The sequence below is a fragment of the Erpetoichthys calabaricus genome, chromosome 4, assembly GCF_900747795.2.
Source record: "Erpetoichthys calabaricus chromosome 4, fErpCal1.3, whole genome shotgun sequence".
Classification (NCBI taxonomy): domain Eukaryota; kingdom Metazoa; phylum Chordata; class Cladistia; order Polypteriformes; family Polypteridae; genus Erpetoichthys; species Erpetoichthys calabaricus.
Genome location: NC_041397.2, coordinates 243,933,991 through 244,060,351, shown reverse-complemented (window position 1 = coordinate 244,060,351; position 126,361 = coordinate 243,933,991). Strand labels below are relative to the sequence as shown.

Below are 126,361 nucleotides of genomic sequence, written 5' to 3'. Positions count from 1 at the left end.
AGGGCAGGCCTTCTGGAACAATGTGCCTTGGATAGATGATTCAAAGATAGAGCTGTTTGGCCACAGTAACAGTAGACATGCCACAAACTGAAGACAGCATTTCAGGACAAGAACCTTATATTATCTGTGAAGCATGGTGGTGTAAATGTTATGGTTTGGGGTTGTTTCGCTGCCTCAGGGCCAGGTCAGCTTGCAGTAATTGAGTCAACTATGAATTCTGCATCCTATCAAAATGTGTTCGAAGAGAATGTTAGGTCATCTTTCAAAAAGTTGAAGTTTAACTGGAAATGGACCTCAACATAATAATGATCAGAAGCACACTAGCAAATCCCCCAAAGAATAGCTCAGAAAGAAGAAATGGAGGGTTGTGGACTATCCTAATCAAGCCCAGATTTGAAAGACATTGAAATTTGGAGGTATTTGAAATGGGCAGTACATGCAAGAAAAACCACAAACATCTTGCAACTGAAGGAATTTTGTGATAAAAGATTTCACCAAGTCGATGTCAGAGACTGGAGGGAAGTTATGCAAAATTCCTACAAAAAGTAATTTTTGCTAAAAAAATATCTGTAGGCACTATTTGCATGAAAACTAATGTTTGCCTGTTCAAATATACTGAAACATTCAACACTTTGAATGAGGTATACTTACTTTTTAACGTAACTCTATGCTGTTTTTAGATAGCTTACTATCTTCAAAAGGACTGCTTGCTTTAGTCACACTAAGTTAGAATTCTTATGTCACTTTGGAAGACTTGTCAATCTTATAGAATCCCTGCAACGGGCTTTGAAGCTGCTTATTTGCATGATGGAATGCCACCTTATTCTATTGCTAACTCTTTCCCAGACTGATGCAACTCATCAGCGCTGTTACATTGTTCTTAAAGTGCTGTGAGGTGATGTGCTCTGTGCAGGATGCCATATAACATAAAGACTTTATAATAAATAGTGCTTTTGTACCACCTCTACAATAACAAATCTATTTTAATTTTTTGCAAGTAACAAATTGACGGCTAGAAAACACACATCTTCAGCAAATCCCACTCAATAATTTACATAATTATTGTGAGTTGTAGCAACAGCTCTATACATACATAACAAATTCCCTTCCTACAGGCTAGACTCAATTATTCTTATGTCCTCCAGATACTGTAAATTTTATGTCATGTTTTCTTTGGCTTGGCCTCATCTCCAAATCTTCACCAGTCATCTTCTGCCGTTCGTCCTTACCTACCACATAACATTGCTTGCCCAAAATGTGTCTTCATCTTACTTTTTTGTCACTGTTGCTTTTTGTTCTGTTTATTGCTATTGCCTCATTCACATTTGGCAGCAGCCTTGTCTAAAGCAACTCTGTAGTCATCATCCAGCTTAAAATGTTTCAACCAATAAACAAGTAAGAAAATGTTGCGTGCTATAACATTCAGGTGTGTTTGGAGACTTTCATTTACATTTATTTGCTTATCAGATACTTGTGTCCAAAGTGACTTACAAAAGAGGTCAACATAATTGAGTAACATCAGTCAGGGGACAGTTTGGGAACAAGTGTTACCAGACAAGAGTACAGAATTGATTTCCATGGGCGAAAATCTCAAAACAAAATATAAATGAGTTACCAGATTTACAAAACCTATTAGCTAATGAAATTCACCAAACAAGAGAATCTTCAAACACTTCTTGGACACATTTAGGGAGACACAATTTCTAATGGAGTTAGGCAGCTTGTTCCACCAGCCAGGAGCTACACATGAACAGTTTGGATTGGGATTTGAAACCATATAGAGGTGGCATCACCAGCACCTGTTCATCAGCAGATCTGAATGGTCGAGAAGGAACATAGGACCTCAGGTATCTCCATATGTATAGGTTCAGACCCACTGACCACTCTGTAGGTACAAATCAAGGATTTGAACTATGTGCTGCTACAGTAAGCCAGTGCAGTGATCTGAAGAGAACAGTGACATGTGCCTGCTTTGGCTGGTTGAACACCAGATGTGCCACTGTATTTTGCATTATCTGTAGAGGCTTGGTGACACATGCTAGTGCTTCTACCAGCAGAGACTTGCAGTACTCAAGTTGTGACAAAACCTTTGCCTGGACCAGGAATTGTGCTGCATATTCTGTCAGATACGGCCTGACCTTGCGGATATTGTACAGAGTGAATCTGCAAGACTGAGAGACCAGAGCAACATGGTCCTTGAAAGACAGCTGGTCATCAATCACCACCCCCAAGGATGTGTACCAACTTGGCATGTGTCAGAACAGAGATGGGGTGTTGAATAGGTTGATGAGCTGGAATAACAAGAAGGTCAGTCTTTGCTAGGTTGAGCTAGAAATGGTTTTCTTTCATCCAGGTTGCAATATTAGAGAGACATGCAGAGATTCTAGCTGATGCTGTGTGGTCCTCTGGAGGGTATTGCTATGTATCGAAAAACAGCGATGATAAACGGTTAGATCAAGAGCTCCCTGCATTAACCCCATTTGTTAATCACTATGCAACAAGGGCTCAACAAAGGCTTTGTTTGTGTTATTTAGCAGTATACGGATGTTAAGATGCACTACAGCAAGCCCTTCAAAGCCCTGTTCTGAAGTGTTGACAGCTTAAATTTAACTTTAGCTCCAAAATATGCTAGGTTGTCAAATTTCATAAAACTTTATATGTTTATAAATTATGATCGCTCCCTCACCTGCCTACAATATAATCACCCTTTTACACCGCGAGCCCAGCTCCTCATTTCAATCCTGCTTTCTGTATGTTCCTGACACATTCTTTCAGGTGTCCTGGGCCTGTCATTTTCCTTTGTCCTCATTTAGCTTTACCATTTCTCATCATCCAGATGTGCTTCTTTTATCCAAGGACTCCACCACTCAGTTCAGTTTATGGATTCAGATACTGCATTGTCCTCCATAAGCAAATCCCCTCAAGTTAATCTGCAGGACAGATATTATTTTTTTTTTATAAAGTTAACCTACGTGGAGAATTCTTTGGCAGAGCTGAAACATCAACGGACAAAATTTTATGTACAAAACAAGAGGCCGCCAAATTGTTTAGTAATATCTCAATTAAAGATGCTCTGATTAAGTTTTTTTAGGGCCGATCCCAATCACCGATGTCAAGTTACTGAATCAGCCATTTCAGATACAAATTCAGATTTGTTTGAAAAATTGTAACACTAAGCTCTGCATTAACTAGGAGATGTGGAGAAGCCTTATGTTCTATGTGTTCTATGTTGAAGTGTTAATTTTAGTATTTTTAATGTCTTTAAATTATAGACCAAATTTGTTACCTGTTCATTTTTAATAACAAACTCTGTAGGCTTAATGTCCAGTGACCATAAAAATACTTACATAAAATAAAATTCCCTTAAAATTCTGTTTTTTAACAAATAAAACATGTAGAGAAAATATTTGTCCATAATACATGTGGCATACAAGAAAATAAAATACTTCACATAATTACAAGCTGTCATATTGTTTAATTTTTCAGTATTGTACTTATCTGAAACAAAGCTTACTTAAAAAAAACAATTTTTACCTTTGTCTTACACAAAAATATATACTCTCACATGTTGATACAATTAATTGATATTTGCAGTTAATGCTGATTAAAAGTAAATATAATGTACATGCACTTACAGATTTTAATAATTAATTGCACTACAGCTTTTTTGCTGTTAAAATATACATTTACTATATTTATACAGGTGTTTTGTGTTTTTTTCTTCAGTGTTCCAGCTATACATTCCTTATTGTTGAGGTGTTATTATAAATGTGCATTACCATTTTAATTACACTGTACTTGTTTCTTACCAACACTTATACTGTATGATACAAAGAAACAAACACTGTAATAAACACAATACAAATCTTTAAAACAGCAGTTTATCATGAAGATAAAAAGCTAACATGCTTAACTAGTTTCCAAGTAAAACAGGCAGATTGTGCTGTTAAGCTACAAGGCTATTGTTTACTATGCAGCCATTTCAAATTCTTCATCTCTTCTTTTTCTAATTGAAAAATGTGAGCTATTATACTTAAAACAAGCTTGCTCACCGTTCACACTCATGCAAGCAGTGTTTGGTTTAATTAAAGGACAATATAAAAAGGTCTGAATTCATAAAAGTAGCTTTTCTTGCTGTTAGTCTAATTGCATAGGATGACTCCTCCGATTCCTTTTTCTCAGTTTACTATCCCACTTTCTGTGGAATAAAGGCTAATATTCCAGTCTTCTTCTCTCTGTCTATGTTTAAGTCTGTCTTGCTGCTCTCTGTTTACAGGAAGTTTGCAGCAAAAAGACGAGCACTTGCTCAGCTACTGAAATACCTCGCGTAAAGGAGCACTGCAACTAAAATACTGTAAAACTGTAAAATTGTGTTTAGCGATCGGCTAATACCGAATCTTTTGTAGTGAATATTGGCTGATTTAGATTGTTGACTGACCGATTGTAGCATCACTAATCTCAATCAGGTATTTTTTCAATTGTCAAGGTTTCTACTTCACCACTGTGACTCAGTAGTTTTTTTTACATTTCCACTACTCTTGGAGTGAAGGAGTGCTTCCTTATTTCTGTATCTTGGATGCATTCTTCCTCTTAGTCTCTTCTAGGTGTCTTTAAGTACCAGATTCACTTCTTCATTTCCTCTAGGTCAATGTGGCATTCATATATCAGGAGAGCTTTTGGAGTTTCCACTTATGTTGTCTCACCTTCCCACTTTGTTGCATTCATGCAAATATATGGCCAGATTTTTGGGAGAAATGTGAGGTCATTGCTGAGTTACGCCTTGGTCCCACATAAAAAGTAATTCAAGATAAGCTCTAATTTTTTGTGAAAACAATAGGCAAACTAAATACTTTAAAAGCGCAACGTGTCACTCCAAATACAATCCTACCTCAAAACTGCCATTTCTGGGTGAGGAGGTAATTATTTTTTTAAATGTATATAATTAATTGATGCGAAATGTTAACATTACCTCAAAACCTGGCTAATTTAGGTAGCTTTATTTTCCCTGAATTATCCCATTGAGAGCTTCCACTTCAAAGAGTTTTTCATATGAAATTTTCCACTGGAAAACTGGGACTTGTCATTAGTCCCATATACTGCATTCCTAAGTTCAAAGTTTACTGAAAACTTTGAGAATTTTAAGGATCTGGACTACTCTAGAACCCCACACAGGTTTTCTAATTTAAATGTCCAGAGTCTATCAGAGAAAACCATGCCCTTTTGTCCTCAGATGGGTACACACTTTCAGTACTGCTTTTGCAGCATGCTGACCAGAAATGGAGTCAGTACTCTAAATGCTGTCTTACTACCACTCTGCTGACTAACCTCTTAAACTGTAATTCTAACTGATATTGGTGTCTGTTGTTTGTCCTTTGTTCAATGCCCTGGACAGACAACCATGTTAAACATTATAACTGATGTATTTGTTTTATTCAAGTTGGTGTTATTTTTTAGGATGGTGTGATGCACAATTAATATCTAACAGTAAGCAAACCATGATAATATACAAAGCAATCTTAAAATGGCAGTACATGTTCATGGTCCACGTGGAACATGAACATTGTAACCATTCAAGAAGTTTAAGGAAAAAAGCATGATTAATGATAAATACAACTATGCAACAAGGAGAGGTTAGAATGCATAGCCTGTCAGAACCAATCAAGCAGTTTCCAGGATGTATGTTACCTTCAATTTTCCTGGCTAGTATCCTTTTGAGATATTGACTTTGCATTTCCATAATCATCTGTTAGTTGTTCATGAAGGTCACATAATGCATTTTAGGGTTGCAGGGTCTGTACCTATGCTAGCAGTGCCAGGCACTAGAGTTAAAAAAAACACAACCCTTGATGGAGCGGTAGTTACTGACTTTTCAGACATGGTATTTTTTTAATTTAACAAAGCCTTATAATTTCTTTGACCCAGAAGACTAGTATTAAATATTGGCGTGTTTCTGACTTGTGCCCAGTACTATGGCTTTCAATTCATGTGACCCTGAACTGGATGAAACAGACTTTGGAAATGTTATGCTAATTTGCCTGGAGGATGAGTCTGTTTGCTTCTTTTTTTTACTGCATAAATAATAATACGTTTTGTTATGGCATAAATAATCATGATGTTTTATCTGCTTTTAGCACTTTGCCTATATTGAACCACATCTTCCAAATGATTGTTCCACATCTTTACAAGGTACCGTATTTTACTGCCTGCTCTGTATTTGCTTTTTCACCACTTTTGATGTCAACAAAAACTTTCAAACCTACACCTACTCTCTCTGAATCAATACCATTAAAAAATGAATACATTTGAAAAAATATGTTCCAAGTTCTGATGCATGAGGAATTCTACTGATGACCTATCCTCATGCACAGCTTTTACCTTGTATCTGTTCTTATGGTCTCCTGCCCAGTGATCTGTTCACAGTCCAGTTTTGTAAATTGCTTCTAAATTAAACTTCCATACATACATATCAGAGGCTTTTTGGAAGTTTAGGGAAAACTTTGAAGTATGAATTTATCTACTAAACTGGGTTATTCAAAAAGCTTTCATAAAGTTTATTTGGCAGAATTTTAAGGTCCAAAAATTTGCTTTCATACAAGTAGCCTTTTATTTTATTTATGGCTGTTGTGTCTGTGGGTTGCACTTTAGTGCAGTGGTTAATTCCACTCTCTTACAGATTTGGATCCCAGGCCCCATCACATTTTACCTTGTGTCCATAGAGGTTTTTCTCTGATACCCCACTACTCCCTAAATCCCAAATACCTTAATATTGGGTTAATTAGTGATTGTAAAATTGCCTAGTATGGATGTGTGTTCTTATAATGAGCTGGTGCCCTGCCCAGGGTTGTTTCCTGTGTGGCGCTAGTGCTGGCTCCAGTTCTCTGTGACTTGGCACTGGAATAAGCAGGTTAGAAATTGTACTTATTGCTCCATTAGTTTATACAGGACCATGGATAGGCTTATTGGTGTATACTTGCTGGGATCCAAATGTTGCCTTACTTACAGTAGAAGACAAAATGTGTGCTGCAAAAATGCATTCCACACCATCGTGTTACCACCAAAAGTCTTTATAATTATTTATGTAGCTTATTCTGATTCAAGGGAACATTAAATTAAAAGTAAAATTAAGGAACAATTTAGATAAATATCCACAATGAACAGTGTTCCTCTTTAAAGAATATCATAAATAAAAATATGTAATTAACATAATGATGCTTTTAGGCAATGCAAGCTGAAGATGACGACACCTTAATGCTAAGACTTTTATGCAGGGTGTATAAAAAAAAAAGAAAAAAAATAGGGGTGCATATGTTATTTTTTTGGCTTCAAAATTGGCATAGACACAGAAAGGAAATAGTTATGGTATTAGGAACCATATTAGAATTAGGTGATGTTAAAAGTGGAGTATGAATAGTAAGAATGATCTGGATAAGAATATAAATAAGTTAAGTTTGCTGGGGAAACCAAGCTAGGTGGATTGAGAATCAGTCAAATCATTACAGAGGGACCTGAACAGCAGGCAGTCTAGGGCAGATTTGTGGCTGACGAAATGTAATGCTAGTAAATGTTAGGTAATACACATAAGGCAAGAAAATGTTAGTCTTTAATGCACAGTGGGAGGTGTTAAACTTGAACATACACCTTATGAGAAAGACCTACGAGTTATAATTGTCTTATTACTTTTAATGTCCAGACAGTTCACAGAAACCATTAAAAATGGTAACAGAATTTTAGGTTATATACATATTGGAGATTTATGCTTAAACTATACAACACACTAATCAGACATCATCTGGAGCACTGTTTGCAGTTTTGGTCTCTAGGCTATAAAAAAAGACAGCAGTGCGAGAAAAAGTTCAAAGAAGAATGACTAGGATGAGTCCAGGACTAGTAAGTATAAGCTATGGGGAAAGACTGAAGTAGCTGAACTTTTGCAGTTCAAGCAAATTAAGATTAAGGGGTGAAATGATTGAAGCATTTAAAATTCTGAAAGGAATTAGTACTGTGAATGGCAGCACTTAATTTATAACAAGCTCTTTGACAAAAACATGGGGACACAGAGGGTGTTTGGAGGGTAAATAATGCAAAAGAGCATTAAAACATTCTTCACACAGAGAACTCTAGATACATTGAAATAAATGACCAAGTAGTGTAGTAGACCACAGGACTTTTCTAGTCCCTCAAAATTCTGCATGATGTTATTTTCAAGAAAATACATGGATAGGATTATCAAGCTTTGTTGGGCTGAATGATCTGTTCTTGAAGATAAAAAATATATATACACACACAAGAGAAAATACAGTCAATACTAACATTACTTCCTTAAAGATGTAATGGTGTAATTGAATGGTGGGCTTGTTTTTCTGCTAATTAGTGGGGCCTGTTGAAACATCTGCTCAGAATCCCACTAAAAACTCCTAAAATACTTCATTGCCATGGTGGTAATTCTGCTGCCAGAATATTTTCACCAGTGTTCAACAATCTGAAGCTTGTAGACTGCGATGCCAATCTCTCTTCTATTCAAAACAAATTAATCCATTATCTTGAATTTGATGGCAGAGGGGCATTACTTTCACCATTTGCACAATCTGCTTATTTTTGCTGCAAATCCTTTTGAGCTCCTTTTCCATTAGGCAGGTCCTCAATTGTCATTATAAGCGATCTATCCCATCACATTGCATTCAGTGTTCATGTGTATGGCTCTTTCCATGAGGCTTCATCAAGTTTATCTTTCAGACCAGACAGGAAACCTATTCTCTTCATTGCAGATCAGTTACTTTATTTTATAACTGTTTTTTTACACAAACAAGGTGTTGATCCTGCTTGATCTTATTTATTTACATTCTACACAAATAGTGCATTCACTTCATTTTTTGATTTGTAGTCTATTCCCTGTGACTGTGACTAACCACTTTCACTTATCTTGTATTCCACTTTGTTATAAATTATGTTTCCACTTTCTAATCCTGCTCTTTCCATTGAAGTTTCACAGATTTCTGGAATGTATCACAGTAACATCAGGCAAAAGCAAAAATAAATCCTGGACAGGGCATGCTTGTGTACAAGGTGGGCACTTTCACCCAAGTGACTACTAGGACTTTTGACTGTGAGTACTCTTCTTGTAAGAGGCTCACTTCATTTGAGACCTGTTCCACTGTTTTTCACTGAAAGTCACCTTCTGTATCAAAGTGAGTCATAGCACTACCAATCTGACAATTTCTGGCTATGGCACGAATGTAACAGGCTTCCTTTCTTAAATCTGGCTACCTTACCGTGAGATATGTCTCTTCTGACTAGGGTCCCAACATTCAAGGGGATAGTGACAAACAACATTTTTAGCTCATGGAGCTAAAAATATTGGTGCTTATCAAATTATATGCTACGACACACTCTGTTATGTTCCAACTCAGTTAACTAAAAATGCCCAATGTGATAATTGGACATGACTTAAAAAAGAAAAAGTATTACAACTGGTATTCCTTTCATATTTTGTTCCCGGCTAAAGTCTACAGCTGCCATGGTAGGCTCTTGCCCTCATGAATTTGAACTGGAATTAAGAGGGTTCAGAAATACTGGGGTTACTCAAGTTTCTGAACAAAATACAACATTTGACTTAAAAAAAAAATAGTCCTTATTTTAAAGGTTAGTAATGAGGTAGAAACAACACAATTAAGAATGTCCACCCACTGCCATCTATCCATCCAGAATAATTTCCCCTAGTAAGTGCACCACCTCTCTATTTCTGTTCCATTTCTCATTTTAATAAGGAAAAGCCTTTGCTCCTGCGGCCTAATTTAACTTCAAATTCCAAAAAAAATTTCAAATGGCAGGGAGTGACACTTAAATGCCATTTTGGGGAGTGGGAAATCAGTTCACTCTAACTGTACAATGCACTAAAGGACTACAAACACAAATTGTGATTTTTTTTATTTTTAAACTGATGTTTTGCTAGATTACTCACTCATATATTTTCATGCAACCTGTATCCAATTCTTATCTTTATACAGGCAACATTTTTTTTAGACAAGCAAGAATGTGCAACTAAATGAGAGATTAGATATGTGACAACACATTTATAGCAACAATGCAACATAACAATCTGTGTTATCATTCTTCTAATTATCTTATTCACACTGCAGATGTTATTGTTTAACGGGCACCATAACATAATGGATAAGAGACTACACAGTAAATTATAAGGATTCAGGTTCAAATCCCACCTGTGATCCACATTATGACCCTGACCAACTCACTTAATCTGACTTTCCTTTTATAGTGTAAAAACACAGTGTTATATTGATAAGTGAGTCACTGTAAGTGATATGTTTTGAGTGTGGGATGCTTCAATTGGCTGGTAGGCCGTTAAGTTGACTGGTTACCCTAAATTGATCTCATGCGGGTGAGTGGTTAATTGTGCTCTGTGATGGACTGGTGTACCATTTACTGTTAGGATAGGCTCTGGTTCCCTATATTCCTGAAGTTGAAAGTGGGCTATAAAATATATAGATCAAGTAAAAAATATATATAGTGATTAATAAAACTGTCCCAACATTTGATATTGCTATAATTTCCAAAAATGAATCGTCGGTCATATTTTCCTTTGTTATTCAAGGTATTTTAGAAATCTCTAAATTCCTTGTTCAATTCAAAATAAAAACATAATTATTCTATAATATAAGTATTTATTATTTATAATACACATTTATTTTTAAACCATGTACCTCATAAGTTAAAAATGTATTCTGTATTAGTCTGTTGTTGATTAATTTACTTTCCAAACTGGCTAATTTCAAGGCAGTGTCACAATGGCCTAGAGATTATCTCTGCTGTGTCAGATGCAAGGTGGGAGCAAATCCTGGATGGTGCACCAGCCTACCACAGGGTACACTCATTAACACACCAACATGTATTCAACCAATCCTGCAAGTCTTTAGAAAATGTAAGGAAATTCCTTGAACATGTAACAGACAACTGAGCTTACCACAATGGTGTCTTGCCATCCCCTGTTACAGATGTCCCTAAATTAAACAACCTCCTGTTATAAATTAAGACCTGTAAATAAAGAAACAATCATAAGCCTGAGACTTGAAAAACTAAGGTCTACAAGATTTCAGCATGCAGAAGATGCATAACATTTTTTTGTTTTTATATAACCTTAAATAGCAGATTACATAAAATATTTGCAAAAGCAACATAATTTATTATGCTTTTACATTTTTTCACATATTCTGCTGAATTACAAATTTTTTGTGCTAAAATGAACATCACTTCCAGAAGGAATGACTAGAAATTTAAATGCAAACACCAACTTTAATTAAGTTGGCAAAATGGTTATCTTAATGATTAATATAATTACCAAAGGAATACACTCACCCACCAAATGAAATGAAGGTTCAGACATCATCTGCGTGCATAGTCTCTTAAGACTCACAGTAGGCAACATTTCAAAACAGCAGCATGAACACAAAAAGAATCCTACACAAAAAGATTCAAAAATCCTTTTCCAACTGAATTAAACTTAACAAGGAGTCTTGTTCATTTAACAGATACCTTTCAAAATATCAGTCTGCTCTGAAACTATTTAATGAGAATAACTTCAGTTAAAAGAAGAAATCACAAAGTTCCTGTTGCAGTTGGAGCCAAATTAATTCAGAAATGGAAAAGAAATGTAACATATAAAGGATGGTTGGCAACAGGAGCACAATATTCATTAAAATGTGCATCATGGCAAAAAAGCAAACTTTGCAAGACCATGTGTATTATCTTTATACCAATTTATTAAAAAATAGAAGACTCTTACTTTCAAAAAAAGGAAAACAGTTAAGGATCTGAAATAATGTCCCCAAAAGACAGCATATGTAAAATGTAACAGCCTTTGATTTGCTTGATGCAACTCATTATTTATCTGGCAAAAAGGCAAAATACACAGCTACAACTAACAAAACGTGTAAACAAATATCCTTTAGTAAAGCCGACAAATTTGGCATGTTTACAGTTTAAATCGAAAATACACTGTTGCAGAAAATTAAACTTTACTAAAACTGTAAATATGTTAAGAACTATCTCATCTAAATTACATACTGCATTTTGAAATTCCAAATCCTTACTGAAATACAGTGACCAGTGTGTAATATTTAGGGTTTGTTCTTTTTCACTGATTCTCCCAGTTAAAATCCAGAACACGTGTTAACTTTATTTTTTTTTTACATAATCAGAAATGAAAATAACTCCATCTCAAACCCAAAAAGCACAGCTTTCCATATATTTATACATAAATATTACAAAAAAGCAAGATCCAATTTTGTGTTGTCACTTATAAAAATAGCTTTTTTTCATTGCCATTTTGATAATGTTGGTAAAATCCAGTCTATCTTTATGATTTTATGTATGTTTAATAAGCACAGCTATGATAAAAAAACAGACATGCTATGTGTGAAAAAAACATAGCTGCACTTTTATTGGCACCCCAGGTTATGTTTTTTATTCATCTGCTTTTGCCTTTCATGATTTTATATACCATTTTCATTTGATAAACAAATTCAAAAATAAAAAGTGCACTTCCTAAAACTAACTGTAAAACATATATGAAGTAAAAACAACATTTGAAAAATGTTTGCAGTGCAAACTAATACATATAATCAGTCCATCTCTATCCAGCTCTTTCTTTCTGGGTTCTGAATCTATTTCACATCAAAGCTACTGCAGTGCATCACTTGTTTCCAAACTCAGCCCAGTAATGTTTGTTGTTGACAAGCTTCCACTCTCGTCCTCTCCACTATCCACAGAATCATCATCATCATCACTGTGTCCTCCCATCATAACCTGCTGCACTGCTAAAGTGGCACCATCTGAAGACAAAGACTGGAGACTGTCCACATTTACAGACACCATACCTCCTACAAAAATACAAAAAATGGCAGTTTGCATTTACAGTATTAAAGAATGCAAAGCATTAAAAATACTGTCATAGGCTCACTTATGGACTAATATTTTTGTCAAAAATATCTGCCCTCATGTGAATTAGCTTTGTTCTCATAAAAGACATTTTCTATAAATGACTCATTAATAATCATTTTTACTGATATTTATTTTTGTGCAATAAATATTTAGACTCATTACTGAGCTACACCTATGTAACACTGGGCTCAAAATTACATCAGTTTTTAGAGTGCAAGGTTTGAATCCTGGCCTGGGCACCTACTGTGTGTGTCTGCATGTGATTTTCCAAAGGTACTCCTGTTTTCTTTCACACAGCCACTCACAGGTTAATCAAAAACTCTAAACTGGTCCCAAATCTGTAAAAGTCTGACCTGATTTGTGCATACACTCAGTCACTCCAGTTTAGTTTAGGGCTACCACACAAACTCACAGTGTTACCCTGGATAGTGGGAGGAAACCTGAGTATGTAAAATAAATCTATACTAATATAAAGAGAACATGCAAATGAAATTAAGCTGATTTTAAGAAGTATGTAGCTACATTTCTACCAGCTTCAATACTCTGCTGTCTTTATGTCTATAATCTTTGGCTGTTTCATATCCTAGCTGTATTTATTACTCTTTTAATAATTGTTTCAAAATTTACAAGTCATTCAAAACATAACAGAAAAGTTATGTGAAGATATATGGGATCATGGGATGACAGGAACTCTCTCAACAATATGCAATTTATTAAATTTTTATTATTTCCTGACAGATGATCAAGTATACATACCATCTGACATTGTTATTTCTGAAGATTGTTGCTGATTGACACTGGAAATAATAGAATCTGGCCAAAACCTCTGAAGAGGTCTGTTTTGTGCAGTTTTTTTCTTTGTCTTTGGAGTTTCAGAGCAGCTGGCATCAAGCATTGGTTGAAGAATTCGCCTTCGAGCATTGATGAACCTGGATATAGAAGTGTATATAAAGTATAGAACAGGGAAGATTGGAAAAATTAAAAAAGGAGATGTGCACTTTGAAATTACATTTCCATTTTTTTTCCAGTTTGCAAATATCAACTACTTTAGACAGGTTTACTCCCCTCACTGAGAACTCTACTATGATAATGAAGCCTCTGATTCCTTAGTGTATTACAATACAATAAGGTGGTAGTTTTAGTTGCAGAGGTTATAACTTAAAAAAAGAAGTGGGATTGATTATTTTTGCAAGTGTTTCCAGAAATAAAATCTCCCAAATGCATATATTGATTCAGTGCATTATTATACAAACATTCTTGAATGTTGGTAAAGTAATGAATTTTCACACATTTCACAGTCAAGTAACTTGATCGGTGCATATCTCCTACAGCTCAGTAAATACAGATAAAAAGCACTGCTGCACATATTAAGATAGCTCTTCAGTTTTGTTCAAGAGGATATTTTCATTGAGGCAGTGAAGTGTTATACTTGGACCATTCAGTTGTTCCAGTCTATCAGCTAGAAATGAAAACAATGAAATTTCAGCCCTTTCTATTATCTAATCTTACCTTTTCTACTGGTAAGAAAAACATGGACTTCCTCACATTATTCAGATAGCCTTGTCAACACCATACCTTCATCCAGATTTTAGACAAGTAAAAGCAGTATCTTCCAGATGAAAATAGTAAAAACGCAAATATGAAAGGCTTTAACTTTATACAAAATATAAATTATAAATAGTTGTCAGGCCATCAATTTCTGCAGGATATTTCTATGCTGGAGCAAACCTGAATTTGGGATGTAAATATAAAGCTCTCTAGCAGAAAAAATTGCAATTAGGATGGTAAAGTTGTTTCTATTTTATATCTTTATTAAGAGGAAGCATAAATAGGAAATGGATGATACGTTATAATAGAAACAAAGAAAGAAGAGCTGAAACACTCAAACTATGAAAAACCTCAGTTTCTCCAATGTTATTTCTTGCTCCTCTATTCACAATTTGCTACATGTCCTTTTCCAATTTGTGCCTAAGGCAATCTTCATTAGCTATCTATTACCACAGAACCCTTATGAGTAGGTTTGGTCCGTTTATAGGAGATGGACGTCTGAAGCAGAGCTCCGCTAGCAGCGGCTTTATTTTCCCACGTATTTCATATTATTTAGAGGTATCCTGTATTTAACCCGACCAAGGAACTTCCACTACAATATACAAGCATGAGTAACAAGAAGAAAAGTCAGAAAGAACCAGAAAAGAAACTTAAAGCTGCATCGAAGTCCGGACAGACTTCCGGCCTGAGTGCAGGTGTGAGGTATGGCATCACGGAGATTGACCTGGAACAGGCAGAAGAGTGCGCAGAATTCCTGGGGCCCCGCTCCATTGTATCGTCTCCAGTCGAGAGTGAAAATGGGAGCGAAGGCGCAAGTGACACAGGTCGCGAGGGATCGCCGATTACTGAGGATCATTCGAGACTAGAAAGGGCTCTGCAGGACGTGCTCTCATCTACTCATCGCGAGCCTGTAACAGGAGCTGCATTTTCACTTGCGGAGCACGAAAGCAGAAGCGAACTGTCCGAACTGAAAGAGATGATCGCTACACAGATAGCTACACAGATAGCTACACAGAAAGAGATGAACACTACACTGGCCACTGCCATGGTTACGGCCATGAATGAGCTTAAGAAAGATAACACAAATGATCTTAAGAAGGTGGCCACTGAGCTCAAGAAGGATAACAAAGATAAGGAAACGCGTCTATTTGAACGTTTCGACGTGAACTTTAAAGGCATGTTGGAGAAATTAGTGGAACACATTGAAGAAACTAACTCCAAACTGAAAAGGCTTGATGATCATATTAATGACGTTTCAGACCAGCTGGAAGACGTTAAGCAGGGACTCACGGCTCGAGTGGAAACAGCGGAACAAATGGCATCTAACGCCGATGAAAAAAGCCACAGCTGCGAACTCGGAATACAAAAAACTTGGAGACAGACTTGCAGCCCTGGAGGATGGGTGCAGAAGAAATAATATAAGAATTGAGGGTATACCTGAGAAACGAGAAAGCTCAAGCCCAGTGAAATTTGCAGTAGAATTACTGTCTAAAATAATTGGAGATGACTTTAAACTCGACAATGAGATAGCCACGGCTTATCGCACAAAGATACCAAGCGCCTTTAAACCTAGGTCTTTTATTGTCCGCTTCGAACGACTAAGATGTAAGCTTGATGTGATGGCACTTCTCAGACACAAGCAAGAGATTATATTCGAAAATAATCTTATTCGTATTTTCCCGACTTCTCACCATCAACAGCTGCAAAACGCAGATCCTACAACGACATTAAAAGGATGCTACGGGAAGCCGATATCAAATACAGCCTCTTGTATCCTGCCAAACTGAAAGTGGAAGTTCAAGACGGACATTATATTTTCTTCAGCAAAGAAGAAGCTGAAAAAGAATTAAAGAAGCTGTTTCCGACACTTTTTTTGAAAGTTAATTAAAATTAAAGAGCCGTATTCTATCAAGGCACGGGAAAGACCGATGATCTGATCGCTGGATCCATGTTTAAAGAGACTGGTATTATAATTATACATCTCTTATTCTCTTTTTTTAAAATTTTTTTTATATCTGGACTTTATATGTTATATGTTTATGTTTTAATCAGAGTTATAGAGCTATAGACGTGAGTGTGAAAATGTGGAAGTGATTAAAGTAGGATTCATTTTATTTATTTATTTTTTTATTTCTTTTCCTTTTTTTTTTTTTTTTATTTTATTTTATTTTATTTTTTTTTAATTTATTTATTTATTTTTTTTTTTTTATTTTACTATACCTTAAAGTAGACTGTTTAACTTCATACCCTTGGTTTAATGCTTGTTCTACTATTTATACAATTACCATTATACTATTACAGTATGAATTACCAGGTTTATCCTGGACTAGTTTTTAAAATCACTCCCAGGGTTGTGTTTTTTTTTTTTTTTTTTTTTTTTTTTAACCTTAATATCTTAACTTAAAAGCGCTGAAGATTATTTCAAGATTAAATATTGTTAATGAGAACATTTTCGGCAGATAGTATTAAGGATTTAACTGTAAAAGATATCTCTGTTTTAATTCTGTAACGCCGCTGCAGGGTGGGGTTTGTTTTGTTTCGGACGTGCTCTGTCTCTTCGTATGTCAGAGGACTGGAACATCGCGAAGTGGGGTCTAGCCTCATGTGGGGAGGCAAAATGGGGGGGGGGGGGGGATAAAGGGGGGAGAGAAGGAGAGCAGGTTATATCTAATCTATTCTTATAATCCTTATAATTATAAATATCAATGCAGCAACAGGCTAACATGCAACAACTCCTGGGGAATCTTGAAACTAAGATTAAAACTGCCATATTACCAATTAAAACTATAAAATGACATTAAAAACTCAGAATCAATGTCTCCATGATGGGACAGTTAACTTTGTGAGCTGGAATGTTAAAGGCCTGAATCACGAATTAAAGAGAAAGAAAGTATGCTCTCACCTAACAGGCTTAAACGCTAAAATAGTATTTTTACAGGAGACCCACTTACTAACCAAGGATCAGTTCAGATTACAAAAAGACTGGACTGGCCAAATGTTCCATTCTAGCTTTATAAAGAAAACTAGAGGGGTGGGAATTCTCATACATAGAACAGTTCCTTTTGTAGCATCAGAGGTAGTGTCGGACCCTGAAGGGAGATATGTGATGGTCATGGGCAACTTATATAACAGTAAAATGATTTTGATAAATGTTTATGCACCCAATGTTGATGATAAGGAATTCATGCAAAATCTATTTGCATCCATTCCCAGTGTGAACACTCATAAAATTATAATGGCTGGGGACTTTAATTGTGTTTTAAATCCACTCTTAGATAGGACTCCTGTGACAGGGGGGATGACATCTAATACTGCAAAGATAATTACACAGTTTTTAAAGGATCACAACTTATCAGACCCCTGGAGGTTTCTTAACCCAAACTCAAGAACATATTCGTTCTACTCACCAGTGCATTATAGCTACTCAAGAATTGATTATTTTTTTATAGATAATAATTTCCTGCCTACAATTAAATTATGCAAATATGACACAATTGTTATCTCTGACCATGCCCCTCTAGTCTTGGAGCTAAAATCAATAAGCCCCTCGTACTCACCTCGCAGATGGCGTCTTAACCCTCTTTTATTGGCAGACGAGAACTGCACAGAATTTATATCCAAACAAATCAGCTTCTTCCTAGAGACAAACATGTCTACAGAGGTTTCTGCAGGAACACTCTGGGAAACTCTAAAGGCCTTCCTAAGAGGCCAGATTATTTCATATCTTTCCCATAGAAATAAATTAGAAACCAAGAAAGTGTCAGAGCTAAGAAATGAAATTACTAGAATAGATGAAGAACAAGCCAGGCGTCCAAGTGAAGCTCTTCACAGGAAAAGGCAGGCCTTGCATACAGAACTTAACATCTTAACAACTAAAGAAACTGAACAACTTATTTATAAGTCTAGACAGCATTACTATGAACACGGAGAAAAAGCTAATAAGCTTTTAGCTCAACAAATTCATAAACAAGAAGTTCACAATGCAATACCAGTAATCACCAACAAGAATGGAGAAGAAATCATCGACCATAATAAAATAATGCACACATTTAGAGATTACTATAAGTCTTTATATTCCACTGAGCCCAAAGAAGACAACACGCAATCTAATGCATTTCTGGATAATTCACAAATACCACAAATAGATGCTTTAAGTGCTGAGGAACTAGATAAACCTCTAACGCTAACAGAATTACTAGACGCTATAAAGTCACTACAAAGCGGGAAATCATCAGGCCCTGATGGTTACCCCGTAGAGTTTTATAAGAAATTCTCCACTCAGCTAGCTCCACTCTTATTGGTAACATTTACAGAAGCTAAAGACCACCAAATACTACCTCAAACATTTCGACAAGCATTAATCACCGTCTTTCCTAAACAAAATAAGGACTTGTTACAATGTGCATCATATAGACCAATTTCACTCCTGAATAATGATGTTAAGATACTCTCAAAAATCCTAGCTAGAAGGATGGAGAAAGTGCTGCCCTCGGTAATATCACAAGATCAAACTGGATTTATTAAAGGCCGACATCTATCTTCAAATCTCCGACGCTTGTTTAATGTTATATATTCACCAGCAAAATCAAACACCCCAGAGATATTACTATCATTAGACGCAGAAAAGGCATTTGACATGATCGAATGGAATTACCTTTTCACTGCATTGGAGAAATTTGGGTTTGGCCCGAATATTTGTGCTTGGATTAAACTACTGTATACCAGTCCAGAAGCTTCAGTTTGTATTAATAAAATTTGCTCAGACTACTTTAAACTAGAACGTGGTACCAGACAAGGATGTCCCTTGTCGCCACTGTTGTTTGCAATCGCTATTGAACCACTGGCGGTTCACTGCCGAAATTCTCATCAGATAAAGGGGATTGTCAGAGAAGGACTGGAACAGAAAATTTCTCTATATGCAGATGATATGGTCTTATATATATCGGACCCAGAAAACACTGTCCCTGCTGTTTTAACAGCACTAACAGAATTTCAAAAGATATCTGGTCTTAGAATTAATCTGAATAAAAGTATACTCTTTCCAGTGAACTCACAAGCATATAATATTAAATTAGACACCCTACCTTTTACCATAGCAGATCAGTTTAAATACCTAGGGGTAAATATCACTAGTAAACATAAAGCTCTTTATCAACAAAATTTTGGCGTCTGTATGGAAAAAATTAAGCAAGACTTGCATAGATGGTCAACCCTTCATCTCACTCTAGCCGGAAGAATTAACATTGTTAAGATGAATATCCTTCCTAAACTTCTCTTTTTATTTCAAAACATTTCAATATATATCAATAAATCGTTTTTTAAACAGTTAGATTCAATAATAACCTCATTCATTTGGAACTCAAAACACCCACGTATCCGAAGAGCGACCCTACAAAGACCTCAGGCAGAAGGTGGCATGGCTTTACCTAATTTTCAGTTTTATTACTGGGCAGCAAACATACAAGCCATAAAAACCTGGACACAAATAAATGCACATACACAGGCTTGGTCTGCAATAGAAGTAAAATCCTGTAGTACTTCTTTATATTCCCTGCTTTGCTCTCCAATAAATGAAAGTTATCGCAAATATACTAATAACCCAATTGTGCTTTACTCACTCAGAATATGGAACCAAATTAGGAAGCATTTTAAGATGGAAAATCTTTTATCAGTGGCACCTTTGCAAGGGAACCACCTCTTTCAACCTTCGCAAGTATATCCAGTTTTTAATACCTGGAAAAGTTTTGGGATTAAAATGCTCAGAGATCTTTATATAGACAACATATTTACATCTTTTGAACAATTACGTTCAAAATTTAACCTCCCAGCTACACATTTCTTTTACTATCTTCAAATTAGAAAATTTGTTAAACAGAAATTGCCCGATTTCCCCCACCTTGCACCCTCCAGAATGCTGGAAAAAATACTGCTCAATTCCGAGGAAACAAACACTATTTCCGCAATATATAAAATCTTATTAGAGTCCCTACCTTTCAAAGATCCAAGAGGACATTGGGAAGAAGATCTCTTAATCAATATATCAGAAAAGGAGTGGAAGGTAGCAAAGCAGAGAATTCACTCGAGTTCTATATGCGCAAAGCATAGAATTATTCAACTAAAAATTATATATCGAGCTCATCTGTCTCGCTTAAAACTGTCCAAAATGTTTCCAGGCCAGGATCCGACCTGCGAGCGCTGCAACCAAGCTCCTGCCTCACTGGGTCACATGTTCTGGGCCTGCACCAAACTAACATCATTTTGGACAAAGATTTTTAAGTGCCTCTCAGACAGCCTTAGTATCACAATCCCTCCTAACCCACTAACAGCTGTGTTTGGTGTCCTTCCAGATGGACTTGAATTGGAGAAGGACAAACAAACGGTGATTGCATTCACTACACTCTTGGCACGCAGACTTATTTTGTTAAATTGGAAGAATCCTAATTCTCCTCTTATAAGTCAGTGGGAAACTGATGTTTTATATTATTTGAAATTGGAAAAAATCAAATTTTCAGTTAGAGGATATGTACAAAATTTTTTCAAACTTGGCAGGATTTAATCAATATTATTTTAGAATAAGAGAATTAACTATTATTGTATTTAACTCCCTTCTCCATCTCTTATTTATATAGATATTTACTTCTCCCCTTCTTTTGTCTAATGTTGCCTTATTAAAAAGCTTAAAGAAATTCTCCTTTAGCTAAGCTCTCCTTCTCAGGGATGGGGTTTGATTTGTTTTCAAATTTGTTGGGTTATAAATGGATCTGTTTGTATGGAATGATTACAATGAAAATTAATAAAATAAAAATATAAAAAAAAAAAAGAACCCTTATGAGTAGTCTTTTTATACAAAGCTAACCGCAAAAATAAACAATGTTTAAACTCTTCACGTGAAATGAAAGTGTTGTAGATATACCAAATTTTGTATAAGTTTAGCAAGGAAAGGATTAGGGTTAGATTCAGAAGTAAACATTCAATAATAAGGCCCTTTGAGCTTTGAGGATAAAAAAACAAATAAAAAGGAAGGTGGCTATAAGGGTCACAGGACATCCTTCCTCAGATTAACTGCACCATAAAGCACCACTTAGCAATGCTGCTAAAATAAAGGTGGATTTCAAGTGAGAGGCAAGCACCAACTTGGCAGCAATCATGCCAAGATAGAATAACCTCCACTGGGGATAAAAAAGAGACTTTGAGAGGGAAGGTCCAATTTTGGGTAGGCTGCGGGATGAAATGAGCTGTTGACATATTGCAGCTGAATGAAAATCGGAAACATAAAAACAAAATGCAGTTTGAATCTGAACCCAGACCTACAGGAAAGCACTTGTAAGCAGTAAGATGTTAGACAGTAAAGTGTTAGACAGATTGAATGGGTTATGGTCTATAACAGGGGTCGCCAACTCCGGTCCTGGAGGACTACCGTGGCTGCAGGTTTTCATTCTAACCCTTTTTTCAATGAGTGCCCTGTTTGTGCTGCTAATTAATTTTACAATCTGTTGAAACCTGCAAATGGTTTGGCACTCTCCCCTTTTTTTCTTCTGATATCATGCAGGCCACACTTTACTTCTCCTCTTTTCAGGAAAACTATAGTTACCTCAAACTCTTTTTATTAGGATTAACCTTCCAAAAAATCAGCTGCCAGTTGTAGCGAGCAGTCTTTCTTTTTCAAGATAACTGCATGATGATAAACACATTGCATGAAACTTCCTGAATGAGTTTGAAAGATTTCACCATTTCACATGTCTACTTTGGGTACATTTATAATGTATTAATAATGTGTACAAATACTCTAAGGGATATTTATTCATGTATTTTACTTATATATCAAGACAACTGTGGTACTGCAAAGGATCTGATACTGCCTTAAGAAACTAAGATTTCTTACCAGTTGTTAACCTGAAGAAGGGTCAAATTAGTTTGTGTTGCAATCTGTTTTTTCTCATCCTCTGTTGGATATGGATGCTGCAAAACAAGGAAAAACAGTTAACTGTAATAAAAATGAAATTTTAATTAATGATTAATAGAGTAAATACATAATTGCTTACAGTCCCATTCATACAAGCACTCCAACTGAGGCTGTAACATGCATGTATTCAATTTTAAACTGCATTTTATGAAATTAGGTAAACTGTGCTTCTAAAGTGATAGGAGTGCAAGATTACAAAACAGTAGTACTATAAACTAGAAGAACATTCAAATGACTCACTTCATAAAAAATGCACTTCATATTATTTAGCAAACACTCACTGATTGCTGTCAATATATTTTCAATAGTTCTTTGCTCTTTGTGCTGGCAGTAACAGTTGTACAATTCACAATAAGTGACTTTTTCTAGCAAACTGTTAAATAAAGGTCTGCCCTGTGACATGATCAACTCCACGTGTTTATGTACAACTACTTTTTTATTCACCTACGTCTGCCAACTTACATTTGAATGCAAGCTGGCTAAAAATTGAGTCAGTGCTTTAACATTACTTCTGTTTGCATTCTGAATTGAAATGAGCTTTATGAGAAAGACAAGGCTTTATCTTTTTCTAAACAATTAGTAATTAACATTTTGCAACACAGTCACTATTGCAGAGTTGAAACATCGTATAACATAAAAATGAGGACCAAAATGAGAATCTTGCATCCATTTTTTATAGAAGAACAGCTAGGAAGGTAGTTAAGAATGTACATACAGTGAAGACATCTGCTTTACACTGAAAACATGATTTTAATGTGTTTAAATGTGAATAAATATTATAATTATACAGCATATATGTATTTATAAAGTGCAAGAACAGAAGAATAAGAGTCTGGAGACTACAAATAAATCCATAAATAAATACATTTCACTTAAAAGATAGAGGAGTTAAATGGTGAAAGGGGTAACAAAGCAAAAATTTCAAACAATGCTCCTGAAAAAATACATTCAAAAACATGAAACAAACAAATACATTTAAAAAATGAGTATGCTGTCTCAAATACTGAGCAGCATAAATGCAGATACAGGGAGGTCATTTAGATCTGCTAGCTACACAAATTGTGTTTCACCATCAGGTACCGTAACAGAGTTCAAGAACAGTAATGGCATTTTTTTTGTTAGCAACTACTTTTTTAGGTCATGTCACAAATTAGATTAAAATGAAATAGTGATAACGGAACCTATTTGTCATATTTCTCTTCCTCTGTATAATTATTAGTTTTCATATATTATATGCTAGGGCGGCATGGTGGCGCAGTGGTAGTACTGCTGCCCTGCAGTAAGGAGATTTGCGTCCTAGATGTCTTTGCGTGGAGTTTGCATGTTCACCAAATGGGTTTCTTCTGGGTGCTCTGGTTTCCTCCCACAATCCAAAGACATGCTGTTTAGGTGAATTGCCATTGTTAAAACTGGCCCTAGTGTGTACTTGTGTGAGTTTACCCTGCAATGGACTGGTGTCCTCTCCAGGGATTGTGTCTGCCTTGTACCCAATGCTTGCTTGGATAGGCTGCAGCTTTCCTGTGACCCTGCTCAGAATAAAAGGCCGAAATATTTTTTTCCAACAAACAGTTTTCTGAAAAGCACACAAAGCAATGGTTTCACATGTAAATCAACATAAAATGTCTGTTGCTGCGTGCAGTGGCCACCAGTTTGCCGTCACGTGTGGCTCGAGTCACCGATGGGCGGCAGAGATGCATGGCAGGCAGGTTACCAGGTTGTCTTCACGTGGCGGGAGTGGGGGCAGCAGCGGCAGTCACGGTTGCAGTGCAATGCACCTCTTGTCATTGTAAGTGGTGGTCCTCCCAGGCGAGCATTGTCGTAGCTACGTCAGCTACACAAACATTTTCAGCACCACGTTCAGCTGGGGTCCGATTAGCTGATATGAGTACCTCACTTACATTTTTGATCTCTATCTCTAGATCACTTGCATCAAAACTGGAGTCTGACAAGTCGCAATCCAATTCAGCAATAATGTACAAAACAACGTCCATGGCTTTGTGAACTTGCTTCGATCTCTCACCAGATGTTGATGTCATTTTTGCCTTTGCCTCACTACTCATGTGAGCGCAGAGAATCTTGGTCAAACCAACTAAGCCAATTTTGCTTTTAGCAAAGACAGTTGAACTAAAACATAATGGTGGGTTTGTCACCGTTTACAGTTGATTACCACCCTTTTACCCTCCTTGTTGACTGAAGTTAACATTCGCCCTGAAAGAGTTAAATAAATGGATGAATGGATGTTATATGCCAATCTTGCAACAGAACGTGATAATTTTTGAACTAATTTTGAGTAACTTCATATCAGAGATTAAGCATTCTTATCTTCTTATTAAGAAGTAACAAGATGATATATTGGGATAGCTTAGCTATTAGCTAAACAAATGAGCTTTGTGCACTAAACAATCTCCACTCATCTGTCAAATTTCTTACATGTACTGTATATTCTATGTTCTTATTCTCAGGTGTTTGTTTTACTGAGGTGGACAAGGAAATAACTCAAGGACTAGATATAAATGGCTGCATTATGTCATGCATAAAAAAATAGGGAGGGAGGCATACAGTATGTAAAGAATATGGAAAGAATGAAGGCCAAGCCAGAATGTACAGGCATTGGTAGAAGCTAAAAACACAACATTTTATTTCCTCTTTTCTGACCACTGTGATGCCAAAAATAAAAAAAAAACTTTTTTTTTGTTGTCTGGTACCATTTTGTTCAGGAAATCAAGAGATATCAATTGGTGACATAAACACACAATAACTTTCAGAGATGAAAGAAGACCATTCAGTTCATCAAGCTTTTTTTGGTTTGCTCATAATTAATTTGTCCCAATACTCTATCCAAATTATTTTAAAATCTGTCAGGGTCTTTTCTTCAATCACAAAACTTGGTAGATTATTCCACATTCTTACAAATCTTTGAACCATGAATGTACTATTTATCTAAAGAAATAATGTTGGGTCAGCTTTATTCATACCTCTAAAAATTTTGAAGACCTGGTTTCCTTAGCATGTCAAGAGTTTGAATAGTTGCCCATTTGGACTGGAGTGTACACAACTGCAAACAACTCTCCAGATGCAGTCTCAATATTTCATTACATAGTCTAAATGTAACACCCCTGCATTTATATTCAATAAGTTTTTACTGGGTATGGTATTTGATTGTGCACATACCCAGGGGAAATGCATATTATACTGATCTAAACCAGAAGCCTTGCATATTTTAGTGTTACCCACCTTTAAAGTTGTTTTTGATGTATGTACCACTTTGCACTTGTCTTTAAACTTTATTGCCTTACAGTCTGTTTAGTTTCGTAACTGTTCGGACTTGTTATAACCATGAGAGACTTAAAAAACTAATCCATAATTAAGGAGTCTTTTTATATATTGCTTGTATATCTGAATTATTTAGGTGCATATTAATTTATTCTATTTACTATTTTTAGCATTTTATTTATTCATTCATATACTTATTTTTAATTTGTTATTTTTCTTGTATATTTTTGACATCTTGTAAAACACTTTGAGCTACATGCCTCTTAAGAAAATGTGCTCTAGAAATAACTGTTGTTTCTGTAAGTTTATACTTATCTCTCCTTTTAGGTACCTATTAATTGGTATTTTTTCTTAATGTTTTTTCATAAATGTGTATGAATCAGGATGTCCTGGTGAGGTGGTGCCATCTTTATTAAAAATATGTTTGATTTACCAAATTCTATTTTCCTTCAAACAGTGGAAAAGCACCTATTTAACATGTTTGGTTACAGATAAATTAATTTTAGCATAGACAGTTGAAAACAGTCATTTTTATTAAGATGAGAAGTTAATTGTTGTTTCCATTATTTTATTGTAGGGAAATGTGTTTTTTATTTGCAATGTTCAACTAGAAAACTGCTTTAATTACCATAAATACTGGTTGGTGCCTTTTATCTAGTGCTGCTGAGATTCAGGTTTGATAATGAATAAATGGAAGGGATGGAAAATGGATAGATGAATTGTATGGATCAACAATATTTTGCAGCATTATTTTGTGACTGACGCATAAAGAGAAAAATGCAGTACAGGGTACTTTGTTATTATTGTACTGGTTGTTCTTTTTTCTTTCAGGTTCTACTTATATTTAATACAAAAGTGTTTTTTGAGCTATACATTTCAAACTTGTCAGTTATCATATTGCAAAAATATTCACATGGCGGTACAGAATAGAGATAGCTATATTTGACCAAGGCTTTGCTATATTAATAAATCAGTTAAAAAAATTACATTTTGAAATTCATCATATCACTGATATAAGATTAAAGAACAGCAGATTTTATTATTTTCCGTAATCCTAAAGGAAAATTGGTATAAATAATAAAGAAAAACATTCTTGGGGTTACAGTGAAAGTTAGGGTATTGTTGAGGTTTCCTCTTGAACTGTCAAGAGTGATTCAACAAATGTTCACTTTTCACTATGACTTCAATAAAGCCATGTATGTCCAAACACTTCTCCCTTCTTATTGTACATTGATTATTATACATGATATTGCATGTATTCTCTGTTGACTGAATAATCTTCTCCTACTTGCAAGCATTATAAAGAGTAAAAATATTCTGTAGTACAGAAAGTGGGTGTGGGGGAGTGTAAGAGGGGTTGGAATGTGAAGTCAAGGAGGAAGTTCAGATAAAAAGAAAAAAAGGAGCATCACAACCCTTCCTGACTGAATAAGCACACACTGTTTTAGGAGGCATTTGTTCACTCTTATTTCAGTTAGCATTCATTCAAAGATTACAAATGGGCACGTAGTGAATACAAAAATTAGAGCAAACATCAAAACACAAAAGCCAACAAAACATACATTGTTACATTCAACAGCCTTTGTTGATAATAGCACCCATAAATAAAAATGATGCTTATGCTCAGAAGTACGAGTATGGCATTTCTTACAGAAAAGTTGGGATTTATAAAACACAAACATGCTGTGAAAATTGGCTTAATGTTACAACAAATTCTTCAAATTCAAATTGTTACATCCATAAGTTGGCATTTTAGTGACTCCAGGCAGCAGGAAAATGACATGTCAGTCATATTCCTATTTCCTTGAACTAATTACAGCACAGTTAATTGACATATTTTCTCAGTATGGCTGTCTTCAACATTTGTAAAAATGGCTAATTCATACACTGTTAACTGCCATAGTATGTAACCTGTCTATTTTGTCTATAAAACAGGATGCTGTGTGTTTGGCATAATTGGCAATGGATGTGTAGCTCTTTTGGAGGATACTGTCAATGGCAGGCTACACAAGGAGCAAGACTTTAAGGATGGCAATGATTTTTGGCTCACAATGAAGACTGCCTTATAAGCCAATGTAAACTTCTTATAGCCATTCTCTTAACAGTTGTGGGCTGAACTGGAATAAACATTACTTGGACCATTGCTCAGAAATGGTGCAATTCCTGTTCCGTTACGGGTTTTAACAACTGTAAGATATTTACTGACGGGTGCTCTTCAGAGTGAACCAGCTAACCAGTCAGGAATCTTGCAGTCGTCCCTCAGCAGTATCATCTGTACAGGGTACTGTAATTAAGATGCTACCCAGATACATCCAATTTCCTTATAGTCAAGGTGAGCAAACCAAGATGAAAGGTAATTTGCAGTGATTGCTGATTTTCTTAATGTATTTGGTACAATTGACTGCACATATGTGGTGATAAAGGCCCCGTCACAGAATGAATTTGCTTTTGTAATCATAAAGCACTTTCATTCAATTTATATACAACTAATATTTGATCCTTAAATGTTTCCGACTAATGTTGCAAGATGGTTTAGCTAAACCCACAAAGTCTTTTATTTTATCATATAGTATGGGAACCAGCCTTCATGGTTATGCTATGCGTGATGTTTGGCTTTTTGGTAAGTAGGATTGCAATTAACTTTAGTACAGTGCAAAACATGCATAATCCTTCTTTCAAGTGAGATACCCCCCAGCCCTCATAGCCTGACTCCTCATACCACTCACCAACTCACAAACATCACAAGAGAGGTCAGTGATAGAATGGACCGCTGGTTCATTAAAAGTTAGATAGCAGTGACTTATTGAGTGACTATGTTCAATATAGCCCCACAAAGATTTGCTGCATTGTGATGGCTTGTGCTGTACTCCACAACATAGCACAAAACATGGAGTACCTCTGCTACCTAAATAGGCAAAGATAAGTACCTGGATGACCTAGACTCTGTCTTATAGGACATCAATGCAATTCAAAGGTATTTGTATGATATTGTACAGTACATTGAATGTAAAGAGACTTGTTTGTACTATAGCAAAATTAACATTTACCTTGCAAAATGACTTTACAAATTAAATAAGAACGTATTTAATATAGTCATATGGAAAAGTTTGGGAACCCCTCTCAGCCTGCATAATAATTTACACTACTTCAACAAAAAAGATAACAGTGGTATGTCTTTCACTTCCTAGGAACATTTGAGTACTGGGGTGTTTTACGAATAAAGATTTTTAGTGAAGCAGTATTTAGTTGTATGAAATTAAATCAAATGTGAAAAACTGGCTGTGCAAAAATTTGGGTACCCTTGTAATTTTTTTTACAGACAACCCACAGATCACCTCTAAAGACCTGCAAGAACATTTTGCTGCAGATGGTGTATTTGTACATCTTTCTACAATTCAGCACAATTTGCACAAAGAACATCTGTATGGCACGGTGATAAGAAAGAAGCCCTTTCTGCACTCATGCCACAAGCAGAGTTGCTTGAAGTATGCAAATGTTCATTTAGACAAGCCAGATTCATTTTGGAACAAAGTGCTTTGGACTGATGAGACAAAAATTGAGTTATTTGGTCATAACAAAAAGCGCTTTGCATGGTGGAAAAACAACACCGCATTCCAAGAAGAACACCTGCTACCTACTGTCAAATTTGGTGGAGGCTCCATCATGCTGTGGGGCTGTGTGGCTAGTTAAGGGACTGGGGCCCTTGTTAAAGTCGAGGGTCAGATGAATTAAACCCAATATCAACAAATTCTTCAGGATAATGTTCAACCATCAGTCACAAAGTTGAAGTTATGCAGGGGTTGGATATTCCAACAAGACAATGACCCAAAACACAGTTTGAAATCTACAAAGGCATTCATGCAGAGGGAGAAGTACAATGTTCTGGTATGACCGTCACAGTCCCCTGACTTGAATATCATCGAAAATCATCAGTCAACACATGTCATGTGGGTCCAGTGGTGGTTTAGGCATTGCACGGTGGCATGTTGATCACACACTTGTTGTTTTTTTTTTTTTTTATTTATGCCATCCACACAGAGACCATCTAAAACAATGTTTTTGTGGTCCTCCTCTTCAGTTATACCTCAAGTTCATGTTCACTGAAGTTTCATTTTCTGCATTCTCTGATTGTTTGTGATAAAGATGTCACTCAGGAACACAAATCACTCAGTCACTGTTTGTTGTCATCTCCAAGTCCGTGGATTTTTTTCAATGGGTATTCCAGTTTCCTTCAAAATCCCGAATATGTGCATTTTAAGTTAACTGCTGACTCATTATGGTCTTTGTGTGATTAAGTGTATGTGTGTGCATACAGTATGTACTGTACTTGTCCAGCATTAAACTGGAATATCATTCAAAACATTTTTTTCCTTTGTGCTAAGTTATTCAAGGACAAACTCAGCTCTTTGCAACCAAGTACTGGAGAAGTGAGTTTAAACAATGGCTAAAAGGATGGATGAGTAAATGTAGACTTCCTAGATGCCTGTAGGTCACCAAGTCCTGAATCCACCATCAAACAAAGATGGTGAAGCTTTCATTAAGTTTCATTAAACACGTACAGTATAAAGGCACAAAATGATTTTGCATTGGAATCTTTAGTATTTGTTTAGTGCATTTGTCGAAAGTTTTTAATTTCTGAAAGTTGTTACATGAAGCATTCTGTGCTTTATTTATAGAATACATTATATGACACAATAATGTAATGTGAACATATTTACAGAAATTGCTTTATTCTTTACAAATCTATGTTTTAGTCTGCACTGTAATAACAGTAAAAAAAATTACAGCTACATGTTTCCAGTCAAAATCATTTTCAATTTTCAAGATATCACTAGATTTACCAAATTAGACTTGAGTACAGAAGAACTAAATAGAAATGAAACTTTCCTCAATTCTTGTTTAAACAAAACTTTAAACCATCTAGAAAGTAAACTTTCATTAAAAAATCATTTGATTTCAGTTCTGAAAGGTGAAATCTTGTCATTTGAGCTTCAGAACTAGTACTAACCACATGACCTTTTTAAACCTCTTTGAGTATTTCCTTATTATGTTTCATTTTGAAAGGTTAGACCATTTTTAAAAGGACAGCCTAATTTCAGCACTAATTCTGCAAAGGTTTTAAAACAAAAGATATTATATAAGATTTAAAAATAAAAACTATAGATATTTTTACTTTATAACATTATATCTCATATTTGTTGGTAGTATACTGTAGTTCCACTTACTCCAATATGTTGAAATAGCCAGGATCTCATTACATTGGTAGCTTGTTTTGGTAGCACCCCTCTCTTGTTCTTTGAGGATCCATCATCATGATGCAGTATGCTTAGATCTTGATTTAACTGTAATTGTAGCTGTTTCAGCAACAACAAACAACGATGAAAAACTTTTTAATCAAAGGTTATGAAATACATAATTTTAAAATTGTCAAGTGACAAAATTATAATGATGTATATTCTGAGATAGAAAATGACTTAATTAACTTTTTAAAAATATTTTATTGTGTGTATCTGAAATATTTATTTTCTTTGATATATGAAATTGTTTATTTGGATAAACAAAGCATAAAAGATTTATTTTTGTGATCAAATATTTACTGATACCATGAAAAAGGAATACTGTAAAATGGAAACCAACAGTAATAACTGAGGGACTGGAGGACAGAGATGACATAGGGGATCTAATTCTAGTCCCACTAGATAATGTCTCCAGAGGGTATTCAAATTTAAATTGTGTGTGCTGGTAATTAGGATTTTAGTGCAATTTTTGATATTTAGAAAGATAGTTTGCCAGCATAACACTGAGGATGGGGTTAGACATGATTGGGAGAGTGTAAAGGGAAGTTCTGCAGGGAAGGGAATAGAGAAGCCTGAAAGATTATTTATTATGACACTGCTGCTTTAATAAATGTATTTGATTATGTTATTATTAGTAAAGATTGCCAAGTGGTACCGGCAATGTGACACCCAGGAGTAACTGGAAACAGAAAAGTCTGGCTGTAGTAAAGCTAAGTTTTTAAAATAGAGGATAAGGAGACCCAATGAGAAGTATCACAGGCAATATTAGAGAAGATCAAATAAATTATGACTATAGGGGAGCTAGCTAGGTGCCAAAGTGAGCACATTCCTTTTTAAAAGATGTTATTTGCCTGCAACCTATTTAAGAAAGTAAATCAATTAAATCATATGACATGGTCAGAATTTATTTTCAAACAGATGTAGCAATTATTAGAGTTGTTTGATGGGAAAATACATAATTTTGAAATGATTGTTTGATTTTGACATTATACTGTAGGTTTATACAAGACTTAAGCATAAAATGCAAACATTTAGATCTATTACAAAGTCAATTATGAAAAAATTTCAACTAACCTGTGTATTCTGTATTCGTATTGTTCCAGGAGACAATGTCTGTGTAACTACTTGACCTTGTGGAGTAACAACAGTCACAGGCTGATAGACTGTGCCACCTGTAAAATACATTTTTTAAGAATTGTTTCAAGACTGAATGCATCTCTGATATTTATATACTGTAGTCTGTATAACTACTTTTTACTGATAACTGAAAAAGCAGACAAAGTCTATTTTTTGTACTTGAAGCTAGTAAAATTTTATTTGTCTTCATAAGGAGAGTATAGAACAAATGCGGCGACCTAATGATCTATATGTATCACTAGAGAGAATGTTAAACAGAAGACATATACAAATGTAACGTTTGTTGAGTTTGGTGGAGATAGAGTTATAAATTATATTATCAGATATAATGTATATGATGTACAATGGTACACAACGAGAGGAGAATATTAGAATTTAACCCTAACGCCAAATTGCCTATAAATTAATGTTACTTTCAATTCACTTAGATACCAGTTTTATAGCAGAATTCCTAATGTTCATCTTTAATGTTTAAATATCTGAATCAGCCCAGAGTTTAAATACTAAAATAATTATGAGCAATTTCTTACCTAAAAGAGTTGTAATAAATAAAAACACTTACAAAATTAAGTCAAAACATTATGCAAACATAATGTAAAAAATTAGGTTGAAGAATTTCTAAAGCTTGTATTCTAAATCTACTATAATCAATGTGCGTTCAACATGACAATAACTACAAGAGTCATTGTGATAACATAATGGATGTATTTGCTGGCTGTGCAACCCAATAAGCTGGTTCAGAAAATTATACATACAGTATAATAAATCCAACAAAATGTTTATGTCTAAAATTTCAATCTGTGAGAAATTAGTTGAAAGGATTAAGTTTAAATTCCTCCATTAATATGTGACTTTATTGCGAACGTAAACTTGAATTTTGAGTTTTAATTGAGCTTATACACATTTTATATTACTTGCCTTGTTATGCCAAACAGACATTTTACAGTAAGCTGCACTCACATGGTAGTGGTGTCTGTTTATTTAAATTTATACAGTGTCTTCTAGTACAGATAAGGTAAACAATGAAGGTGGTTTGTATTAACACTAGAATTACCAGAGTCTACAAAAAAACTTGTAGATCCGGCCCACCTTAAAACCATTCACACCTCTCCGCCAGAGTCCTTTGTCCTCTAAATGTGCCGATAAAAACAAGCTGCAAGCAGCCGGCTATTCTATCCCCCCACCGACTTGGAACGTGCACGAGCATCTCCCAGCTCATGCCTTGATTGATTATCTGGGAGTGGAGTTTTAGAGTGGAAATAATAGATCGTTATTTGGAACACACGTATTTCATGTGTGTTCCGTTTCTACAGTAATCAGTGTAAACACATTGTTAAAACAGAAACTTTTTCATATTTTAGTAATAAATGTTACAAAATGTAGGCATAAACTATAGAATATGTGCAGCAGCATTAAGTTCAAACATCAAATGAACACTTTCACAAAAGGTTCAAGAACAATACAACAGCTTCTGTGGCGTAGCGGTAAGATTTGCTGTCTCAGAGCGCAGCAGGCTTACTGTCCATCAGACACCTGAGTTCAATTCCCCGTTGAGGAGAACATGTTTTTTTTTTTTTTTTTTTTTTTTTTTTTAACCTCAAACGGTCATAAAATTTACAAATTGGTATGTACTGTTAGTTAATGAGATCGTTATATTTTCATGTGGGATGCTCCTTTTAAAATATTTTTTAACAATTGAGACTGCAATTAACATGAACAAGTGTCCTTATAACTGTTATTTTTAAGATCCATAACACACAGACAGACAGAGCACTGCGTAAGAGAGAGGCAGACAGGCAGAGAAGTCACTAGATATATAAATAAACAGGGAAGGCACATGTACTGAAAGAAAAAAAACGATCAACATGTGCATTCATCCTGCTGCACTGCATAAGCTCACGCGCTGTAACATTCCCTCCCCCACCCCGATCTGACTCTAAGTAACAGCGCAAGTACAAACGCAAACCAACTGTATGTGTGTACTGTATAATATTAACAAAAAGAGCAGCTTACTACTGAAAACAGCAAATATAGGAGTGAGTGGGGATCGAACCGGGGACTCTTGATCACACTTGGTTTGTGTCTGTACTTGCGCTATTATTTAGAGTCAGATCGGGGGGTGGGTGTGATGTTAGACCGTGTGACCTTATTCAGTGCTGCAGGATCAACGCACATGTTGATCTCTTTTTTCTTTCAGTAATAGCGCCAGCATAAATCCACACCTGATCTGACGCTGTTCGTTTTCAAATAATATTGCATTAGTGCGATGATGTTTTCACATATATTGTCTCTTTCTTTCAGGTGTGTAATAGGAACCACAGCATAGAGAGAAGCGTGTACATTGTAACAGGTACACACGTTGTAAATGTAGGAAAGATGATCCTTGCGTGTGTGTGAACAGTTAACATTTGAATCTGATGATTGCATATAGAGCTGAACTTACTGCTCTGTACTATTATATCCTCTGCATGTCCTGGAGTACAAAAGAAACAGCATACAGTAACATGTGGGGACTGGCAAGATCGGGGGAAAAAAATACGTAGTCACTGATTACAAACCGCAAGATGTTATACGAATGAATATGAATAATATGAATAATGTTGCATCCATGCCACAAAGTTTTCTGAAATGTACTATACAGGTCATAAAACGAATAATTCCAAATACCATATATACCTACATCTATGTTTTTTTTTTTTTTTTGACATCATACACCATAAGGTGCACACTAATTCAGCAAGAGCAGGAACACTCAATAAAACTGAATAAAAAAATGCCAACGAAGCTGTTGTCTATTCCTTGAATCCTTTGTGAAAGTGTTTACTTGATCTTTGGACTTCAGGCTTCATACATTATATAGTTTATGCCTACATTTTGTCATTTACTACTACAATATGAAAAACGTTTCTGTTTTAAAAATGTGTTTACACAGATTACTATAGAAACGGAACACACATGAAATGTGTGTGGTCCAAATAGTGATCTATTATTTCCACTCTAAAACTCCAGCACTTCAGTCACTCCCAGATAATTAAACAAGGCATGAGCTGGGAAAACTTAGTGAACGTTCTGTAGCGGTGTGGGGGATGGAATAGCCGGCTGCTTGCTGCTCGTCTTAATCAGCACATTTTTTCTTTTTAACCTCAAACGGACATAAAAATTTATAAATTGGTATGCACTGTAAATCGTTAAGTTTAAAATGTCGATTGCGGTTATTTCTGTTGATTAATTCATGCTTTTTACTTAAGAGTCAGAACAGGAGCTTATTCAGCTTCTGATCTGACTCTAACAGCGGCAGTATAAATTCACACCTGATCTGACGCTGTTCGTTTAAAAAATAATATTGAATAATAGCGCGTCTTCATGTGAAAACAGCAGTGTCAGATGGGAAGTATCTGATGATTTCATATAGCGCTGAAGTTACTGCTCTTTACTATGCTTTCCTCTGCATGTCCTGGAGTATAAAAGAAACAGCGGTAGTATGTATCGTGATACACTGCAGAGCTATAGCGCGTCTTTATGTGAAAACAGCAGTGTCAGATGGGGAGGGTTTAATTTGTTCTAAAATAGTAAGAATAAGAGCAGTTCACTTCTCAAAAGGGAGTCGTGCAGGATCGAACTCATGACTTTTCGATGCCCAGTCAGCAGCTGATACTGTTGCGCCACCGCGGCAGTAATAGTAAATATGTGTCAATATCGCATGCATGCATGCTTTCTACAGTTATATTTTTGAATAAAAGCACACTTGTTCTGTTATATTTGTACCTTTTGTGAAAGCGTTTCTTTGATATTTGGACTTCAGGCTTCATACATTATATAGTTTATGCCTACATTTTGTCATTTCTTTGATATTTGGACATTATATAGTTTATGCCTACATTTTGTCATTTACTACTACAATATGAAAAACGTTTCTATTTTAAAAACGTGTTTACACAGATTACTGTAGAAACGGAACACACATGAAATGCGTGTGTCCAAATAACGAGCTATTATTTCCACTCTAAAACTCCACTTCAATCCCAGATAATCAATCAAGGCATGAGCTGGGAGAAGTTCGTGCACGTTCTAAGTCGGTGGGGGGATGGAATAGCCAGCTGCTTGCAGCTTGTCTTTATCTGCACATTTAGAAGACAAAAGACGCTGGCGGAGAGCTGCGAAAGGATTTAAGAAGCGATTTAAGGTGGGACGGATCTACGAGTTTTTTTGTAGGCTCTGGTAATTCTAGTGTTAAGAGGTGAGATGTTCACTGAAAATATAAGTGTGTGCTTATAGTTGAAGAGAAGCAAAAATCAAAAAGTTTTTTGATTTCCAAATTAGGAATAATTGAGACATAGTTAAACAACAGTACACATGTTACATTACAACTAACACTTGGGGATTTGTATTGTAAAGTTGTTTTTAAGTATTACAAATTGTTTTTTTCCAAGTTGCTATTGCATAAAAAGCCATTTTTTTGTCTTAAATAATCCTCCACCTCAAAAATTTTGACCACAGTAAGTATTATTGCATAAGTATGAAAATGTAACAGACTATGTAATCTTTTACATAACACTGCTTATTGATTTCATTTTCATGTTAAGAAAGGAGTAAAAACTTTCACTGAATATGAAGAGTGTACAGCACAGCATTTACTGCATATTATAATAAAATTAATAATTTTGAATGACTTTACAGAGTAGACAATGTAATCTCAGAAGTATATCACTAAACCAAAAATAAAATACGTTAAGTAAAACCCTGTATTATTGTAACTGGTGTATGGCTTACAGAGCTTCAAAGTGGTTCCTTCGAAACTGAACACAGTGAGACTAAGAGTGCAAAATACAACATGACTTACTTTGCTAGAAAGAAATGTCTACAAGTATGTGAAACTATGCCACAACGTTTTGGTTTAGGCTTGTTTTGTTGTGAACACATCATATAAATTAAAAGACAAATAATAAAGCAGTTTATGTAAAGGAAACAATGTGTGATGGACGGCAGGTGTTTCAGCCTGGCCAGGACGTCCCTCAACAGAGAAAAGGAAGAAAAGCAGCCTTTTCCGGGCACTACATCCCCCAGGACGCTAGATGGCAGCTCCCCTGGATGGAAATGGTTCCCTGGATTCCCTCAGGGCAACATGGGACATGAAGTCCATTTCTTCAGCCCTGTTAGATGCTGTGGGTGCCACCAGGGGGAGCTCATCAAGAATCTGGGGATTATTCCTGTTACACTAACCCGGAAGTACTTCAGAGTCACATGGACGGAAGCCGCAGTACTTCCAGGACACTTGAGAAGGATGATGTGGCGTTTGACCCGAGAAGAAATACTTCCGGGTCATGGACTATAAAAGGACTCTGGGAATACCAGCAAGCCGAGCCGGAGTTGGGTGTGAGTGTGATGGAGCTGCTGGGTGTGGAGGATTGTATTATTGATTATTGCTTTATTATTGGAAGAATTGTGGAGTGTGTGGTGCTTTGTATTGAAGAATATTATTAAAGAATCTTCTTGGTGCTTTTAACATGTGTCCTGGACGTCTGTCTGGTGGATTCAACGGGGCAACACTGACCCCTAGCGTCCACAAATGTTACAATGTTACACTTAAATATTATGTAACTGTTATATGATAAAATGATTGTATTCTATATGGAAAAAAGCATGTAAATACAGATATATTACAGTAAGTACAGGATACATTTAAAAATTCAAAGCATCCTTCAAAACCAGCACTCCATGTCATGGAGGAGAGGAGAGGTTAGGAGCACGTGCTGTTACAGTGCATTGCCGCATGTTATACTGAAATAATAATAATTAAAGTCACTCTTGTGTACTGTACTGTGTTTCATTGGACAATGCAAAAAGATTTTAGAGAAGTGAGCAAAAGCTCCCACTTGCTACTTCTCACTACAGGTTTAACAAATGTAGAGGTTGTAGAAAACTGGCTTTTTGGGTCAAATGGTCAAATAGCGAATAACTAAGTATCAGGATATGGGTAATTGTATTAACTGGTACAGTACGCTTAGTTTGCCACTTACCTTCGTTTGTAAGGATAAAATCTTGAGCATACATACAATAAATACATTACCTGCAACAACTTGTGCGGGGTTTACTGTTGTCACAGTTACATTGCCCTGTTGTAGAGCTGAAGCTGGAACTACAATTCCTTGAGGGCTTAATGTTCCAGTAAAGGTGCCTGAAGCCTAAAAGTGCAACATACACAATATATTACCCATCTAGTAGATGCATGTTACTACATTACAGTTCTCTTTTATTTATTTACTTTTTAGGAAACTATATTAAGGCAACAAATGTGAAAGCACTATTTCAAGTAGCTATAGGAATAACACATAATCATGCAAATTTTAAAATTAACTATCATCATTCACAAAGCTACAAAAAACATTAACACTTCATTCACTGATGGCACACTGAAGACAAATGTCACAAAGCTTACAAATGAAATTTTGAAAACTTGTTTAATCCCAGATTTAAGTATAGTTTTGGTTACCATTGTATGAAAGAACTGTTGCTCTCAATGCAGCACAAATCTTTAAACGTTCTTCTAATTACTACTATACACACTGCTGTTAAAATTATTAAATGACTTGCTCAATGTCAAATTTGTATTAAATATAGTGTAGCAAGTAAAAAAAAGACAAAATTCTGATCAAGTCCTATAAACCAACATTAAAAGAGTGGTACAGTTTTGTATTTGTTATAATGTTGAACGGATAAATAAACTATCCCAATTTACTTCTATTATATCTAAAAGCAATGTCACTGATGACATGACAAAGCAGTACCATTACAGAAAGAACAAACACATCATGGAGATTCTTAATATTCTTTTTCACTCTTAACAACAACTGATTTTACATATCTTTTAACAAACAAGGAGATCAGCATAAATTTGTTTTAAAAGCCAAGTCCATGTTTGCTTTTAAAGATACAAACATAACCAATACACTACTTCCATCCATCCATCCATTATAAAACCGGCTAAATCCTAACTACAGGGTCACGGGGGTCTGCTGGAGCCAATCCCAGCCAACACAGGGCGCAAGACGGGAAACAAACCCCGGGCAGGGTGCCAGCCAACCGCAGATACCCTACTTCAATCTTTAATTATGAATCTCCAATGCTCCAGACTTTTTAGCCAATGCCAGTCTCTAATAAGCAGATGGAACCAAAGCTCAAAATGGGTAGCTGTTTACAGATAATGTAGTAGTAGTAGTAGTACTGTCATATATACAGTGTACACTGAAATTCTTACTTGCATGATACAGAAGAAAGCCCAAGGACTTTAACATGTAAATCAGCATCAGAAACATTTGAATTTTTGGAGACTTGCTAAAGAGACAGTAAACTATAAGGACAATGAAGCCATTTTACCTTTAAAAGTATTTTACAAATTGGACTACAAAAAACATTTCATGGGTAGGCTAACCATATCACATCAAATACAGACAAAGAGGGGCCTCTCACACATTTCCCTAGACAGCACTAACAGCACTGTTAACTAAGAAATTACTTTTTCCTTCCTCAAATGAGTTCTGTTTAGATAAGCCACCAATGTAAGGCATCTAAGAGTTCTTCTATGCAAAGTTTTCTAGCTGCGGTGGGTTGGCACCCTGCCCGGGATTGGTTCCTGCCTTGTGCCCTGTGTTGGCTGGAATTGGCTCCAGCAGACCCCCGTGACCCTGTGTTCGGATTCAGCGGGTTGGAAGATGGATGGATGGAAAGTTTTCTAGTCAGCTAGGGAAGATTTTCGAGTGAAATGAATTCTGTAAAGACTGACAAAAATCAACAAATTAAACCTTATGTTCACTTGGAACAGATCTTTCAGGAAAGTACACACTTGTACATGTATAGCAACTCATGATACTACAAAATACCCATGCCAAAAAAGCATCATAAAACTCTAACATATTTGATCTCTGCAGGTCACCAGTAACCTTAACCATATTATACATGTGACAGATTGACATGTGCTTCTTATGAGGAATCAGAATTGCATTTTTTTTTTTGCTGTTTATTTATAACATGGTAACATTACTGTCATGGGTCATATGAAACATATTAAATGTCTAGTAGCAACATAGCATTGCAGCAACCATATGCACAAAATCGTGGCCTGAATCAAAACCACAAACACAAAATGGAGGTGCCCATAAACAAATAACATACAATAGCATTCCAGATGAAAATACAATTTTTCAAATAGTGATGAAGTAATGTCACTAAAAGAACTGTAAAAGTCCCAAATAACTAATAGAACAAAACCACAGCATTATTTTGCATATTGCTGAGTAAAGGAGTTGCTGAAACACCAGCACTTGTAGCTCTAGTTAGAACAATTTCTTCCTATATACCAGATCAACTAGTATATCAGCCTCTCTTTATTGAGGACTTCTTTAAAAAAAAAGTTTGTATCAAAAACATGAAATACAATTAGCTTTTGGCCACTTACAATGAACAACTAACAACAGAACATCAATCAATACAATTCTTACTTCTCTTGAACTGAATTATGGTGTCTATGGAAGCTATTTCCAACAGCAACATTTTATTTGAGCATGGGTTTTAACTACATGATATTTAAAATGCTATTATTAAAAACATTTTTATGTACACTAGTAATACTTTACTAACATATGCAATTACATGCTATTATTACTTTTATTTTTGCCTTTTTATTTTTGATTTTGTGCAACTTGTTACAAAAAACAAAAATATTTAATAAAGATGTTAAATCTTTTTCATTGATTAAACAAATAAAAATTAAAAATTTTCAAATATCCAAATCAACTAACTAATTAAATTCTCAAATGCCCCTGAATGTTATGTTATGCATACATTTTCTGAATTGTTATATATCTGGACAAAAATGTGACGCCTATATATTTCCTTGCAATTGAGCTCAAAGTGGATGGGCCCAATGTTGTTGTTAGAGCTGTTTTGCTGTATTTTTTCTGGGATTCTGGGAAAAAACACCCATGTGCCTTTTTCTCCAAGACACTCTCTGTGCCAAAAAAAAATTATGATACAGAAGAATGGTAGCATTGAACTACCATTTCTTTATATTTAGCAGTCACAAGAATTTTACATATGTAAAATCTGCTAAATGTCTCAATGCTAGGTAAACACTAAGTACTTTTGTTTGTTTTAAATTTGTAAATTTTTATTGGTCAAGTGATAAGAAAATAAAAACAAAAGTTCAATCCAGTCAATATGACATTAATGAAACAATATGAGCTTCACCCACAATTCATGCCAAAGGGATTTTAGCAGCAGTAAAACTTTCTGATTCTATTGACTCACTATGTCAAAGTGTTCTGAACTTGGGTCAAAATCCACTCTAAGAACTAGATTGGTGTGGGCAAAATTTTTCTTTGTGAGCAAAAAGTTCCTGTTAGATGCTGTGATGTATAAAATTATGCAACACAACTATCTATTAATTTGATATGAATTTTATGAATTACAGAATGCCCTTGAAAATGTATTTATGAAAGTGGCATGTGTGTTTAAACTATTTAAGGCGAAACAATTCATTTACTAATGAAGGTGAAAAGGTTGTATGTTGCTCATGACTGGTGGTTTAAAAAAATTGTATGGACGACTTGATCAGGTACCCTTTTTAAATAATGCATTAATAAAAAAATAATTCAAAGGTGAGTTACAATTGCTTTCTGTATTGGAATCAGAGTCTAAAAAAAGTTCCCTGACTCATCACATTATGGACTTGCAAGAACATCTAGAAATGTATTTCTTTAAGAAAAAATGTTTTCTATTAATCCATTTGTTTATTTTCAAATTTGTGTAATCTGCCAGAGCCTAATCTAACAGCATCAGACAAAACAAAAAAGATGGTTCATAAAAGACATGAAAATAATACAATAAATTGGGAGAAAAGAATAGGCTACACCAGCAATGAAATTAATTTAGCCACCCTCAAAAAAGCTAGAGGCAGAGCAAAAAAAAAACAAACATTTTAAGGCTTACAGGTTAGCATATATTGTCATCAGTAAAATGGATAGACTTCTACTTCTTAAACCTGAGATCTCTGATTAACTGCTGCTTTGTACTGGAACTTAAACATCCATCACAGCAAGGAAAAAGTTTAATTTCATTCTCATTAAAGACAATGGAACATAGCTGTTTAACTATTTTTTGTTACTATCACAGCTTTAAAATCACCATTTTAAACAGCCTTTTCAATCATAACAATGCTTATTGTAGTTACCCCTGGTTTAGCCAACAGGCATTGTTTGGAAGACAGCCTGTGTGTTATATGGCTGCTGACTAGACACACAATGCCTTAAACAATAAGGCTTAATGAAAATGAATATTAAAGTCACCTGTGTTATGTTTCTGCTGTAACCTTAAATGAGGAAAATGAAAAAATGGTCTTAGTTTATTCATGTATGTTATTTATTGACTGTCTGCTGCTGCCCACAGCACTCATCAGGTAAGCAGTCTGAGCTTTATCCATTCTGATTTCTTTCTGACTAAGTCACTTTGTGCGTCCAGAGAAATAAAAAGGGCTATGCTTTCAAGTGAAGGCTACAGTTGAGTTTTAACTTGCTTCTTTTCTTACAACATACTTTTAAGCAAATGAGGTTTGTGAGGAGCGGGAATAAGAACTAAGTGAGTCACTATAATGTCAGTTTTCAAAGGATGTGCTTAGGCATCACAAGTTTTTAATAACTGATTTCTGGTAGCAGTATTATTTTACTGTCTCTCCTCTGTAAACTTTAGGCAGGTGGTGGATGGGGTGATTTTCTTGATTTGTTTCTCTGTTTGCTGGGAGTATGACTTTTTTTATTTTCTGGACACTAAGGATTATTAAGGACGTAATAAGAATAAATTTCCCAACACTTCTGGCATTCTCATTGACAACATGTGGAAGATTATACTTAATTCACACCTTTAATAAAAAAGTCTTTAATACCCATCTGGTGGTTGTTCTTCAAAATTTGCCACCATCACCACTACACAGACCATGAAAGTATATCTCTGTGGATTTTTGTTTTTTAGCGAACTCACTGCTTCTGTGTCAAGGTTATACCACTATTCTGGATGTACTAAAAAGAGTTTTGTAAGGCTGCTCATTTTGTGCCTTTGAAAAAAAAAACTCATTTTGTGCAAAAGCTGGGTAAATCTTTCTCTGTGCATGAGACAACTTTACTATTTCTATTACTACTAAAACAGACTGAGGTCCTAGTTTCAGGGAAAGCATTTACAGTATTTGAAATTAGGAATACAATAAAATTTAAGTTCTGGGTATTGTTGAGAGGCTAATAAGCAATGTAAATGCCAAGGTGGATGGACTGGCATCCCAACCAGGATGGAAGAAGGTTCATTACCCGAACGGTAAGTCCCAGGTGGATGGACAGACACTTAAGCAAGGTTTATTTATAATAACTTTCCTGGCCAGGAAGAAATGGAGGGAAACGTAAGGACTGTCTCTGGGGGCTATTTAGTCCCCCACTACAGTATGTGTCAGCTTCCCTCAGGTTACGCTACTGTTCATGCTCTCACAGGGTACCTTGGGAAATGTAGTCTTGGTGTGTAGGTTCTGCCAGAGGGGGCTGTGCTTCCAGGCTATAGTCATTTGACACTGGCAGTACTCCTTGGTCTGGCATAAAAGAAGCCACCCGGCCTCATCCAGGTGAGCGGAGTCAGGAGGAAGCATACAAATCTTGCCTGGAGGATAGCCAGAGGATTTATTGTGGAGAGAAGTCTATGTTTTAGAGGACTGTATAAGATTTTTTATTCGGATAAACATCACTTTATTGAAGCTCTTGATCTGGAGTATGGGGCTCTAGGTGCCCCCTAGTGTTCACAACAGATAGAAAGTATGAATCAAAAGCTAGAAAAGTAATTAAGATCTTACTGTCTTCAGTTTTTTCAGTAATTTTAAGACAACCAAAAAATCTTCCCTCCATAAGAGGAAGAAGAATACTACACCTGACTTCTGAGTCAGACAGAAGGTGTGGCTCTATACAAGAAACTTTCAGCTAAGGGTACCATCCCTGTTTTTGGCTTCAAGTTACCCTTTAACTTCTTCGTACAGTTGAGAGGTCAAAAGGTAGTGTAAATGCCAAGATGGACAGACTGGCATCCCAACCAGGAGGAAGGAAGGTTATCCGGATGGGTGGCTCCAGGTGGATAGACAAGCACCCGAGCCAGGTTCATTTTCAGTAACTTTCTTGGCTGGGATGAAATAGAGGGACAGGGAAGCGCTGTCTCTGAGGGCTATTTAATCTCCCACTACGCTAGGTGGCAGCTTCTCTCGGGTGGAGCTCCCATTAAAAAAAAAAAAAATTTTCATGACCAAGTTTATCTAGTTTACAGAATGGGCTATGAATACAGGGACTGTTCTTGGTTTCCAAATAATGATGTGCATACTTTCAGATTTTTTCACGAAACTCACTTAAGAATTCCATCTACTGTAAATCTGTTCTCAAATTAATATTGGCCGCATTCTGTACTCACACCTTAGGAGGGAAGCTCTGTCAAGGATATGCAGATAATGTTCAATTTCTGTTGCAATTATTAGTATGTTATTCTGGTCTTGTCATGTTGTCACCATTTTGCTTGTTAGATTTATATGACTGCAGCAATTTCATGGGTTCTACAATTCCATGTTTTGGGTCACTATGATGCTACATGATTATTAGGTATATGATATACATTTCATATGACTTATGACATAATGATATAAGAGGGCCACATGGTTAACCAAAAACAAATGAAAGACCATGTGAGAAAATAAAGCAAATATCTCATGAGGAAAACTTTCTTTTTCTGGTTTCTTTTCTAATTTTCTGGTATTGACCACAGATTTAGATACCTCTCTTAAACCTAAAGATCGATCACTTGACTTTTTTTTTTTTACTTTGACCAAGGTAATGTTCGACTTTCCTTCTGCACAGTTTCAAAAATCTTTGCCACTCAATGTAATTAAATGTGGTCTTTCAGGATTTAATGGAAAATTCCAAGTGAAAATGACTTCTGGCACATTATCCCATCTCAAAACACATTTATGTAAAGTATCACATCAACAGAATTTAAAGTCATCAATTAACCAGAGATGTGTGAGAAAAATTATATTATCCTGAGAAATCACACATGGACATATTAAGCCAGACCTTTATTAACATTTTAATGATAATCTATACAGTATAAGAATATAAATTTCAAAATGAGCTCAACAATTTTTCTTCCTCACACACATTGCTAAGTAATTTCAATTCAACAGCAGGTGATGCAATTCCACGTATAATCTGTCCCTCTGATAGTTTCAAAAACATTAGTAAAAACCAAAATTACTATATTTGCAGTAGTCATTTGTAGTTTGACAGTGTGATATTAGTTTTGCTCATATTTGGAACTATCAATCAGACCTAATTATGTTGCAATTATTTTGTCTTTAACTTAAAGAGTTAAAACAATGGGTAAGAAATAACTGTTTGTCTTTAAATCCTGGAAAATGCTATAACTGTTATTAGTATCTTGCAACTGTCTTTACCATTTGTAATGACTTATTATTTAACTCTGATTGTCTGAATAATCAGTTAGGCTGAATCAGCCCACAACCCATGTGTTATTTTTGACAATAATCTCACCATTATTATAGTACCCAAGACCAGATTCTTATCTTTTATAAAAAAAAAAAAAAAAAAATGAAAGTGTTTTCTCACTATTCACCATGAAGGAAACAGACAAGTTAATTTATTGCATGCAAAATAGACTATTGCTATGCTTTACTCCCAGGTTGTTTAAAACTTTAGTCTAACTAGCCTGCTGTTATTTCAAAATATTTCTTCAAAGAAAACTACTCCAACTATAAAAGTACCATATTGTTTAATTCAATTTCTTATGTCTCAGCAATAAATTCCATTTAATGGGCCAATGTGGAAATTCTTTCATATATTTAAATCTTTAAGTGATATTTTTATCTCATTCAATTAAAAAAAGGTCTCTAAACTATGGAATGATCTGCCTACTAGGACTGACATTACAAACATTTCAAGAAGCCCAAACCAAGAGCAAGCTGGCTGGAGCCCAGATTAATTTAATATAATTGTACTGGGTTTAAACTGCATGCTGCTTTGTAAAAATTTAAAAAAATAAATCTAATACTTGTAATAAATTGGTGGAGAATTCCTGACTGGACACTCACTGAAAGTCCAACTAGACAACTATATAACTGATAACCAAAAGACGGGTTGAATTTTGAAAATAACCAGCTCACTGTATGCTTAGATCACTAAAAACAGTTGTGCCACTTTACACTAACATCAGAAACTACACAAACCAGAACTGGGTTGATGGTCTGGTTTGAGGTGCTTCTTGCTATATAAACACTGACAGCAAATGATGTCTTACATGTATAGTAACCACATCAACAGTAACAGCATATGCATAATTACCCCTCCTAGGAGATTAATATATTGTGAATTTTTCTCTGCTGTTTTTGTATATACTTTTCTCCTTCTACATTGTTTTATTTTGTAAAGATTGACAGTTTCTTCCAAATGTATTGATGTTCAACTACTGTATATGCAGTGTCTTTTCCCAGACTGACTTTTCCAAATATCATTAAACACTGTCAATAGAGTAAAGCAAAGAGTATTATTAAAAACCTCAGCCATCCTACACAGTCACCTTTCTCTCTGCTCTGCTGTGGTAAACAATACAGGGCCATTAGCACTCCGTTTACACCCATAGGCCTCTCATACTAACAAACACGACTGCTTATTTTAGTGTATGTATATGCACATATATACAGAGTCTATACAGTACATTGTATTCAAAAAATGATGTATTTGTTGTCTTATTAGTCTGTCAATTGCACTGTATTACAGTTTCTAGTCCACTAGAGACAAACAAATTAGTTTTTTTCCCCATCTACACATTACAACAAATCTGAATTTGAAAAATATGTGCTAGCAACCAGTACACTTGCTACTCTATTTTGCATAAAGGAAAAAGGTGCATAAAGCCCAAGAAATCGAAACAACTACAAAGGTAAGTGATATAAACAAAGAATAAAGCTGAAAACGATCTTGTCATTTGTGCTAATAACAGACAGTAAAAAAATCGTCCATAATGTTATTTTGGCCTTGCTGAAAATTTTCCAGGTTTGGACAGGTTCCACATATGAAACTGAAACCATGTAAGTCATGAAATTTCAGTGCCTTTCATGAATCATTAGAAAAAATAAGTGTTGAATGCCTATCTTCAAGTGGTAAAAAATTTGCATCAGTTTGGGTGTGACAGATATAGTAGTTAATGTTACTTTAAAGATTAAACTGATAAAAAATGCATTAAACAATTGTCTACTGGTATTATTACTAAAAATTGAGTGAGAAGAAATTCATGAAAATCCATTTGCTGAAACTATTGAAGCAAAATGTGAATATAACTTTGAAAAAAATAAAGAGACAACAGGTACTTAACAAACCCTTTCCCCCCTACTATGCTCATATATAATTATGAGCGGATTTTAAAGAGGGCAGAAACACCACCTAACTTTACCACCTGAAAATAACAGAAAAAACTAGGATTACAACATATTTTTTCTGGTAATCCCCATCAGTTTTAGGTACTGTGAGAGGGTCACTTTTACTGTGTCTGCGCTGTTGCCAGCACCAGTGGACATTATGTCCAAAATATATCAAGGATGATGGATGGACAGTAGAGGACGCTGGTTTATGATGCAATAGTCCCCCGTCCAATAGGTAGAATCAAGGTGGCTCTGTACATTATGCATGGCTACTCATAACCAACAGGAATAGATAAGTGACCTAGAGTGTTTGGCCCAATAAAAGATTACTTGGGCTCAGAAATGCAGGGGGTCGGCTAGGGGAAGTTCTAGATGTACAGTCCCAGACGTTCACCAGGTCATTCATTACCATAGAATATGTTATTTTATTAATACAGCATCTTTTTTCTATTACTTTTTAGTCCTTGGTATCTATTTTGGGTTTAGGGACAGCTCAAGACCACCTCTTTTTATAATAGTACTAAGACAAAAGATATTCCTGATTTTTACATGTATGGTAACCTGTCCCTTAAGTTATTTATGTCTTATGCTGTCCACTAGCAATTAACTATTCAATATACATTATGCATAATGTATGTGTGTTATGATTCATATCTTGCTGTTCATAGAATTATTTCCTGTTTTGTTTAAAGATTTCTGCCTTTAGAAAAGTGTACTTCAGATGGAATTATTGAAAACAATCAAATGCTATAAAAACAATACAAATTACTACAGAGAAAAATGTTGATTACAGAAAAAAAATATGGATAATTAAGTCTTAGAGCTGTATCAATCAGTAGTGCAAAAAGAAAAAAATACTAATTTGTAGGAAATTCCAAAAGATAAACAGGAAGTAGAAATTGAAACATTGCTTTGGTAGCACTCAGACCAAAGAAACATGAAGAATTGTATGGCCTGCTTTGCCGTTTTGCATAATCATTTGTTGCTCCCTATAGAGTCAGTAATAAATATAAAGAGCATTAGCTACCAAGACTATAATATTATATACGAAAAGCAATACAATAAATATTCTGTCACTAAAAAGTGATATTAACTATCATAGATTTTAGCGAGACAAAGTTTTCAGGCGGGCGGCACGGTGGCGCAGTGGGTAGCGCTGCTGCCTCGCAGTTGGGAGACCTGGGGACCTGGGTTCGCTTCCCGGGTCCTCCCTGCGTGGAGTTTGCATGTTCTCCCCGTGTCTGCGTGGGTTTCCTCCGGGTGTTCCGGTTTCCTCCCACAGTCCAAAGACATGCAGGTTAGGTGGATTGGCGATTCTAAATTGGCCCTAGTGTGTGCTTGGTGTGTGGGTGTGTTTGTGTGTGTCCTGCGGTGGGTTGGCACCCTGCCCGGGATTAGTTCCTGCCTTGTGCCCTGTGTTGGCTGGGATTGGCTCCAGCAGACCCCCGTGACCCTGTGTTCGGATTCAGCGGGTTGGAAAATGGATGGATGGAAGTTTTCAGGCTTCAAAACTTAAACAATAGACAATTCACATAACAAACACTAGATAGTCTAAAACTCATTAAAATTCCAGAAGGAATTCCCCTTACTAGATAACAGTGGTGCAAATGAAGCAAAGGCACAACTTCATTACTAGAGAAAGCAGCCATAGTGGATATTTTAGACTTTCTAATTCCTATTGGGCACAACCTGGATATTAGTCATTTATTTTAGTTTTTTCTCCTCTAGTGTATCTAGAGTGGCAATTGTTCATGTCAGGACTAGCATTGTTTTATTTTAATTTTAACAGTTATAGAGTTAATTTATTCATTTTTATCGATGCCACCATTTTGGGACATCTGGTCTCTAAGACATTGTGTGATACCATTTATGTGGTGCATATGCTACAATATGAATTACTGGTAGTCGTGATTATATACAGTAAATGGCTACTGTGGAATTTATTTAAGAATTGTTATGAATACATTTTTACAGGCTATTTTTCTTGATTGGAGCCTTTGTTTAGAAAAAATCCATTTGTTTACAAATTGATTTTATTTAACACTTTTTTGAATGTCATTTTGTTTTGACTATTGTCATGGCCATTTTGTGGTTTCAGTCGTCATGATGCAGGTCCTACTTGCTAGGGGTGAAGCCTCTTCTTTCACGGCATTGAAATAATTGGTGAGGAGTTAAAAGGTTGTGTCAATGACCATTTAGTATCTGAGGCTGGACCAAACCTAGCAACTGACTTTACTTATTATTTTGGTTACTGGTTATTGAAACAAAGCTCTACTTTTTGACTCAGATTTTTGGTTTAGGATTTCACTCTAACATTCTCTTGTTTTGACTTTTAATTTTGATACTCACTCTACCTTACTCCTGTTTTCTGAACGAACTGCCCTTTTTGCAAACATGTGAAGAATAACAGGAAGAATCCATGAAAGGCTTTGCACATGAGTAAACAATTTGGCTTAGGAATCTTTATTTTGACATGAAGTTTAGTGTTGTCACATGTACTTGGCTATTGTGATCAACTGTTGCTCTGTCTGACAATTATTTTCTAATGACTTTAATAGCAAGCTAAAAGAAGATCTTTCCTGTTGTTTTAAACAATAATATGTCGGGCCTTTTTTAATGGAAAGTTCTTGACACTCATGAAAGTTCAACTGAGTGATATATTCTTTGAATTATAATGTTATTAAATAGAAAACATTTTCCTCACAACTCTGGATACAAAACAAGTATGGATTTCCATAATAAAACAGATAAGACTCATAAGCAAAGTAAGTGCATGTAAAATATGTAAATCAACAGTCTTCTCATTGTTTATATAGAGTGCCTTGAAAAATTATTCAGAGCTCATCTATTTTTCATATTTAACAGTCTCACAATCTAAGATTTTGATGCAATAGGTTGGGAAAGTTATTTGTAGCTCAACATTTTATTAACAAAGACCCTCCAAAGAAAATAAAATATTAAAAATTAAAAACTGAAATCTTGTCATTTTTCATGTATGCATTCTCAATGGTCAGTACCCTGTTTAAACAGATATAGCAGATGTAATAGCGAAGAATCTTTTGGTATATCACAGCTCCAGCAGTGTCAAGTTTGCCAAGAAGCAATGATAAACTGCAAAGGCATTGCCACATACTCTTAATGATATTAAGGTTTAACATGGACACTCAAGGACATCTATTTTCTTTATTTTAAAGCAACTGTAATGTTGCTCTAGCAGAGTGCTTTGGCTTATTGTCCTGATGTAACACAAAATTAATTACCAGTTGCAATTGTTTGGCAGAGGTATGCAGATTTTTATGTAATATTTCTCAGTACTGTACCCCATTCATATTTTATGTCAACACAAATTGAAAGCTTTCCCATAACACGGTACCATTACCTATACTTTACAGTACAGGATGGTGTTACCAGGCAGTATTTGATTTACATCTCACCGACAGCACTGCTTACCTTTAAGAGCAAAACTCATGCAATTTTAACATAATCATAACCTGTTAACTTTCCATTGCACAGTATCTTATGTGATTTACCAGAACACTTTGCTGGAAAAACACTTTTTCAACCAAGGCTTCTTCCCTGACTTTGTCCCATAAAGGCTCTTCATGATGAAATACCTTGGAGATTATTCTTCCATGAACATCATCTTTATTGCAGCCACTGTCTTTTTTAACTTGGAGCAACAAGTGTTCTTGCATCGACCTCCCTAAGAAGTGCTGTCGTTGTCAAGCAAATACAATATATTTAGAGGGAAGGCCTGATCTGGGCAGTATGGAGGTAGTTGTTTCCCACCCACTTCTATACAATGGACTGCATTGAGCTCTGAGCAAAGTTCAATGCTTTTGATTGTTTTTCTATGTTTCCTCAGGATTGTGCTTCTCTAAATTCAGATTGTGACTTGTTTAGCATGTTCTCTTCTCTTCAGTTTGAAGCTTCACATTAAAAGTCTATGGTGCATTATGGGTCTTTTAACTTAACATTTTTAAGCTGAGTAGACATAGCATGTAGATCATATGGACAAAATCCTCTTAAATTAATTTTAGATTCAAAATCTGAGACAACAAAATGTGAAAACAAATTTTATAGGCTGAATACTTTTTCAACAACAGCATAAACAGGCTGTGCCATGATGGTTGAATATAAGAGGAGACCTGCATTTCTTTTAAATGGATGTCAATGTGTGCCAAATTTTTCAGTCACTTCAGCCACAAATGAAGTGGAAATTGCTAAAGTGTCCCTTAGAACTGTACTGAAGGTGATGCCAGCCTGGAAGAGGAAGAATCACATGATCATTAAAAAAAACACCACATGATTAGTCATATAGACCAGACTGCAAGGTGAAACAGAATGGTAATGAAGGACAAACTGTGTACTTAGTTCATCATACAAGCATACTGTTTTAATCCTTCCTGATTAAAAAGTAATTTCACAGGCCCAATATGTAGGCAGTCTGCAATTTCCCTCTCGTAATGCATGTGTTCACTTGTAGTGACAGTTTTCAGGCCCATAGTGTAGTATTCTACTGCCATTTATTTATTGACGGTCTACAGAGTTGCCTGCCATAACATTTTTTTTACTTTCTTTCAATATGATATGAATTTCTCATGGTGTTGAGATACTCTAAAAACTGAATACAACCCTTTTATGAAATCATCCTAAACCATAATTGGGTTGTTCATTTTACTACAAGAGGTCAACAAAGTCATATTTTGTAATATTTGTCATTTTTGTATCATTTTAAAAAGGACTATAAACTCCACACATTGTTTAAAACTGCCTTGTGGGGGCTGTTATTTATTTAACAAGGCTGACTTCTGAACCTATAATATCTGCATTACAGATAAAATCCAAAGTAACAGTCACAGGAAAGAAGCTACCTGTATGGTCTGGGGATGAGGAGTGACTTATACTATAATTCCTTATTTTGTTTTTATTAACAGAAAAAAAGCAACTGAGAGCCAACTAAAATCTAATACCCAGATTACACCCCTACTCACTACAGGTATGCAATATATATTCTTCAGAATTCTAGTGGAATTAAAAATAAAAATATAAAACTTCAAAAATACAATAAAAACAAAACATACTGTAGCATACCACATATACAATGCATCCAGAAAGTATTCACAGCGCATCACTTTTTCCACCTTTTGTTATGTTACAGCCTTATTCCAAAATGGATTAAATTCATTTTTTTCCTCAGAATTCTACAAACAACACCCCATAATGACAACGTGAAAAAAGTTTACTTAAGGTTTTTGCAAATTTATTAAAAATAAAAAAACTGAGAAATCACATGTACATAAGTATTCACAGCCTTTGCTCAATACTTTGTCGATGCACCTTTGGCAGGAATTACAGCCTCAAGTCTTTTTGAATATGATACCACAAGCTTGGCTCACCTATCCTTGGCCAGTTTCGCCCATTCCTCTTTGCAGCACCTCTCAAGCTCCATCAGGTTGGATGGGAAGCGTCGGTGCACAGCCATTTTAAGATCTCTCCAGAGATGTTCAATCGGATTCAAGTCTGGGCTCCGGCTGGGCCACTCAAGGACATTCACAGAGTTGTCCTGAAGCCACTCCTTTGATATCTTGGCTGTGTGCTTAGGATCGTTGTCCTGCTGAATGATGGACCGTCGCCCAAGTCTGAGGTCAAGAGCGCTCTGGAGCAGGTTTTCATCCAGGATGTCTCTGTACATTGCTGCAGTCATCTTTCCCTTTATCCTGACTAGTCTCCCAGTCCCTGCCACTGAAAAACATCCCCACAGCATGATGCTGCCACCATCATGCTTCACTGTAGGGATGGTATTGGCCTGGTGATGAGTGGTGCCTGGTTTCCTCCAAACGTGACGCCTGGCATTCACACCAAACAGTTCAATCTTTGTCTCATCAGACAAGAGAATTTTCTTTCTCATGGTCTGCGAGTCCTTCAGGTGCCTTTTGGCAAACTCCAGGCGGGCTGCCATGTGCTTTTTACTAAGGAGTGGCTTCCGTCTAGCCACTCTACCATACAGGCCTGATTGGTGGATTGCTGCAGAGACGGTTGTCCTCTGGAGCTCTGACAGAGTGACCATCGGGTTCTTGGTCACCTCCCTGACTAAGGCCCTTCTCCCCCGATCGCTCAGTTTAGATGGCCGGCTAGGAAGAGTCCTGGTGGTTTCGAACTTCTTCCACTTACAGATGATGGAGGCCACTGTGCTCCTTGGGACAATCAAAGCAGCAGAAATTTTTCTGTAACCTTCCCCAGATATGTGCCTCGAGACAATCCTGTCTCGGAGGTCTACAGACAATTCCTTTGACTTCATGCTTGGTTTGTGCTCTGACATGAACTGTCAACTGTGAGACCTTATATAGACAGGTGTGTGCCTTTCCAAATCATGTCCAGTCAATTGAATTTACCAGAGGTGGACTCCAATTAAGCTGCAGAAACATCTCAAGGATGATCAGGGGAAACAGGATGCACCTAAGCTCAATTTTGAGCTTCATGGCAAAGGCTGTGAATACTTATGTACATGTGCTTTCTCAATATTATATTTTTAATAAATTTGCAAAAACCTCAAGTAAACTTTTTTCACGTTGTCATTATGGGGTGTTGTGTGTAGAATTCTGAGGAAAAAAATGAATTTATTCCATTTTGGAATAAGGCTGTAACATAACAAAATGGAAAAAGTGATGCGCTGTGAATACTTTCCGGATGCACTGTAAATGCTAAGAAGTACATTACAAAAAAGATAAATTGTATAATTGTTCAAGTTAAGTGTTTGTGGAAGACAACTAAAGTTCCAGTGTGGCTCCCCATTCAAACATAGAAGTAAACATCACCAATAATTGAAGTAAAACAAAGTTGAACACACAGAGCTAACTTATAACACAGACATAGAATGAATGTCTAGAAGTAAATAATATGATGTTGTACATTTGAGGAATGGCACCATTTAGCTTACCTGTGACTGTACAGGTGAATAAGGACTCCCAGGATCACCACTTAGCAAAGTTTCACTATTCATTTTAGTCTTCAAACAGGCAATATATCGACTACAGAAATCCTTGCACAGGTCATTAACTTTTTCCAGTTCTAACAGATGGATGCGTAGTACTTGGATAGCCTTCACCATCTTTGAAGAAAAAAAAAAGAATCAATAGATACCAAAAATAAATGAATCAGCAAGTAAAAACTTTGTATAAATGATCAGATGCAAATATTACTTTGGCAAATAGTTAATGAAAGATTCAGGAATACACTATTGGTCAAAAGTTTTAGAATACCTCAGGTTTTTCTTCAAATTTAATCATTTGAAATGTAATGAATGACCATAAACGGTGAAAGGGTAAGCAGTAAATTGCCAGAGTATTAATTTTAAAGTTTAGGTTAGCAATAACTGAAAAAAGGAAATATCAGAATATTACAAATGGGCCTTCTTACGGGAACAAATAATAAGTTATAACCTGCAGATGTTCTGCAGCAATTAATGAAAATGAATCCTTGCAAGTTGAAGCAAACAATTTCCACAGGGGTCTCAACTTCTGTTGTTTACTTAAAAACTTTCCGTCTTAAAGCAGAGCTGGAACAGACTGTGTTGCTACACCATCTGAAGTACTACTTGGACAATATTACACTGGCATAGAACAAATAAACAATGGAAAATAAAAAAAAATAAGTCAAGGAATAATTGTGTGTACAAAATTGCATTCAAATTTTTTATTCATCAAAGTAGCCACCTTTTGCTGATATAACAGCCAAACTGTGGTAACCCTTTTGATTCAGAACGCCAGTCACTCTCTGCAAGACACCAAAAGAATCCCAGACCATCACACTTCTTCCTCCATGTTTGACAGTTGGTGTCACACACTGAGAAACCATTCTTTCACCTACTTGATAACGTATAAACACCCTGCGTGACAAACCAAAGATTTCAAACTTTTATTCATTGGTCCATAAGACCTTTCTTCAGTCTGCAGTAGTCCACAGCCGGTATTTCAAGGCCTTATTTTGTCCTTTAAGGAATGGCTGTCATACTGCCATTCACCATGTCAAACCTGCAGCACAAAGTCTCCTCTTCACAGTAAAAACAGAGATTTTCTTTTTTTCAACCAATGTCAAGCCGTGCTTGAAACTTTTGTACTGTGAGGCACCTATCATGCAAGCTGGTGAACCCCATTATCTTGTCTTCTGATTGGGTTATGACTTTGGGTCTATCAGAGTTTCTTCTAGTTTCCAGTTTCATTTGGACTGTGCAGGACACTGTACTTACTCACTGACACTTTGATTTGTTTTTGCAATTTCTCTAAATAAAAAGGCCTACATTTCTAAATATAATAATGCTCCATTTTTTCCAGACATTTTACTAAATGTAATTTTCTCAGACTTGGAAAAAATGAACTATTAATTATTAGATGAATGAAAACCTCTCAGGATATCCATCCATCCATTTTCCAGCCCGCTGAATCCGAACACAGGGTCACGGGGGTCTGCTGGAGCCAATCCCAGCCAACACAGGGAACAAGGCAGGAACCAATCCTGGGCAGGGTGCCAACCCACCGCAGGACACACACAAACACACCCACACACCAAGCACACACTAGGGCCAATTTAGAATCGCCAATCCACCTAACCTGCATGTCTTTGGACTGTGGGAGGAAACCGGAGCGCCTGGAGGAAACTCACACAGACATGGGGAGAACATGCAAACTCCACGCAGGGAGGACCCGGGAAGCGAACCCAGGTCCCCAGGTCTCCCAACTGCGAGGTAGCAGCGCTACCCACTGCGCCAACGTGCCGCCCCTCTCAGAACATGCTACATATAATCTTTACAATTATTGAAAATAATGTCACCTTTGTATACCATAGTTCTGATGCTTAGGTAGCCTTAAAATATAGTTTTACAAAAGACTTAAACAAGGAGTACATCTGTCATAATATATTCATAGTGACTTGTACTTGTGTTGAAATAATTTTTTTTATGTATCTTCATTTCTAATATATTTATAATTACAGGTACAGTCGACCCTTGATATATGACCGGCCTGACATGTGAACAACTTGATTTACGACCAAAATTTTTGTTTTGATTTACGACCAACATCTTGCATTACGACCTGAATGCGGTCACATGTATCCGCTTGCGCGATTGTAAACAAACAGCCGAGAGCGTTTGTAAGCGTCAGTCGGAGCCCAGATACATGTGTTTGTGGACGCAATTTCAGTCAGTGCAGTGATTTTTATAATTTTTTTCGATAATTGCTAAGGAAGGAAGAGAAGGTAACGAAGGTAAAGACAGCGATCACAATCAAAACGAACAAGGAAATTGTGCGGAAATATGAGAGTGGTGTTCGTGTGACCAATCTCGCTAATATGTACAGCATGTCGAAATCCACCATCTCGACAATTTTACAAAGAAAAGATTTGTATAAGGAGGCTCCTTCCAAACAATAACCACCTTCCATTTTATTCTCCTCCTCCTCCCTTCCTGCAGCCCAAAGATGTCAAATTAAATGGTGAGTACAGTATGAAATTGTTGTTTCTGGTAGGCTAGGCACTTTTTATAACTTTTGGTTAGTACATTAGAAAAATTATTGGTGTTTTGGTAAATTATGCACATTATACAACCCTTTTTTATTATGAAAAGGTTAAGTAAGTGTTGCTGTGGGAGGTTTGGAACGCATTATGGGTATTTCCATTATTTCTTATGGGAAAAATAGTCTTGACTTACAACCAACTTGAGTTACAACCAGCCATCGCGAACGAATTGAGTTCGTAAGTCAAGGGTCCACTGTATTTCTTAAATCCAATTTAATAACGATAGTCATCTCACTTTATGTAATGAATGCAGAGGTACATGGATGTAGGTAACTGATTTTATGGGTGAAGCAATTACATTTGCTGTCTCACACATTCCGGAAATCTGACCACAGTCTATAAAGAGATTTCAAATTCTCCTGTGTCATTATGCAGATTCCTTCAATATCCCAAAGGTACGCGTATTAAAACTGATTGGGAATATTAATTAAAATGACACAGAATGAGCATGCCCTGTAATTGACTGGTGCCTCATGAAGGTTTTATTACAACTGAGAGCATAGTCTCCAGCTATTATGCCAATACAGTTATGTGAAAAAGTATTCACACCTTCTTTCACTACTACAGTTTTTATACATCAAGACATTATTAAGAGTAATTTGGTCAGGATACAGCTGGCATGGAAATGAAATGCTGCAAATCAGTTGAATGGGAGGATAACATTGAATGTTGGTGTTTCCTTAAGGTAATGTCCAAAAGGAAAAGGCTAAAAGAGGCCTACAACAAAACATACAAAAGTAGTTTCCTTCACTTTTGTAGGCTATGAAACAACAGAACCCTAAATTTTTTCCACCGAAGAGCATACCACACAATGTGACAACATACCAGATAGCCAAAATTATAGTCACATAAATATATGAAATCTCAACAGAAAATAAACTAAAAGAAAAATGGACAGTCTATGGAAAGGAAATTACAATTCAGAGATATCCCAAATTTCATATATATTAAAATGTATTTAAGCTGTTCAGACATTTGACACTCATTTCAAGCAGGTTTACTGATGAGAAAACTGGTAATTCAACACTGGATAAATAAGTTCAGGTGCAATCCAAGGCACTGAGATCTGGTCAAGACATTCAGCTAAGATAATGTTAAATTAACAGATTTTTACCTGTTAATTCGATACTACTACTGAGGAATGTGCTAAATTGTTATCAAATAACAGCACTGCCTTTGCTGTTACTTTCCTTTTCTTTGTATGGATTTAATCTGATGGAATAAAACTATCATGAAACCAACTGCCAAAGATGAATTTGGTCACTGAAGAATGTCTCATGCTAAGTTCAGGAAAGATTAAGCGGTGAACAAAGCAGGGGCTCCTAAATTGCCCAGCCAAGTTATAAGAGTAGTTTATGATTTTCTGTTTTGAGACAAAAAGAAAGTATAACACAGTCTCTGAATCTTTTGAAATAGTGCTATTTTCCCTCTCTTTACACTAAAAGGCCAAGTATGGTACAAGAGTGGTGCAGTCTGTTTGTGCGTCTCAGGGCGGTAAAAGGGTTTCTACAGTATCTGGCAAGGCAGGTCTTTCACCAAAAGGTGGTACTCATATCAATACACTGAATCCCAATTCTTTGATAAGAGTGTACAACATCTAATCAGGGTTAGGGTTAGCCATACAGCTTACTGAAAAGAAAAAGACTGCTAAAAAGGCAGGATACCTAAGACTTTAAAAAAATACCCGAACTCAAAGCTATGGAGACCACCTGAACACATAGCTTTAAAGATTCACCCACTGCCAGAGCTAGCTAAACTAATTTTTGAAGGCAGAGGATGGTGGCTCTCAGTTAACAATTAAGGGCAGTCAGACTGCTGTGAGGGAAAAAAAAAAATCAGGAAAGGTAGAAGTTGAAAATGGTCTTCTTAGACAGACACCAATTCCACACCACTTTAGGTAGCCCATAAAGGGCTGACAGATGCTTGCTGTAGTCTGGAAGTAAAACAGCAAGAAACACACACTTTTCATTTTATATTTTCACAATAGGCAGAATGTTTTTTTTTTTTGTAAATCCAAGAATTTAATCATTTTTCTACAAAGAAATCAATTTAGTTAAAATCTTTTGATATGATGTGCCTTTGACCTTAACATCTTTAGTAGGTAAAATTTCCCTTTATACTGCACTTTACTCAATCTGTTGAAGTAGGCTCAATTCAAGGTTATGCATGCTATTCTGATTTATACATTTAAAATGGTCCAGTATAAGGGAGTGTGGGAGAGTGTATGAATGCATAATGTTATAAAATGGTGCCCTGTTCAGGACTTGTCTATTTGATGCTGCCAGAACAGACAGTTGCACCCTCCGTACCCTACAACTGGAATATGTGGTTTTGGAAAATGGAAAGGGTTTTGTGAATTAGTAAAAAAGTATGAGATATTTCACCTAAGCCCTCCCTAGGATCTGAATTCTCACAAAGCAAATAGCAAAAATAGTACAGATTAGAGCTGTGAAATACAGCTGGTCACTGGTACACAATGACTTCTCCTGGAAAAACAGAATGAAAATGATGAAAACGATGTACTTTTTTAATTTAGAGTATATGAAAAGTCTTGCTTGATGTGGCAAGGGGAATTTGAGTTATTTCATTTGGAAAAGAGGTAGTGGTTGACAAGATTATCAAGATATTGATGGTTTTCTACTGAATATATTTCAAGCTCTTATTGCATAGTTTCATCTATAGCCAACTGGAACAGCATCAAATTAATGTGGTAGGCTGTTTATAAATCCTCAAGTGCATAAAGCATTGGATGTTTTGCAACTCACTAAATTAATCTTTGTTAACTTCACTTATTTTACTATCCTGTACCACCCCATCCACATATTTTCTTTTTTATTGTTAACATTCCATATTCAATTACAGACATGTTTTACAAACATTATACAGAACTGTATTGCTTGGATGCCAATCTGTTTTAGTGCATATAATCAAAAAAGAAAAGAAAACTTCTACTGGATAGTTAAGCACACACACAAATAAATCATGCTCTTAAATGTTTTCTACTGTGAGATGTTTCTGTCATTTTTTTTTGAGGTCAACTATAAATTAAAAGAAAGGAAACAAAAAAACACTTTCTCTGTATATTATATTATATATACACACACAACACTGTCTCAAATGATCATTGTCATATATTGAAAAAGTATACAGATATATATCATAGAAGTTATATTATGTGACATGAAAAAATGACCAGAATGTGGATTTAACCTGCTATAACATAAAGAGAAACCCAAACTATGAAAGAACACAAAATTTTTCAGACATTATACCTTAAAAGCAGCATTGTTTTTTGACGTGGGAAAATCAAAGAGTGGCATTAGTGAACAAATAAATTATGACAGCTAATTTCTAAGAGAAATCGCTGCAGAACATTATCGTCACTCACAGCTTTATTTTAGTAAATTTAAACATTTTGAGCAGCAGCAAAAGTATATATATTCAAGCTTACACTTGTATTTATGTATGTATGTATTTGCAAAAATGGTTGCATGAAAGAAGCTGGCACCTGTTTCAATATTTTAGTAGTAAAAGTGTAAATGTGTATAGAAGTTGATAACCTCTGTGGGATATGGCCGGCCTTTCATCCCGGCCAATACCCCCAGGCCGCCAGATGGAGCCATCCCTGCAGCATGGAGGTGCCCCAAATGTCAGCAGGGAATTATGGACATTGCAGTTTTCATCCACAACCCTGCTGGATACAACAGGGGCCCCTAGAAGGCGCTGCAGGGAGGAGCAGGGAGACTTTCTCATACAACATGGAAGTGCGTCATAATCACATGAACAAAAAGACCGACGTACTTCCAGGATGAAAAGAAGACTTTTGGATCTGACCCAGAAGTGCTAAGAAGTCACATGGACAGGGGTTCAGGAGCACTTACGGGTCACGGACTATATAAACGACTGTGGGAGATCCCAGAGTTGAGCTGAGCTGGGTGGAAGGGTGGCAACGCGTCTGGGAGAGTGGAGGATTGATTATTGGTTATTGTTATTGATTTATATAAGTATTGTGGAGAGGAGGGTGCTTTGTGCACTTTATTATTATAATACAGTAAATATTCATCTTTGGACTTTTACCTGGTGTCTGACGTGGTGTCCGAGGGTTCAAGGGAACGACAGCACCCCTGTCACACCTCATAGTACCTAAAGAACTATTAAGGAGGTGAAAATGATCTGGAGACAGCAGAGAGAGGAAGTGAAATGCTACTAGGATTGAAAAGTCTGAAATTAAATAAAACACTGGGAATCGATATTTATCCTCAGGTGCTTAAAGAATTAGTGATTATAAATATATACCCTTTATGCATAATTCTTCAAAAATCATCTGTATATATTACAACAATAGAAAAGAAACACGTGTCAAGTAAATCTGTATTAGTGAACAGTCAGCAAGGATTTGGAAAGTAAAATCATGTTTCATTAATTTGCAAGACTTTCATGAGGAAGTAAAAAAAGCATTTCATCAGAGGGTTAAATACATAATTATTAAATTTTATTTTTCAAAATTATTTCTGACTAATTTTTTATTGAGGTTTGGCAAGAAAAGATTTAGGACTCACAAAAACAAATATTCAATAACAAAGCATAAACTTTCAGCAAAGGAAAAGTAAAAAGAAACAATTTAAGCAAGATCAGGCCCCCTAACTTTAGTGCTTTGATAAGGTCCTGCATGAAATGCTATTGATCAAACTAAAAGAGGGCAGAGTTCTAGGTATACTGTTTAGGTGGCTAGAATACTGGCTCAATTACACAAGACAAAGAGTAATGGTGAGAGGAATTTGTTCTGAAATAGACAATGTTAAATATGATGTCTCTTAGAGATCAGTACTGGGGCTACTACTTATATATATATTTATTATATAGTCATATGAAAAAGTTTGGGAACCCCTCTCAGCCTGCATAATAATTTACTCTACTTTCAACAAAAAAGGTAACAGTGGTATGTCTTTCATTTCCTAGGAACATCCGAGTACTGGGGTGTTTTCCGAACAAAGATTTTTAGTAAAGCAGTATTTAGTTGTATGAAATTAAATCAAATGTGAAAAACTGGCTGTGCAAAAATTTGGGTCCCCTTGTAATTTTGCCGATTTGAATGCATGTAACTGCTCAATACTGATTACTTGCAACACCAAATTGGTTGGATTAGTTCATTAAGCCTTGAACTTCATAAACAGGTTTGTCCAATCATGAGAAAAGGTATTTAAGGTGGTCAATTGCAAGTTGTGCTTCCCTTTGACTCTCCTCTGATGAGTGACAGCATGGGATCCTCAAAGCAACTCTCAAAAGATCTGAAAACAAAGATTGTTCAGTATCATGGTTTAGGGGAAGGCTACAAAAAGCTACCTCAGAGGTTTAAACTGTCAGTTTCAACTGTAAGGAATGTAATCAGGAAATGGAAAGCCACAGGCACAGTTGCTGTTAAACCCAGCAGGTCTGGCAGGCCAAGAAAAATACAGGAGCAGCATATGCGCAGGATTGTGAGAATGGTTACAGACAACCAACAGATCACCTCCAAAGACCTGCAAAAACATCTTGCTGCAGATGGTGTATCTGTAAATTGTTCTACAATTCAGCGCAATTTGCACAAAGAACATCTGTATGGCATGGTGATGAGAAAGAAGCCCTTTCTGCACTCACACCACAAACAGAGTCGCTTGATGTATGCAAATGCTCATTTAGACAACCCAGATAAATTTTGGAACAAAGTGCTTTGGACTGATGAGACAAAAATTGAGTTATTTGGTCATAACAAAAAGCACTTTGCATGGTGGAAGAACAACACCGCATTCCAAGAAAAACAATTGCTACCTACTGTCAAATTTGGTGGAGGTTCCATCATGCTGTGGCTAGTTCAGGGACTGGGGCCCTTGTTAAAGTCGAGGGTCAGATGAATTCAACCCAATATCAACAAATTCTTCAGGATAATGTTCAACCATCAGTCATAAAGGTGAAGTTACACAGGGGTTGGATATTCCAACAAGACAATGACCCAAAACACAGTTTGAAATCTATGAAGGCATTCATGCAGAGGGAGAAGTACAATGTTCTGGAATGGCCGTCACAGTCCCCTGACTTGAATATTATCGAAAATCTATGGGATGATTTGAAGCCGGCTGTCTACGCTCGGCAACCATCAAATTTAACTGAACTGGAGAGATTTTGCACGGAAGAATGGTCAAAAATATCTCTATCCAGAATCCAGACACTCATCAAAGGCTATAGGAGGCGTCTAGAGGCTGTTATATTTGCAAAAGGAGGCTCAATTAAGTATTAATGTAATATCTCTGTTGGGGTGCCCAAATTTATACACCTGTCTAATTTTGTTATGATGCATATTGCATATTTTCTGTTAATCCAATAAATTTAATGTCACTGCTGAAATGCTACTGTTTCCATAAGGCATGTCATAGATTAAAAGGAAGTTGCTAATTTGGAAGCTCAGCCAATGATAAACAAAAATCCAAAGAATTAAGAGGGGTTCCCAAACTTTTTCATATGACTGTATATTTTATAATATATATATATATATATATATATCCATCCATTTTCCAACCCACTGAATCCGAACACAGGGTCACGGGGGTCTGCTGGAGCCAATCCCAGCCAACACAGGGCACAAAGCAGGAACCAATCCCGAGCAGGGTGCCAGCCCACCACAGGACACACACAAACACACCCACACACCAAGCACACACTAGGGCCAATTAAGAATCGCCAATCCATCTAACCTACATGTCTTTGGACTGTGGGAGGAAACCGGAGCGCCTGGAGGAAACCCACACAGACACGGGGAGAACATGCAAACTCCACGCAGGGAGGACCTGGGAAGCGAACCCAGGTCCCCAGGTCTCCCAACTGCGAGGCAGCAGCGCTACCCACTGCGCCACCCTATATATATATATATATATATATATATATATATATATATATATATATATATATATATATATATATAAATTATCGTTTACTAAAAAATGTAATTCTTGAGCATTAACTTTGCAGATGACACTATAATGACTCAACAGAATTATGACAAATGCATTTGAAGAAATTCAGACTCAGGTAGATATTTCAGATGAAAATAAATGTAAATGTAATTTTTGGAATAAAAGATTTAAAAAATGTTAAATTTGAATAGGCACTGGGGGTCTGAATGTTGAATATATGCCCTATGATAAGGACTATGAGAGTCATACTGGACTTGTCACTCTCCAAATATTCAGACAGACAGTGTGCAAAAGGGATTAAAAGACTAATAGTAGATTAGATAATATTAGATAGTATTATAAATTATAATATCAGATTTTATAGTACAATTTGTAGAGTACAAATCAAAGGAGGCTTTCCTACATGTACAACACACTACCAAGGCCTATGACATTGTCCACTTTACAGTATATATTATATTATTGGAGTATATTAAAAATTTCAAAAGATACAATTTTTTTTTCATTTACTCATATATTATAATCAAAAACAAATACACCAAATGTTTACTCCAATAAACATACATTGTTGAAGGTAAACTGATATTTATTATTTTTTTTAACCTTTTCATAGTTTATTAGTTATATGGAGCTACTGTCACATGTACAGAGTACAACAAAATTTTTACTTGCATTTCTGACACATATGTAACACATCGCTTATGTGTTAAATTATTTCAAATAGAGTTATAGTAAATGGTTATGTCAAATATCATAGTGGTTATGTCCTGTACCCCTTATATTAAAACAGAAATGCATCATATATATGAAGCAAAGCAGAAGGAACATATTTACTGATGTTAGCTAGTTTGGTATGTAATGTTTATACAACAAAATAACTGACTATTACAAAAGGCCTCATCCCTGCTCCAAAGATAAAACAAATATTTATAAGGCCCATACAAAGCTTATTTATTTTGCAAAAAGTAAGATTTTAAATGGAGTTTAATTTTTATGACCACATAAATGATATGATAAGCTATAAAGATGAACCATAGTTATTACAAACATGCCCATTAAGGTACACATTAAAAGGAAACCTAGTCAAGTATACAGTATACCAGATGTTCTAACGTAGATCAAATGCTACTGACACCATGTGGTTCATACAGGACTATAATTTAAGTCTTCATAATATGACACAAATGTACCTCTTTATGAGGTCTGGATTATTGTGATTCTTAAGAATTGGATCCTTATTAAATTGTGCTATAAACACTCAATCAAGTCTTACCCTGGCCAGGAGGCCCTGATAATGAAAGCCTAGAAGGGAGCAATATATCTTTTCCATGCCAGGATGTGGAGGCCGAAGGATGTCACAGAGTGTACATTGGGAATGGCATAGTAACAACCACTGAGTGGCACCTGGGATGAATTTGGGTACCTGGAAGGTGAGTAGAGATGGCCAATTGCCTGTTACAGGCAGACTGCACCTCTGTATACTGGGTTGCAGCATCCCGTCTGGCAAAACCCCAGTATTGAAGTCTGTAGGGCAGCGTGGAAGCTGCATTCCCACGGGCTTGCTCTGTCTGGTATTTTCAGGGCCAGCAGGAGGAGCTCTTGAATACTGAGGTTACAAGGACCATGCTGGTCCTGCCTGACCCATAAGTGGCACGGGCAACAGATTAATCACTGGAAATACTCCTGGGTCCGGAGTTGGAAGACAGCCCTTCACTTGAGAGAAGAGTTGGAGTCAGGTGTGAAAGAGAGAGTGGAGGTGGAGAAAAAGAAGAGAAAGTGTTGTGCTGTATTGTGAACAAAAGATGCCTGTATGAAGGTATTGTGTTAAATTAAAAGCACTGTAGTTGTGCTGGTACTGTTGTGGTACAATTGTGTCTTGGGGTTTGGTACTTACATAAAGTACTTTTACTATGAACCCATGAATATTTTCATGAAATTAGTTTAGAATAAGGCTAACTTCTCATTGGTATGATAATGGTGGTTAAATCCAAATGAAAACAAAGTGCTCTGAATCTGAAAGTCTGTATTTATTGTACTAGATTTACTTGAAGTGGTTGTTGGTCAGTTTATAATACAATCATAGGTTTTCTGATTTGGCAGTGTTTGACCTGAATTTAATAATTGTTTAAAAACAACTATTATTAGTAGATACAGGTTAAACCATTTAGGACACAGACATAAATTATTACCTCTATGCTCAATTAAACTGCATGAGATATGCCAAAATGAGTGAATGTTAACTCTATATAAAAAAAACATATAGCAATATAAAGTTTAAGCTGTTGATCCTTCCAAATATGTGGTATGCCCGGCTTGAAACAAAACTTTTCAGCTACTGAGCTCAATTTTACTTTACACTAAAGAATACAGTAATCCCTCGCTATATCGCGCTTCGACTTTCGCGGCTTTACTCTATCGCGGATTTTATATGTAAGCATATTTAAATATATATCGCAGATTTTTTGCTGGTTCGCGGATTTCTGTGGATAATGGGACTTTTAATTTCTGGTACATGCTTCCTCAGTTGGTTTGCCCAGTTGATTTCATACAAGGGACGCTATTGGCAGATGGCTGAGAAGCTACCCAACCAGAGCGCGTATTACGTATTAAATAAAACTCCTCAAATATATTGTGAGCACACGGGCTGCTCACACCCCTAGATGATACGGCCACTCCTCAAAAAACGCTGAAAGATTACCTTCACATTGCTCTCTTCCTTGCTGGGCTTACATATGGCTGCTTTGTCAAGCGATATGCTTACCGCACTGTGCTTCGCATACTTAAAAGATCAAAAAGCATATATTGATTTTTGATTGTTTGCTTTTCTCTCTCTCTTGCTCTGACATTCTCTGCTCCTGACGAAGGGGGTGTGAGCAGGGGGGCTGTTCGCACCCCTAGACGATACCGACGCTCGTCTAAAAATGCTGAAAGATTTTCTTTACGTTGCTCCCTTCTGTGCAGCTGCTTTATCAAGCGACATGCTTCCCGCAGAGTGCTTCGCATACTTAAAAGCTCGAAGGGCACGTATTGATTTTTGATTGTTTTTCTCTGTCTCTGTCTCTCTCTCTCTCTGACATTCTCTGCTCCTGACGGAGGGGGTGTGAGCAGAGGGGCTGTTCGCACACTAGCCTAGTGGATACGGACGCTTCTCTAAAAAATGCTGAAAGACTACCTTTACATTGTACATCCTTGCAGCTGCTTTGTCTGGCGGTGCTTTGCATACTTAAAAGCCAAACAGCCCTATTGATTTTTGTTTGCTTTTTTCTCTCTCTCTCTCTGACATTCTCTGCTCCTGACGCGCACTCCTTTGAAGAGGAAGATAGGTTTGCATTCTTTTAATTGTGAGACGGAACTGTCATCTCTGTCTTGTCATGGAGCACAGTTTAAACTTATGAAAAAGAGACAAATGTTTGTTTGTAGTGTTTGAATAAAGTTCCTGTGTTTCTGTGCAAATCTATGACCCAAGCATGACAATATAAAAATAACCATATAAACATATGGTTTCTACTTCACGGATTTTCACCTTTCGCGGGGGGGTCTGGAACGCAACCTCTGCGATAGAGGAGGGATTACTGTAAACTTTTATCTAGTTTTTCTTTTTATAGATATACACTCATACAACTTTATTCTAGCTGTTACTTGACCAGTCATATTTCACAAATGAAACAAAAATAAAGTATTTTACAAAACAAAAAACAATTAAATAATTTTGGTATCATTAACAAAGAAAATTTGATAGATTTATATCTAACAGCCCTTTAATATAAATTATGTCTCACAGATTGGATAAAGAAGGAATAACAATTTTCAGCCAATATCTCTCAAAAAAAAAAAAAAAAAAAGGTGTGTGGCCCCAATACTTTTGAATACTGTATGGTTAATTAAGTTTCAAAAAACCACAGTCGAAAACACTGTCAACAAACTCAATTGAAAGATTACTTCATTCCACTCTATTTCAGTTTTAAAAAATTAAATATATCCCTATCAACTGTCACCTAAATATTATTTAAAGCTTGCTGTTAAATATTTAGCTACATGAGGAAGTACAGGAAAGTATACGGAGGAAGAGGATGGTGAAGAAGAAGTGGGATAGTCAGTGATGCAGAAAGTAGACAAGAATACAAGGAGATAAGGCCTAAGGTGAAGAGAGAGTTGGTGAAGGCAACAGAAAAGGCGTGTGATGAGTTGTATGAGAGGTTGGACAATAAGGAGGGAGAAGAGAACCTGTATCGATTGGGAAGACAAAGGGACCGAGCTGGGAAAGATGTGCAACGGGTTAGGGTGATTAAGGATAAAGATGGAAACGTACTCACAACCGAGAAGGGTGTGTTGAGCAGATGGAAAGAATACTTTGAGAGGCTGATGAATGAAGAGAATGAGAGAGAGAGAGAAGGTTGGATGATGTGGAGATAGTGAATCAGGAAGAGCAACGGATTAGCAGGGAAGAAGGAAGGACAGCTATAAAGAGGATGAAGAATGGAAAGGCCCAGATGATATACCTGTGGAAGAATGGAAGTGTTTAGGAGAGATGGCAGTGGAGTTTTTAACCAGATTGTTTAATGAAATCTTGAAAAGTGAGAGGAGTGGTACCGATTTTTAAGAGTTGCATTGTGTCTTTGTGGCCCTGGAGAAAGTGTATGACAGGGTGCCTCGAGAGGAGTTGTGGTATTGTACGTGGAAGTCGGGAGTGGCAGAGAAGTATGTAATAGTGGTACAGGATATGTATGAGGGAAGTGTGACAGTGGTGAAGAGTGTGGTAGGCAGAGGTGGGTAGTAACGAGTTACATTTACTCCAGTTACTTGAGTAACTTTTTTTAAAAAATTGTACTTCTAAGAGGAGTTTTACTGCACCATACTTTTTACTTTTACTTGAGTACATTTGTGAAGAAGAAATGCTACTCTTACTCCGCTACATTGGGCAACACTCGAATCGTTACTTTTTTTTCCATTATATATGCTGTATTCCAAACATGCACAGCGGAAGGCGGCCGCCGCGTATTCTTTAGCTAAAACTCCCTAAACCATTTCCCATTCATTCTCTATGGTAGTAGTAAACCACTACCGATGCAATCTATTTTCTACCACTTCCGTTTCGGGGGGCGCTGTTCCGCACTTTTCGCCACTCGGTCTGCCTGCCTGCCTGCTTGCAGTGTCTGCCTTCATAGACGTGCTGGGGCGTTTTTCTTTTTTTTCTTAAGTAAATCGTTAAGTTTAAAATGTCGATCGCGGTTATTTCTGTTGATTACTTAATGCTTTCATTGATTATAGCTAATACTGTTATCAAGTGGTCACTATTTTTGCCTGTTGTATACAATCTATCTAGCGTCTTTCACATCTATCTCCACTCTCACTGCCCACTTGCCTGCATGCAGCGTGTGTCGATTGATATATGACTTACTGTATTTCTTTTTGACATAATTCTCCGAGTTGTAAAATACATATACATTATATATAAAACGAAACTACTATATAGCTAATACTGTTATGCCTTCTGTCTGCCTATTATATATGTGCCTTCCTTATCTATCCGTTTATCTAGTGCTTTTCACATGTGAACGTACTCTCACTGCCTGCTTGCCTTTCTGCAGCATCTGTCATATAGTGCCTTTCACATCTATCTACAGTATCTATCTAGCTATCCATCCATCCCTCTAGCTGTTTTTTTTTTCTCCTGACAGTTGTATATCTTCTATTATACAGTGCCTTTCCAGTTTATCTATCTAGTAACTTCTCTGTCTGTGCATTATTCAGTGATCTGTCTGAGAGTGTACGTCTTACAGAACTTAAAAATAAAAACAGTTATATGGACACTTGTTCATGTTAATTGCAGTCTCAATTTTTAACTTTTTTTTTAAAAAGAGCATCCTACATCTATTATACAGTGACTGTGTCAACTATCCGCGACTGGCCAGTCAAGGTAAAGTGAGACTTCTTGTACATGCACAAGCTGCCTTGTTCTAATGTTATTTTCTATCAGCTGTGCTATTTGGAGGGCAAGTGAATATGCAGTATTATACAGTCAGTGTACAGTCAATATATCTTATCACTGTAAGTAGTTTGCACTGTTCAAACATACATGTTACCTACTGTAGGTATTGGCTTCAAAAGCTTTGTTGTGAAAAACTGAGATTTGGAATTTTGTGTTATTTTTGCGTCTTTATTTTGTAAGGGTGTTATTTATTTTTGCTCATTTTTTATTTTATTATTTGGAAATTGCAGAACTTGTACATTATTTTATATTTTTGACTGTCTTATTACAACATATCTAAAAAATAAATCATTTATTATGATCAAACAGTTACTCAGTACTTGAGTAGTCTTTTCTTCAAATACTTTTTTACTCTTGAGTAATTTTTTGGATGACTACTTTTTACTTCTACTTGAGTAATATTATTTTGAAGTAACACTACTCTTACTTGAGTACAATTTTTGGCTACTCTACCCACCTCTGGTGGTAGTAGTGACGGATGCATTCAAGGTGGAGGTGGGATTACATCAGGGATCGGCTCTGAGCCCTTTCTTATTTGCAATGTTGATGGACAGTTTGACAGATGAGATTAGACAGGAGTCCCTGTGGACAGGGCCGGATTAAGAGCTTTGGGGGCCCGTAGCACATTTCAAATTTGGGGGCCCTTTTGGTCTGCATCATCTGAAGTTTAGATTCTGAACAGTTCAAACCGGACTAAATAATTATTTTACTCTCGATTATAATAAGAATCTTATAATATTTATGTGAATTTTATGTGTTGGGCCCCTAAAGTTTTGTTGTGTAAGAAATTTACAGTTTAAAAACGTAAAGATAATATTTTTAAAGACCAGTTTTTCAATGCTGCACTTTTTCATTAAATATTGGGTCCACCATTTGGGGGCCCCCGAAATTGCGGGGCCCGTAGCATATGCTACATGTGCCTATTGGTTAATCCGGCACTGCCTGTGGACTATGATGTTTGCTGATGACATTGTGATCTGTACCGAGAGTAGGGAGCAGGTTGAGGAGACCCTGGAGAGGTGGAGATATGCTCTAGAGAGGAGAGGAATCAAGGTCAGTAGGAACAAGACAGAATACATGTGTGTAAATAAGAGGGAGGTCAGTGGAATGGTGAGGATGCAGGGAGTAGAGTTGGGAAAGGTGGATGAGTTTAAATACTTAGAATCAACAGTACAGAGTAACGGGGATTGTGGAAGAGAGGTGAAGAAGACAGTGCAGACAGGGTGGAGAAGAGTGTCAGGAGTAATTTGTGACAGATGGGTATGAGCAAGAATGAAAGGGAAGGTCTATAGTGAGACCAGCTATATTATATGGACTGGAGATGGTGGCACTGACCAGAAAGCAGGAGACAGAGCTGGAGGTGGCACAGTAAAAGATGCTATGATTTGCACTGATGAGGATGGACTGGATTAGAAAAAGAGTATATTAGAGGGTCAGCTCAGGTTGGATGGTTTGAAGACAAAGTCAGAGAGGCGAGATTGAGTTGGTTTAGACATGTGCAGAGAAGAGATGCTGGGTATATTGGGAAAAAGATGTTAAAGATAGAGCTGCCAGGCAAGAGGAAAGGAGGAAAGCCTAAGAGAAGGTTTATGGATGTGGTGAGAGGACATGCAGCTGATAGGTGTAACAGAACAAGATGCAGAAGATAAGAAGATATGGAAAAAATGATCCACTGTGGCAACCCCTAATGAGAGCAGCCAAAAGAAAGAAAGAAAGAAAGAAAACTTTAATATTATGGACAAAACAAAATCAAATATTAAAAAAAGTACCACCCTCAAATGGGTCACTGAAAAGAAGCTCTACAATTTCAAAATTTTGCCCATTTAAATGAATACTTCACCCAAAAATGTTTTTTTCCTCCTATATGTCTAGTGTTATCTATTGCATGGTGCAAAACGCATGCATTTTTTTTACTTCCAGAAAATTCACTTTAGGTCAGAAATGGGAAACACATTCACATGTAAATGAGCCTTTGAATTGAAGGTGGCATTTGTGACCAATGAATAAGGGGGAGAGGTGGTTGTGTTTTGTACATTGTTAACATTGGACAGTATAACTGACATACTGTATGGGCTTTGTAACATGAGTTTTTTTTTCTCTCATGAAAATTTTTGATACTATTTGCAGTTGTACAGCGTTGGTCACCATAGACACCTATTCTATCATACGTAAACTATTTTTATTTCCATTATCTGTTAAACATGGGATTAAAAATTCTTCTTGGTCATCATATAAAACATGTGGGGTAAGTAACATAAATCTAATTTTTGAGTGGAGTGTCTCTTAAAATATGGCACAAAAATATTGTTAAGAAAACAAACTGAAAATCTGAACACTTAAATTTTCTACTTTAAAAAGCCACATGCTGACAAAAATATATATGTTTTCAAAAAATGAAACTAATAGGAAGGTAGTTTAATGAAACAGAGCCAGGATGACTTTTCCCATTCTTGTAGAAGATTCAATAAACCTTTTCAGGATAATATTTTTCACATATTTTATACATAAAAAATCCAGTGGTAGTGTATCACTGCCTGTTCAAAACTACCAATCTGGAAATCTCACTCAGAGAACAGAAAACTGGAATTTTTGAAGCAGAGTGGTAATTTCTTTAACAATTTTCTTTTTTCGGTACTAGTACAACATACCATGAAATAGTATTAAGAAGGCAAAGTTCTAAACTTCTATAAATTAGTGACACATTAGGTATCTGGTGTAACCAACCCACTGTCATCAATATCGCAATACCAATAGTGCTACTCTGAAAAGTCAAGAGCAAGAAGTTTCAGAGTTTTTGCTCATTCTAATACAAAAAAGTAAAAAAGCTTTGAGCCTTAAAATTTACTTATACATTAAGGATATGTTCTCAATGATCTGGTAAATGCACAGGTGAAGATTGGGCATAAAATGTAAAAACATATTAAACAAATTATAAATTCTCTTATTATAAAAACATTTATTTACCCTTTATTTAGCCTTTTAAGTTAGACTATAATCTAAAAATCTTTAGCATTTTGAAAACTAAATATAAATACATAATTGTACAATAATTATCTAGAAATAAATAATACTGAGCAAAACTATTTTTAAAACATTCAAATACGCCTTTGCTTAGATCATGAACTTAAACAACAACCTAAAACAATAACAATGCAATTTACATTCAATTAACAGTTTTATATTTGAAGAAAAGCATGCTTTTACCAAATTATCAAGATCTGGGTCATCACTGAAAAAAACTTTTCCTTCTTTCTCCTGACTTCTCACAAAGTTTTCAATGTCTACATCAAAGCTGGCAGATGTAACACACTCTGATCCTTGTGTTGATTGCTCACATTTTTCAAAAAGTAAAGCTAACAGTGGAAAGAGAGGGTGCCTATAAAGAAATGAGATTATGAAATAATCTGCCTAACAAATATGTGCCCCCCCCCCAAAAAAAAGTAAAAACAAGGCCACTAATACACATTTGACTGATAATTAGACTTATAGAGAAAGAAATATTAATTGTTAATTTCGGGAGCCAAGCAAAGACATCTACCTGTATATTGCTTCTTTATCTGCATCCATGGATGTCTGAGGTTCTGTAGAGGTTGGACTACCAACACCACCACTAACTTCAGGGTCATTGCTTGTCTGAGTTAAAACTTGTATCTATTACAAAAGAAAAAAATTCTTATGTGACGTAGGAAGCTTATCAACTTATGAATAACCCACTCTTTAAAAGAAAGGCCAACTTCTGACATGACAGTAAAATTGCCAGAAGGTTGGTGTGACTTGGCTATTAAAGAGAAAATACTAGCAAGAACAAAACGTCTTTCATTTTTTAAAATATTTACAGCATATATGAAAAATGTCAGTTACAATTTAATGTTAACTCTTTGTTTCACACAAACCTAAGATACATTTCTCTTAAAATTAATGTAATAAAAAAATCATAATGAAGGAATTTTCATTAAGTTCCCATTTAATTATAATTTGCTCTACTCTTTGGCCTATGATAGAGGGATTATATATGTTAAAAAACAAAACATAACAGAGTAAAAGACAGTTTCAACAGTAACACTATGAATATCTTTTTCATTCACATTATGAAATATTTAGTTAATGAGATGTAGTGAGAAATTTGTATTTTGTTACCTTTCTTTTTAAAATATATGAATAAGTTTGTGTTTGTATTTCTGTCTCCATCAGTTATTACATTTGAAAAATGTAATTTACATTCGCTATAGGGGGGAAATATATATATAAAATATATAAATATTGGCAGGCACAAAGCCATTCAGTGAGTTATGTTCTGGTGTGAACACCCATAGATGAATTTGTTTATATTTATGTAGGCTCATTGAAAATATGAGAGACTATATCCTAAAACATTATTGCTATTGTAACATTGAGCCAATGGTTTCATTAAACCTGAATATGCAGTGTATATATACATTGCTACTATCTTAAGATCTACTCACATTTGTAAAAATAAGTTTGCACATTCACCATTCTTCAACAGCTATCCTAAAAAATTGCACCAATCTTCTACAGTATGTTGGAGAGGTACAAGGTAACTTTGATATGCAGTGTTACTAGAAAACTACTTCGGTTGCCATCTTGAAGACACTATCTTCCTTCTCTTAACTATTGGTACCAGGTGAAAACAACACAGCAGTCGCCATGAGCTGGATGTGTTATCTATAGCGTTCTAGATGCTGATTTAGAAAGAATATGACAAAATGTGATTTTGGTTTGTTATTCAAAAGTGGTCATTATTTGCATCTTTAATGTGGTATGCACACTTTCCTTCCATCCAACTTAATAACTTCTGAGCATGTGTGAACAACCAAAATCTTTGAACTTTAGAGCTTTAACATGCATGTGCCAATAACTTACAACCAAAACAGCACCACAAGGTGGTTAGTCTTTGAATTGACTGAAATAAATAAATACCTTGGAGGTGCAACAAATTGTGTGTGAAAATCATTACTGCAAACCTCAGTATTTCTTATGAAAGCTAACATAGAACTCTCATATACGAATTCTACTGTAAATGTTAGATGTTTGGGAAGTTTAGTTAAATGCCAGGATTACTGTATGCCTGCTATAATATTTATATTGTTACACTTGCAGATTTATGGAGAACCTGTCAAAACTGCATATAAACATACACCAATTAGCCACCACATTAAAACCATCTGCCTAATATTGTGTAGGTCCACCTCATGCCACAAAAACATCTCTGAGCCGTTGATCATGGACTCCACAAGATCTCTAAAGGTCCTTTGTGGTATCTGGCACCAAGACGTAAGCAGAAGATCCTTTAAGTCCTGTTAGTTGCAAGGAGGGGTCTCCATGGAACATACATGTTTTTCCAGCACATCCCACAGATGCGTGAATGGATTGAGATCTGGGAAACCTGGAGGCCAAATCAACATTTTGAACTCTTTGTCATGCTCCTCAAACCATTCCTAAACAATTTTTGAACTGTGGCAGGATGCATTATCCTGCTGCCTTCTGTTTCCATGGTAAATGATGCACAAACACACACCTGGCTGTCCACATGATCTAAAAGAAAACGTGATTCATCTACCAGGCCATCTTCTTCCATTGCTACATGGTCCAGATCTGATGCTCATATGTCCATCATAAGCACTTTGACTGGTGTACAGTGGTCAGCATGAACACTCAGATTGGTCTGTGGCTACGCAGCCCCATATGCAGCAAGTTGTGGTGCATTGTGTGTTCTGATATCTTTCTCTCATGGTCAGCTTTAAGTTTTTCAGCAATTTCTGCTATAGTATCTCTTCTGTGGGATCAGACCAAACGGGCTAGCCTTCAACTGCTCACAGACATCAATGAACCTTGGATACCCATGACCCTATTGCTGGTTCACCAGTTGATCTTCCTTGGACTACTTTTGGCAGGTACTAACCACTGCATACCAGAAACCTTCCACAAGATGTGCCATTTTGGAGCTGCTCAGACCAAGTCATCTAGCCATCACAATTTGGCTCCTGTCAAAGTCACTCATACCCTTATACTTGCCCATTTTTCTCCTTCCAACACATCACCTTTAGGAATTGATTATTCACTTGCTGCCTAATGAATCCCACCCTTAAAAGATGCCATTGAAATGAGATAATCAATGTTATTCACTTCACTTGTTAGTGGTTTTAAAAATTGGGCATTTTTCTTCTAGCCCATGCAGTATGCTCCTTTCTTTCAACCTCAGCACACAAGTTCTGACCATGTAGCATGTGAGTGACCAAAAATATTGCCAATATTGACAGAACTGTTATACTGTCACAAGTAATGCACATGGTGAAAATGACTTGCAGCCACTCCAGGCCAATAGTGAACAGTCATGAAATGTACCTCATATTATACCTTGGCGAAATGTATTACACCACCCTCCAGAATTATTAATTATTAATTTTCTTTTCATGTTCATATATATTTGTATATAAAAAAAATTTCTTTAAACTTAAGTCTTTTTTTTTTTTACTTTTCTCATATGTTTGCAGCTTCACAATTAAATCAACTAAGTTAACTATTAAAAAGTAAGAAAGTAAAAACAACGGGGAACATGAGTAAAGTTAAAAGAACATGCCCTCATCCTGCTTTATGTGCAATGCAGAGAGCAGTGATGCACATTTATATAAATGCCACTCACTTCACGTTTATGTTTATTTATTTGTCAGTTGTTTCCTGATAAAATGACATCCAATTTGTACTTTGTTCCTCCATATTGTCTGTTAGCAACAGGTCAAAACTAAACATAACTAACTGAATATATGTCTATTTGTAACTGTGTATGACTGTTCATTGGATAAAAAACTAAAACACTGAAGCTTACCTGCTGAGATTCTTGATATCGTTCTATAGAAACAGACTGGGCTGACATCATGGATTCTACAAAATATTACCAATCCCAAATTATTGCATAAACCACCAAAAAACATTATTCAATAATACATTTTTCTACATAAGATAACTGTTACTTTTAATAACTGGTAATTTTGAATGCATATAGAGTGGTGGTCTCAGCAATGCTTTGTGATTACACTGCAGATAAAACAATAAAATATAATACAAACAGGAAATACAACAATATTATATAACATATCAAATGCTTTTATTATATACAAACAGCAATATAACATAAAATAATAAAATAACCTATCAGTTGTTTAGTCTATATCGTAAAACAAGCATGACAAAACACAAAAGCAAAATGTTTTTCACTTATTAGGTCACTATTTCTTATTATTGTGTTGCATTCCTCTGTGCTAATTATCACAATGGATAGCTTGCATTTTAATATATGCCTAAGTATCACAATTTTGTATATTGATTTAGGACACGTGCAGCATATATATTAATATTATAATCTTTATATATAATCTTCATTTGGTTCTTTATCTTTGTTTGCCCGCGAATTCACTGCCTTGTGTGGTGTTCCTCCTGTGTTCAGTAGAGGGCAGTAGTGATGGAGGAGGAGAGGAAGTGAGGGGGAGGATCGTTGGATGAGGTTGGAGTGTGGTGATTAAAGAGGATTGAACTAAAGGAGACTATGTACTGTTTGTACTGGCTGAATACACAACACCTTGGTTGTTACTTTTGTTTACAAACACTGTCAATAGCACTCTTTGCGTTTAGATCTGGCGTCGACACCGTGCTTTGTGTTTAGATCTGGCGTCGACACCTGCTTCGTTGTCGAGACTGTGTTTTTTTGTGTTTCTATCGACCCTCATTGGCAGCACTTCGTCCAAATTGAATGTTCATCCACTTCTTGGAGTCGGCAGTCAGAGTATATAAGTCGGGCACACTTCTGTGATTTTCCATCAGTCGGCGTTTGGAGTTCAAGAAAGAAGCATTGGTTCTTCCTTACTCTTTGGATTGCCACAAAGCAACCTGCGAGATTGTAGAAAGATTGAGAAGAGATCGTGACAGGAAACGACAGCGTCATGAAAACGAGACGGACTGTGAACGGAGAGAAGCAGAAATGCTCCTCCACCACCACATAATTACTATTCGGACAGTGATTCAGAGTAGGCTGTTCCTATCAAATCAATGTCCAAGGGTTTTGTTTTCTAATTTTGTTTCCCTTATAAAAAATCATAATGCTGTGCGACCAGTTCACGACTGGCAGCCGCGTTTAAACAGGGAGCCCTTCACAGACAACTTTAACACGCGCAACGTAGTTGGGCACACATGGCTAGTGTATATATACCGTAGATACTCGCGTATAAGTCGCAAATTTATGCCTTAAAATTCATTCAAAAAAACAAGGTCGACTTATCCGCGGGGCAACACAATTGTCCATAGAATTTGGGTAATGACATTGTACACTCAATGCTTCATGGTTTTAAGTCACCGGTCATCTGCCGTTTCCCATGGTCTTTGAAATAATTATAAGCCAGCAATACTATTTCTAAATAACTAGTTTTTTTCTAATTTCATTAAATAATTCTTTAAACTGTGAAATACTTGAATTTGAGCATTAGCTTTTGCAGGTTTTGGATAACAAACATACCATTAGCTGCCACGTGCAACCAGATTTGGAATCAAAAGAACCAAGGCAACGCATGCTATCAATGCGATGCAAGCGCAGCCCGCGATTCAAAAAATTTCTCTGCCTACCTGTTTGTCTTGTCTGACAGTAGCTGAAAAGCGGCATCAGGAGAGAGCAGCCTGAAGTAGTCCAGCAACGGGTGATCTGTCGTGTCCAACAGCAAGCCATGCTGTCTTGTGAAGTCCGGTAGCCAGTTCGGCTCCCACGGATCAATGTCTGGGTATTCCTCCCACGCGAACCTTGCCGTAGGTGCATCGGCTGCGCGAATGCGTTCAGCTGGCAGCCGATCAGCTGGCGCGGCATCGGCTGGTGTCCGATCAGCTGATGCCGGCTTCTCACTCTCTTGCTCGATTCCTGATCACTGTCAATAAAATCCGATTCTGAAAAATCAGAGTCCGACTCAGCGATAATGTGCAAAACATCGTCTGCCGAGTGTTTTCTTTTCTGCACTCACTTCGCTCCCTTGTGACATGTCGATGCCATCTTGCCTTTGTTTACATTTGTTTACATTTCGCAACTCACGCACACTCAAGGATTAGTTGCCGAGTCAACAAGTCTAGCATTTCTCCAAGCACAGAGGGAATGCCTGTGACGTGAGTTTTGTCGCCATTAACAGCTGATTGTTGCCCTCGATCTCTGATAGCTGTCAAGTTTTACCCTCGACTTATACGTGGGTCATAACAAATTTCGTAATTTTCAGTTTAAAAATACACTCGACTTATCTGCGAGATCGACTAATACGTGAGTATCTACGGTGTATATATATATATATATTATATAAAAATAAAGGGAAAAAGTTATCCCCATGCGGAAAAAAGGAAAGAAGGTTAAAAACACAATGTTTCGGCAATATCACATTCATCAGGTGTGCAATTAAAAAGTAAGGGCAGGTAGAATATATAGGAGGAGAAGGTGGGAACAAGGCCATAGCAGAGGAACTGAGAAAGGCGAGAATAGGTGTGAAAAAGCAGAGAAGATGAATGGAGAGATTAAAAAGTTAGTTGGTCATTAAGACCTGGAGAAATATGCGACCCCGGCTGCAAATCAGCTTAGCTTCTTTTGCTTTTTACTGAAATTTGTTTTTGAAGACCTGTGAAGAAACACAAACAGAGATGTGTATGGATATGAGCGAGGGATGTGATGTGCTCTTCAATAGGATTTGTAAGTATTTTAATTTTAATGGCTCGAACATACTACCTGAAATGATCTGCTAGCTGTCTCCATGTTTCACTTAAGTACATGGCTGGACACTTCCTACAAGAAATGCAGTAAACATTTTCAGACTGGTAAGAGGCCCATTGTTTAATACTGAATTTACAAGAGGCACCAGATACAAGGGTATTGTTGGTAATGTACTTGGAAGTGACATAATGGCTCCTCTTATAGATCAAAATGCCTGGTGGGGAATGTGGCTCTCCTCTGTAAAGTGAGAAGCACATGAAAGGTTTGGGTACGTTAAGTAATTGACAGAAGGAAATCAATTTGAGATTAGGAAAAATGGCTCTTGAGGAAAGATCCATCTGCAAAACTGGGAAATTATTTTTGATGACCTGAGGGAGAAGGGGAATGTTAGGTTGTAATGGAAGGACTAGCGGGATGCAGGTTTCATTATTGGGATTCCTCTCAGAGTGGATGTTATGTGGCCTCATTGGGGAAACCTGAGTGATGGATGGAACCTTGTAATATCATTAATGAATTATTGTAACTGGCTTCTGGAGCAAGAGGCAGCAACAAGACAATCGTTGATATATCTTTTGTACAGGTCAGGTACAAAGACTAGGGAAGAATAAAGAAATGTGATTCCACCCTGATGACGAAGACGCTGGCATAGATAAGCTTCATTCTAATACAGTGATCCCTCGCTATATCGCGCTTCGCGGCTTCACTCCATCACGGATTTTATATGTAAGCATATTTAAATATATATCGTGGATTTTTTGCTGGTTCGCGGATTTCTGCGGACAATGGGTCTTTTAATTTCTGGTACATGCTTCCTCAGTTGGTTTGCCCAGTTGATTTCATACAAGGGACGCTATTGGCAGATGGCTGAGAAGCTACCCAGCTTACTTTTCTCTCTCTCTCTCTCTTGCGCTGACTTTTTCTGATCCTGACGTAGGGGGATTGAGCAGGGGGGCTGTTCGCACACCTAGACGATACGGACGCTCGTCTAAAAATGCTGAAAGATTATCTTCACGTTGGCTCCCTTCTGTGCAGCTGCTTCGTGAAGCGACATGCAGCACGGTGCTTCGCATACTTAAAAGCACGAAGGGCACGTATTGATTTTTTTATCTGTCTCTCTCTCTCTCTGCTCCTGATGGAGGGGGTGTGAGCTGCCGCCTTCAACAGCTTTGTGCCGAGGTGCTTCGCATACTTAAAAGCCAAACAGCCCTATTGATTTGTTTGCTCCTTTGAAGAGGAAGATATGTTTGCATTCTTTTAATTGTGAGACTGAACTGTCATCTCTGTCTTGTCATGGAGCACAGTTTAAACTTTTGAAAAAGAGACAAATGTTTGTTTGCAGTGTTTGAATAACGTTCCTGTCTCTCTACAACCTCCTGTGTTTCTGCGCAAATCTGTGACCCAAGCATGACAATATAAAAATAACCATATAAACATATGGTTTCTACTTCGCGGATTTGCTTATTTCGCGGGTGGCTCTGGAACGCAACCCCCGCAATGGAGGAGGGATTACTGTACTCACTGCAACTTGACTGACATGGTAAAAAAAGTTGTTATCTTAAGAGAAAGCACCGACGATAAGAATCAGTTCTTCAAGTCTAATGAGGGTGTTTGTGGAGGAGGATCCTAAACTGGACTCCTGTCAAAAGCTTGTCACGGGCAATGAGACCTTCATTGTAAGGACTGACTGTGTACAGAAAGGTGACATCCATGCTAAAGATAAAGCAGTCAGGACCATGAAACTCAAAGCTGTCAAACACCTGTAGAGCATGGTTAGCTTTTTAAGTATGAAGGGAGACCTACAACCAGAGATCTCATAGACTGTCAAGGAAAGCTAAAATATAAGTTGTGGGACAGCTGCATGTAGAGTCAATAGGTTGCCCAGAATTTTCTGGTTTGTGCATTTTGGGGAGAAGATAAAACTGAGATATTTGTGGGATTTCAACAATGAGTCAGTTAGCACTGTGAGATAATTCCTTTCTGTTGATGAAAACAGAACCTGTAGAAATTACTTCCTGCTGGTAATCATCTGGCAGATCCTGCGCTTGAGACAGGCACGTGTATTTTCAGTGTGGAAATAACCTTTAACCTTTTTTCCTTTGCCAATGTACACTGACAAGAGTCCTACACTAACTCAATTAGTATATATACAGGATGAGTCAAAATTATGTTAACACTAATGGTACTGCTATGTACATACTTACATACAATTTTTGTGGACAATTTATGTGCCACATATGGTACATGTGTTGAACATGATGGCTAACAGGTTAAGACATTCCTGTAAATCAACTTGTACATATGAAGTATGTTTTGTAAATAAACTGTTTCCGCTATTACAATTTTAAAATAATTTTGACTCGCCCCATATTATATAAAATTTAAATTCAAGTCAAATAGCCAGAAAATGGGTACAGCAGACTTTGTAAGTTTACTTATGGAATATTCTAGACAAGTGATCCTTAACCTTGGACATAATGGTATTCTGTGGCTATGAACATTTTTTAACAATGAAACAGATCAATCTTATGTATACATAGTTTCCAATTATAGGCAATTAAGCTTCATTAGACAAATATTTTTAAACTAGTCACTGAAACACTGACACTGAATTAGGTACTCTTTAAAACTCCATTCATATTGACTGTAACAATAGCAGAATTTGTCTGTCACTGAATAAGAAAAATAAATGGGAGGAAATAAATTGCCATTTTCACTGTGGTGTGAGGGGAGTGGAAAAAGATGTATTTAAATGCACTAAAACAATCACATCAATAACCGAGTAACTCTCAGTCCTTTCAAAATACTACTTTTTTAGAATATTCACTTGATCAAAACCCTTACTCTTGTGCGACAGGATCTTAGCATATTCAGCCCTTCCAAAGTCTGTGATCAAGTACCTTGCAAGTCAGAAATTACAAGCAGAATCTTCCTCTAACAGAGTGGTTACATTCCTGGAAAACACAACAATGCATAAATCAGAAATGAGCAAATTAAAGATTTAAAAATGGACTACAAAATTTCAGCTTTTAATATAAATCTGGAAATAGCTATAAAAAAGTCAACTCCTAACTTTCTGGAAGCAAATTACCCATGGTAGAAAATAATCCAGATACCCGTTTCCTTACAGCTTCATGCTCTGTATTGCAAATAAAGTCAATGCCAGCTAAGTATCTGAAAGTCATTAAACTTCTGACATTCTCTGTTCATGCTTTTGGCAAAGAAACTGTATTCATTTCAGATAAGTTGACAAACAAATGCATATGTCTGTATCAATGAATGTATATTATGGTTTCAACCTGTTGTATCATTATAGAATTATGTATGAAATCTGCAGAATTGGTAATATATTTATAAATAATTAAAAATATATCCAACCATCCATTATCCAACCCGCTATATCCTAACTACAGGGTCACGGGGTCTGCTGGAGCCAATCCCAGCCAACACAGGGCGCAAGGCAGGAAACAAACCCCGGGCAGGGCGCCAGCCCACCGCAGGGCGTACACACACACACACACCCCCACACACCAAGCACACATTAGGAACAATTTAGAATCGCCAATGCACCTAACTTGCACGTCTTTGGACTGTGGGAGGAAACCAGAGTACCCGGAGGAAACCCATGCAGACACGGGGAGAACATGCAAACTCCACGTAGGGAGGACCCGGGAAGCGAACCCAGGTCCCCAGGTCTCCCAACTGCGAGGCAGCAGCGCTACCCACTGCACCACCATGCCACCTTAAAAAATATATATTCAATTCATTTTATAATACATTTTTATTGTTGTTAGTTTTACATTTTAGAGCAATGTCTATAGAATACTGGAATTATGTTTACCTAATTAAATCCCCTCCACCCACTTTTTAAGCCTATGTTTCCAAAAACAACTTTGCGGGGTACCAGGTTCAATCCCTGTAGCAACAGAAAGCTTTTAGTCTCAGACAGATCTCCGTGCATTGCTGGGCAGTGGACACTCTCGCACATCAACACTCATATATGGACAGTTTTGAGTTGTTAATATGCACATCTTTTGACTGTGGGGCAACTGGAAAGTCCATGCAAATTTTTTAAATACAATGTCATCATACCATCCTAAAAGCCATTTCTGTATGATTAAACATACTGTATATGCAGATAAAAAAAGATGTATAAAAATTGCTAATTTGCAACATACAAAAATCATTACAGGGCTGGGTTTCAAAGTGTTTTGGACCAATGACCACTTTGCTAAAAATCAAATTTAGCAATGGACTACGTGAGCATGAAAGTCACCTGTTAGTGACAAGCTGCATTGCATTTCCCAAAAGGCATTTGTGTAAAAAATTTTTTATATAAAGATTTAAATCCAACATTGCTGTATTTGCATTTCAAAGTTCCAGATTTCAGCCAGTGATCCATAATAACACCTTAGCCGTGAAGACAGATTAACAAGAAGCAGCCTTTCAGAATGGATGCGTGCATCCCCAGCAGGAAGGAGTTAAAGGACTGCCTTGGCCATATGTGGGATGATATCAAAGTGAGATTAGAAGAGACCTAGGTGGTGACCAAGATCAGCAGGACAAAATAAGAGTGTGTGTGAGAGACAGAGCGGTGACCACAGCAAGCAAACTAGGTAGGAAGGAAAGAAACTGAAACAAAAGTTAATATCTGCAAGAAAGTTAGACCGTGTTCTTTGTGGTAGTAGTTTTAGAGCAGTTTCTCATGTGTCTAAGTATATTAGTTAAGTAACACTGGTATTTTCTAGCAACCTTGAATATTAGAAATTAATGCTTATGTACATAACAGACTAACATATTTGAATGATTTAAAAGTCATTTTATCTTGATGACTCTGAGCTTGCTAACTGCTTGACTCATACTTGGGGAACAACTGGTGGTCTGCAGGCCACACTTTGAAAAACACTACACACCAAAGCAACATAGCTGACAAACCAGAACAATTTATTTGCATAGATTTAAACCCAAGTAGACTTTTGAAACAAGATTTTAGAAAGGAAGAAAAATTTGAAATTCTGGAATATGGTGGTCACACACACTATGTTGAGTAACAATATTGTGCTTAGTGAGCACAAAATAGCATTATATTGTCACAAAATTAGACTTAAACATCTGGGACAATGGAAATTTTACAAAAATCAAGCTCAAAATGTAAAAACAGAAGAAGATCCAGTTAAAGATGTGAAAATACTACAATATATCATATATATGATTAAATACCATTGTATCCAATTTTATATGAGTGTGACATGATGAGGTTTAACACTAATGTTTGACAACTCTTTGAGCCTGGATTTAGTTACAGGTCAGGTCACTGTCTGTGTGCAGTTAGCATGTTCTCATCGTGTATTTTAACAATTACTGTGGTTTTTTCGTTTTCATAGACATTAAAATTAGATTAAACTAGTGACCTCAAAGTTGCCAAATATGTGCGGTTGTGATTTTTGTGCATCATATCCAGTACTGAGCAGTCCCTGGAGAGGTGGCTATTATCATCCAACATGATTTAAGGTTATGGTGAAAGCGAACTTCCATGTGAAGAGACTCTCTAAGGTCATACTTCCTGACCCTTGCTTGAATCTGATGGTCTATAAATAATAGTCTCATTGTAGATTTCAAGAGGAAGCTAGACACATTTTGATCTATAATCAGCAAAGATATCAATTTAACTGGATTCTTAAAAACCATCTTTCAAGCACAAAAAAAAAAATATCTTGCTCAGTTGTTGTCAAGGTCTCCAACAACTTGTGTGAAAACCTGTTCATTAGCTAACCTGCAGCAGCTTTGAATTTTTTTACATCATTTTAGTGAATCATCCCTGCCTCTATCTACATCTGTTGCTCTACTGGTCAGCTTTCTTGAAGGTTAATAAGTAATTGCTCCAGAATCTTTGTGTGTTGGCAAAGACGGTGGTTTTCTTTTTGGACTAGTTTTTACAAACTCCACTCCTGGACCTTGTCTGATAGTAACATCCAAATGAAAAGCAAGTGATGAATACAGTATAAGTGTTTTATACGTAGTTGTTGTGAAATGTATGTTGCCACAGTATATTAATTGTATTACAAGCCAAGTGTGCTTATTTTGCCGAGGGCAACAGCAAGTAAAAATCCCAGTTAACTAATTAAATAAAAAAAACAAAAACTAAAAAAGCTAAATATCAAATCTTCACTGCCTCAGGGTAGGTTGCATGCTTGACAGGGAGCTTGACAAAACAAAAAAAAAAATGAGAGACAATCATACAACTGACAAATGTTTTAAGCATGGAGATTAGCAAAACACATACAAAAAGGGCATATTCTGCAGTAAACAGATGGTGTAATAAGCACACATTTGAAAGTAAAGAACCAAATGTGGATAAATACAAAAATGCAGTTAGTGATCCAAAAAAATGGCAGAAGCTTAAACACATAAAGACAAAAGTATTACAAAAGCAAAATGAAAACAGTACTTCTAAAATACAAGCACAGAAATAAAAAAAATTACTAAAGAGAAAACAAATGGATGTAACACAAGCAAAATATATATGTTTCCAAATAACACAAGACAGTTTGGGTAAGAAACAGGCAGCAAATGAGAAGGGTGATGCATGGGTGGAGCAATTGTTACAGGATAAGTATTGTTATATAGGGTTGAATGATTCTTTTTCAGCTTTAACTTTCTTACAGTATTAATTATTTGTTCATAGCCTTTTTTTAATAAACAAAATAAAATATTTACAGTAAAACAAATATCTAAAAATGTATACTACATACTGTTTGGCTTTATTAATGCACACACTCAACTGAGACATAAAACAGGTTAAAATAATGGATCGTAAGATAAATGTCTGATCGTGTATGGTTCATTTATCCAATTCATTTTATCAAACTATAAGTAACATAGGGCCAGAGACAGTCCCAGCACATTCAGAAGCAATACAAGAACCATTCATGAATGGGATCCAATTCCATCTCTGGGATAATTTAGGCATATGCCCACATTCACATATACCATTGTACTTTAGATAAACCAATTACATAAATCAGAGTGACCAAACACCCCGCTTTAAAAAAAAAAAAAAAAAAAGGTGTATAAAACAGTGTTTCTTAAACTGTGTTCCAGGGAACCTTAGAGCAGTTCTGTGAGCCATCAGTCATAATGCTTTGTATCTGTTGTAGCTACTGGAAAAATTAGAGGTGATCAACAAATAGTCAGAACTTGATGGAACAATAATTGTGCCTCTTGCTGCACTGATCCGAGATCATGAAAACCAGAAAGCAGGGGTTCCCCTGTCTGTCATGATAGTTAACAAGTGTCTTTGTTGTTAAATGAATGCAATGTTGAATATGTAATTGTGCCATCTAGTTATACATATTAACTAACCTGAACTTATTAATAATACTATTTATTTATAATACTATTTATTTATTTTTTACCAATACAAGTAAACAATTCAAGTTGAATTTCTTAATTTGTTGTTATTTTATATGGGGATTTGCTGGATTTTGCAATGCCAGATTTTTAAACAGACTTAATGATCTCAGAGCAGAAATAATTATATTCCTATCCAACAAAAACAGTGTGCAGTTCTTTAAAGATGTGGATTTGAGCATGAAGTTATATTACCATGCAGACATACATTGGATTGTGAGAAAGATTTAATTATCACTTTAAGAAACACATAAAACAACATTTGACAGTTCTAATAAAACAGAAGACCCAAAGAAAAAAATTAAACTTAAGATACAAAGAATTGACAATAATTTCCTTGATAACTTCAAAACTTAACTGACCAAATGAATAAGGCAGAAATAAGAAATGAAGTTAACAATTGTAACCAAATAAAATTTATTGTGATCAGTCATTTACAACATCCATCCATCCTCTTCCACTTATCCGAGGTCGGGTCGCGGGGGCAGCAGCTTGAGCAGAGATGCCCAGACTTCCCTCTCCCCGGCCACTTCTTCTAGCTCTTCCGGGAGAATCCTGAGGTGTTCCCAGGCCAGCCGGGAGACATAGTCCCTCCAGCGTGTCCTGGGTCTTCCCCGGGGCCTCCTCCCAGTTGGACGTGCCCGGATCACCTCACCAGGGAGGCATCCAGGAGGCATCCTGATCAGATGCCCAAGCCACCTCATCTGACTCCACTCGATGTGGAGGAGCAGCGGCTCTATTCTGAGCCCCTCCCGGATGACTGAGCTTCTCACCCTATCTTGAAGGGAGAGCCCAGACACCCTGCGGAGAAAACTCATTTCAGCCACTTGTATTCGCGATCTCGTCACTACCCACAGCTCATGATCATAGGTGAGGGTAGGAACATAGATTGACTGGTAAATTGAGAGCTTTGCCTTACGGCTCAGCTCCTTTTTCACCACGACAGACCGATGCAGAGCCCGCATCACTGCGGACGCCGCACCGATCCGCCTGCCGATCTCACGCTCCTTTCTTCCCTCACTCGTGAACAAGACCCCAAGATACCTGAACTCCTCTACTTGGGGCAGGATCTCGCTCCCAACCCTGAGAGGGCACTCCACCCTTTTCCGGCTGAGGACCATGGTCTCGGATTTGGAGGTGCGGATTCCCATCCCAGCCGCTTCACACTCAGCTGCGAACCGATCCAGAGAGAGCTGAAGATCACGGCCTGATGAAGCAAACAGGACAACATCATCTGCAAAAAGCAGTGACCCAATCCTGAGTCCACCAAACCGGACCCCCTCAACACCCTGGCTGCGCCTAGAAATTCTGTCCATAAAAGTTATGAACAGAATCGGTGACAAAGGGCAGCCCTGGCGGAGTCCAACTCTCACTGGAAACGGGTTCGACTTACTGCCGGCAATGCGGACCAAGCTCTGACACCGATCGTACAGGGACTGAACAGCCCTTATCAGGGGGTCCGGTACCCCATACTCTCGGAGTACCCCCCACAGGATTCCCCGAGGGACACGGTCGAACGCCTTTTCCAAGTCCACAAAACACATGTAGACTGGTTGGGCGAACTCCCATGCACCCTCCAGGACCCTGCTAAGGGTGTAGAGCTGGTCCACTGTTCCACGACCACGACGAAAACCACACTGTTCCTCCTGAATCCGAGGTTCAACTATCCGACGGACCCTCCTCTCCAGAACCCCCGAATAGACTTTTACAGGGAGGCTGAGGAGTGTGATTCCTCTGTAGTTGGAACACACCCTCCGGTCCCCCTTCTTAAAGAGTGGGACCACCACCCCGGTCTGCCAATCCAGAGGCATTGTCCCTGATGTCCATGCGATGTTGCAGAGATGTGTCAACCAAGACAGTCCTACAACATCCAGAGCCTTGAGGAACTCCGGGCGCATGTCATCCACCCCCTGGGCCCTGCCACCAAGGAGTTTTTTGACCACCTCGGTGACCTCAGTCCCAGAGATGGGGGAGCCCACCTCCGAGTCCCCAGGCTCTGCTTCCTCATTGGAAGGCATGTTAGTGGGATTGAGGAGGTCTTCGAAATACTCCCCCCACCGACCCACAACGTCCCGAGTCGAGGTCAGCAGCGCACCATCCCCACCATACACAGTGTTGACACTGCACTGCTTCCCCCTCCTGAGACGCCGGACCAGAATCTCCTCGAAGCCGTCCGAAAGTCCTTTTACATGGCCTCCCCAAACACCTCCCATGCCCGAGTTTTTGCCTCAGCAACCACCAAGCCGCATTCTGCTTGGCCTGCCGGTACCTATCAGCTGCCTCCAGAGTCCCACAGGACAAAAGGGACCGGTAGGACTCCTTCTTCAGCTTGACGGCATCCCTCTCCGCCGGTGTCCACCAACGGGTTCGGGGATTGCCGCCACGACAGGCACCGACTACCTTACGGCCACAGCTCCGGTCAGCCGCCTCAACAATAGAGGCACGGAACATGGCCCATTCGGACTCAATGTCCCCCACCTCCCTCGGGACATGGTCAAAGTTCTGCCGAAGGTGGGAGTTGAAGCTACCTCTGACAGGGGACTCTGCCAGACGTTCCCAGCAGACCCTCACAACACGTTTAGGCCTACCAGGCCTGACCAGGCATCCTCTCCCACCATCGGAGCCAACTCACCACCTGGTGGTGATCAGTTGACAGCTCCGCCCCTCTCTTCACCCGAGTGTCCAAGACATGTGGCCGCAGGTCCGACGACACGACCACAAAGTCGATCATCGAACTGAGGCCTAGGGTGTCCTGGTGCCAAGTGCACATATGAACACCCCTATGCTTGAACATGGTGTTTGTTATGGACAATCCGTGATGAGCACAGAAGTCCAATAACAAAACACCACTCGGGTTCAGATCGCGGGGGCCATTCCTCCCAATCACGCCCTTCAAGGTCTCACTGTCATTGCCCACGTGAGCATTGAAGTCTCCCAGCAATACGAGGGAGTCCCCAAAAGGTATGCCCTCTAGCACCCCCTCCAGGGACTCCAAAAAGGGTGGGTAATCCGAACTGCTGTTTGGTGCATACACACAAACAACAGTTAGGACCCGTCCCCCCACCCGAAGGCGGAGGGAGGCTACCCTCTCGTCCACCGGGGTAAACCCCAATGTACAGGCTCCAAGTCGGGGGGCAATAAGTATGCCCACACCAGCTCGGCGCCTCTCACCACAGGCAACTCCAGAGTGGTACAGAGTCCAGCCCCTCTCAAGGAGATTGGTTCCAGAGTCCAAGCTGTGCGTCGAGGTGAGCCCGACTATATCTAGCCGGAACTTCTCAACCTCGCGCACAAGCTCAGGCTCCTTCCCCTTCAGAGAGGTGACATTCCACGTCCCAAGAGCCAGCTTCTGTAGCCGAGGATCGCACCACCAAGGTCCCCGCCTTCGGCCACCACCCAACTCACACTGCACTCAACCTCCTTGGCCCCTCCCATAGGTGGTGAGCCCATGGGAAGGGGGACCCACGTTGCCTCTTTGGGCTGTTCCCGGCCGAGCCCCATGGGTGCAAGCCCGGCCACCAGGTGCTCGCCATCGAGCCCCACCTCCAGGCCTGGCTCCAGAGTGGGGCCCCAGTGACCCGCGTCTGGGCAAGGGAAAATGGCGTCCAAATTTTTTATTCGTCATAGGAGGTTATATTGAACCGCACTTTGTCTCATCCCTCACCTAGGACCAGTTTGCCTTGGGTGGCCCTACCAGGGGCATAAAGCCCCGGACAACAGAGCTCCTAGGATCATTGGGACACGCAAACCCCTCCACCACGATAAGGTGGCGGTTTGAGGAAGGGCATGCCATTAGTTAAATTTGAACACCATTTTCCTGAAAGTCAGGATTCAATGGAAGCTTTTTTTGTGGATTCTGGATCCATTTAGTCTCGATGAACAATTAAAGAATAATATATCAAACAATGCAGAATGTATGTTTTTCCTCAGATGTTCTGTCAAAAAATTTGAATACTAGTTTACTTCTTGATAGGTAAAAAAAAATACACTGAATATGGATTTTTAAGTCAATAAGCATTTGAGATCCTACTCCAGTTTGCTTCTACATGTTTATGAGAAAGCAGTGTCACTGCCACAAAAACATATTATTAAAATAAATAATTATAAATATTTTCTTGATTAAAATATTTTTTACATAGGCTCTGCAGTTTAAGAAACACTGGTCTAAAAAATGGGCCAAGACAAGATTTATAAAATTTCAAACAAATTGTCTAGGATGCTGTTTACCTGTTACTCAGACTATTCAAACAACAACAAGCTTACATATTTCAATCAATTCGATGTACTACTGGGAAATGTTTTTGAAGTTGCATGCTGCATAACTTGTTATTTTGTGTACTGCATAGCAGATTGTGGATGGGTCTACTTAAAAGAAAACCTTGCATGGCAGTTTGAATCAGTTGACTGCTAGTTGGACAGGGCAAAGTCATATTACTATTAGACACCTGATCATAAATACAATAGCTGTCCCAATGAAAATGTATATTTTCAGATGCATAACAAAATGTAATAAGTGTGAAGCTGAATGTACAATTGGTGGCATGTAGGTGTTAGTAAAAAAATACAGACACTAGAAGTTCATGTTTACTATATAAAGTAGAAATATTTTGTTCAGGAAGACAGCTTTTCAACAAAAGTGACAGGTTATTTTATGAGACTAGGTCAAACAGAGGACCTAGAACTATAGCTTCAGCTAAGGGCATTTTGGCATTTCATATGCTTAAGCACAAAGTTAGCTACAGATCAACAAATTGTACATCTGCCTTGATAAAGAATCATTCCCAGATTCCAAAAATTCCTGAAATTTGTCATGTGTGTGCACCAAACCAGATGAAAATATGAATGTTGTGATTGCACATTTCGTGGCATTATAACCATTGGCACAATCACAGGGCAGTCAAAATATTTACAGTCATAGTTCAGTATTTTGATTGGAAGAAAGAAAGTGCTCAAGAAAAATTAATCAAATTAAAAAGAATATTGGAAAAGCCCCAGCCAATGTTTAATGTGTACTAAGTTTAATGCAAACAACAAAGTTTAACTTAATTAATGTTTTTAATAACAAAAATAAAGATTCAATAATTTGGAACCACGTGTCCATTGTCAATTACTCTCCCATTTTCTTTTTGAAAGCCAAAATATATTCAGCCTACCTAATTTACACATCTGTGTTGTGGGAGAAAAATCAGAGTACCTGAAGATAGAACAATAAAGACAAGAGGGGGCAGGACCTGAATGTGTATGTAAAAGAATGTGTACTCTGAAAAGTTGGATGGGTGAATAAATCAGACATACTGTTTGCTTTTTATTAAGAAATTAAATAGCAAATATCAAATAAACAATCCAGGTTAGGAGTGTTGTCTAGTAGGAAAGGTGTTAAATATTCTTGCTAGATCAATCCCCACAAGTAACTCACTATATTATAACATTAGAACAATCTAGACGAGAACAGGACATTCAGCGCATCTTTTGCTTAAACTGAAAAGACTCTGCTCTTTTAATCTTTCTTCATAATTCATCCCTTGTAGCCCTGGAATCAGCCTAGCCCTAGATGCTCTTCTCTAAACATTTTCTAGTGCTGCTATATCCTTTTTGTTGCCTAGAGACCAAAACTGCACACATTAATCCAGATGAGGCCTCACCAGTACACTATAAAGCTTGAGCATAACTTCTTTAGACTTGTACTCTACACATTGTGCTATATAACCAAACATAAAGCGGACAGAGTACATGCAAGACATCCATTGGTGGCCTTCTCAAATTTAGTGCCATTAGCAGTCCTCTTTAACAATGTATGTAGACTAAGATGCCACTCAGCCCCATTCAAGACACAGTAAGTAATGTTATACTCGATGCACTCCCGATACTGATCTGCTTTTTTTTCTTTTTTTTTTTTTTTAAATTCACTGTGGCTACGTTTAAAGGAATAATCCACCCAAAATAATATTTTGTATATGTTACTTACTCCATGTAGTTTGTAATTGTGGCTGAGACGAAAATGTAATGTTTTGTTATGTTTTCATGGAGAATAATGAGAAGAAAATACGATAAAATAGAAGCCAATGATGACCAATGCTGTGTAACTGCAAATTATGTGAAAAAAGTCCATAGCAAAAAGAAAAAAATAAACTCATGTTACTTCTGTTACATAACCCACGTTAGTAATCGATTCTTATTCTCAAGATGTGCAAAATGCACACCTCACTTTTTTTGCTAAAATATTGATAAATATTTATTTTCAGAATAATCAGCGTACATCATAAACAGGAGAATAAAGTCTTAATGGGCTGACTTTTTGAATTGAGAACAGGACTGTAGATCAACAAACGATTTGAGACCCAGGCTATGAAGGTCTAATTTCCTATTTATGATACGAAATGTGAATTACACAACACAAGAACCGTAATACTTTCTTTTGCCATTGATGTTTTTTTACATTGTTTGCAGTTGTGTAACATTTATCATATAATAATGGTCAGTAGTGGCAAAGTTTTTTTTCTCCATTCTGGACAAAAACATAAGATTTTTTTTTTTTTCTCAGACACCACTACAAATTACAGTGGGTAACATATAAAAAATTAATTTTTGGGTAGAGTAATCCTTCAAAGGAACAAATGGTACTAGACTTTTTGAATCTCATTGTTAACTTTGCTTGAATTGAAAGTGCAAAAGCGGGATTAAAAAGAAGCTATAATAGCCTGAAAGCTCTGTCTCTAAACTGGAAAGTTCATGTTGCACACACACACACACCCAAGGGTAAACCTAGAACACTGCAGGGCCAATTGAGCTAACTACAAGAACAGAAAACTGCTTTGTAGCACCTGGCACAAAGGCAATCTCACAGCCAACAAAAAACTTTTTCTAGGTAAGAATTTACATTATAATGAAGAATTAAAAATAAAAATCTTAGGAAGACAAACTTAAGGGCTGCTACAAAACATTCAATAGCAAGTAAAATTACTGAGGGAAGCTTATTTTACACTAATGATTGTGGACATGAGACTGATTCATTTTTGTTGAACGACTCTACTAGTGAAACACATGAATCGATTTGTGAGCATGAACAAATCAATTCAATGGTGCTCAAAGGGTGTGCTTAAGTGCACGACTGTTCTGAGTGATGTACTCAGTGTCTTTCGTTTCGCTTATGCTGGTAGATATTTAAACCACATGTGCAATACCTACCTGAATCACGAGTCTCCTCCACTCATTTGATTTGTGAACGGGTCACTCACTACTTGTGAACCTTAGTCCAACGATTCCTGTTCATTTGATTGGTTCATTTGATTGACCAGAGAACCAGTCTAGTGATTCATATTAATCTGACATGTGAACGAATCCTTACGAGTAGCACAATTCTCATTAAGATTCTTTAATGAAACGTTCTGTTTAAAATACGAATCTGAAATGTGTTACGATGCTTTGAGTACAGAAACAAGACAATTGCATCATGTTAAAATATATAAATATTTATATATAATTAATTTTACATTCATAGATAAGTAACAACTTATATACACCAATATATGTATATATCAAAATAATGTACACATTATTAAATTATATTTGTGTGATGTAATCATTGGGCAGCCCAGATACACGCCGGAGTCTAAATGAATCAAACGAATCAAGTGAGTCAAAAGAATCGATTCACTTAAACAGGAAGTCTGAAAGAATCAAAACAGTAATAATAATTCTTTACATGTATATAGCGCTTTTCTCACTACTCAAAGTAAAGTTAATCGAAAAGATAACCACTATTTTACAAAACAAACTACAGTGGGGCTTTTAATTAGGAAATACAACTGATTCCACATTTCATTCCATTTGTTTTCAGACTTTTTGTTATTATGGGAAGCAGACTAAAACATCATCCCATCCATCTACCTGATAAGCTAAGGGCCGGTGCCATTCCTGGTGTTATTATGGGTGAAGCTGGAACCAGCCTCTTTATCGCCAAACACACCGTATAAATTAAGTTTACTACTTTGTCCTATTTATGTATGCATTTTAATTTCGCCATGAGATGAATAGTTTTACCTAATCTAATCTATATCAATAACACTACGCCTAAAATATCGATAAATATATGCCCAAAATGACCCATAAAGAGGCACTGTTAACTTCTTATGGGGATATTTCAGGCGTATTAGTAAACAGAGGAGATTAAAAGTATCTAAACTCAATTTAATACTAAATGAATTCCTTTGCAAAAGAGCAGCATGTCCTTGCTGCACTGTTTCTATTTTTCTTTTGCTTGTCGGTACTGTTAGTAAGAAGCATCTGCATGTTTGCAATGCGACATTTATTATGTGGTCAAAAAAAGTTTGACACTGCAAGCAAATCTTTACAGACATCTGCATCCGCTACGCGACGCAGCACTCTAGTAATGGACGGAAAACGACAAGCAGCTGTCCAGCTTTTTACGAAGTCCCTCCTACTTCTTAATACGCCCGTGTCTTGCTGTTCTACCACGCAATGGCGCCATGTTACTAAAAAGAAGTATGTCAGTTTGCCAAATAACGTACATAATCCTGTGAGAAGATAATATTCATGAATCCGTCCAGGTTCTCGGTTTTTGTATTTTATACTCTCGTGAAAAAAACGTCGACGGTGTAGCACCCGCATGTGAAACAAAATGTCCCCCTTCCCCCACCCATCCTCAGTCGAGCGCTGCACATTTGCCTTTCCCTCCCTCCCCAAACGCGCAAAAGAAAGGGCCGCATTCGCTCAGTGGCTTTTCCAGAAATGTCCTCTTTCAAAAAGCCATTCCAACCGACATGTTCACTTCAGCAAACGTTTGATTTTTTGGTAGTTTTTAATCAAACGCCACTACAAGTGTACAGCTTAATTTCACAGATAAGCTCTAGGTGAGGCCGCCTGCATTTTTTGAGATTGTTTTGATTGATTGGGAACGGAAAAAGAAGATTTTGAGTGACAGCTTACCTGAGTGCCAATCTTCGTCACACTGACAAGCGGCTGCAGCAATCGGGACCCGCAGCTCCCGAGTTACGTCATCACGTAAGTGCACGTCGCTCACGGCTTTATCAATATTAATGCAGTGGGAGGAGTATGACGTCAACTCGGATCTTGCCCGCACAGCAGGAGCTCAGAGTGGTTGGAGTGGAGGATTGAGAGGATCACGCTTTTATCCACATAATTTAGTAAATCCAGTCTGCAATGCTCCGTTCGAATAATTCACAGCCGCAGTCACAATCAGATGTTTACATCTTAATAAGAAGGTATTGAGGGCATATTTTTTAAGGAACAAGGTTTATCCGTTCACATCCTAGTAGTGTATGGTGCGTTATTGGTACATTAGTTTCACGTCGAATAGTTTTAATGATCAATTAACGTGGAGATTTTAATAAAGTTGATGCTTATTTTGCTTTACCCGTATATTTTGTCATATATGAACAGTTTCTGTATGCATGTTAATGTTTTGGTCACCTTTTCAGTTACTTCGCCTTTTTTCCAAACACATTCATCATCCTTTGGACTGTTTTTTTTCCATTATATGTTTATTGTAAGAATCTGCCTCATTAGCGTCAGGCGAAAACTTTGACCATATCCTGCGGAGTACTCTTACATACACAGTCCTTCATTATAGGCCGCATATCACATTTTTGTGAAATAGAAGAGCGCCAGACCTGTGAAGCAGCAACGCTTGAGATTGCTCTAGAACCTTCCATCCAGGTTCGATTTTGGTGCAGCAGAGAGCTGGAGTCATTCCTGAGAGCATCGTAAAAACGATCAAGAATGGTCAGTTTATCAGTCTACCACAGGGCACGTTCAAACGTGGACACCAACATAACCTAAGCACGCACATCTGGAACGTGGGAGGAAACCTGATACCCAGGGATGAATCAGCTGAGCTTGAAACCCAGTTTGCTAAAGACCATGGCAGCTAAATCATCCTGAAATAACTTTATTTTTATTTGTACAATGCTAAGTCTGTGAAAATCTGTGATTTTACCAGATAACATTTTATGACTGTATGGTAAGTTGTCCTAAATGTGATTTATAGCCCATACACCTTTGCAAAACTGACCTTCTTCAAAATAACCACAAATGACAAATTTTACAGTTAGCTTTGTGCCATTAAAATTGATTTAAAAAATCTTATAGATACTACCTATTATTTTCAATTCCCTTTTTACAGTAGAACAGAAATACCAAAGAAATAATAAGGAAAAAAAACAAATTCTTAGCACTATCTTTTATGGGTACTTTTAAGATACTAATGGTTTGTGGTGGAGTGGCTATAATACCACAACAGTTCACAATTTATCCTTCAGTGCTGTTTTTATATCTGATATAGCAGGCACAGGTAACCTATTCCAGTGGTCTGAGGACTGGTAGGAACTAAATGTGGACACCATTGCAGTTTGGTGTGGCAAGTCCATATTTGATTATACCCTACAGGTGACATATCTAAAGAACTGTAAAGAGAGGTGTCATGCAAGATTGGTAAATGTTTTGCCTGCCTTAAGTAAATATGATGGCTTTTTAAAACACCCCAATATAGGCTACATGGTGCTCAAAGATGCAAGGATGGGTCTGGGTCTAATAATCTGATGCTGTAGTTTGATGTCCCTTGAATCAAAGGAGGTTGTTCTTGGGCTTAGAAGTCACTCTTTGACAGTGGTTACAGCAGCATTAAATCAAGATTCAAAGTAGAATCTGGCCAAAAATTCTTTGGTTTAAGTCAGAGGTGGGCAAAGTCATTCAAGGAAGGCAGAAGTGGCTGCAAGTTTTTGTTCCACCCCAAATGCTTAATAAGAAGCACTTCTTGCTCAGGTAACACTTCTGCTTCATTTTAGTTGTCTTGCTTAAGATTTTCAACACTTACTGCTTATGTCAGTTTTAAACCACCGTATTCTCAGTTTTTAGTTGCTCCTTATTAGCAATAATGTAACTGACAAAATAAACCAGCATTTCTCCATTTAGCTTGTTTCCATTTAAACCTTTGTGTATTTATCGTGCACTATTTGGTTTAATTAAATACTTGGAACGAAAGTGAAGAAAAAAAATGCAGGACTGAGAATTACTCATCCATTTTAGACTTTAGATCATTTGGATGACATCCTTAGAAATGAAAAAAAAAACCTAGGATATGAGACTGACCCGACATGGCAGAGTTAAAGAACTGACAAGCCATGAAATTATATTATTGGCAAGGATTGTTGTCCAACTAATCAACTGGGTTGGAACAAAAACCTGCAGCCAATGCGGCCCCCCCGGAACTGACTTTGCCCACTCCTGGTGTAAGTCAAGTCTACCATCATAGGAAACAGAATGCTTTGCTTTGGTATGTGTGAGTTAGACAAGGGTGGCCTGTAAAGAAAAACCCAGTTACATAAGATTTGCTTTAACATCAGCACTTTATTTGACCAAAAGGGAAAATTTAGCTTTTTACAGAAGCCCAATAAATAAATATTACAGCAACAACAACTTCCCTCTCAAATATACTCCTTTGTATCATGTGTGGTTTATTTATAAAATAAAATTAAAGTTCCCTTGTGTTGTATATCTCTTGTCTTGGCTTTGTTCCATGTGTAAAGAAATAGAAGGACTGACAAATTTCTTTTAGAGAACTGTAGATACATGAAACACACTGCCAACTAGTGTAATGGAAAGTAGCCCCTTGGGGGGGGTTTGTCATATTTTTCCTTGAAAATATTTTGGAAATGTTAAGTGAATAAGAAATAAAATAATTTTGGGCACAGTACTCTGCTTCTTATCAAATGTTTCATGCCTCTTTATAGCAAAAGTGGGACTAATATAAATGTATTTTTAACTTGTAAAAATATAGCCAACATGATAAAAAAAAAATCACATTTTTACACTTTAATGCCAAAAATTTTGTAATAAATAATGAAGCAAGTAGTACTGAAATACATGGGATTCTATTACAGCAGGCACTGGACCATCTGTAATTAACAGTAATTCATGCAAACTACCATTTTCCCATTTCTAACTAGTCTATGTGGGATTAATTTGGAAATTCTTTGCAGGCAGAAAACAGTCTTCTTATGCCTTAACTATGTTGCTTTTACATATATAAATTCTCAAACTCACTTACTGCAGCTCAATGTCCTGCCGATCCTGGCAGAACGGAGCACACGGTTTGAAACCAACCACTGACTTGGTGGTAGCATATTGTTGCGCCAAAAATGATTAATATTAAAACAAAAATTGAAGTTATTCATTTTTGAGAGTATAAACTAGTGAGAACAATTTCAAATATGTATTGATTAATTTAATCACCACCATATAACTGCATGGTACCTCTGAAGACCTTAGGTTTGATAAAAATATAAGAATATCACAGAACAGTTCCCAATAGTTGTGTGTGATCCTTTCTAAATGTGTAACGTGGTGGCAAAGAAACAGTAATGTGTATCAAGTGGATCACTTGAAATCCACCTGCAAAGTTGATAAGGAACTGCAATATTAATTTAGGCACACGCTTTTAATGCATTTCACTGTGAATCATTTTGTGCTCAAAACTTAAAAGCAAAAAAAGGATGAAATATGAAGTCCTGCTGATTCCATGGTTAGTTCCTATATGTCCACTGCATCAAATTGGCAATCGGGTCATTTCAAAGGGACTATGTCCACCTCACCTCTGGATTTCTTCCTCTGGGGAGAGATGAAAGGAAAAGTGTACAAGAACAAGCCTCATACACTGGAACAATTGCAGCGAAACATTGAACATGAAATTGCTTCCATCACCCCTACAATGCTTGCTGATACTGATATGGAGCACCGTGTCGATCTGTGTTTGCAAGAAGGTGGCAACCATTTCCAACATTGAATGTGACAATCATTTACATATTTACAGTATCAAGGTATGTACTGTATTTGCTTCATTTCTATCACGAGTAACACACATCATAACTCAGGGGCCCCACCCTTTAGAATCTCCCTGTACTAAATACTGGCTTGAAAGGGTGAATGCTTATGCAGTCAATTATTTAGTGTTTTATATTTGTAAACAATTTAGCCTACCAGGCAGAGATCTGTTTTCACTTTGAGATTAAATGAGTGATTTTGTTTATCAATGTCAAAAATACATCGAAATCTACTGTGATTCAATTTTGTATAACAAAGTTTGAAAATGCTCAAGGGAGTGAATATTTTTTATAGGCACTTTGTGTGTGTGCATATTTGTGTATCTATATATATATATATATATATATAGACAGATAGAGAGAAATGCTATTTGAATGTTGTCCATACCTTTTTTTTTGTGAGTCTCTTTTTGTCGGTACAGCATTGTTGTCAGCTATTCCCAGGAGGCATGCAAGTAAGAATTTCAGTGTACCTGTATTATGTATACAGTATATACAGTACACATGACAATAAACAAACTTAATGCTTCATGGCTCCAATTATAACAGGATATTCGGTACATATACTATACACTAGATCTTTAGAGCTAGACTAGAATGATACTGGATTATAATCAAATGGAATTCCAAACGTATGAGTTTGCTCAGACTGGTTTCTCCGAGTCTCTAATAAACAGTCCTTGAACCAAAAGAAGATGGGCCGGATATAAGCCTGCAGCAAATGCTTATATTAATATCCTGAAGACATGAAACATTCTTCATATACAGATAATTTATAGAAGAACAAGATACAGAAGTAATTACAAAATGCTAAAATAGTTCACAGAAAAATAATCATGATAAAGTCAGATCACTGATTAAAGTCCAAGATTTCTCTCTTTTTTAACATCGAATTAGATGGCTTTTACATGCAGAGTCATACATATGACAAGTGAACACATTAAAATGTTATTTATTATGAGTTAAATACTGTATTTAGCTAGTATTCTGGTATAAAATGTATTATTTCACCAAAACAATTTGCCTGAAGTTGTTTTTTTTCCAGTAATCATTTTCTACCAGATAAGGGCTGCGGCAGTCTGAATTTAGCTAATTCAAGATCAAAGTCCACAAAGGTGTAGGTGCTATAATCATGATGTTGAAGATTCTTATAGGTTGAAATGTCAAAATCCATCTCTTTGGATTCTTCAGTAGTGCTGGTTGGCACCTCTGTAAAAGAAAAGCCAATATAAAACTTTAGAAAACATGACCTCCACTTTGGTAAAATTGTTAGTACTAGGGTGTTGTACCGTGTTAGCCATTATGAATGTAGAGAAAAGCCAAGCAAAATGACACCTTTTATTGGCTAAGGCTCGTAAAATTGTTAAAAATCCTGTTAGTGCCATATAGTGAATTTCCCATTGGGATTAATAAAGTATCTATCTATCTATCTATCTATCTATCTATCTATCTATCTATCTATCTATCTATCTATCTATCTATCTATCTATCTATCTATCTATATATAGCAGAGGCAATGAAGGAAATAAAAAGGTGCATGAAAAGAAATACACTTTTAGTTGTAATCAGACAGGCCAAGGAAATATGGTATTTTGCGCAAATGCCTGGTAGTTTGATAGTACTGACAGAAGTACATGACTAGAAATGATATATCAGGAGTTGTGTATATGTTTATATATATAGATTGTTAGATATATATATAGATCTATATAGATATATATATAGATTGTCAAATAACAGCATTATTTACCTCACAGACATAAGTGTCCAAACACTGTAATACATTTCTTAGTTTGAGAAATAGCACTCTCATGTGTCCATGTAGAATTTTTTTTTTCTCCAATTGTTTGATGTTTTTTTTCAGCCACATTAAAAATATATATATATATATATATACAGTAGAGTCTCGCTTATCTGACATTTCGTATTATCTGACATCCCACCGCAAAAAAACCCCAAAAAAACGCATCAATCGGCAACAAGAACTGGAAGTTGCAAGCATGAACGTAGTCTATTTTTTGTTGCCAAGTTCATTTTTTCAGTTGTTTTGTTGTAAAACATGATTATTAGGTTCGTAATGTGTAAAATTATAACATAGTTTGACATTTCTTAACACCTCCCATTATCCGACATTTTCACTTATCCGATGTTCTGCCGGCCCATTTATGTCGGATAAGTGAGACTCTTACTGTAATAGTTTAAATTAGGAAAACAAGAAAAGTACAAAGTGTAATGCTAAGCACTGTATTCTGCTGGTTCTTCCGAAACTTTAAGTTCCATTTATCTCTGTTTATTCCACTGGAAAGTTTAAAATCCTTTATCAAAATTCTACACTCAGACCTAAGAAACCTCCAGGTAACCACTTTGCAATTAATTCATTCAGAATATATATATTGCTGTAATACACAATATTAAGTTAAGTATACATCTGCACTACAGAAATAATGCAGCCTGAAAAGCATTCAACTGCAAGTAAAAGATCATCTAACTGGTCATTTTTTTTCATTACTTTTTACAGACTGATGAAGTAAACCAAACAGAACAACAGAAACATTCTGCTTCCTGTAAGGGCTAAGAACAATTAAGTTTATTTTTATATGAGAAGCAGATGAAAGTTGTTAGATCAAAAACAGACACTTTAAGTAAAAATTCTATAATTAAAAAGAAAGCTTTGCAACTTCCACAATACGATTTTAAACCTAATAGATAAAGTTTGAGGTAGCATTTTCAATAATAAAAACATAAATGAAACTCAGAAAGGGTTGCAGAAAGTAAAAGTATGTTTATTCATAGACAACACGACAGTCCAGAGCAGGCATAACAGGATAAAGGCACAATAACACTCGCCAAGATGTTTGTAAGACCAGTTCTGAAGCAAACACAGATACATAATCTTGAAAGGGTCTTATGGGGTAGCTGGGGACAGAATAAAAATACAAAACCTAAAGTGCATGGCTAAAGTATAAGGCTTACACTTTGGAAATGAACATGTCAATATAAAGAAAAATAGTATCCGAAAAGAAAGGCAGCCCGCCCCAGCCCCAAAAAAAGCCAATGGCACACAGAACATCTTATAATGAAAGTATTATATACCATTGACTGAATCAACAGTAGTCACTATGCTACTAGACTTGGCAGCAGTGTGTTAACCACCTAAAAAGAAAAACTGAAATCAAGATGATAAGAGCAATACTTTTGTATATTTAAGGATCTAAACCAAAGAAAATAAGAGGAAATGAAGATGTGAAAAACAGTTTTACAACTTGCATAAAATAGTGATACTGAAGTTCAAAGAAAGTGTAGTAGATTAAGTGATTAATAGGGAAGGCAACAGATACAGGATACAGTCAGGTATCTGCTAGGAACAAACATGAGAATAGTAAAGTGATTAACAGCTAACAGAACATAGTATTAGACAGTTTCATATTTCTTCTTATCTCAATGATGTGGGTCAGGGGTTTCTAAGTTCAGTCCCGGAGGGCTGAAATTGTTTCGGGTTTTTATTATAGTTGAATATGTTAAAGGATAAATATGATATTTTTCAAGTTGAAGTTATTTCTTCACATACATGGTATATACTGTATATGCATTTGCCATGGCAAATTGTGTTCTAAAGTTAAGTGTGTTCTATAAATTAAAAAAATTATATATCTTGCCAGCTATGACACTTTACAATGGAGGGTACTGGGCACAGAGGAAAAGCTTAAAAACTTACCAAATACATCAGTTTTTTAAGCCAAGACAGCTGTCAAGTATTGATCTGTGGCTTCCGTGTTTCTGACGCATGTTTGTGACAACAAAAGGGATCTGGAAATACACATTTTATCTCATATTCCTGGTACTATTTTTCTTGTAGGAAAGAAACATTTTCTATTCGCTTCACAGAAATAAATAAAAAAACAACCACATGGCACAGAACGTTTACTGTGATTTGGTCTCTCAGGATGAAATCCCCCTTGGGTTGTTGCACAAGAAGACTAAGTGCTGAGCTGTTGTACATGGCTGGTTTTATTTTAAAATGGATGAATCTCATAATATTGATGTTTTTTCCATTCAAAAGTGACATGAATACGTTATTTTGCAATGTGTGTGTAATCACAAGACAGGGATCAATACTCAACAACTGTCTTGACTTGAAAACTGGACACATTTGGCAAGATTTCAGCTCTTCCTCTTTGTCCCCTAGACTGCAGTGTAAAGCACCAATGAAGGCAAGATATTTTTTTTTAATTTATATTAAGCAAGTAACTTTAGAACACAGTTTGGAATGGCAAATGCATATATACCAAATCTATGAAGAAATAACAGATTTGAAGAGTAACAAACTTATCCATTAATCAATAGCTGATTACTACTGCTAGCACATTTAAAGTGCAAGCAACATTTTTGTACTTAATTTCAGTTAAGCTCCTAATTATTTATTTTAGTCTTAAACAGCTATATTCTCTTGTTTTTAACTGGTTCTTGTTTTCTTAACCAACTGTCAGTGAATAATAAGATGCAAATGTCAAAGGAACCAGGAGCGTAACACCTAAACCTATTTACTAGTTTTTTCCTGTAATACTAGTGTGTACTTCAAGGCCATACGAACACACTTGTTTTACCAAATACGGGGGACTTAAATGATAACTCTGGTGAAATAACTTTAACTTTGACAGTGGCTGCATTAATAAAAGGAAAAAAGAAACAAAAGTGCCTTACTTGTTTTACTGCCCTTCACGTTTTTCTTTGGTTCCAAAGGCTTAGTGCAAAAGGTTACAGGTGCTATTTTGTTAAACCCCAAAAGATCCAAATATACGCACTGAAAATAAAAAGAAGAAAATGCAAGAAATAGTTTCAGCATTAAAATGCTACACTTTATATGTCAATTAATAGTTTAAAATAAATATTAAATGATGAAATCCTTAAAATCTTTGAAATCACTAAAATCCATCCATCCATTTTCCAACCCGCTGAATCCGAACACAGGGTCACGGGGGTCTGCTGGAGCCAATCCCAGCCAACACAGGGCACAAGGCAGGAAACAATCCTGGGCAGGGTGCCAACCCACCGCAGAATCACTAAAATGCAAAAGTAAATATACAGTCATACTGTATGAAAAAGTTTGGGAATCCATCTTAATACTTTGGATTTTTGTTTATCATTGGCTGAGCTCCTTTTAATCTATGACATGCCTTATGGAAACAGTAGTATTTCAGCAGTGACATTAAGTTTATTGGATTAACAGAAAATATGCAATATGCATCATAACAAAATTAGGTGCATAAATTTGGGCACCCCAACAGAGATATTACATCAATACTTAGTTGAGCCTCCTTTTGCAAATACAACAGCCTCTAGACGCCTCCTATAGCCTTTGATGAGTGTGTGGATTCTGGATGGAGGTATTTCTGACCATTCTTCTGTACAAAATCTCTCCACTTCAGTTAAATTTGATGGATGCCGAGCATGGGCAGCCTGCTTCAAATCATCCCATAGATTTTGATGATATTCAAGTCAGGAGACTGTGACGGCCATTCCAGAACATTGTACTTCTCCCTCTGCATGAATGCCTTTGTAGATTTCGAACTGTGTTTTGGGTCATTGTCTTGTTGGAATATCCAATACCCTGCTTAACTTCAACTTTGTGACTAATGTTTGAACATTATCCTGAAGAATTTCTTGATATTGGGTTGAATTCATCTGACCCTCGACTTTAACAAGGGCCCCAGTCCCTGAACTAGCCACACAGCCCCACAGCATGATGGAACCTCCACCAAATTTGACAGTAGGTAGCCGGTGTTTTTCTTGGAATGTGGTGTTCTTCTTCCACCATGCAAAGCACTTTTTGTTATAACCAAATAACTCAATTTTTGTCTCATCAGTCCAAAGCACTTTGTTCCAAAATGAATCTTGCTTGTCTAAATGAGCATTTGCATACAACAAGCTACTCTGTTTGTGGCGTGAGTGCAGAAAGGGCTTCTTTCTCATTACCATGCCATACAGATGTTCTTTGTGAAAACTGCGCTGAATTGTAGAACGATGTACAGATACACCATCTGCAGCAAGATGTTCTTGCAGGTCTTTGGAGGTGATCTGTGGGTAACCATTCTCACAATCCTGGGCATATGCCGCTCCTATATTTTTCTTTGGCCTGCCAGACCTGGTTTAACAGCAACTGTGCCTGTGGCCTTCCATTTCCTGATTACATTCCTTACAGTTGAAACTGACAGTTTAAACCTCTGAGATAGCTTTTTGTAGCCTTCCCCTAAACCATGATACTGAACAATCTTTGTTTTCAGATCTTTTGAGAGTTACTTTGAGGGTCCCATGCTGTCACTCTTCAGAGGAGAGTCAAAGGGAAGTACAACTTGTAATTGACCACCTTAAATACCTTTTCTCATGATTGGACACACCTGTCTATGAAGTTCAAGGCTTAATGAGCTAATCCAACCAATTTAGTGTTGCAAGTAATCAGTATTGAACAGCTACATGCATTCAAATCAGCAAAATTACAAGGGGACCCAAATTTTTGCACAGCCAGTTTTTCAAATTTGATTTAATTTCATACAACTAAATACTGCTTTACTAAAATCTTTGTTCGGAAAACACCCCAGTACTCGGATGTTCCTAGGAAATGAAAGACATACCACTGTTACCTTTTTTGTTGAAAGTAGAGTGAATTATTATGCAGGCTGAGAGGGGTTCCCAAACATTTTTCATATGACTGTATGTATGACAAATCTTTATGCAAATCTAAGAGTTTACTAAACATCTGAATGGAATTATTAAACCCAGGACTCTGGAGGTATAAAACATTTGTATGTTTGTGCCACAGTGCTGACTTTCCTTGTACTCAAACAGCACAATTCATACTTATAGAAAGTAAAAAAAAATCAACAAATGTGCAGCAAACAGGTGCTGTCATTCACAGTTTGTTTTACAGCTCTAGAAACCAGGGTTTGATTCCTGGCCAATTCACTGTCTTTGAACAGTTTGCACATTTTAACTGTGTCCATGTTAGGTTAATCGATAACTATAAATTAGCCAGGTAACTGTGAGCTCTGTTAGTGGATATTCCTGTCTTGCCATTCATCCTGACATGATATGCTCTTAATTCTCTAGACTCTGTAATTGAAAAAGCAGGTTCAGAGAGACTTATAATAATTTTTAGTTGATGTACCAAGTCAGAGGGAACAGGACTCCACAAGTCATTGTTCTGGGAAATTTGCTACACAGGGTGGCAGGTTATCTTCAAAGACCAGTAGTCTCCATTGGAGTGTAATATAAATGTTCACGATTCTCATTAAAATTACCCTTTTCATGAGGAAGTATAAATTACTTTGATGAAGTAATATTCAATCTGCGAAAAATAACAATGTAAATGCTCTAGAAAGAAACATCCCAACATGCTGTACAAACACCCACGATAATTGCTTTCCCACAACGTGAAAGTTACATATCCATCCATCACTAAATATGCTTAAGTCAGGGTCAAAGTGCCAGAATCTATCCAGGTTGCTTTAGATACAAATTACAAAGCAGTTCTAAATCTGTAAAGGATACCCATAACATATCTGAAATGACTCATACAGGACCAATTTAGAATTGTTTATTTTAAATATGTATACAAATAATAACTGCATCAATCTTTACTTAAAATAAACACCGACTGCAGAGTCTGTAAATATAGGTAATTTATTGAGAACTTACAAATATTTTTTATACTAAGTACATGCTAACCTTATTTTGATATTACACAAATTAATTACTTGTGTTATTTCTGTTTTTAGACTGTGTTTCTTGTAAGTCTGGAACAAGTGAGTATCTGCGTCAAAAGGTTAGAGATATGAAAAAGTTTGGATAGAGGACCTGGCCTACTCATGACTGTAGCAGAGCCTTAAACTGAATTAACAATGATCTTGGCCAAACCTCGGGGTTAAGACTTCTGAGATATATATATGTACATTTAAAAACAATACCTTTCTCTTTAACATTTCTTTACCATTGGTCCCCCCCCCCCCCCCCCCCAATGTTATTTTGCAATTTCCAAGGAGCCCATGGGATGTTTGGCCTTGCAGCTTCTTTGATGTGCCACAATTGTAAAAATATTACAGTACTAACATTATATTACACACAAATATTATAGTATTTAACTTTGTACATGTAAAGAGGTACTGGTTGATGTGCAGTATATAAACATACTTTTTAAAAATAAAGGAATTTACTTGTTTTGAAATGGATTACCAACTATGGAGAATTAATGGAATCTTCTCAATTTAACCTATAACTAAACAAAGGTAAAGAAATAACTCAGTGTTTTATTTTAAAGACTAGAGGGATTCGCCCCCTGGTCACTTCGCTCGCCACCCCCACCTGCACTACGCGGCGTTGTGAAGAGAGGGGCTGAACGCACCCCAAGGAGACGCGGTCACTCCTCCAAAACCGTCACTGAGTAATGCGATCTTTACTCTCATTTTTTTGAGACTTTCGAATTTTCCTACTTCCATTATCTCTAACCTGCTCTGCATGTGTATCGCGCCAACGTTTTTGAATTCTTTACGACGTTCTACTTGTCTTTTTCCGGCCCCGGGTGTGGTTAAATCTTTTGGCACAAAGTCTTTGCGGGACGATCCGATTATTACTTTCCTTATTTTCAGAATTTGCAGATTATTTTTGTTCTTTTTTTGCATTCTTTTCTCTCCCAACACTTTTGGGTCTCTTTTCGACACACTACTCTATCTTCTTCTCATAGTCATTGATGTGTCATCTAGAACGTATAAAATTTTTAAGAGCTGAGAGCAAAGGAAGTGTCTGCCAAAAGCATTCCAATAACTGATAGTTTAGATACCAGTGGTCTTGTTTGAAAATGGTTGTAAGTAGGGCTTGACTTGCAAAAGTCACTGTCTCAAGGGACTTGCTTCCAAAGGTTGTAAGTATGACGTGACTTGACCGTCTCGCGGGTCATGAAAGTGTCTCTATGTCTCTCTTCAAAAGATCACGTCTTGTTGCCGGACAAAAAGTCTTGTCTTATTCCAAGATTTTTTTTTTTTTTTATAATAGGAGATGTTTTATTATCACTAAGATAATTAAAGATAAATGTTACAAGGGATATTGACAACTGTCCTAATAATTGTATTGTTTTCTAAGAAGGATTTTATAATGTGTTAAGTTGAAAAAAAACAGTTAAGCAGTAGGACCACCAAATTAGAATATTTAAAGGAGCATAACACTCTACACATTTTTCAAATGCAACATAAGCTTGTGTTTTGGCAATGATGACTATGAACATAAATCTTCTAATAGCAACTTTATTAGTTCCAGTAAAATATGCCACTCCTAAATATTTTTCCGTATTATTCTCATTTTCAAAATAAAAAGCTTTCCTGTCCAAAATGATGAAGTAATGCAATGTGTGTTCAGAAAGCTATTCAATACCATTTAACATGCACAACAAAGACAACATTTGTCATGCAATTTAATAAATGCAGAAACATGTAATTGGCTGAATATTCTGTTTACAATCAAATATCTAAATGAAATTATTATGCAACGAAGGGTCAGAGTAATGAATTAAATAATCCTTGGTGATAAAATTCTTACAAGAAATGTAATATTCAAAATAGATGCACTAAACGTCTAAGCAAATTATGCCTTGTAAACATAGAAAGCAAAGTGTCCTTAGATTAATTAGAAATCATAATATTGCCAGAATTAGCAATACTGGTGAATCCTCTTTAATAAAATCCCTGTGTGCGCCCAGGTGTCTGTGTGTGTGTGTCTTCTGGTGAAGTGCGCATGCACGGGGCTCTGTGCCATTGCGCGATATTACTGTCAGAGAAAGTTACAGGCATTTTGCGGAAATACAAACCACTATTACTTCGAGAGGAAATTAAAGGTACACAATACAGTGACTCATATTACAGCCACATACAAGCCAGTATTACTGTCAGAGGAGATTAAAGGCATATTACCGACGCGCATGCCTGTATTACCGCCAGAGAAAATTAAAGGTACAGTGGGGCAAAAACGTATTTAGTCAGCCACCAATTGTGCAAGTTCTCCCACTTAAAAAGATGAGAGAGGCCTGTAATTTTCATCATAGGTATACTGTACCTCAACTATGAGAGACAAAATGAGAAAAAAAATCCAAAAAATCGCATTGCAAAATACTTATTTTCCACCATAATTTGTCTGATTTTTAAAGAATTTATTTGCAATGCGATTTTCTGGATTTTTTTTTCTCATTTTGTCTCTCATAGTTGAGGTATACCTATGATGAAAATTACAGGCCTCTCTCATCTTTTTTAAGTGGGAGAACTTGCACAATTGGTGGCTGACTAAATACTTTTTTGCCCACTGTATATTACGGACGTACAAGCCAGCGGACATACAAGACAGTATTACTGTCACAGAAAATTAAAGACACATAATACACAGCGGCAGCCCACAAAGAACGGTCAGTTCAGCAAGTAAACATCAACAAAAGAAAGGCTGAAAGAAAGAAAAATACAACCAACAAAAAGAATGAGGTCAAAGTCCCTTGCCATTTAATATAGACTGTTCCTACTAATGTTTATGCACTACTGTTCTAGAGCCCGTTATTGTAACGGGCTAAATGAATGGTTATTAATATTAGTAGTAAATAAATCTTACATTATTCAAGCCAATATCTTTTTTCTCATGGGATGGCTAGGTAAATAGAGATAGGTAGATAGAGATAGATAAGCAGGTAGACAAAATATTATTTGTCCCAAGAATAACTGAAGAATAATGCAGTTATCATGGTACTACATACACTAACAGCAATATTTATAGTACTAGGGTGTTGTACCATGTTAGCCATTATGAATGTAGAGAAAAGCCAAGCAAAATGACACCTTTTATTGGCTAACTAAAAAGATTACAATATGCAAGCTGTCGAGGCAACTTTGAAGAAGGGGCCTGAGTTGCCTCGAAAGCTTGCATATTGTAATCTTTTTAGCAGTATTTATGAAAAACTAATGACATACGTTGAGAACTGGAGGAATAATTTGAAACTCCAAGCTATATGGGTATATGTATGGGTTGGAGACAGTTGCACTAACAAAAAGACAGGAGACAGAGTAGGAAGTGGCAGAGTTAAAGATATTGAGATTTGAATTGGGTGTGATGAGGATGGACAGGATTAGAAATGAGTACATTAGAGGGTCAGCTCAGGTTGGATGGTTTGGAGGTAAAGTCAGAGAGGCGAGATTGCATTGGTTTGGACATGTGCAGAAGAGAGATGAGGGGTATATTGGGATGTTAAGGATAAAGCAGCCAGGGAAGAGGAAAAGAGGAAGGCCTAAGAAAAAGTTTATGGAAATGGTGAGAGAGGACATGCAGGTAAGGGAAGAAACTGAACAAGATGCAGAGGACAGAAAGATATGAAAAAAGATGATCCGCTGTGGTGACCCCTAATGGGAGCAGCAGAAAGACAAAGAAGAACAAGCTAACTGTGTAAAAGCAAAGCAGCCTTATGGACTTATAAGTAGTAATACTGTATAGATGGTGACAGTTCAGAGGACAGAAAGATATGAAAAAAGATGATCCGCTGTGGTGACCCCTAATGGGAGCAGCAGAAAGACAAAGAAGAATAAGCTGTGTAAAAGCAAAGCAGTCTTATGGACTTATAAGTAGTAATACTGTATAGATGGTGACAGTTCGGATTTAAGTGATACTGGTAGTGTAAATAGTTTAAGCTACAGGAGATAGCATGGAAAAATGAAATTGTTATTATGCTTCCAGACAATAAAATAATCTATATTTGTAAAATGCTAAGGGTTGTCTATTCGTCATTATGCAAAAACTCATAAACCACTGGGCCTTGAACTTTTAACTTAATCGAGCTCTTATGATGTTGTACATGTAACATGACCCATGAATTGGAGGTACAAGTTATCTCTGTCACATAATTGGGTTTTGGGTTCTTTTCTTGGCAAGTGGCGGTGCAGCTGCTGGAGGATAGACCTGCAGAGCATGAGACAAATTGCTGAAGCCAATTATGGGAATGATAGCTCTGGCCTCAGCAAAGTTATTGGGGTTCACACCTTTCTTTCTGCAAACCGCATAGTCAAAATGTTTAATATGGGGACCTGGTTTTTGAAAGTAAAGCAAATTGCAGAAACTAATCATGTGATAGGAAAAAGGAAGGGCAGCTTTGGCACCCCTGTCCATCAAGCACATGTGGTGCAACAACCTGCTGGTACTCGGGCATCACTGGGGCTTTGAAATACCATTTTGAAACATCTGAATATACATTTAGTTTTAAAAATTATTTATTAATTTTCATTTACATATTGATTGGATTTATTACTTGCCCCATGAGTCTGTATCCTTGTTTTATGTTTCTGCTGCTGTATGCATGTGAATTTCCACTTGGGATTAAGAACATTTATCTAATCTGATCTAAACAATATGCCTGTTTTATCACAACATCACTTTAAGATAGTGACTTTTATTTGATTGACAAATAGAAACAAAAAAAACTTTAAAATGTAATTTCTTCAAATATTTATTTTATATTGTTCTACATTGTGAGTCTGAAAAATTTTGCTGAAAACAAAAAGCACATTGTTCACCTGTGGATATGTGGAATGAATGAGAATGAAAGCAGTCATTGTTCAGTACTAGATGATTTTGTTAACAGTTGTAATAAGTCTTTTCTCCACCTAAATGTTACAAAAATTAACAAACCACCAATTAACTTTAGAAGAAAGATTTTCTGCTCACAAGAAATAAAGACCAAGCATTGAGGATTGTTGACAGTTATAAATATCTGGGGAAAATCATAGATTCAAAACTGACTAATGAAAATACAGAATCTGGAAGAAGGGACAACAGCACCTCTACTGTTTTACAGTGAGTCCTATCATTATGCCACTCTGTTATAAAACTTTTATTGGGTCTTTTTTCATATGTTCTGCTGGTCTTGTCCAGAATCATAATCTCAGCAACAAACCCAGAATAAATCAAAAAAGAAAATGGAGCAGTAAAATAAGAAGGCCTCATTCACCCACAACAGTCTCAAATTCAGTTGTTCCCATCAGGTCGCGGGTACAAGGCTCCAAGGATAAAATGCAATGGGCTCAAGTATTCTTCAATTATTCCCAACCACTATTAAACTTCTAAAAAAGTTCAACTTTAATACACTTCCTCAGGCTTAAACCATGGGATTATGCAATATTATTTGCATTAATAATTTGGCAAGTCGAAATGTTGGTTTAATGTTTGTGTAATTATAGTTCTCACTGGTATATTTATTTGCACTTAGTTTACGTTTGACAGGCATCTTCTTTGAGATGTGTTTTTAATTTTACATCGTGTTCTCTCTGAAAAACCTGCTGACAAATCAAATTTCACTCTTAAGACAATACATTTTACTGAACTGAACTTGAGCACTGTACTGCATTAGTTACTCACTTTGCGAGCAATGCTACCAAGTTAGGAGAACTAGAATTGGACAATCTGATTCGAAAACTATGATCTTAAGATGATCTTAAAATTAAAAATAAAATTGCAACGCAAACCTACTTAAATATTTGAAGAAATAAATTTGGCAGTACACTTATTATACGTTTTTACAAGTCTGGAATTTATTTGGAGCATAAAAGCGTCAAGGACACGAATTAAGGACTGCATTTAAATTATAAATTAAACCGTATAAAGAAAATTAAAACTATAAATTTAGCGAAAAAAAACCTTAGCGGTGCTAATATCAACGCCATTTGAATGAATGATATTTTCCTTGTACATTCACTCTCCCTTTCACATCAAGGAAATAAAAAAAAAATCTCCAAACCCCCTCCTGCTATTAACATATCCATTTTTTTCCGAGTTTAAAAATACCTTTAACGCCTTTGATCCGTTTGTCCGCAGTAAGAACGCTGCCATTTTGCTTTTCACCTTCTACAAAACTTCCGGTAAACCGCAGACTCTTGGCAACAACTTCCGGTGTTACAAAGATTTCCGTTACTTTGTGATATCGCCAGTCATTTTTTAATAAACACTGCACTCTCTGACTATAAGTTCAAAGACAGTCTGAAACATGGTGACAAATAATGATCGTTGGTGTGGCTGTGATGTGAAATAGTTAAAAATTTCGTGTTTCGTTTGTTATTCGGGTCATATTAAATGGAAAGAGTCCGGTACGGAAGGACACTCACAGTCAGACGCCCGATTAGTCGGCTGATCCGATGGAATTCTCTTTGAATCAAAGAGGCCAGACGTGAATATGGGTCAGCGAGACTGGAGCATCTTCATTCCCGTACAAAGTAGTTTTTCATTGTTTATTGTGCAATGTGCTTAAGGCTGTATTTACATCTTACAAGGGACATTTTTTATTCACAAAATACTGTACAGGGTGATCCAGATCTAATTATGCAATTATTGCATTACATTAAAAGTTGTATAGTTAGATCTGGACCACCCTATAGAATGTACCTCATTAAATGTACTGTAATAACACGACCATCTTTTGCACCATAGTTAATGCTTTTTGAGTTAATAATATAATAAAAAAAATGTATTAACACAACAACTGAACAAAACACTGATCACTGTATAGTAATTATACATGTTAGTATGAGGCAGATTAGCAATTACGTACAATCTGTACAAGACTCGAAAATACATTCTGTTCAACAGCAAGACTGCACCTATTCCTAAATATATTGCATTTAAAATAACATTACCATTTTCACTTTCACAGACATATTTTTTATGAAAAATATTATATATACTATATATATATATATATATGAACCTGTATATATATATATATATATAATCAGGGCCGGCCCTAGACAATTTCGGGCCCGAAGCAAAGGCCCCTGCAGCTAGGGAGTCCGGGGCAGAGCTCCGGCCGCCAAGCGATTTCCTGCATTCTGAGCTGCAGAAATGTGTTTTCCCGGCATCTACAACCATCACTTTTTGACGATTTCCGTTTGACACTGACAACCGTAACCGTAACACACTGACAGGAGCCAAATTTGCAGGCTGTCAGCGCAGACTGTCGTACAAGGCCCTGAGTGAAGGGTATGAGTGATGGAGGTCGGAGCGGGCCCACATAAATGTCTTTAGTGACGATACATTAACAGATAAGGCTACATTTTAGCTAGCTTTTGCTGTTTCCACCAGGCAGCACGTGGAGGTAAATAGCTAAGCCAAGCACTTTTTTTTTGCTTTTTATATTTTTTATATATTTTTTTTATTTTATGAAGATGAGATCCAAATTATTTTGTTTTTACATTTTTATTCGGTTTTAAAGCTTGTTTTCATACTTTTGAGATATTCAGATTTCCATATAAAATAACTTACCAGCAGATATTGAAATCTATTTCACAAAAAAGACACTTTTCGAACCTTGGCACTGGCAAACTCATGAAAAAGTTCAGAATAATCAAGAGATTCGTCTATCTCTTGCTCAATTGAAATCAATGCCAGACTATTCGGCTTCTGACTCCTCAGAGTCGGATACAGGTTTGTGGGGCTTGGATGGCGTTGCGGTATCTTCGACTAATGGAAGTTCAGTCCTGGTGCTAGTGCTGCTGTTGCTGCTAGAGCTAACCGCTTTCGTTAGGAAGCGTTGCAAAGCACCTTTTTGGGTAGCGAAGAATTCATCTTTCGCTACTTTTTCTTTACGTTTTTGAGCACCTGATTTATATTTCTTTGGCGGTGGAACTGAAGACATTTGGAATACAATAATTTAAAACTGTGGAAATTCGGCAAGGCCTAACTACTATCTACAAGACGTTCTTTCTAACAAAATGGAAATATATTGATGTGAAGGAAAGTGATGGCTTTACGAAGAGAAGGGCCCCTTTTATGCTCTGTCGAGAATGCAGTGCGGCGGAGCGGCCCTGACTGAAGTGTAAGTGGCCGGCTACTGAGGACAGAGGCACAGATGAGCCGTGGAGGCGGCAACAGGCGCGCGGGCCTGAGTGAAGCGTAATGAAGATTGGAGTGCCGAGTGGAGATGTCCACGTGGAGTAATTAGGTGATAGAATATGTTGCCCGTGAATTATATATATAAAAAAATTAGTAATAGAGGTTAGAGTGAAGGAGTCTGTTGCTCCATTGGGCCCTCCGCAGCAGCGTCGCATCACAGGAAAAAAAAACCTTGGGCGCAGTGGGCCCCCTCCAGCTGTGGGCTCGAAGCGATCGCTTCGTTCGCTTCGCCCTAAGGCCGGCTCTATATAATATATACAGTGACCTCCACTATTATTGGCACCCCTTGTAAAAATTAGTAAGTAGGGTTAGAAAGAAATCACTGTTTGCTGAAGAACCATCATCTTGCAGTGAAAAAATGAGAAACACTGACTTTTAATTGAAACAAATTAATTCAAAGAAAAACAAAGCCCTCATCAAGAAATGCATATTTTTAACAAGAACACATGTGCCACAATTGTTGGCACCCCTGCATTTAATACTTTGTACAACCTCCCTTTGCCAATATAACAGCACAGAGTCTTCTCTTGTAACCTTTTATAAGGTTGGAGAATACAGAACATGGCAACTGAGACGGTTCATCTTTACATAATCTCTCCAGATCATCCAGGGTCCTAGGCCCTTTCTTTTGTACTCTCCTCTTCAGTTCACTCCACAGGTTTTCAATAGGGTTCAGGTCAGGGGACTGAGATGGCCATGGCAGGACTTTGATTTTGTGGTCAGTTAACCATTTCAGGATTGATTTGGACATGTATTTCAGATCATTATCCTGCTGAAAGATCCAATTACAACCCAGGTTTAGTTTCCTGGTGGAGGCAGCCAGGTTTTGATATAAAGTCTCCTGAAATTTCATGGAATCCATGATGCCATGGCATGTACCCTAAGAATGTTTCCAGGGCCTTTGGAGGAAAAACAGCCCCACATCATCACAGGACCTCCACCATATTTCACAGTTGTGAAAAGGTTCTTTTCATTATAGCCATCCTTCTTTTTACACCAAACAAACTTTGCCTGTTTATTGCCAAATTTTTCAATTTATGTTTCATCAAACCATAGAACACGGTTGTAGAAACGTTTTACAAACTCCAGGTGCTTACGTTTGTGGATAACAGACAGAAAAGGCTTCTTTCTGGCATACCTTCCAAATAATGGTGTGGAGATGCATTCTGATGGTGTTTCTGGAGACTTGATAACCCCAGTATTTTACTTTTTCTTGCAATTCCCCAACAGTGATCCTTTGAGATATTATTACCTCTCTTACTGTCCTTTTCACTGTACGTGGGGTTAAAATAAACTTGGGTCCTTTTCTAGGCAATTTTGTCACAGTTCCAGTTGATGACCACTTTTTTATTATTGCCCTAATTGTAAAAACAGGCATTTTCAGGCAAGTTCCTATATTTTATAACAATTCCCTGAGTTATGAAGGGGAACACACTTCTCCCTCATTTGGACTGAGTGTTCTCTTTTCTTTGCCATAATGATGGTTGGCTAAGGAAATTTGTTACTGTGTCTTCTCACATTTGTATCCCAGTTAATCAGGAAGTCATTGATTTCAGCTGGAAAGTTCCTATACACTACAATCAACTTAACAATGTCCAATTTAAATGGGAAACATACTTCAGTTACATTGTTTCACATTAATTTCCAAGGGCTTCAACAATTGTGGCACATGTGTTATTGTTAAAAATATTTATTTCTTGATGAGGGCTTTGTTTTACTTTAAATTAACTTGTTTCAATTAAAAGTCATACGTTTCTCATTTTTTCAGTGCAAGATGACGGTTCTTCAGCAAACAGTGATTTTGTTCTAACCCTTCTTACTAATAGTGGAGGGCACTGTGTTTGTGTGTGTATATATATATATATATATAGATATATATATATATATATTTAGATATATATATTGTGGTGCCCGGATGGGGGTGGTACCCAGCCAGGATGCCCAGGAGGACCGGAGGAGGGCTTGTGCCTCCTCCAGACCATGAGGGGGTGACTGCCCTGGTTGCTTTGGGGGCCACAGGTACAGAGCTTGGACCCGGAAGTGCTGGGGGGAAGAAAAGAGGGGACACCCAGAGTGCTTCCGGGGTGTGCAGCCGGCACTTCTGCCACACTGGGGAGTGCCGGTGGAAGATTGCCGGGGAGCACCTGGAGCACATCCGGGTGCGTATAAAAGGGGCCACCTCCCTTCAGAGATGGACAAGAGTTGGGTGGAAGTAGGATGACGTCGGAGGAGGACAAGGAGGTGGCCTGAAGAGAAAGGCATTGTGTTGTGTGGCCAGGACTTTGGGGACTGTGGGGTTTGTGAGCACTGTACATAATGGAAAACAAACATGTGTTGGGTGACATAAACGTGTCTGCCTGTCTGTGTCCGGGCCAACCTCCACAATATATATATATATATATACACTAGGGGGCTTTGCCCCCTGCTCGCTTCGCTCTCCAACCCCCCGGCCTGCGTCTCTGCTGCTCGCGTATGTGGATTTCACTTTCACCAAACAACAAATCTTTTAATTCTCACGGATATTCCTCTTCTTTGGGAAGAAACACTACTTTTCCCTGATGGCAACACAAATTAGATGATCTACAAGTCTCCGACTTAAAGTTTAAATCCGAACAATATATTCGATCTCTTTTCACTGTTCTGTTATTACACCAAGTAATAATTTCCATTTGTTTGCGATAATGTGATCTTTATTATCATTTTTTTTGAGACTTTTGAATTTAAGTACTTTCATTATCTCTAATCTGCTCTGCATGTGTATCGCGCCAACATTTTTTAATTCTTTACGACATTCTACTTTGTCATCTACTTTTTGTGTTTTATTTCCGGCCTCGGGCATGGTTAAATTTCTTGGCACAAAGTCTCGTCTTGTGGGACTTGAAAGTATCTCTCTGAAAAAGTCATGTCTTGTCCCAGGATTTTTTTAATATAATAGAGAGATATATATGGAAACCCAGCCACAGGGGATGCACAAACCAGTGTGTTTCTTCATGCTGGATAAATGGAGAGGGTTACGTCAGGAAGGGCATCCGGTGTAAAATTTTGCCAAATCAATATGCGGACAACAATACAAATTTCCATACCGGATCGGTCGAGCCCGGGGTTAACAACGACCGCCACCAGTACTGTTAGCCAATAGGGTGCTGGCGGAAATTGGGCTACTGTTGGCCGACGAAGAAGAGGGGGGAAACGTGTCCAGAGGCAGGAGAGAGTGGAACTGAGGGTAGGAACTTTGAATGTTGGCAGTATGACTAGTAAGGGGAGAGAGTTAACAGATATGATGGAGAGAAGGAAGGTTCATATATTGTGCATGCAAGACACTAAATGGAAGGGGAGTAAGGCCAGGTGGATCGGAGGTGGATTCAAATTGTTCTATCATGGTGTGGATAGGAAGAGAAATGGAGTAGGGGTTATTCTGAAGGAACAGTATGTCAAGAGTGTTTTGGAGGTGAAAACAGTGTCAGACAGAGTGATGATCATGAAACTGGAAATTGGGGGTGTGATGATGAATGTTGTTAGTGCATATGCCCTGCAAGTTGGGTGTGCAATGGATGAGAAAGAAGACTTTTGGAGTGAGTTGGATGAAGTGATGAACAGTGTACCCAAGGAACAGAAAGTGGTGATTGGAGCGGATTTCAATGGACATGTTGGTGAAGGGAACAGAGAAGATGAGGAGGTGATGGGTAGGTATGGTGTCAAGGAGAGGAATGAAGAAGGTCAGAGGATAGTGGATTTTGCCTAAAGGATGGACATGGCTGTGGTGAATACGTATTTTAAGAAGAGGGAGGAACATAGGGTTACGTACAAGAGTGGAGGAAGATGCACACAGGTAGATTACATCATTTGCAGAACAGTCAATCTGAAAGAGATTGAAGATTGGAAAGTAATGGCAGGGGAAAGTGTAGTTAAGCAGCATAGGATGGTGTAGGATGTAGGATGACGTTGGAGATCAAGAAGAGGAAGAGAGTGAGGGCAGAGCAAAGGATCAAATGGTGGAAGTTGAAAAAGGACGACTGCATGTTTGAGTTTAGGGAGAAGGTGAGACAGGCACTGGATGGTAGTGAAGAATTACCAGACAGTTGGGAAACTACAGCAGATGTATTAAGGGTGACAGCAAGAAGAGTACTTGGCGTTATATCTGGACAGAGGAAGGAGGAAAAGGAAACCTGGTGGTGGAATGAGGAAATACAGGAGAGTATACAGAGGAAGAGGATGGCAAAGAAAAAGTGGGGTAGTTAGAGAGATGCAGAAAGTAGACAAGAGTACAAGGAGATAAGGCACAAGGTGAAGAGAGAGGTGGCGAAGGCTAAAGAAAAGCCATATGATGAGTTATATGAAAGGTTGGATACTAAGGAGGGAGAAAAGGACCTGTACTGATTGGCTAGACAGAGGGACCGAGCTGGGAAAGATGTGCAGCAGGTTAGGGTGACAAAGGATAAAGATGGAAACATACTCACAAGCAAGGAGAGTGTGTTGAGCAGATGGAAAGAGTACTTTGAGAGGCTGATGAATGAAGAGAACAAGAGAGAGAAGAGGTTGGATGATGTGGAGACAGTGAATCAGGAAGTGCAACGGATTAGCAAGGAGGAAGTAAGGACAGCTATGAAGAGGATGAAGAATGGAAAAGCCGTTGGTCCAGATGACATTCCTGTGGAAGCATGGAGGTGTTTAGGAGAGATGGCAGTGGAGTTTTTAACCAGATTGTTTAATGGAAACTGGGAAAGTGACAGGATTCCTGAAGAGTGGAGAAGAAGTGTACTAGTGTCGATATTTAAGAATAAGGGGGATGTGCAGGACTGCAGTAACTACAGGGGGATAAAATTGATGAGCCACAGCATGAAGTTATGGGAAAGAGTAGTGGAAGCTAGGTTAAGAAGTGAGGTGATGATTAGTGAGCAGCAGTATGGTTTCATGCCAAGAAAGAGCACCACAGATGCGACTTTTGCTCTGAGGGTGTTGATGGAGAAGTATAGAGAACGTCAGAAGAAGTTGCATTGCGTCTTTGTGGACCTGGAGAAAGCATATGACAGGGTGCCTCGAGAGGAGTTGTGGTATTGTATGAGGAAGTTGGGAGTGGCAGAGAAGTATGTAAGAGTTGTACAGAATATGTACGAGGGAAGTGTGACAGTGGTGAAGACTGTGTTAGGAGTGACGGATGCATTCAAGGTGGAGGTGGGATTACATCAGGGATCGGCTCTGAGCCCTTTCTTATTTGCAATGGTGTTGGACAGGTTGACGGACGAGATTAGACAGGAGTCCCCATGGACTATGATGTTTGCTGATGACATTGTGATCTGTAGCAATAGTAGGGAGCAGGTTGAGGAGACCCTGGAGAGGTGGAGATATGCTCTAGAGAGGAGAGGAATGAAGGTCAGTAGGAACAAGGATGAGGATGCAAGGAGTAGAGTTGTCAAAGGTGGATGAGTTTAAATACTTGGGATCAACAGTACAGAGTAATGGGGATTGTGGAAGAGAGGTGAAAAAGAGAGTGCAGGCAGGGTGTAATGGGAGGAGAAGAGTGTCAGGGGTGATGTGTGACAGACTGATATCAGCAAGAGTGAAAGGAAAGGTCTACAGGACGGTAGTGAGACCACCTTTGTTATATGGGTTGGAGATGGTGGCACTGACCAGAAAGCAGGAGACAGAGCTGGAGGTAGCAGAGTTAAAGATGCTAAGATTTGCATTGGGTGTGACAAGGAAGGGTAGGATTAGAAATGAGTACATTAGAGGATCAGCTCAAGTTGGACAGTTGGGAGACAAAGTCAGAGCGGCAAGATTGCGTTGGTTTAGACATGTGCAGAGGAGAGATGCTGAGTATATTGGGAGAAGGATGCTAAGGATAGAGCTGCCAGGCAAGAGAAAAAGAGGAAGGCCTAAGAGAAGGTTTATGGATGTGGTGAGAGAGGACATGCAGGTGATGGGTGTAACAGAACAAGATACAGAGGACAAAAAGATATGGAAGATGATCCGCTGTGGCGACCCCTAACAGGAACAGCCGGAAGAAGAAGAAGAAGAGAGATACAGTATATATGAAACCAAAGGTCTTTGATACAGTTTGCATATTTGTAGCTGGAAATCAGAAAAGGGAAAAAGGGATAAAATTAATCACATATCTTAAAATAGTTTTTTATTCCTAAGCTTTCAAGTCCTATCAGGCGTCATCATCAAAAGAAAATGATTAGACATACAGGAATCCAAGGCAATATATAGCAAATAAGGAGGGGTGAGTAGGTGGATTATTAATGAGGTGGGGTTCCAAGGGTGTGGGTCATAAAGTCTTATTTATTATATGCATGTTCTTTTCAAATCTGCATTTACTGCAAATGTCTGCTAATGCCGTTCTCATTGGATAGCCATGATTCAGTCAGTTCTCTGGCACTTTTAGTATTAGCCTTGAATTTTACTTGCACTGAGTCCCATTTAAACATGTGTCTGGTTGAACTTGTATGCGCATAAATCAGAGAAATCAGAAAATGCTTTCAAAGCTACACTGGGGACTGAATCTACCTAAGCTAACTCATTGGGAATTACACAGCTCCAATCAGTGAAAAAGGTTTGTCTAGAACAACAAGACTAGACAAAAGTTATCTCTGTTTTATCCATGTAGAGGGCCATGCTCTCTTTGCCTTTTTCTGTTCTGAGAGGACCAGCTCTCGCTTGGTGGCTATATTCAGGTACAATGAGCTAGATAAGAAGACATGTGAGAGTAACTACAAGTTTATTCACCGCCTGAAACTACACATCTACCACTATCAAGTTGTGTGGTTTGCAAAGTCACTTTCTATTTGCTTTTTGTTTATGGCACTAGGTATAATATTTGATCTATTACATGAATAAATGTGTATTCTGTGATCCTGGGAAATGTGAACTCACTACCAAATAAGAGTGACGAACTGGCTGCGCTGGTGAAAAACGTCAGGACCTACAGAGAATGCAGTTTGTTGTGTTTTTGTGAAACGTGGCTAACAACTAACATCCCAGATGCTAACGTGGAGCTACCCGGGTTTAGCACAGTTAGAGCGGACAGAGACGCAAATACCTGCGGGAAGCGGAAAGGAGGAGGACTTGCTCTCTGTGTGAATACAAGGTGGTGCAACTCTGGACATGTAAACGTCAAAATCTCCACTTGCTACAGGGACATCGAACTGTTGGCCATAACTCTGTGTCCCTATTACTTGCCCAGAGAGTTTGGACACGTCATTGTTGTTATTGTTCACATCCCTCCTCGGGCAGACGTGGAGATAGTAGGTGATATCATCCATTCTGCTGTTGCTAAACTACAAACACAGCACCCCGAGTCGCTTGTGCTAATCTCTGGAGACTTTAACCATGTGACACTGGACAAAACATTAAGGAAGTGGTCCCCTGAGGCAGAGCAGGCTCTGAGAGACTGCTATGGAACTATGGACTGGGATATCCTGCAGGGATCATATAGTGAGAACATTGAGGAGGTTGTTGACTGCACTACTGACCACATCAACTTCTGTATGGACATTGTAATTCCAGTAAGAACAGTACGCTGCTATGCTAAAAACAAGCCATGGATTACAAGTGACATCAAGGGCCTTTTGAACCAGAAGAAAAGGGCTTTTAAAGGCGGTGATCAGCATGAGCTCAAGCGCGCGCAGAAGGAACTCCAAGTCCAGCTCAGGGCGGCGAAGGAGCAGTACAGGAGAAAGCTGGAGCACAAGTTGCAGAATAACAGCATGAAGGAAGTGTGGGATGGGATGAAGATCATCACTGGCTGCAGCACGAAGCGGGGTGCCACCATCGAGAGAGACGTGGAGAGAGCAAACCTTATGAACAACTTCTTTAACAGGTTTGACCACCCTAACCCACTCTCATCTCGGAGTACTGCACCTTCCACCCATCCTTCTGCTGATACCAGCATAGGAGAGAGTTTCCCCCCACCCACAATTACAGCAGCCCAGGTAAGCAGAGAGGTGAGGAGAGCTTCGCGCCAGCAAAGCAGTGGATCCAAAAGGAGTATTGCTACGACTGCTGAAGGCCTGTGCGTTGGAGCTGGGGAGTCCTCTACAGCGCATCTTCAACCTGAGCCTGGAACAGGGGAGAGTCCTGAGGCTTTGGAAAACATCTTGCATCACCCCAGTCACAAAGGTATCACATCCTAGTGAGCTGAATGACTTCCGGCCTGTCGCTCTGACGTCACATGTGATGAAGACCATGGAGTGGCTGCTGCTTCACCACCTGAGGCCACAGGTTCACCACGCCCTCGACCCTCTGCAGTTTGCAAACCAGGAGAAGGTGGGAGCGGAGGATGCCGTCATCTATATACTACTCCGATCCCTCTCCCACTTGGACAGAGGCAGTGGTGCTGTACGAATTATGTTTCTGGACTTCTCTAGCACCTTCAACACCATCCAACCTCTGCTCCTTAGGGACAAGCTGACAGAGATGGGAGTAGATTCATACCTGGTGGCATGGATTGTGAACTATCTTACAGACAGACCTCAGTATGTGCATCTCAGGAACTGCAGGTCTGACATTGTGGTCAGCAACACAGGAGCGCCACAGGGGGCTGAACTTTCTCTGGTCCTGTTCAGCCTATATACATCGGACTTCCAATACACTCTGAATCCTGCCACATGCAAAAGTTCGCTGATGACACTGCTATCGTGGGCTACATCAGTAGTGGGCAGGAAGACGAGTATAGGAACCTAATCAAGGACTTTGTTAAATGGTGCGACTCAAACCACCTACAACTGAACACCAGCACAACCAAGGAGCTGGTGGTGGATTGTAGGAAGACCAGGCCCCTCATGGACCCCGTGATCATCAGAGGTGACTGTGTGCAGAGGGTGCAGACCTATAAATACTTGGGAGTGCAGCTGGATGATAAATTGGACTAGACTGCCAATACTGATGCTCTGTGCAAGAGAGGACAGAGCTGACTATACTTCCTTAGAAGGCTGGTGTCCTTCAACATCTGCAATAAGATGCTGCAGATGTTCTATAAGATGGTTGTGGCAAGCGCCCTCTTCTACGCGGTGGTGTGCTGGGGAGGCAGTATAAAGAAGAGGGACGCCTCACGCCTGGACAAACTGGTGAGGAAGGCAGGCTCTATTGTAGGCACGGAGCTGGACAGTTTGACATCGGGAGCTGAGCGATGGGTGCTGAGCAGGCTCCTGTCAATCATGGAGAATCCACTGCATCCACTGAACAGTATCATCTCCAGACAGACTGAGGAGATCGTTCCTCCCCCACACTATGCGACTCTTCAGTTCCACCTGGGAGGGTAAATATTAACATTATACAAAGTTATTGTATGTTTTACCTGCATTTTTATCACTCTATAATTTAATATTGTTTTTTATCAGTATGCTGCTGCTGGAGAATGTGAATTTCCCCTTGGGATTAATAAAGTATCTATCTATCTATCTATCTATCTATCTATCTATCTATCTATCTATCTATCTATCTATCTATCTATCTATCTATCTATCTATCTATCTATCTATCTATCTATCTATCTATCTATCTATCTATCCTGTTCTAGTACTCTGTGTGATTGCCTGGGGTGACAGATGTGAAAGGAAAGGGGAAGTACTAAGCTGCAGCAGCAGTTAATCCTGACAGTGTGGCAAGAGCATGGGATTTGTGGCATTCCTTTTGTGGTCTACATAATAGTGTGAAAAATCTGCTCAATGTTTACTTATTTATCATTGTCATGCAAACCATGTAAATCTAATAGAAATTCATTTTAAATTTAAGAGAAAATGATACAGTAAAACTTTATCAAATTTGCATTAGTTATATTCATACACATACTCTTCAAGATGATATGAGATATTTTTAGGCATTATAGGCAAATTCTGCAAAATAGCTACTGAAAGGTAACTGCCCAAATGATATATAAATTAATTTAAATTCAGTAGGAATTCAGTTTGTATTTAAGATAAAATGGTACAGTAAAAATTCCTCAGACTTTTAGTAGATATATACCCAAGATGTTCATTAGAACATTAAAAAATGTTGAAGACGACAGGCCATTCAGCTTAACAAAGCTTGCCATTGCTATCCTTTTAATTCTTTTAAAATAACATTGAGTCAAGCTTTGAAGCTCCCTAAAGTCCTACTGTCAACTACAGTTCTTGGTAACTTATTCAATGTGTCAGTGGTTCTCTGTGTGAAGAAATACTTCCTATTGTTTGTGTGAAATTTACTCTTAACAAGTTTCCAAGTTTGTCCCCATGTTCGTGTTGAACT

General features: G+C 37.3%; 2 protein-coding genes across 5 annotated transcripts; both read right to left on the bottom strand.

The window, feature by feature from the left end:
• Positions 1-11,754: 11,754 nt before the first annotated feature.
• Positions 11,755-96,360, bottom strand: LOC114650714 (homeobox protein PKNOX1-like). Of its 4 annotated transcripts, none has more exons than XM_051926756.1 (13): positions 96,276-96,360; positions 82,764-82,873; positions 79,938-79,994; positions 77,022-77,077; positions 73,716-73,828; positions 73,382-73,553; positions 54,609-54,779; positions 38,240-38,354; positions 32,110-32,207; positions 30,964-31,092; positions 22,385-22,461; positions 13,711-13,883; positions 11,755-12,893 (listed from the first exon to the last, which is right to left on the bottom strand). In XM_051926756.1, exons 4-13 carry the CDS (start codon positions 77,070-77,072, stop codon positions 12,694-12,696), a joined length of 1,299 nt encoding a protein of 432 aa, XP_051782716.1. In that variant the 5' UTR covers positions 77,073-77,077; positions 79,938-79,994; positions 82,764-82,873; positions 96,276-96,360; the 3' UTR covers positions 11,755-12,693. The 4 variants fall into 4 exon arrangements, with proteins under 4 accessions (XP_051782716.1, XP_051782717.1, XP_051782715.1 ...); XM_051926757.1 differs by having other exon boundaries at positions 82,820-82,873; positions 96,276-96,359; XM_051926755.1 differs by lacking the exon at positions 79,938-79,994.
• A 2,475-nt stretch (positions 96,361-98,835) lies between these two features.
• ndufv3 (NADH:ubiquinone oxidoreductase subunit V3) lies at positions 98,836-114,144 on the bottom strand. Its single transcript, XM_051926764.1, has 3 exons — positions 114,035-114,144; positions 104,888-104,987; positions 98,836-101,395 (listed from the first exon to the last, which is right to left on the bottom strand). The coding sequence occupies exons 1-3, from the start codon at positions 114,077-114,079 to the stop codon at positions 101,235-101,237; spliced, it is 306 nt and encodes a 101-aa protein (XP_051782724.1). The 5' UTR covers positions 114,080-114,144; the 3' UTR covers positions 98,836-101,234.
• Positions 114,145-126,361: the final 12,217 nt, after the last annotated feature.

What these genes read in the sequence shown, in the direction of transcription:
- LOC114650714 (XM_051926756.1), bottom strand. Translation starts at nt 77,072, where the DNA reads ATGATGTCAGCCCAGTCTGTTTCTATAGAACGATATCAAGAATCTCAG. An exon ending in ACCCAGATCTTGATAATTTG is followed by an intron (nt 54,780 to 73,381) that starts GTAAAAGCATGC and finishes TTTTCTTCAAAG; the next exon opens with ATGGTGAAGGCTATCCAAGT. An exon ending in GGCTATTTCAACATATTGGA is followed by an intron (nt 22,462 to 30,963) that starts GTAAGTGGAACT and finishes CTTGTTTTGCAG; the next exon opens with CATCCATATCCAACAGAGGA.
- ndufv3 (XM_051926764.1), bottom strand. Translation starts at nt 114,079, where the DNA reads ATGGCAGCGTTCTTACTGCGGACAAACGGATCAAAGGCGTTAAAG. An exon ending in ACGGATCAAAGGCGTTAAAG is followed by an intron (nt 104,988 to 114,034) that starts GTATTTTTAAAC and finishes TTTTATTTTCAG; the next exon opens with TGCGTATATTTGGATCTTTT. An exon ending in CGTGAAGGGCAGTAAAACAA is followed by an intron (nt 101,396 to 104,887) that starts GTAAGGCACTTT and finishes TTTCTTTTACAG; the next exon opens with AGGTGCCAACCAGCACTACT.